This window comes from Staurois parvus, unplaced genomic scaffold (assembly GCF_062004578.1).
Source record: "Staurois parvus isolate SC_StPar_1 unplaced genomic scaffold, SC_StPar_1.0 ptg000155l, whole genome shotgun sequence".
NCBI lineage: Eukaryota > Metazoa > Chordata > Amphibia > Anura > Ranidae > Staurois > Staurois parvus.
Window position 1 is genome coordinate 31,386,842 of NW_028317951.1, and position 144,179 is coordinate 31,531,020.

The following is a 144,179-nucleotide window of genomic DNA, read 5'->3' on the forward strand; positions in this document are numbered from 1 at the left end:
TGCCCTCACAGCCAGGTATGCCCTGCTCTTCTTGGACTTCTTTACAAAAACAAAAGCGCACCAACCTTGCGCATTACCTCAGTGAGTAAAGGGTGAATTTATTAAATTGAGATGTATACTCACAAAAGTAGTAATAGTTCTGAGGAAGAAGGGATAACCCTTCGAAACGCGTCAGCTTCATCCTGAGGGTCTCCACTCTCAATGGGTCCCGCACATGTCTGCTATCCTAGTGCGCTGATGTTGGATTTTATATGCTTTTAATATTGCTACTTTTGTGAGTATACATCTCAATTTAATAAATTCCCCCTTTAGGGTAGGTTCACACATGTGCGGGTGGTGCCGCTGCGGATCCGCACAAAAATCTGTGGAGCAACCCACACAGAAGAATGCGGACCTGCGGGCGGGTGCCATTAATTCTAATGGCACGCTGTCCGCACTGGAAATTGCAACCGCACTGAGATCGGAAATTCCTGAGCAGGCTGTGGTTTCCAAAGAAGTACAGGGACTTCTTCCCTGCTTGTCCCAGGACACGGGAGTCCATTAAAATGAACGGGGTCTTGTGCCCGCGCAAAGCACAGCCCGCAGGAATGCACATATGTGAACCAGGGCTTACTCACTGAGGTAATGCGCAAGGTTGGTGTGCTTTTGTTTTTGTTCTTGTTACAGCTGTTATTGGGCATCCCCAGCCTTGTGTTAGAGCTGCACAACCTTTGATCGGCCACCGGATGAACTTTCATTTATGGTTCAACCCGTTGAATTCTGATCTGGGTCTCTGAGCAGGTGGTTTTGTTTCTGTTTCCACCCTTCTTGGACTTCTTTCCTTAGGGCTTCCAGGATGAATCAGAGCGATTCGTATTGGTTAAAGTGGTCACTAATTAGAATCGCTCTGATCCATTTTGGAAGCCCTAAGGAAAGAAATGGAAGAAGAGCAAGAAGAGCAGGGCTTCTATGGGTGAATCCAGTCACCCATAGACGTAAGTAACGGGGTGAAACGGGGGGGGGGGGGGGGGTTGTGGGGGGTGTTAGCTCACCATTTCTATTTATGTGAAAAAGGTGAACTTACACTTTAATGTACTCATAAACCCTAACATGGTGACATTTAGTTTGCTACAGCACCATGTATCAGAAATGACTTTCGTGTATTTTTCTTATAAAAATATACTATTTTCAACTATTGTTCACTATTTTTCAGATCTCAATGCTGGTCTCCTCCAGTCTCTTTCACCCTGGGCAGCAATATGTGAGCACACCAAAGAGGCCCCTGGCCTGGCCTAACCAGCACCACCCGTAGTCCATTGCATACCTTCCTAGGCCTCCAATAGACCTCAGAAGCAGCCTTGCCCGTGGCCCATTCATTTCCAAAGGACATTCCCATCTAGTGGTCAGGGGAAGGAGGAGCCCAAACAACAGAAAGCCTTTTATCTACTTACTGAACCAGTTCATTTACATAGATGAACCTTCATCCATCCTAGTGTTGACAACATAGTCACTGGGAACTTTTAGACTTGCATGTGTAGCCAGATGAGGGAACGCTCAATAGCTCTGGCCATGGTTCCATGGCTGCTCAGCAACGCTGTCCAGCCATGGAACCATGGAGGAAGTTCAGTACTGGTTCTAATATAGATCTATGAAGTCATTGTTTTCTTTGAGTCCATCCAAGTTTTATCCTATGTTGACCCTGATGAAGTGAAAGTGATGATGTCCCGGAAATGTCTTGGATGTTTTTATATGACTTTTTTTTATCAACATTCAAAGTGTTACTAAACCCACAACAGTAAAATCAGTCTGTAATTGCAGTAAAGTATGCTTGTTATACTCACTGTGAAACCTAAGGGCTTAATCCTCTGCATTGTGTAAAAAGGATGTTTGATCCTGTCTTCTCTGATCCTCCTCATCTTCCACAGTCCCCAATCCATCTGCTGATAGAACAGAGCCTTGGGGGCAAGCTGCACATACTCAGTTTGTTGTGTATTGTTAGAGAGTTTTTTTTTCTTGGGAGAGTGCATGTGATAAGCACAGAGCCAATTGGCAATGTCCAGACAGAGGGTCATGGGTTATGCAGCCTCTTAGGACAATAGGAGGAGAATTATTATTACTATTATTATTATTATACAGGATTTATACAGCACCAACAGTTTGCTCAGCGCTTTACTGTCAAGGTCCTACCTTTTCCCAGAGGTTATGCTGCTCCATGTGCTGGCATCCATCTTGGGTTTCTGCAAAGCATGGTGGGAGCCTTTTATGCTTTCAGGCCTCTGCGGTCCATCCCCCAGAGGGGTGTGGTTGAGCACATTTAAGCCTGTTGTCTGCACTTGCTCTTTGCTTTCGTGTCCTGTTTGATAGTGTTGTTGCAAGCTCTTATTCTACTCTCGTGGCTCTCCTGGAAACTGACTCGGTTTTGTCTAGACTATTCTCAGTCTTATCCCTTTATCTGACCTCCCGTTGCTGAACCCGGCTTGTGACCCGTGTATTCTTGTCTACCGTTCTGTACTGTCTGTCCCGCTGTTATCGACCTGGCCTGTCCGACTACGCTATCATTCTTATCTGGTTCCTACCAGCTATACGCGATTGGTGGCGGCCATTACCACAGCTGGGGTTTCTCGGGGGCCACGACCTGGTCCCTGACATTTACAATATAAAGGGAGACAATACAGCAACAATACAGTTCAATACAAGAGGGTTAGGAGAGAATTAAACTCCTCCTACAAGCTTTACCCTGTGCTCTGTTGGACACTGATAGAAGTCATAAGACTGCTTTAACTGCTGATGAAAAAAGGTATTTAGCAGTTTATATTTACTAAAATAATTGCACTTCCATGTTGTGTGTACTGTGGGAGACCAGATATAGTAAACGCAGAGTCTACTTTAAACTGATGTTGGACTCTTTAATCTGGTTTTGGTCTGGCGCTCCTTTCTGTATTTCTAACCTAGAGTTGATGGCACATTCCTTTCAAGCTGCAAATGGTGAAGTCAGTCATAAAAAGCAGAGAGAGCTAAGTGGAGGAGCTCATACTTTACTAGGGAGTTTGTCAGAGTCCTGCATGCCATGCAAATAGAATACAAGTAGTCCCAAAAGTCCTATGCTTCCCCCTTTAAAGGGGAACTCCACTCTCTCAATCAGCATGGACTATTTATAATCCTTATGCTGCTAGCATTTGTAAATCAGTATTAAAGTATATCAGATTTACTTCTTTTAACCTTTTTTTTTTGCATTCCTTCATTTACTTCCTGGTTTCCTGCCTAGGCAAATGATGTTGTACATCCCATGAGTCTTCAGGAGTGGAGGGAGGGTTCTCAACTCAGCCAATGCTTGAACTAAGGACAGATGGATTCCAGGAAGTAAATGCTACATGAATTATCTGCCCTTACTCAAGATGGCCACTGCCGAAAATGCCAGGGGGTGTTTTTCAAAAAGATTTCTCAAAAAAATAAAGCATGGAGACATGGATAGATGGGTGGGTTTGCTTTAACCACTTATACCATGTATATAAATGGCCAGACAGGACCAGTGCAGGAGCAGGGTGCCGTTCATAAATGGTTCCCGCCATTTTAGCCTGTGCACGCTCCCTGGGAGCACGCGGCACCACAATCCAGAGGACACAGCGGAACACCAATCGCTGTACGGGACCTCTGTGTGAGGTCCCGATCATGTGATCACCTATTGGCACGTGCTCTCAGCACATACGTCTTTTTTTAATAGAACGCAAATGTGTGGCCGCTCAGCGTCTAGGCCCAGACGCCGGGAGGCCGCACATTTGCGTTTAGCCGGCGTGAAGAGGTTAAGACCAGCCCATAGCAGATGTACTGCTACAGGATGGCTGCGCTTTGTAAAATCACGTAAATATACGTGATTTTGCTTTTCCTGGTAGGGGGCGCGCACCACCCCTACTTGCGCTACCATTGGCACCTGAGGATGTCAGTCATTGGGTCCCGGCCAGCAATTTCTGGCTGGGTCTCAGTGATCGTTGGTGAAGCTGAGAAGGGAGAGATCGGTGTGTAAACAATAATAAAAAAACACAGAAATGATCAAATACAACCAAAAGAATGCTCTATTTGAGGGGGGGGGAAGGACATAAATTCCATTTATGTACAGCGTTGCATGACAGCACAATTGTCAGTTAAAATAGTGCAGCATCATATTGCAAAACATGGCCTGGTCAGGAAGGGGGGTAAATCCTCCGGAGGGCAAGTGGTTAGGGGCTCATTCACAACAGCACATTATTGTGCTCAGTTCTTGCTTTTTTCATTGCATTCATATGTTATGTGCTGCAAAGGTCACAATGCCTTACAGAGTATCAGAATGGGCTGGGTGAGAATGTAACATGGTCTCCTGTCTTTCCAGGCCATTGGTGTGAATTGAAGCCAGAAGGGCAATTCCCTTGTTCTTGTGTTAGGGCCATATTGGGTAACACTGGTGTGAATGAGACCTTACGCCTTCTGTCACTGACAACAAGTATACAGCAGGTATAGTCAGCCATTGTCGGATGCTACTTGTTCTACACCACAGACTCCCAAAGTATTCCAATCACTGGAACACCATGACAGTCATGTGGGCGAACAGTGCACCGTCACCACACATCAACACGACCTAGCCACACCCCGCTTTCCTCTGATTGGGTGATCCTGGGAGCTAGGAGGAACTCAGAGCCCAAGTAGCAAAACACGGGGAACGCTTCTTCTGTTACACTTTTTTGTGTGCTTCTAATTTGGTTCCGGGCACGTGTTTCCTTTCGCAAATCCTGTGTGACAGGGATGGGGAAGAAGAAAGCAGCATGTGGTTTAGGAAGAGCTCTAATCCGAGATCGAACTCAGAGCCAGAGGGGACAGCGGGTGAAAGACTCCTGGGTGAGTGTGCCCCTCTGACACGTGTGCCTGGCTGGGGAAGGGGGCCCATGAACGTGACACCCCTTTATAACTACATAATCCTCTGTGGGGTTGTCACCTACTGATATGTGTCTGATGGAGATTGAAACATCGCGACACCCCTTTATTTCCAGACTGCCTCATCCTTTATTTGGGTTGTCACCCTCTGATATGTGTCTCATACATCATGACACCCCTTTATTTCCTGGCTTCCTCATCTTTTGTGTGGTTGTGACCCCTTGAAATGTGTCTGGGTGCTGATAGAAAATGACACCCTTTTATATTTAGGCTGCCTCATCCTTTCTGTGGTTGTCACCCTCTGATATGTATCTGATGGAAGCTGATACATCATGACACCCCTTTACTTCCAGGCTGCCTCATCCTTTGTGTGGTTGTGACTCCCTGAAATGTTTCTGATGGGTGCTGATAGAAAATGACACCTTTTTATATTTAGGCTGTCTCATCCTCTGTGGGGTTGTCACCCCTTGATATGTGTCTGATACATCATGACACCCCTGTATATCTAGACTTCTTCATCCTCTGTGTGGTTGTCACCCCCTGATATGTGTCTGATGGGGACTGATACATCATGACACCCCTTTGTATCCAGACTGCCTCATCCTTTGTAGGGTTTTCACCCCCTTATATGGGGACTGATGCATCATGACACCCCTTTGTATCCAGATGGCCTCATCCTTTGTGGGGTTGTCACCCCCTGATATGGGAACTGATACATCATGACACCCCTTTGTATCCAGACTGCCTCATCCTCTGTGGGGATGTCACCCTTGATATGGGTCTGGTGGGGACTGATACATTATGACACCCCTTTATATTTAGGCTGCCTCTCTGGGCTTATTTCCCCCTAATATGTGTCTGATGGGTGCTAATAGAAAATTACACCCTTATATATTTAAGCTGCCTCATCCTCTGTGGGGTTGTCACCCTTTAATATGTGTCTGATGGGGACTGATAGAACATGACACCCCTTTATTTCTAGGCTGCCTCATCCTTTGTGTGGTTGTGACCCCCTGATATGTGTCTGATGGGTGCTGATAGAAAATGACACCCTTTTATATTTAGGCTGTCTCATCCACTTTGGTGTTGTCGCCCCTTGATATGTGTCTGATACATCATGACACCCCTGTATATCTTAACTGCCTCATCCTCTATGGGCTTATCACCCTCTGATATACAGTTGTGATCAAAAGTTTGCATACCCTGGCAGAAATCATGACATTTTGGCATTTATATTGAAAATATGACTGACCATGCCAAAAAACTGTCTTTTATTTAAAGGTAGTGATCAAATGAAGCCATTTATAATCGCATAGCTGTTTGGCTCCTTTTTAAATGATAATGGTAACAGAAATCACCCAAATGGCCCGGATCAAAAGTTTCCATACCCGGAATGTTTGGCCTTGTTACAGACACAAAAGGTGACACACACATAGGTTAAATTAGCAATTAAAGGTTTGTTTTCTACATAGGTGACTTTTTACATTGCAAATAGTGTCTGTGTATAAATAGTGAGTTTGTTAGCTCTCAGGTGGATGCACTGAGCGGCTATATAATAAGCCATGAGATGCAGGAAAAGAACTGTCAAAAGACATGGTTAAAAAGGTAATGGAACTTTATAAAGGTGGAAAGGGATATAAAAAGATATCCAAATCCTTTAATATGCCAGTCAGTACTGTTCAATCACTTATTAAAGAAGTGGAAAGTTTGGGGATCTCTTGATACCAAGTCAAGGTCAGGTAGACTGAGGAAGTTTGCAGCCATAACTGCCAGAAGAATTGTTTGGGATACAAAGAACAACCCAAAGAAAAGGTAACGTCAGGAGAAATACTGGCTGCTCTGGAAAAAGATGGTGTGGTTGTTTCAAGGAGCACAATATAACAATACTTGAATAAATATGAGCTGTATAGTCGAGTTGCCAGAAAGAAGCCTTTACTGCACCAGTTACAAAAAAGCCTGGTGAGGCGTGTCAAGATGTCAGGCATATTGTAACTGGGCTTTTTTGTGGCATTGGCGTAGTAAAAGCTTCTTTCTGGCAACTCAGCCATACAGTTAAATTTTTGTTCGAGTATTTTCATATTGTTCTAAAAGGAAAAAAAAAAGCAAACACACCATATTTTTCCAGAGCACCCTATAATTTTATTATGAGGTTACCTGTGGGTTTTTCTTTGTATCCTGAACAATTCTTTTGGCAGTTGTGGCTGCAATCGTTCTTGGGCTACCTGACTTTGGCTTGGGATCAAGAGATCCCTGAACCTTACACTTCTTAACAAGTGCTTGAGCAGTACTGACTGGCATATTCGAGGCTTTCGATATCTTTTTGTATCCCTTTCCATCTTTATAAAGTCCCATTACCTTGTTGTGCAGGTCTTTTGACAGTTCTTTTCCGCTCCCCGTGTCTCAGTATCTAGCCTGCTCGCTGCATCCACCTGAGCTAACAAACTGACTATTTTCTATACACAGACACTAAATGCAATGTAAAAAGTCACAAAATGTGAGAAATGAACCTTTTAATTGTAATTTTAACCCGTGTGTGTCACCTTGTGTGTCTGTACCAAGGCCAAACATTCCAGAACATGTAAACTTTTGATCATGGCCATTTGGATGATTTCTGTTAAAAATATGATTTAAAAAGGAGCCAAACAACTATGTGATAATAAATGGCTTCTTATAATCACCAAACTTAAACAAAAGCCAGTTTTGTGGCATGATCAGTCATATTTTCAATATAAATGCCATAATTTCACGATTTCTGACAGGGTATGCAAACGTTTGAGCACAACTGTATGTCTGAAGGGGACTGATGCATCATGACACCCCTTTATTTCTAGGCTGTCTCAGCCTCTGTGGGGTTGCCACATCCAGATATGTGTCTGATGGAGGCTGGTAGATCTTGATGAATCTTTATATTTAGGTGGCCTTATCCTCCGTGCAGTTGTCACTAGTGGTGCACCAAAATGAAAATTTTGGTGCTGAAACCGAAAATTCAGAATGCACTTGGCTGAAAACTGAAAAGTCTGCTTATGTGGGGAATCTCAATTTTTTTTTTCTTGTAATGCGTGGTTTTATTTATTTTTAAGCTTATGATTTTATTGCTATCACATAGGGGACCCAAATTCCCCTATGTGATAGCATATAAGTGACAGGTGCTCTTTGTAGGGGGGGAGGGGCAGTGTGTGCAAGAAGGGGGCAGGAGAGGAGCAGTGTGTACAGTGAAGGAGCAGTGTATACAGACAGGCTCCCTCACTTACAGCCGCTAAATGTCATTGCCGGTTTTTAAATGCCATTTCCGGCTTTTTTTTCCTTTACTTTATAGCTCCGAGAAGGAGCTGTCATTCGTCCTGCTGCTAAAGTAAACAAAGGGGCGAGGTCATTGGGTAATGTCACTGGGCGACCCCGCCCCTTTGTTTACTTTAGTGGCAGGGTTAATGACAGCTCCTTCTCTGAGCTATAGTGAAGAAAAAAAAGTTGCCAATTGCATTTAAAAATGGCAATGACATTTACCAGCGGCAAGTGAGGCTGCCTGTATACACTGCTCCCTCACTGTATACACTGCTTACCTTCTCTCCTGCCTTTCTTGGACCTCCCCCAAAACCCCCATCTGCAGTACACAAAGCCCCCCCAACCCCCTCGGCCTAATAGTCAGTCCGCCCCTCATTATCGGATCCCTCATTATCGGCACCTGTATCAGCTCACTTTTTCCTATTGGCAAAATGCCGACAGCGCTATATTGGGCAGATATGTTTCAGCCACCAAAATTTCAGTGCATATGCTATGCACAGATATCTTTTATCTTTCTAATAAATGTGAGTGCAGTTCTTAATCTACATCTCCTCTGGATATATAGTACTACACTTAGGTGGTGGCGCTTCCTGTGTTTCTCTTTTTGCTACAGATGAGTGTGCATCCAGTTCTCATCCAGGGAGCCACAGCCATGCTAAAGAGGAAATTTTATGACTGATATACTTACAATCCATTTTTTTTTTGTGACTATTTATAGGACTCTACCTCCATGGGACTATAAATATACTTCACCATCCATACTGCCCCCTCCCTTTTGTCACCTTAGTCTATTTAGTGCCATAATATTGTTTTCATTATATCCTGAGCTCTGTTGCCTGTGTCGGCCCAGCTCCCTCATCACAAAGTTTGTTGACAGCAGTGGGAGCCGATGGCTGTCTATCTGCCCTGCGAGGAAGGACAAAGCCTTGGGAGCCGCCACTCTCATGCACAGCACTGGATTGCGATGGGGCTCAGGTAAGTATAAGCGGGGGCTTTGTGGGGGAGCTGGATACAGAAGTTTTTTTACCTTCATGCATAGAATGCATGAAGGTAAAATACTTTAGCCTTTAGAACCACTTCAAAGACGTTCAGAAGCACATGTAAAGGAGTTTAGAATGTTCTCAGAAGTTTCTAAAATGAATTTCATATATAACCTGAGTGCTACATTGGTACTTCTTTAAAGGAGGTAAAGCAGATGTTTAACTTTAGTGTGGTTGAACTTTGTCCTACATAGCAGGAGCAGTTCACTGGTTTATTTCACTTGTTCCTTGGTGTTGCTATTTAATCCACAACTTCAAGGATCTCCAGGGACTTTGTTGATTTATTTTTTCAATTTGGAGCAATGTAATAGACAGAAGTTTCAGAGATACCAAAACTACATTTCTGGAAACCATGCACAGTTAACAACACATACTGTACAGCTTAGTGTATCTGGGTAACTAGACATTTGTGTTCAGAAAGTATAGAATGGTATTTATGTTAATGAAGTAATAGAATGCATTTACTGGTCACACTTACTGGTCTGTTTTATTAGCCTTTCTAACTCGCTTTGTATTCTTTTGCAGCTGCACACGAGTGAGTTGAATGATGGCTATGACTGGGGCAGGCTTAATCTCCAGTCAGTGACAGAACAGAGCTCTCTTGATGACTTTCTTGCCACAGCAGAGTTGGCAGGGACAGAATTTGTTGCAGGTGAGCTAAACAGCTATAACATTCTTTCCATTAATGTACACTGATGTCCTTGTAAAGCAGAGAAATAAGCTGGAGGTATGCAAATTAAATTGATAAAGAGGAGATATGAAAACTTGCTTTCTTTCCACTTAATAAAATGTTGATTAAAAAGTGTTTCTGAAGGTGCTTAGACTTGTATTGCACTTCACTGAAATATGTTTAAAGTGATTCTGTCACTAAATAAATAAAAGATAAAAAATAATGCTGTCAGGTATAAAGGGCATGCCTGGATTAGCTACCTGGTAGTGTGGATTTCTGCTCCAACCTGCTCCCAACCCATTCCTATTAGCCCATTGCTATCCTAGGCTGTCTCAGCGACCATTAGGAATTTTTTAGATGGCAGGAAGGGAAAGGTAAGCCCATTGGAATGGTCCTGAGACACTGCTGCAGGTACAGGGAAATTACCACTGCAGAGATGATGGTGTTGGTGGGTGGGTGGGGGTTCAGAGGACTCCGAATTAAGAGCTAAAACAGCAGTCAACAGCACAAGGGACATTTTGCATTTATAGTAAAATAGAACCATATGCAAAACTTTTTTTTTTTTTTCAGTTTTGGATAGAGTGGAGATGGATTAGAAAACCTGTCAGGTTTTTATTGCTGTCTGAGCCCCTGTTGGGTAGATTCACCCTCTCTTTTTGTCCTGTTTACCATTATCAGTAAAAGTAAAAGAAAATCCCGAATTTTGGGTTGTCCCCAGAACAGTAAAGAAGGGAAATCTTCAAATTAGGATGCTAGTTCTGGGGACCCGGGTCCCCAAGGAATTCTTTTAATTTTTATGGATTTCCTCTCACTTGTTTTGGCTATGGGTAAGTAAGTGGAGGTCCCAATAGGACACAGATAGTAAAGAAAACCTGACGGGTTATAACCCTCCCTTACTCTATCCAACATGGACAAACTGTGCCCTCTTTCTTGACACTCTGCATCAATACAACATACTGAGTGCTGCTCCTATTGCATGGGATACTTGAAATTTGACTTATTTTAAAAAGCAGTAACCCATTCACACAAACATAAAATACGATTTCTGAGGGTATTCTGTACACAAGCAGTGTACAAAATTCCTCCAAGTTGCCTTATTGCAAGGAAGTGATGTTTAATTTTTTTGATGGTTGAAAAATGATAATCTTCATGTTGGACCAAAAAAGTCTTTTTTTTTTTTTTATAGCGTTGACTTTCAAAATTGGCTTGTGTAGTCATGATATATAGTAAACATGAAAATGACCTTTAAAAGAAATCTGTACTAAGGTGATATATATGCCAGTATTTTTAATCTAGATATCTGAAAATGCTAGTTGCTTGGCAATCATGCAGATCCAGTACCCTCAATATTTTTGTTATTGGGCTGGAACAAGCATGCAAGTAGGAATTTTGACTTTACGAGCTACATGCTGGTTCCTATTAAGTAACTAAAAGTATTAAAACAGTGGTAGCCAATAACTTGCATCTGCAAAAGAAGGTCAGTAACTGTAACTCCCGCAGCTTTAATTTAAAGTATTTCTAAAGCCAAAACATTTTGCTTTTTTGCTTTTTGAATAGATTAGGGGAGGGCTAATATCCCTAGCTAATACCCAGTTGTGGGTATTTATTTGTGTTTTTTTTTTTTTTTGCCGTCTGTATCTTATTAGGAAGGTGGTAAGAAGGAATCATGTGAGAGACATGTTCTTAGACAGTTATTACTAGAACAAGTGTTCCCATTAGAAGGCTTACACTCTGTTTCTGTTTAGGTGGCAGCACAAAATATTTGGATTTTCCCTCACTTTTGGACCAGGAATAGTGGTGACCAGGGCAACTAGAGGGAATCTTCACAGTAGGAACATACAGCGGTTAAAACCTGGCAGGGGTTCTAACTCCTACAAAACTGGAAAAAACATGTTGGCTTTAGATATACTTTCGTGCAGAATTTCACCCAAATGAAGAACTTGTGCTTTTTTTTTTTCTCCTCTCCCTCTCCTCTGCTGCCATATTTGGAATTTCTTTTTTGCCCGGGGAAGGGGGGGGACAAGTGACCGAACCTCTGCCCCAGCTTGCTGCAGTGCATCAGTGTGAAAGCAGCCCTATACTATTATGCCCAGTGTATTGCTTCATAATGACCTGAAGATTTATCCTTTCCTGCTGCTGGCACCACTCTGGAGACCGCTAGCTGGGATAAGAGGTGGAGTGCAGCTGATATGCTGATATTACTCCACATGGGACAGGAGCCAGTACTACAGAAGTGGCATCGGCTTATGCGGCTCTTGCTCCCTACTACAGTTCTAACTTTATAGCCTTATAGGGGGCTTGGAACAGGAAGAGTTAATTTACATTTGCAGTTTGGGGGGGTGGTAAAACGCCATACTTAAGACGTGTTTTTGCCACTTCCGCCCCAACCGCACTACCTTTAGATGCTGTGGCCAGGAGTGTACACATGTCGCAGCTGCCACAGGAGTTATATTCCCTGTCGTGTTTGGTGTGTGTTGCACCAGTAAAGCATGACCCATTTGAGTGAATGAGGCTACTCTTCAAGTGCCCTACAACTTTGTGTAGTACAGCAAACAAGGGGTTAAAGCAGGCAGCGTTGTGTTGCTTTCTCTCCACCTACTTTTACCACTTGGACCCCACAGAAGCATGCAGTTGTGGGGTGCTTGCAGGGTGGCCCCATTTACTTTAATGGGTCGTGATTGGCAGGCTGTAGCATCATCTAAAAGCAACAGGAAGTTTAATGCCTGCACTGACGTGTACATGTTTGGCTGATGGGGCGGTAAACCTGTGATTAAACCGCAGGGTTTTACCACCTCACTAATTTGTGTCAATGAGCCTTAAGGGTGCTGCTGCTAAATGCAACTAAGGGCTCATTCACAAGTGCAGCAAGTGGTGCCTCCTCACCACTTGATTTAAACCAATCATTGTCATGCAATGCATGCCATTGCGACACGGTGGTATGGAAATTTAAAGGTTTAAATCAGGTGTGAGGAGGCGACACTGTGCCCTGTGATCCTTGTCTTCTCCCATGTTGTTCAGGTAGATCTCCACCTTTTTAAGGTTGCCTTCCCCTGACCTAAACCTATATGCAGACACTGTACTGCGCTTTCTCTCCCTTCCTCCTATATCCTAAAGATCAACACATGTTGATGGGGCCCCCGAAAATTTTAGTTCAGACCTGAAGATGAGATAAAAAATATATTAAATTATGCTTGCATGTCTGACCAGTTTCTGGTATCTAGTTTCTGTTTTAGTTAGAATTTTTTTGTGCAGAGAAAAGGTTAAAATGACTTGTTCATCATTCATACTTTTCTCTATTGTTTTATTTGAACTTCTCCTTCCATTTCTTCTCTAGAGAAACTGAATATCAAATTTGTCCCAGCTGAAGCTAGAACTGGTCTGCTAACATCTGAGGAGTCCAACAGAATAAATAAACTCCATGAAGAGAATAAACAGTTTCTGTGTATTCCAAGGAGGTGGGTATATTATGGTTCTAAATCCTATGTGTGTGTTTGAGCAAAAATGAACTACATCTGTTTGTTTATAATACAGATGTATAAAAAGTCCTTTGTAGGTGTAAAGTTTTTTATTTTTTTATTTTTATAGGGTTTGTACCGTTCATATGTAGTTCAGCTCTGGAGACATTGTTACTGTGTGAGTATTAAAAATGACGACTGTTTGTTTCTGTTTGTATCCTACACTTTAGGCCTGTCTGGGATGAAAATACCAGCGCAGAGGATCTCCAGCAAGCAGAAAGGGAGGACTTCTTGAAGTGGAGGCGCCAGCTTGCTATGTATGTATTTGTATAATGGGGCACATATTTGGCTGTAGTATTCCTTCTGAAATAGAATCTTAACTACACCATAAAATACACTGCTCAAAAAAAATTGAAGGAACACTTTCAAAACACATCCGATCTCAATGGGGAAAAATATCATGCTGGATATCTATACTGATATGAACTGAGTAATGTGTTAGGAACGTAAGAAGGTGAAAAAGGAAAGCGCTTCTAAGTGCAGTCTTCCAGGTCAACTTTAATAAAAAGCGGTTAAAAACACTTACAATGTAGTAGTAAAAACAGGCTCTAATGTAATCCGTGTATGCACACACACACACACGCATAAACCCATATAAATGCATTCACATACGTTGGCACATGCAGGCATAATGCCCATCACAAAACAAATTGTACGGTACTATGGGGTTATGCGTTTGTGTGCATACACGCGCGTGCTTTTGTGTGTGTCTATGTACATACACATATATTGTTTCCTCTCTGCCTGCGGCTACATGCATGCGTTTATTTAGTCATCCTTTGTTTAAACTGTACTTATGTACTATGATTATGTTGTAACCGTTTGACTATAATTATTATATTTTTATTTTCTAATATTTCCAGGTTACCTATGTGTGCCATTTGTCACACCACAGCAGATACCCGTCTGCGCACTCAATTCCAACCCCCCCCCCCCCCTCCTCTCATTTTCCCTCTTACCCATCTCTCAATTGTAATTATAATTACATTATTATCCTTATTTTTATATATCGTCTTAGATGTTCAAATCCTGTTTTTTAACTATTCTTCAGTATGGTATACACCACCACCCAGTCCTTACAAACATAGCTCCGTTTTTTGCCTCCGTTTTATTTCTCTTTGTTTGTTTTTTTTATTTCTTGCTTTCCCAGTTTCCTATTGTTTCAGACCAAATAGTCCGCTTCCAGCTCTCTTTGAGTAACTGCCTGTCTCCTGGAATCTCCTCTATGCTCTTGAGACTGCTGGGAGACACAACAAACCTTCTGGCAATTGCACATTTTGATGTGCCATCCTGGAGGAGTTGGACTGCCTGTGCAACCTTGTTAGGGTCCAGGTATCACCTCATGCTGCCAGTAGTGACACTGACCCTAACCAAATGCAGAACTACTGAAAACAGTCAGAAAAGATGAGTAGGGAAAAAAATGTCAGTGGCCTCCACCTGTAAAACCATTCTTGTTTTGGGGATCTTCCCATTGTTGCTCATCTAGTGCATCTATTGTTAATTTCAATAACACCAAAGCAGCTGAAACTGATTAACAACCCCCCTCAGCTACTTAACTGATCAGATCAATATCCCAGGAGTTTAATTAACTTGATGCCATACTCTAATTACAAAGTGTTCCTTTAAATTTTTTTTGAGCAGTGTACATATGTGCACTGTTTTACCTGCCAAATGGATTCATAATCTTTTTCCATTCAATTTTCTGAATCCTTACCTACAAAGCCAGCAAGGTGCACTAATGTGACTTCTTGTCACCTGCCTAGTCACTGGATTGTCATTAAATTGTCAGTTTGTTCCCTGTGCTCTTTTCTTGTCTAAGCATCTTCCTGAAAACATGCTGGGTTGACAACATTTTGTAATGGAACAGATTCATAAATTTCCACTGTCTCAGTCTAATTTATATGAGAACAAGTTTCTGGATATTCTAGTAGCTTTTAGAATTCATTTAATGATTTTAATGGATACATAAGTGGACTAAAGGATTCTGTTTTACTTGCATCTGTCCTTTTTTTTTTTTTTTTACCGGAACAGACTTGAAGAGGAAAAAAAGCTAATTCTCACACCTTTTGAACGCAATCTAGACTTCTGGCGTCAGCTCTGGAGAGTCATTGAAAGGAGGTAATGTTAGTCTGTGAAAAAGGGCTTGATGTCATGTTCATGTAGTGGGAGAAAAGTGTAATATAAAAACAATTCCTTTTTTTGCCAACAATTGACAAAGACCACCTGTTGATTATGAACAACTTGCTGGTATGTCATAAGTGAACAAATACTCCAGTTATTCCATCACTGGGCACGTCATCTTGCCTCTAGATCATTATAAGGTTACTTTCACACTGCTACGTTGCAAAAATGTGGCAAAGACCTTTTTTTTTTGTTTTTTGTTTTTTTCCCATTCATTTCAGTGGGGAGGTCCATTTTTGGTGTGATTATTTATTTTCCGCACCAAACATGCAGCAAGCAGGACTGGTCAATTGCAGTTGCTTTTTTTCAATGTGAAGGGTTCCCTGCGATTAAATGGTCATGCATTTTATTCTTGCACTTTTAATGCGAAAATGAGAGAAAAACAGATCAGTGTAAAAGCAGCCTTACTCTAAAAGTGTATTAGGGGCTCAAATTCTTTGAAAAAAGGTTTAATGTATACCAATCCGCAGGAAGAAATATATAAAAGCAATGTCTTTATTACAAATATAAAAATCCGTTAAAGGGGAATATATCCATATGCAAATTGTTACAAATACATCAAACTCCTCTGAAAGCAGGGTTATGTTGCTCTCCCAGCTGGTGCAAAACCTAATCCTATGCATCCATATACACTAAAGTAACACACAACTCTGATTCCAAATTGCACATCAGGCAAAATAAAGCTGGGCTGTGACTAGCCCAATTCTCGAAGCCTTTCCCGGAATAGTTTCCGCTTCTGCAGGAGTTTGGATGAAATGTAGGATATATAGAGAAAGGGGTACTGGAGCACTAAAAACCACCGTTACTACATTTTCTACCAGGCGAATGCCAGAGCCATCACATAGGAAGAGGAAGAGAGCCATAAGTATGTGTGTGTATATTGCAGGGAATACCTCACAAGTATCTGGCAATTGAAGCTACTCCTTTTGCTGTTTACAAATTCACTGTGTGTACCACCAATCAGGATCATATAAGGTATCCTGCTTTCTGTGATCAATGTCCGCCTATATATTAAACATGGCACAATGTAACAAAGGTTACATTCTGGATAAAGAATAAAGAAACTCGTAGGTGGTCATAGCAGTGTGCTGCTTAGGTGGACGACACAATCCTCCACATGTCCATTGCTTTTATATATTTCTTTGTGTGGTTGCCTTAAAAGTCCATTTGGTATACATTAAGCCTTTATTCTAAGATCTTGATCAATATAAAGAAGAGTAATCGAGTTTATCAATCACAACAACAAGGAACAGTCATGCCACAGCTCTCTGCATATCCCAGCGGAAGTTGTTAGAGATGAAAATTACAGCTTAAAGAGACACTTAACTCCTCTCCAATGTGTGGTTTGTTTTTTTTATATTATTATTTCTCTCTCTCTCTTTCTCTCTCTCCTACTAGCCCTAGAATTTTTTTACTCTCACTCCAGTGTGTGTGGCGATAACTTATGTGAGGAGTAATTGTCATTTTTGTATATGTGCACCAGTTGCATGCATTTATATGTAGGGGCAAGGGGCTTTAATAAAAAATTGGGGTACTTATTTATTAGTCTTTAATTGATAGAGGGCTGATGTGTGATCTTCCTATGTGATAGCCTTGTTCAGGTGCCAGGTTCTCTTTAAAGAGAGTTTGACACCCCCCTAATGTGACCCCTGCACTCTGCTGAAGACGATTGAGTACAAACTTTGCTGGATCAGCTTCTTCTGCCAGAGCAGCTTGGGTTTGACATTTCTGAACCCAGGAGTGTAAAATTGACCACTATACACCCATCCAAATCACTTTGAAGGCCAGCAGTCAGGAGAAAAAAATATAAATGAACTCCCAGCTGCTATAGTGTAACTATTACATCATCAGCAGTGAAAAGGTTCAATAAATTTTTCAATAAACTCCTTATATGGCGAGTGTAATATCTAGTTGCAAGGAATCAATCAATTGTAAAACTGAACTCCCGGATATGCAAATGTAGTCTACGTACAAGGGGCATGTGTATTCTTGCTTTGAACCTTGGTGTGCTTTTTGTTTTTCTTCAAGATCTGTGCAGTCATCTAGTCTGACAGTAGCTACCTGTAGTAAGGCCCAATCACCACTGCTCTCTCTCTCCTTATGTAGGGTGACTGGTCTAGTTTTCTGCAGTTAGCTTGTAGTGGGTGGACTTCCTAGGTCCCGCTCACAGCTTCGCAGTCTGCACAAGCTGGCGTGCAGCAGTATGATGAAGTCACTGTTACTTTACAAAGTAATATCTGTGTTTAGAAAGACATTTGGTGGACACAAAGTTGATTTTTTATTTTTTTTTTCATCTTTTGAGTCTACTGAGGAATATATTTAAATACATATTTGTGCTTGGAATTCAGCTTTAAAGTAAACAGAGTGAAGTGTCTGATTTTAACAAGGCTGCAGTGTTTGCTGAATAGCATTTTTACTCATTTGGTTAATTTCACATGTTGTTTGGAACTGCACTTTTTATATTTATATTTTTTATTTCTATATTCTGACCTACTTTATCTAGGAAGAATAGCAGTATGAGGAAATTGTACTGCTGGAGAATCAAGCTTATTGTGTTACTGCAGAGAGTTTGGCTTAAGCAAGACAAAAACAAGTTGCTTTTTTTACTGTACTTAGGTCTGACAGATATTTTCAAACCCAGAAATTACTGAGTCAGTAATTTTCACTTGACATTGGCAGCCGTGGTTGTAATATGATGGAAATGTGCAGTTAGTGTGTGCAATTAGGGACAATGGACCCTCTGGTGCGTCATCAAAACGCTGGACTGCCTGATCCCAGAAGAGGCACTCCGCTCTTGATGTCAGCAACAAAGATGACATCGCAAGACCCATTGCATGACAGCAGCATGACGAATTGCAACAGGACAACTCTGGATTCACTAGGTGGTTGAGTATGTGAATTGTGCTTAAGACAGTCCAGAAAAGGTAGGAGAGCAAAAAAACACAGGAAGGAGGGGGTCAAGTTTCTCTTTAAAGGATTGTATGTAGTGTTTGGGACTCTTTCGGAAACATGAAATGTATTTTAACGTGTTCTGGTGTAAGTATTCTTACTGGAAATATTTGTGCTTTTTCTTTTTACAACAGTGATGTAGTAGTACAAATTGTGGACGCCCGAAACCCACTCTTGTTTAGGTGCCAGGATTTGGTGAGTTATTCCTGGATTGACATGCAACGTTTGTAGCTTTTTTTTTCACTGCAGGAACCTAAAATAATAGTTGGCATTGATGCCACTTCTTACTGTTTTGAGCAGCTTGTTAAGTAAAAGAGCTTGTTTAACAAACTTGTTTTTAATCTCGTGTAATTTTGAGTCTTCTACTATGATGGAAGATTAATTCTTTATTTCCAGTGTCCATCAGAATTACGCAAAGTTTAGATTTTACTTGGGTGAGCTTTGTGCTCTGCTACCTTAAAAGGTCTCTGGTACTGTTTTTCATTGACTAGCGTCTGAATAGAACATTCATGTGATATTTTCCATTGTATTAAAATGTTCTGTTCTTTGTTAGAAACAGACTTCTTTTTCTGATTTTGCTCTGTGTAGTTGTACAAGTCCAAATAACAGATATTAACCTAATCCTAGTAAATATAAGTATGTTCTTTACAAAGCTCAGAATGGCGGTGTTGATTATTATGAAATGGAAATTTTTGTATAAACAGTCTTTCCACATACAATTTGTTCATGAGAAAAAACACAGGTTTGTAAGATCAATCCCAACCACTAATGTTTGTTTTTAAAGGATAAGTTCATTTTTCATAACATGTTACACCCATATTCCGCGTATAACATGTTATGAACAGGCCAGCCTCCACTCTTCTCTGCTCCCCATTTGACAGCTAGCAGGGGATCTTCTCCTCCTCCCCGCTAGCTGTCACAATTTGAAAAAAAACAGTATTATATAAATGAGTGAACTACAAGCCGACAGCCTTAGCAGCTGTCGGCTTGTAGTTCTCAGTGAACTACCATGGTGCTGTGGAATGCTGTGCTTTTGTTCATTGAGTCTTCCTGTCAGTAAGCATCTGCCTGCCCGTACGAGATGTTCGGGCACACAGATACACTGACAGGTCTGCAGGAGACCTGCATGGCACCAGCGATCTGCTGATCCTTGGTGTAATGCTTTAAGAGGCTCAAGAAACAAAAAATAATGAAATAATGAATGCACATTTTTTTTTACCTGCAAAAATATGTGCATTTATTATTTTTTGTTAAAAGATGAACTTATTTAACATTTGTCACACTCAAGTCCACACTATCTACACTTCAGAATTATCCCGGGATAGTAGATTTCTTTGTACAGTGAGGGCAATATATGAGCCATATGTATAACCCCTGGCAAAAAGTGTAGAATCCCCATTCTTGGAAAATGTTCATTCAAGTGTTTAATTGTGATGAAAAAAAAAACAATCAGACATGCCTCCAAAACTATTTTCATTTAACATCCCAACCTTCTGGCTTTAAGAAACACTTCCAAAAATTAAAAAAAATAAATAAAACTGTAGTCAATTGCAACTGTTTTTGCAGATCAAGCAGAGGAAATAAATATGGAATCACTCAATTCTGAGGAAAATATTATGGATTCACCATGTACTTGGCAGTTCTAAAAAAAAAAAAATGAAAAAAAAAAAGGCGTGCACACCTTAGTGAGTTGTTGCACCAGGCTGATTTGACATGAATCATGGCTTCAACACGAAAGAAGTAATTCCAAACAAAGGAGAGGAATATAAAAATCATCACGGAATGTTGCAAAAAATGTTGGTTGTTCCCAGTCAGCTGTGTCTAAATTCTGGACCAAGTACAAATCAAATGGGAAAGTTGTAAAAGGGAAGCGTACTTGTAGACCAAGGAAGACTTTAAAGTGTCAAGATAGAAAACATAAAGCAATATGCCTTGAAAACAGAAAACAGAAAATGCACAAAGAAACAAATGGGCAGAAACTGTCAATGTCTGTGACCGAACTGTAAGACATCGCCTAAAGAAAATGGGATTTACATACAGAAAAGCCAAACGAAAACCATCATCAACACCTAAACAGAAAAAAAACAAGGTTACAGTGGGCTAAAGAAAAGCAATCGTGGACTGTGGATGACTGGATGAAAGTGATATTCAGTAAGGTATCACGAATCAGCATCGGGCATGGTGATGCTACTGGAACTTTTGTTTGTTGCCATTCCAATGAAATGTATAAAGACAGCTGCCTGAAGAAAACATGCAAATTTCCACAATCATTGATGATATGGGGTTGCATGTCAGGTAAAGGTATGGAGGAGATGACCGTCATTAAATATTCAATAAATGCACATATTTATATTGAGATTTTGGACACTTTTTTTTTCTTATTCCATCAATTGAAAAGATGTTTGGTGATGATGACATCATTTTCCAGGATGATAATGCATCTTGCCATAGGAAAAAAGCTGTGAAAACTTTCCTTCAAGAAAGACATATGTCAGTGGCATGTTCTGCAAATAGTCCGGACCTCAATCCGATTGAAAATCTATGGTGGAAATGAAATAAAATGGTCCATGACAAGGCTCCAACCTGCAAAGCTGATCTGACAACTGCAATAGGAGAAAGTTGGAGCCGGATTGATGAAGAATACTGTTTGTTGATAGTTACATTCATGCCTCAGAGAATTCAAGCTGTTATAAAAGCCAGAGGTGGTGCAACAAATACTAGAGGTGTACTGTAGTGGGGTTGTTTTTTGTTTTTTTTTGTTTTTTTCATGATTCCATAATATTTTCCTCAGAATTTAGTGATTCCATAATTTATTTTCCACTGCTTGATCTTCAAAAACCGTTGCAACTGACTACAGTTTTCTTTCTTTTTCTATTTTAAGTGTTTCTTAAAGCCAGAAGGTTGGAAGGTTAAATGAAAATAGTTTTGAGGCATGTCTGTGTATATTTTTTTTATTTTTTTTCCCCCACACAATTTAACAATTGAATGAACATTTTCCAAGAGTGGTGATTCCATACTTTTTGCCAGCGGTTGTAGGTTGAGGTTTTGGATTGGTTTGTGTATTGTCTTCTGCCACAGTCTGTCCTACATCTGCAATAACCTTCTTCACCAGGGTACAGCAGGTCAGTGTCAGGTTTAAACTAAATTTTTCTCAATCTCTTCAGGAGCATTATGTGAAAGAATTAAGTCCTCATAAAGAAAATATCATCCTAATAAACAAAGCTGACCTGTTAACACCTGAGCAGCGTCAAGCCTGGGCAACATATTTTGAGAAGGAAGGAGTAAAGGTTGTCTTCTGGTCTGCCTTGGCAGAAGGACAGAGACTTGCTGAAGATGTTACGGTATGCTATTTGATTTTTTTTTTTTTTTGCATGTTTGTTGCCGAATAATGCTACAACTTTTTTTTTTTTTTTCTACTCTTGTGACATGATTTTATCTCAGCCCATAGTGTGTCACAGGAAGGCAGAGGACTGTAAAGTGTTCAGCTTTATCTGATTGGCATCACTGAGACTTTTCAGTTCTCTAAGTATCTAGGCATTAACACTAACAGGCAGTCCTTCTCAGAGGTGCTGATCACAGAATAGGTGTAAGGGCACTTTCACATTGCAGTAAAAACAGGCAGCTGAGCCACGGTTTTAAATCTCCCCCTACCCCCTATGCTAAAATTACAGCCCAACAGTAATGTACGCAGCATTTTTATTTCGAACTGCAGGGTTTGACCAGCAGCACTGCCTGGTAAACTCGCCTGTTGAGTTCAACTGGCTCACAGTTGAGGTGCAGTGTGTTTTTGTTTTTTTTTTGTTTTTTTTTGTTTTTGTTTTGTTTTAACTACAAAAACTCCTCTGGGATTGAAATAATAAAAACTGCCAACTGCTCCTATACCACCATCTGTATGGAAAAACAAACCCAAAACTTCTTAAATTCCTTTTAGCAATCCTCATCTTATTTGCTGAATTTACCAAAAAGGAGGCTGTTAATTCCCCACCAGTCCTTTTTTTCTTTTGTGCAGAAGCTATTTAGTAAGCATCTAGTCTTCCCTGGGTATGGCCAGCAAAGTGGCATTGATCCCAGTTCTTGTAAACTCTGTTTTGCACTGATCTAAATGCTATTATTGTGTTGGATGGCAGTTTGTCATGCAGTGCATTTGTGCTTGTTGCTAACATTCTGTATGCTCTTTAGCAGGACAATGAGCCAGAAAACGTGATGCAGGATAATGTCTCAGATGAGGAAGACAGTGAAGATGAAGACAGTTTAAGTGACACAGAAGCCCAAACTGGAGATCCTAATCAATACAGCTCAAATGATGAGTATGAGGACTGTGAGGATGATGAAGGCTGGCAGACATGCTCTGAAGATGCAGATGGGGAAAATGAAAGGATCTTACCAGACCCAGAGCCTAGAAGTACTGATCCAGCAGAGGTTCATAACTATAGCCATTTAGTGCAAAGAGATGAGCTGCTGGAGATCTTCAAATCTGTTCACACAGGCAAAAGGCTTAAAGAGGAACAGATCACTGTAGGACTGGTGAGTAGTGTTTGGAGAATTTTATTTTTCCAGTGTTTTATATCTTTCAAAAATGTTTCAGTACCTCCATCAGTACTAAATTGTGATCCTGATTATCAGACTGGTAAGCAAGATGAAATTATTTCATTGTATTTTCTTTCAAAACGGTAGGGGTTTTTTTTTTTTTTTTTGTTTTTTTTTTTTGTTTAATCTAAAAATATTCACTTTTTTTAATGTGCCTCTTCTGCTGTGTTTTTACATTTTCATGAAGTGTCTTTATGTATAACAAATACTGAAAAACAAGATTGATGCCTTACAATGTTAAGAACTCTTATGTGCTTCAGCAGTTTCATTTGAAAGTAGCAGGCCATATCTGAAATGATTAATCCCAGCCTTTTCATATGCAGAGGAAAAAGTATGGAGAGGAAAACCTTTCCTGTGCATAGAATAGAATTGCGAGCAGTTGAGCTGGCTACAGCCTATAGATTTATAGAATAACAACTAAGAGAAAAACTAAAGCACGTTTTCATTGAGAGTGCACTTGGAGTTATCACTGTACATTTACATGAACACTTGTGACTGTACATCTTATGCTTGTAGTTTCCACATTTTCTTTCACTTATTTCATATATAGCATAACTATCTGGCACACTGGTATTAGTCCTTGAGCCTAAGTTCAAAACATGCAAAACCTCTACAGTACCACTGTCATGTTTCAGCCCACAAAGCTGCATTTAGTCACAGGCAAATGCTTCGCAATACTTATACCCCTCCTCACACAAAAGTGGGTAGCAACTACAGTGACGGCAGAAAAAGACCAAGTGGTCCATTGAGTCTTCCTTTTTTTTTTTTTTTTTTTTGCTTCTGTGTCCAATTGGAGAAATTTACCCTCACTTCCTGACCCATAACCAAAATAGGAAGTGAGAGGAAATCCCTTCAAATTAAAGGGATCCCTTTGGGACTCAGAGGTCACCAGAACCAGTGTCCCCATTGGAATATTTCCCCTTTTATTATTTTTCTTGGGACAGCCCAAAATTTGGAATTTACTTTTACTTTTACTTTCAATGATAATGGTAAACAGGACAAATAGAGAGGGTGAATCTCTTTAACGGGGGCACAGACAGCAATAGACAACAGGTGTTGTAATCCATCTTCATTCTGTCCAAAACTTAAAAAAAAAAAGAAAACAAAAGTTTTGCCTTTAGTTTAATAGGAAGCAATTAAAAAAATGTATGTATTTATATTCACAAACACTACACACACTGTAAAAATTGTGTGTGTGTTTGGGGGGGGGGGGGGGGGAGTGATTAGCAGCTGAAATGAGCCATAGAAAAAAAATATGTAAGGCAGCTTCCATGCTGTGCTATTTCTCCTTTACACTAGGCACACACTGAATCTGACTTCGATTTCAGGTGCGACTTGCCTGACATCTGTGCGACTTCATGCACAGATGTCTATGCAAGTCTTACCTGAAACCACAAAAAAAATAGAGCAGAAACCATTTTTTCTAATATGTACTGCACCACAAAATCTGAGTCCCACAGGTTTGAACGGTTCCTTGACCAACAATAGGGTGCGACTTGTCAGGCAATTTGGAGCTGTCAAATCGCATAACAAGTCGTACCGGTGTGTGAACCAGGGCTTAAGCTCCATTGCATTTAACGTTGAAATTTGAAATGAATGAACTTTCCTGAACTACATTTATGTTATTCATTTGAGGAAAATTTCCATCCTTCGAATTTTCTCAGTCACAAAATGAACATTGATTAGAGGTTGTTGGGTGGCTTCAGCCTGTGGGCTAAGCAAAAAACGAAATCTAACCAACCTCCATTAATGCTATAGAGCACAGATGTACAAATCTCCTGCTGTGGTATTTCCCAATGCTTGTACAGCTGCTGAATCATATTGGAAGCAATAGGTTTCTTTTAAAAAAGAGGAAAGTGCCATAACATAGGTGAACAATAATAGTGGTTACTATACTTTGCACTCTCAACTTCAGGTTCTGTAATGTATTATTTTTTTGTATGCATTATAGGATAAGCCAAAGTGGGTTCAAAGATGTTACAAGTTGATTTACTTATTAATTTTTTTTTTTTTTTTCCTCTGCTAGGTGGGTTATCCCAATGTTGGCAAGAGTTCAACCATTAACACAATCCTGGGAAACAAAAAGGTTTCTGTTTCGGCAACTCCAGGACATACAAAGCACTTTCAGGTATTTGATGTGATTGCCTTTCTGAAAAGACAATCTTGTTTGCTGGAGTAACAGTTATGTAATTAGAATGACACCAGATCCTGTTGTTGTCTTGAAAAATAGTGACACCCATCTGTATGTTCTTTAAAGGTATAGCACAATTGCTTTGCTTGGATATTTCTCACCTCTTTCCATCGCATTTCCTATCATAACAACTGTAGTAATACAAACAGTAATTTTTGACAATCCAACATAAGATTATAGATTGGATGTGTTTTTATAGCAGAAAATAAAATATTGTTTTTGGTTTGTAGTTATGTTTTTTTTTTTTTTGTTTTGTTTTGTTTTTTTAACGCAAAAAGTAAAAGACGCAGTGCTCAAATACCACCAAAATAAAGCTCTATTTGTGGGAAAAAAAAATACATAAGTTTCATTTATGTACAGAGTTGCATAAGCACACAATTGTCCGTTAAAGTAACGCAGCACCATAATCGCACAATTTGGCCTGGTCATGAAGGGGGGTAAATCTTCCGAAGGTCAAGTGGTTAATCAAATCCCCTTTTTGTTCTTGAGCTTCAGTACTAATTCATGAAGGTGACCAGTTAAGCTGTCTGTATCTCTAGATCTACTGATCTTTTCAATATGCAGTTTCACACCTCTGCTTTATGGATTTTTTTTTCATCATATGGTCAATTTTCATTAGCTTTAACCCCCCTTCCATTTCAATTTAATCACTTGCTTTTTAAGACCTATACTTAGTCCATATTTGTCTTATTTCTTTTACTTTGTATAATGGTGCAGACATTTTGGGGAGCTTTAAATAGATATTAATCATATACAGTAGAGGCAGGCAAACTTCAGCCTTCCATCATACCTCTGGAAATCTTGCATATGGCTGTCAGTCTTGCAATGCTTAATGGTTCTTGTACTTCCACAGCAGCTGGAGGGACAAAGTTTGTCTGCCCTTCAAATGCAGTATTATAAAGATGTGTGTATGTGTAAATTAATGTCACTTTCTTCTGTTGTAGACCCTGTATGTGGAATCTGGCTTGTGCCTTTGTGATTGCCCAGGTCTTGTAATGCCATCCTTTGTCTCCACCAAAGCAGAGATGATATGTAGTGGTATTCTACCGATTGACCAAATGCGAGACCATGTCCAACCAGTCTCTCTCATATCCTTTTAAAAAAACAATTCATGGCAATACTGAACTTTGTGGCATTTTATTCAAGTTTATTGTCCAAACAATTTTTTCTTATATTCATAATAATATAAAAAAGCTAATCTATATTTTGCAGCCTTGTCAGTTATGGAGTTTATAACTGCTGTTTATTATCCTTGTTCTTTTTATTTAGACAATCTGTAGTTCCACCTGCTTGCACATAGTGAATCAAAGTTGCATATTGCCAAGTTTGTTATAGCAGTCAACAGGTCACAGTGTATATGGACATGGCTGTCCAGTGCCCTCACACTTGCTCATTAATTATAACCTAGATCAGACCTGTTCTTAGAACAGGCACAGCTGTCAAGTACATTGACACTTGAAATGTGCGTGGGCTAAAGTGCTGATGACACGAGCTTATTCATCATGCAGCACCACTCTTCTTGTAGCATTGTTTATTTCTCTGAAATGCACAAAAATGATTATTGGGCTCCATTCACAGCAAGATGTCATGGTGTATTTCATTAACATGCGCTACCTTAAGGCAGTTCATTCAAATAAATGGGCTGGCAATGGAACTAAACTTCGGAAAAAAACTGACATGCAGCATTTTTTTTTTCTACAACACAGTGCTCCACAACACATGGTAGTGTTTTAACTGTGTGCTATGTGCATTCCCTTGGTCCATTATGGGGGGAGCATTAGAAATCAGTGGCAGTGCCTGGATTGTCCCTTTTTGTATTTATTATAATCTTTATCTCTATAAAATCTTTTGTAAAAAGAAGAAAAATGCAACAGTCTAAATGGGCCCTTACAATTGTGTGCAGAAACTTGTGAATTTCTTCCTGTAGCCATGGTTTGTGTCGCTGGCTTGTGACAACTGGAAAGGCCGGAGCTTGTCAGCCTAAATGCGCTTGTTTTTACGTCCTTACTGCTAAAGAATAATGTAAATAATTTGCATTCCATAGTCTGAGCACAGGTTCACTTTACTTTTGGCAGCCTTGGTTCACCTCCTGTAAGGGAGACTGTTTCTTTTCTTTAGGGAAACACATCTTCATTGTAGATTTTAATTTGTCAGTCATTGAAGACCATTATATTTTTCATTGTATATTCTGAGGTGCTCACTCCATTTTTAGTAATACTAGTATACAGTAATTATATAACAATATTATACTTCTGAGGAGCCTTGGGTTATCTAGTTGCCTATGCTGTTTGTTGATTTCGGACTGTACCATAATGTTCAACTTTAGATTTGTTATATATTTCCTTTTTATTGGGGTTTCAGTATTTCTTAACTGACATACATTGCGCAGCAGATCCCACGATATGCATTAGAGGCCATTTATGGGATCAATATTATCAGACCTAGAGAAGATGAAGATCAGGACCGTGCTCCAACCTCAGAAGAGCTGCTGTCTGCTTATGGGTGTAAGTTTCAACATTTAGTTCGCTGAGCCACTGTTTTATAAAGAGAAAATGAGTGCTGTAGATCACGTTCGTGCTTGCAAATGTTTGTTCATAATTTCCTATAAGGGTATTTTGTATATATCAAATTAGGGATGCACCGATACCCTTTTTTGATTGACGAGTACCAGTACTTTCGGTCAAGTACTTGCCGATACCAAGTACCAATATTTGCTGTGCGATTTGAACAGGAATACGGTTCCTGTGCAAATCGCATGAGGTTTTCTCACTGCTCCTATGTGAACCCAGGCTTGTCATAGGAGTCTTTGGGACCTGTGTATCCCTCTCTGCGACTGGGGGCTAGCCCTGTAGACTTCTATGGTGCGCTACTTTTTTGTCAGATTTAAGTGTTTAAAATTAATAGAACAATCTTTTGTGCATAAAGTAAGGTGAAGGACCATTCAAACATCTGGTAAGCATTGGCATTAAATGCACATGGACATGAGAAGACATGATATTTCCTTACTTTCAGTCCTACCTCTTTTATTTTAACATGCACATCCCCCTTATTTGAGCATGAATGCAATTTAAGGTCCATCACTGAATGGCCTTTAAAAAGAGCCCAATTCCTGTTTAGAAGTTCTCCAAAGGCAGATTTACTTCATGTAGTTGAGCAGAACTGATAAATTTGTTGACGTGTACTAATAATGGAAATGTATTCTTACAGATATGAGGGGATTCATGACCGCACATGGGCAGCCGGATCAGCCAAGGTCTGCACGATACATATTGAAGGACTACGTCAGTGTACGTTTCACACATTTTCATTAGAAGCCCTAAAATAAAATGAGCACTCAGGAAAATGATTGTTTCTGTGGACTATTTAAACCGTGTATTTCTGTGTTAGGGTAAGCTGCTGTATTGTCACCCTCCTCCTGGGATACATCCGCCAGACTTCCAGCCTCGGCACACTGTATATCGGGAAAGAAAAGTACCATGTGACAAAGCTGAAGCAAGGGCTCACAACAGCAAGAAAGTCAAACACATTGAAAACGTGGTAGACAAAAACTTTTTCCATCAGGTATAGTTTATGAATCTCCTATGTTCTCTTCATTCTTACAGAAACATTTTAAAATTTCCGGTATAGAATCGAAAATAGTTTATTTGCTGCACAATAATATGTCATAAAATCGGTGGCATGCCTGGCTTCTTACAACCTGTATGGCTCTACCATGAACCTTGGCTTGCATGTGCCTGCATATAATAGTAATAATTGCACTTCCTACCTCCTTTTACTTTCAGGAATATGCAGACCTTCCCCAGTCTATCATTCTGCAAATAATACAAGATGGTCAGGAAATAAGAATATTTTATTATAAAATATTTTTGTAACATAGCTAGAACCCTGCACCAATTTCCTTTACTGTGGGACAGTTACAGAACCACATTACTAAAGCTGAATACATAAAGCCACATGCTGAAGTATCAGATCAACACAGCTTACCAAGACCTGTGTAGTGGGGTGCCTGTTTGGATATATTTTAGATGGATTACTTAGGCAGACCCTCACAGTACATAGGTATTTTTCCAGTTTGCTAATTTGGTAAGGATTTGATTTTATATATCCAGCTTTTAAAGTGTTACTAAAGTCAAATCATTTTTTTAAATAAAATAACAAACATGTTTTACTCACTTACTTGCAGTGGTATTGCACAGAGCAGGCCCTATCATCCTCTTCTCGGGTCCCTCACCAGCAATCATGACTCCTCTTCTTCCTGCATGCTTACTCCTGAGCTGTGTGTCTATGGAGCTGCACGCCATAGACTTACATAGCGGGACATAGCCCCGCCTCCTACTTCCTTCTCACTGCATTTGATTGATCGATAGCAGCAGGATCCAATGGCTGTGGAAAGGGGAAGAGATGCAGCTGTGCACATTGCTAGATCTATTCTCCCCTCTTCCCCTTCACACAGGGAAAGGGGGGAGGACAGAAAAATAGAAATAGGTTTTTCACCTTAATGCAAGGAATGTATTAAGGTAAAATGTTTTCTTCTTTAGTATCACTCCATGTATCTGAAAGGTAACCTTTACTGCAATCCAAATTTCAGTCAAGCTGGTACAGTACAACAACCTGCAAGGAAAGCTAAAGTGGCTTAAAAAAAAAAGAAAAAAAAAGGTGCCTTAAACTTCAAGTGGCAAGTCTAAACTTAATTAAGCTCAGATCTACTCCCATCCCCATTCTAAGCCTTTTCTGTCTACCCTGTAAAAGGAGAGATGTCTATACTTACCTGATCTAAAGTTGCTCCAGTCCTGCCACATGATTGGGCCCCTGCATCGGCCTCAGTGTAGTGAAGGGATAGCTGACAACATGCCCTATAGTAAGCCTATTGGTTTCATCACCATATAGACTTTACAGCCATTATTGGCGATTTCTCCTTTACAGTGAAGCTGGCACTGGAGAGATCATGTGACTGGACCGGAGAGACTTTAGAATAGGTAAGTATAGGCATCTTTCCTTTTACAGGGTAAATAGAACAGGCTTAGAATTGGAATTGGGAGTAGATTTAGGCTTAGTTAGGTTTTGACTGGAATTACACTTTAACTTTAGATCTCATGTTACAGCTTAGACATCGTGCATTCTTCCCTGCAATGTACTGTGCCTCTATGGTTAGAGCAGAGCTGCTCACTAAGAAGCTTCCCAGGAAACATGTACTGGGAGAGTTATGAAGGCTTTCAATGCTGAGGCCAGCTCTGGATTCTGTACTTTGAGGCAGTGACTGGTAGCAACCATTGCAGCACACTGCAGCAAATTTTGAACACCAGAACTGTAATTGTTCTGGGCCAGTGCCTCAAAATATTGAAGTTATTGCAGTAGCATGATGAGCAATAAGAGTGCTTAGCAATGGCATCCTGCCTATATCATTTAGGGGAAATGGTCAACAATGCATAAACTGTATTTAGGAAAGTGGAATAAGAATTATCCGTTACCTTTTTACCTTTACTTCCAGGAATCAGATGATTGTTTGAATAATATACAAATGATGGAAATTAGACTGCTAGTTGTTTGTTCATGATATAGCATTTTATCCTGTAAGGCCTTCCTTTTTTTTTTTTTTAATTTTTCAGGAGAATGTCCGTGCTCTGACCAAAGGTGTGCAGTGTGTGATGGGGTACAAGCCGGGCAGTGGCCCTATGCCATTAACTACAGTCAGCACAGAAAGTATATCTGGAAAGCCTTGGAAAAAGCATGGCAATAGAAACAAGAAAGAAAAGATTCGGAGGCTTAACAAGCACCTGGATGCTTGACAGTGTATTAAGGCGCTCTGAACTCTACACTTTAAATTGTGCCAACCAAATGGGACTGATTTTTAACATTTGAAGCTAAATTTCAACTTTGTATATATGCCATTCCTCTGTATGACCTATTTCTACAGCAATCATGACCACACTACCATGTGGATAAATTATTCAACAACAGTTGTTTTGTCACCAATTACATAAAACTTTATATTTGCTTTTATTTTATTTTTTTTTAAACCATCTATTTCAATCTGTGGGTCAGCAAGATAGTAGCATTACGGAATGTCACTGACACAGCTGCAGTGTGATATGCTAAGTGACAAGTAATATTTAATGTTGAATATGTAAGGTACTGCACCTGATAGCATAGCCCTCTATGCGTTAAGTAGGATAGATACAGTCATTGCTCACGTGGAAAAAAAAAAAGGATCTAGTCTTCCTACAGGGAAACTGAGGAATATGACTTTCTGGTAAAAGCTCTCTTTTGTAATTGTGATTGCAATACACGGAATCCACGGCTTTGTCAATTCCTAATAGACTGTATCTGCTTCCTCCAGGCTGGTAATCAATATAAAACAATATAGAGCAAAGAGAGTGCACAAGCATTTGGTGACACTTTCATGAAACCTTTATTATTAAAAATGCGGTCGCTAAAACAGCTGTGATGAAGAGGGTTTGCCCTTTAAACCAGTCAGCGGTAATGCATGCTTTCTGACTGGATCTGCTGTAGAGATTTCTTTCAGTGAAGGTAGAGCAGGTGGTCTCCTGGATGCTATTTTATGGGACATAGCAAGTCTATAAAGAAAGCTTGTGAGCGCCAGATTTTACTACTATTGCATTTTCTGTTTAATGCTATTCTATTTAATACTATAGAACAAACAGATCTGAGAGGTGGGGAAGGATTTGGGATTATAGGTTAATATTACCATAACAGCACCACTCAATGGCAAGTGGCAGCTGCAAAAGCAAACAATTAGCAGATAGAAATACATTCTCCTAAAATAGTATTCCCTTTTGAAATCACTTGTAAACCACAGCTAGAATATGGGAACCAACTTTGGGAACCACATTGTAAAAACATTAGACTTTTGGAGAGGGCTCAGAGGTGGTAACCTAATTGGAGAAAACAAAAATCTCTACCTAGTCCTACCAGATCTGTGTATTTAACCATATAAATATCGATCCGGTAAGGGAGCCATCCACTACCAACAATACTCTCAAAACTTGTAAAGAAAAAAATGGATGTGGACTCATCCTTACCCATACCATTCAAAAGAATTAAAAAATTAGTGTCTCAAAAAAGTACATGAAACATACTCAATGATGGCATTCAATTGATAAAAACAATTATTATACTTTATTTAAACTAAGTAAAGGACATGAATATAGACACACAACTAGTACATATTGGTTGTTAAAATCTACCCACCAGCAGATCACCAATACTTGTACCAAATATATTAAGAAGTAGATAGAATATGAGCCCTCTTTATAGGTATATATTTAGACTGAAATGTGTATATGGTGGCCACCAGAAATAACTAGCTATAAATTATGACTTGCTGCTTTAACAAGATGTTTTATAGAGATGGAAAGCCCCTTATCATAGGGTCTCATTGGGTTCCTCAATATATTAAATTAAAGTACAGCTAGATCATGCACAAGTGATGTTAAATGCTCAGTATATAGAATTCTTGTAATAGAGTGGTCAGATATGCCCCTCCTGGCAAACATAGGCTGCCTCCCTCACACCAAGTATCTATAATATAGGGGTTTTAGGAGATGAATCCTTCAATGAATCAAAGGTTGTTGATCTCAATGCTGTGGTCCAGAGGAGGTAGTTGGGGCTATAAAAAGATAGGCCACCTCCCTCTCACAGACCTTCATATAGATATACAAATCACTGTAATCCATGGGTATAGTCAAGGAAGAGACCATATCATCCCTAAACAAGCATGTCAATACAAGTCGGCCTCTATGCATATGAGCTGTATAAAATCCCATTAATAATGGATCCTTAAACAAAATGATATCGCTTTGGCAGTGAATTTAACATTGTCAGATTACACACACTGTAAACTTGGCATGATGCGTGTTGAACGGCAACAAAAAGACAAATTCAGTCCCCAGTTGAATATCAAATCACACTGATGGCAAACTTTGGCAACTCGCATGTTAGCAGCAAATAGAGGCAAGTTTAGTCCCCAAATGTGTTCCAAACTAGTTCAGTTACTCATTTGTCATAGTATGTTAAAAGCAGCCATTTGTTAAAGATCATATTTATCAGTAGCACCATGATAGTCCTTGGATGGTGTATGGTGGGCTGGTGCCATTCTTTCTTAACAAGTTTTGAGAACACCTAATTAGAGAAATGGAAAATCTCATGGTCAAAATAGGGGTATGCACAGTTAGGGAAATAGTACCTCTTATAGGTGACTTAAGTTGGCCATACATTATACAAATTTTCTTTAGATTTACCAAAGACCATATAATATGAGGTCAAACCCAAACAACACTTTCAGTTGTATCCAATTAGGCAGGCCCTTGCACTACATAGTTGAAGGTAAACCTAAAGGAAATTGGACAGAAAATTGTATAGTGTTGGCCAGCCTTAAGTAACATAACTGGATAAATCTAAGGCAAATATAAAGATTTGGCAAACTTCTTTGTCCAAGGAGATCATTTCTGTATGGAAACCTTTACTATACATTTAAGAAGAGGTTCTGTGTGGTAAGAGTAGAATGTTTTAATGGATGAGGTAGCAATTGCAAAAACAATAATATAAAAAAAAATAAAAACATCTATCCGAACATGTACGTACTTTAAAGTGAGCCCTTAGAAATGTTTCTGCTCTGATGTGGCCAAATTAGTAACAGTTCCTAGTGTGTGGGGGGAAAGGGGAGGTAAATGGTTTGCAATGCCTTCCTCAAAACTCCAGGATTTTTTTTTTTCGTATCCTTTTTATTTGCTTTTTAAATATAAAGAATACAAAACAGCCAGTTGGGCATACCCTGACTCAAGCACTATACAATAAAACAAATGAAACCATACAGCTTACTAAAGTATGAAAACTAGGGCATGCTTAAATCCACCAATGAAAAGTAATGGGCAGAAGGAAAGATAACGTGGTCCATTAGAGCCTCATTGACCCCATAAGAGATTAAACTGCAGGATTTTTGAGAGGCGGAATTTGATGGACATTAGTCTAACTATGGAACATGATAATAATAAACCCTATATGAAGTAGAAATCATTATTGTTCTTTTAAAAGAATGTATTTTGGCTTTTTGTGGTTTTTGTATTTTATTTTTGTTTTTCAGGACCAAAAAAAAAAAGTTATATATTTTGCATTCTTCTTTTGAGTCAGCAGGTGGAGCTGGTCTTCATTTCATGTTTTACAGACTGCTTTGCTTTTTTAAACAAGTTTATAATTTACAGAACTCAGCACTCACCCTGTCTCAGAGAACATAGTAGATGGAGCTGATGATTATACTAAACGAGCCACACAGCATTTTTAATCATAGCTTTTATTGAAAGTTTCAATATAAGGCATATACTAATCAAAGAAAAAAATTGTATAAAAAAAGGGAGGCAGTTAGAATTCGGGTATTAGGTTTCAATCCCTACAGGTTGTGAACTCGATACGGTAATCCTTCCATCTGCATGTGACATACTGAGGGAGATGTACTAAATCTTGTGCACTCGGAATCTGGTGCAGCTGTGCATGGTAGTCAATTAGTTTCTAACTTTGGCTTGTTCAGTTAAGCTTTGACAACCTGAATGCTGATGAGGTTTTTGTGCATTGCTACACCAGATTTTGCACCATGCAATAAATTACCCCCACTCTTTCATGATTGCATCCACACTTACAAGAACTTTCTATGGGACATTTTCCCAATTCATCTTCCAGGACAGCACATGACAGCAGCTCCACCTACCTAAAACAGGAAACACATCATCCACAGTCAAATAAAAAGCATCACCTAGAGTTTCTCATAATTTGTGTTTCCTCTGGCCTAGCAGGAATATCAGAATGGTTTGTTATTTTTCCCTCAGGCCTCTGTATCTGTTGCCCCATGATTCCAGGTACAGTTGACTAGGAGGGGTTGCATATCTGGGGTTTTCTAGGCATCCTAGTTGTGGGATCTTCCCTCCCCATCATCTTTTTGGTTTCCGCTAAGGTTCCTTCTGGGCCAGAGGAGAAGCAACTATCACTGCGGATGCCGAGGCTCTAGTGGAGGCCCTCCCTTACTCATATTTGGTCAGGCTCTGAGCCCTTGGTGGCTGGTTGAACCCCTGATGTATGCTGCTGAACTGGTATTGAAATTTCTTCATTATTTTTAGTTGCAGGGAAGCAGTTTCAACAATCTATGCACTGTCTCAACTAGTTTTGCACCATGCCATAGGATCTTTTTTTTTTTTTTTTGGCCGGTGTTTATCCACTTAAGGCAGCAGTATAACCCATCTGTAAATTATTTCTACTGTTCTGATATTGAAAAAAAAAAAATATATATATATATATATATATATATATAAAATATTAATTTGGGAAACACTTATAAAGACAGTAGGGCAGACTTGTGGCATACAAGGTGATGCCAAAGCCCACACTTTTCTTCAACTGAGATGGGTTCTGCTTGCCTTCTAGGCCAGTGTGCCTCAATTGCTCCACTGTCCATTTATTTATGACGAGCTTGGTCAAATGAATCCAGGTTTTGTTAACATTTCCTTAACCAAGATGTGTACTCACTCCTCCTTGCATTAAAAACTTTGTGATTCTGTATATTTAGACCAGAACAAAATTGTTAGTACCCTTCTAGGCAAAAACAATACTGTTTTCTATTAAATAACTGGAAACTAACCAAGATTGTTGCCATCCATCACTGTTTATTCCAAATTGTATAAATATTGATTTCTAATCAGAATATTTGAAATGATAAAATGGAATGGACAAAAACAAAAATTATGGATCCTTTAACCAAATATTTTGTTACATAACCTTTAGAGGCAATCACTGCAAACGAGATTTCTGCAGGTCTCAGTGAGACTTCACCTATCAACAGGTAGTTTGGCCCACTTTTGAGCAAACTGCTCTAGCTGTCATGTTTGAAGGGTACCTTCTCCAGTTTCAGATGTTTGGTAGGTTTCAAATCAGGACTCCTAGAAGGCCACTTCAGAATAGTCCAATATTTTTTTCTTAGCCATTCTTGGGTGCAAGCTGTGTGTTTTGGGTCCTTATCCTGTTGGATAATGCCCTTCAAGTTGTCTGACACTGAGCAGTACTTTTCTCTCCAGAATCCCTTGATAGTCTTGAGAATTAATTGTGACTTGCACAGAGTCAAGGCACCCTGTGCTAGATGCAGCAAAGGAACCCCAAATGAAACTGAGCTTCCTCCATGTTTCACAGTAGCCATAATGTCCTTTTCTTTGAAAGTTTATTTTTTTTTTAGTCTGTGAGCATAGAGTTGATGTGACTTGCTGAAAAGCTCCAATTTTGTCTCATCTGTTGAAAGGATGTCCTTGCAGAAGCATTGTGCCTTGTCAATATGCATTTTAGCAAATTCCAGTTAGGCTTTTGGATTTTTTTTCTTTCTTTCTGTAGTGGACCCCTTCTCGATCCTCTTACTTTTGAGCCCACTGTTGCTCAACAACTGACAGATGGTTTGATCATATAGTAATATACTTTGGCTTTGCAGTTCAGCATGTATCGCTTATGAAGTTTCCCTGGCTCTTTGTCTACCATTTGCAGTATCCTTTTGTTCAGTCTGTGCGTGATTTTCCTCTTGCGGCCACTTCCAGGGCAGTTTGTTACATTCCCATACACCTTAAACTTCTTAATACTGTACTTGCTACTGAAATCACAAGAACACCAAGCTGCTTGGAGATGATCTTATAGCTTTTACCTTGACATGAAATGTAAAAGGTGCAGTGCTTGAATAATGAATTAATATATAATTGTCAAATCATCAGTGTGTCTTAAACGTGTATGTAAATAGATGAAATCTACTAATTATATCCAGCAGCAATAAATTGATATATAGCAGCAGTACTCAGAAAAGCCACAGTGAGGCGCTCTAATCAGTGCTGACAATGAAATGAAAGTGGAAATGAATCTACCATTCCTTTAGCAATATTAAGTATGCTATCAAGTATAGTGAAAAAATTATGTGACACTGAGCCGTCAGCGTTAGGTGATAATAAATGGGTGACTTATTGTGAAATATATGACAATAATATAGAAAAAAATAATATAGAAAAGTCCAATAAAATGAATCCGTGAAATGAATAGGTGACTTCCAGTGATAGGTGAATCTGTGAAAGTTTTTCTTTTATATGCACTCACCAGAAGTGTATATAAAATGCGCATGAACAGTTATAAACTCCGCCTTCCTTACCAGGTAGGTCAGGCTGTATACCAATCAGACATAGGACCATGAAAGCCACAATATGTCAGATTGGAATGGTAACACCAAAGACGGCATTCAAACCCTCCAAAGGTGAACTCGGTGAGAATCCTGAGAAGTCAGCTCAAAAAAGAGCCAGAGAAAACGGCTAATAGTGTAGTACTTTATTCAACAGTTGGGTACATCCACATGGGGAAATGCAATGTAAAACCACTCACAAAGATGGCCTCCGTACCTTCATGCACACACGGCGGTGTGACGTCAATGCTATTCTGAGCGCTCAATGACACTCTACCAATTCTTTTACCTTGACATACTTGTCTATAAATGTCTTTACTTTCTCCAACTCTGCGCTTTTTGCTGTCTATGTTCAGTGTACTTTCCTACATTTAAATAAGCTGACATTAAAAGATTAAAGATGTGTGATATTAATATAAAACATTTAGTTTGAAGCATCACTATAATCCAAATACTTAACTTTCACAAACCGGTTTCGGCAATTTTAATTTTGAAAATGCACTAATGTAGCTATTTTCACTTTCTTTGCTTTACTGAAATGCCAAAGGCATGCAGCTATAAATGAGATATTTGCTTTTAATCATATGAAGCAGCTATTAACCAGCCTGTGTCAGTAGGGCAGGAAGTCTCAATCATTCCCAGCCTCTGCCTTTCAGGTGCCTGTAATTGTGTACCCAAAAACCACCCTACACTCCCAATGCCCAGATCTGCCTGAGTCAGCAGGTAGGTTTTACTACCACTATAAAACAATTGGCATTTATAATAAAAAAATCTAAGTAAAAATTGTAAGTGTTAAAATGCATCATAAAATCATACAAGGGGTGTAACTGAAACAGCTAACTCATGCCACGATACAGGGGCTGACTGGCAACTTTTGGCCCAGGGGGCAAGTACAACCCAGAGGCCTATGGTGCTGCGACTCGGGCTCCATCCCAGACATTATAAAACAAAAGAATAGTAGTGGGGGTCTTACCTCACTAATTTGGTGCTAATTAGCCTGCTGCTGCCTCAACCCCTGGGTCTCTTCCCTCCTGCCTCGTTACATAGGATGCTGGGAGAAAGTGATCAGGGTGGAAGTGACACTTCTCCTATCACTTCCTCCCTGCCAGCAAAACCGCACACCTAGCCAGCTGACCCTGCTGGAAAAAACTGCTCCTTCTACCCCTGGTACGATCATAGTGTATTTGTGTCCTGCATACTCCGGCCGTGAGAACGGGCGAGTGGATGGTTTCATGATTGCTGTATTCGCCATTTCATTAGTACTGACATCCAGTGTTGCCAAGAGACTACTTTGCTATCCTACAGAGAGACCACTCCACATTGCCCACACAGAGAGAGACCGCTTCACATTGCCCGCAGAGAGAGTGAGAGACCACTCCACATTGCCCGCAGAGAGAGTGAGAGACCACTCCACATTGCCCGCAGAGAGAGTGAGAGACCACTCCACATTGCCCGCAGAGAGAGTGAGAGACCACTCCACATTGCCCGCAGAGAGAGTGAGAGACCACTCCACAGTGCCCGCACAGAGAGAGACCGCTCCACATTACCCGCACAGAGAGAGACCACTTCACATTGCCCGCAGAGAGAGTGCAAGACCACTCCACAGTGCCCGCTCAGAGAGAGGGAGAGACCATTCCACATTGCCTGCACAGAGAGAGAGAGACCGCTCCATATTGCCCGCACAGGGAGAGACCACTCCACATTGCCTGCTCAGAGAGAGGGAGTGACCGCTCCACATTGCCCACTCAGAGAGAGGAAGAGACCGCTCCACATTACCCGCACAGAGAGAGGGAGAGACCGCTCCACATTGCCCGCTCAGAGAGAGGGAGAGACTGTTCCACATTGACCGCACAGAGAGAGACCGCTCCACATTGCCCGCTCAGAGAGAGGGAGAGACCGCTCCACATTGCCCGCACAGAGAGAGGAAGAGACCGCTCCACATTACCCGCACAGAGAGAGGGAGAGACCGCTCCACATTGCCTACACAGAGAGAGAGACCACTCCACATTGCCTACACAGAGAGAGAGACCGCTCTACATTGCTCGCACACAGAGAGAGAGAGACCGCTCCACATTGCCCGCTCAGAGAGAGGAAGAGACCGCTCCACGTTACCCGCACAGAGAGAGGGAGAGACCACTCCACATTGCCTACACAGAGAGAGGGAGAGACCACTCCACATTGCCTACACAGAGAGAGAGAGAGACCACTCCACATTGCCTACACAGAGAGAGAGAGACCGCTCCACATTGCCCGCTCAGAGAGAGGGAGAGACAGCTTCACATTGCTTGCACAGAGAGACCGCTCCACATTGCCACACACAGAGAGAGAGAGACCGCTCCACATTGCCCGCTCAGAGAGAGGGAGAGACTGTTCCACATTGACCGCACAGAGAGAGACCGCTCCACATTGCCCGCTCAGAGAGAGGGAGAGACCGCTCCACATTGCCCGCACAGAGAGAGGGAGAGACCGCTCCACATTACCCGCACAGAGAGAGGGAGAGACCGCTCCACATTGCCTACACAGAGAGAGAGACCACTCCACATTGCCTACACAGAGAGAGAGACCACTCTACATTGCTCGCACAGAGAGAGAGAGACCGCTCCACATTGCCCGCTCAGAGAGAGGAAGAGACCGCTCCACGTTACCCGCACAGAGAGAGGGAGAGACCACTCCACATTGCCTACACAGAGAGAGGGAGAGACCACTCCACATTGCCTACACAGAGAGAGAGAGAGACCACTCCACATTGCCTACACAGAGAGAGAGAGACCGCTCCACATTGCCCGCTCAGAGAGAGGGAGAGACAGCTTCACATTGCTTGCACAGAGAGACCGCTCCACATTGCCACACACAGAGAGAGAGAGACCACTCCACATTGCCTACACAGAGAGAGAGACCGCTCCACATTGCTCGCACAGAGAGAGCGAGAGACCACTCCACATTGCCCGCTCAGAGAGAGGGAGAGACAGCTTCACATTGCTTGCACAGAGAGACCGCTCCACATTGCCTGCACAGAGAGAGACCGCTCCACATTGCCACACACAGAGAGAGAGAGACCACTCCACGTTGCCCACTCAGAGGGAGAGACAGCTTCACATTACCCACACAGAGAAAGACCGCTCCACATTGCACAAAGAGAGAGAGACCCTGCTTCACATTGCCTGCACAAAGAGAGAGCACTTTATATTGACTGCACAGAGACAGACAGAGAGCTTCACATTGCCTACACAGAGAGAGACTGCTCCATATTGCCCACACAGAGGGAGAGACCGCTCCACACTGCTCACACAGAGAGTGAGAGACTGCTTTACATTTCCCGCACAGAGAGAGACCACTCCACATTGCCCGCTCAGAGAAACACCGCTCCACATTGCCCACACTGAGAGAGACTGCTCCACATTGCCCACACACAGGGAGAGACTGCTCCACATTGCCCGCACAGAGGGAGAGACCGCTCCACATTGCCCACACAGAGCGAGAGACTGCGTCACATTGCCCACACAGAGCGAGAGACCGCTCCACATTGCCCACACAGAGGAAGAGACCGCTCCACATTGCCCACACAGAGGGAGAGACCGCGTCACATTGCCCACACTGAGAGAGACCGCTCCACATTGCCCACACAGAGCGAGACCGTGTCACATTGCCCACACAGAGCGAGAGACCGCTCCACATTGCCCACACAGAGGAAGAGACCACTCCACATTGCCCACAAAGAGGGAGAGACTGCGTCACATTGCCTACACTGAGAGAGACTGCTCCACATTGCCCACACACAAGGAGATACTGCTCCACATTGCCCGCACAGAGGGAGAGACCGCTCCACATTGCCCGCACAGAGGGAGAGACCGCTCCACATTGCCCGCACAGAGCGAGAGACCGCTCCACATTGCCCGCACAGAGGGAGAGACCGCTCCACATTGCCCACACAGAGGGAGAGACCGCTCCACATTGCCCGCACAGAGGGAGAGACCGCTCCACATTGCCCACACAGAGCGAGAGACCGCGTCACACTGCCCGCACAGAGCGAGAGACCGCGTCACATTGCCCGCACAGAGGGAGAGACCGCTTCACATTGCCCACACAGCGAGAGAGAGACTGCAAATTGCCCACACAGTGAGAAACAATCTCTCTCTGTTGGGACAGTCGTATGGAGCAGTCTTTCAGAGACTGCTCTATATGATTGCCCCAAAGAGACTGAGACAGGGAGCCTGCTGCTTCCTCACACCCAGTAAACAAACCAAAGAAACTGCAGGAAGATGAGGAGGAGAGAATGTGCTGGATAGAGTCCGGTCCTCCTGGTGAGTGAGCAGAGAAAACGTGCACACTGCCAGACCCGCCCCCTGCCAGCACCAGTAGCACTTGGCCAGCTTCAGAGCTGCGCATGAGCAGTTATGAGCTTGCGGCACAGTGGCCTTTTTACATGGCAACAGAGTCTCCCCCCCCGCCTAGTCTGCCCCTGCTGCTATGTATTTTTATGGTAAAGTAATTTTAACTTTAAAATACCTATCCTTTTTCCTTTCTAAATATTTTGGATGTGGTACCCCTGGGATTTTCTATGTGCCTGTAATATGTAAATCCAACATTTCATATTCCTGATATGTGCCCGCTGTGTCATGTACTTGTATGAAAAAGTATTCTGATCTCTTTGTATTGCTTCATTTGTGTGAAATCTCCGGTGTTCCTGCCAGTTCACCTTCTTTCTTATTAAAAACTGTCCACATTAGTCAGGAGAACACATTATTTATTTATTTCAGGTACTTATATAGCACCATCAATTTACACAGCGCTTTATATATATATTGTACATTCACATCAGTCCCTAATCCTCAAGGGGCGTACAATCTAAGGTCCCTAACTTACATTCATACATACACATACTAGGGACAATTTAGACAGGAGCCAATTTACCTACCAGCATGTCTTTGGAGTGTGGGAGGAAACTGGAGTACCTGGAGGAAACCCACGCAGGCACAGGGAGAACATGCAAACTCCAGGCAGGAGGTGCTATGGCTGGGATTCAAACCAACGACCCTAGTACTTCCAGGCGGAAGTGCTAACCATTTAGCCACTGTGCTGCACATTATGGTCAGTTCTCTAGCTATGTTAGGAACTCAGTCTGCTTTCCTCCAATGATCAGACTTGTCCTGACACCCCCCCCCCTTTTCACTGGGAAGATTAGTGTTCTGCTGTTTCTCCTCCCTGAGCTCCTTATGCAACTTAGAACAGAGGGAATGTGATCTCCTATAAAAAGGGGGAAAAGGGTATTTATAATCTTTTATATACAGTAGATGTAGCCAGGTGCTGTGTCTATCATGCCTTTCAGGGAAAGTTATATATGAGACTATGATTAATCCTTTCCCCCCTAGCGCCCAGTACTGGAACTGCTACATCACTTTCTGTTATCTTTCTGGATCCAGTTCTTCTTATAGCTGATGATTTTTGGACCTGTAGTCTTATAGCCAATGCATACAGTATTTCTGAGTGCTGATTGAACTAGAGCTACAAGAGAGCTGGGGAACCAGAAGAATGCTGGGAGAGCAGATACATTTAACAGCAAGTGACTGGCTCTCTCTCTTGGCACAGATTCAGAGCTCAACACAGGGGGACTGCCATTCTCCTCTAGAGACAGATTGTTGTCTTACTGCTGCAGGACTCTGCACATCAGTTCAGCACAGCAGTGCTGCCAATCGCCAGACCAGGATCACATCAGCTTCTCTACATTGGGACTTTCACTATCCGGTCTTCACACAGACATCTCTGCTTGCCTCACTGACAAGCTGTCAGGAGTTAACTCTGCACATCCCTTCAAACAGCCAAGAGTCTGTGCATGAACTCTTGTTCCTAGGAAGCCGTGCTATACATGGGATTGGGGAGCAGGCAGATGCCCAACCTCTTCCTGTCATCACTCTAGAGACACTGGATGCAGACACCTTTACACCTCAGTATCAGGAGATCTTTGCTTTGAGCAGAATCACAGCTTAACTGTTTAACTTCTTTGAATTACCAGTATTCACTACTGTTTATGGGCCCCACCATTGCTAGCAGAAGACAACGGACACCACCATATCAGGAACTTTAAGTATCACAGGACTTAAACTGCAATCTTTCATTAAAGGGGCCCCATCTCTTCTAAGGCTATTGTTATTAAAATTAGGATACTTATATCTATTTATGTGGGAGAATACTTTTACATAATTCTTTGCATCTATCATTGCAGCATCGGTGTCTTAGAGGGAGCTTGTAAGTCAACAAGCCTTCTCTTCCCCCTCTTACTGCTGGTGTTGCAGTTTAATAGTTGCAGCTTACTGCTCATGACTGTATGATTTGTTAAAGTTGCTAATTGGTTATTCCTATTTTACCAGGGTTCTATTTATATGTGTTAACTGGGTTTGCATATCCTAAACCCATTATTGTTGTGGTCTACTCTTTTGAACAAGTTTAGTATACAGGTGTCTCTTACATTATTATCCTCTACTGTTGAAATATGCCTGAACCCAGAGTGTCAGAGGTGTCAGGAGGATTGCAAGGTAAGGGCAACCACTGGGGACAAGCATTATCAAGCAGCCCCTGCGGGAGTAGCTCTACACACACACAAAAACACACATATACACTATATTGCCAAAAGTATTGGGACACCCTTCCAAATCATCGAATTCAGGTATTCCAATGACCTCCATGGCCACAGGTATATAAAATCAAGCACCTAGGCATGCAGACTTCTTCTACCGTGGTACTGTGATATGTTGCCACCTGTGCAATAAGTCCATCTGTCAGGGACTGCGGACCTCGCCGCGGCGCACAGGTCTGCGCATGCGCAGGTTGCCTAGGCGCACTAATGTGCAGGCACTAGGACCTGGGCGTCCGCGGTGGCAATTGCGGCCGCGCATGCGCACTCGTGCACGGGGGCGCACGTCTGGCACCAATGACAGTGCAGGGCGCACTATTTAAACAGGCCAGGCGGTGACCAGGTTGCCGCAAGGTCTAGTTCCTGTTCCTCTGAAGTCCGTTCCTGTTGCCGATCCTGCTTGTCCTGAAATTGTGTTGACCTTCTCCTGCTCTGACCCCCGGCTCGTCCCTGACTACTCTTCTGCCTATTGTTATATTATTATTTGGACCTCCCGTTGCTGAACCTTGGCTCGTGACCCGGCTGCTCTCTGTCTACTGCTTGGTACCTACACCGTTACCGACCTGGCTAGTCTGACCACGCTCACTCCTGACTGTCATCCATCCCGCTCGGGATCTGGACTTGTCAGCCTCTTCACATCAGGCTCACCCCTGGCACATACCCTCAGCGGGACCCCTCTACCACGGTTGGGTGCACTCAGGGGTCGCGACCTGGTTTCGTTCTTGCACCAAGTCCATCCCCACCATCAGGGGCTCTGGTGAAAAGGCAGACTGGGACTTGGACTCCGCGTCCTGGGGAATCCCGTTCTGTGGATCGCTGGAGATCCCACTGGGTGGTGCCTGACACCATCTATGAAATTTCCTTGCTACTAAATATTCCACGGTCAACTGTAAGTGGTATTATAACAAAGTGGAAGCAACAGGGAACAACAGCAACTCAGCCATGAAGTGGTAGGCCATGAAAAAAGACAGAGCGGGGTCAATGCATGCTGAAGCGCACAGTGCACAGAAGTTGTCAACTGTCTGCAGGGTCAATAGCTAAAGACCTCCAAACTTTGTGTGGCCTTCAGATTAGCACAACAGTGCATAGAGAGCTTCATGGAATGGGTTTCCATGGCTGAGCAGCTGCATCCAAGCCTTACATCACCAAGTGCACTGCAAAGCGTCAGATGCAATGGTGTAAAGCACGCCACCACTGAAATCTGGAGTAGTGGAGACATGTTCTCTGGAGTAGCATTCTACCAAGGGTAACATTTGGTGGAGGGCTTCTTTTGCAGGAGTTGGGCTTGGCCAGTTAGTTCCAGTGAATGGAACTCTTAAGGCCTCAACACATCAAGACATTTTGGACAATTTCATGCTCTCAACTTTGTGGGAACAGTTTGGGTATGTCCCCTTCCTGTTCCAACATGACCGCGCACCAGTGCACAAAGCAAGGTCCACAAAGACATAGATGAGAGAGTTTGGGGTGGAAGAACTGGACTGGCCTGCTCAGAGTCCTGACCTGAACCCAATAGAGCACCTTTGGGATGAATTAGAGCGGAGACTGCGAGCCAGGCCTTCTCGTCCCACATCAGTGCCTGACCTCACAAATGCTCTTTTGGAAGAATGGTCAAACATTTCCATAGACACACTCATAAACCTTGTGGAAAGCCTTCCCAGAAGAGTTGAAGCTTTCATAGTTGCAAAGGGTGGGCCAACTCAATATTGAACCCTACGGACTAAGGCTGGGCATACACTATACAATTTTCTGTTCAATTTCTGCCCAATTTCCTTTGGATTTACCTTCAACTACGTAGTGCAAGGGCATGCCTAATTGGATACAATTGAAAGTGTTCTTTAGGGTTGACCTCATATTATATGGTTTTTGGTAAATCTAAAGCAAAATTCTCAAGAAAATTGTGTAATGTATGGCCAGCCTTTCAATGGTATCCAATTGGGCAGGCTCTTGCACTACATAGTTGAAGGTAAATCTAAAGGACATTGGGCAGAAATTGGACAGAAAATTGTATAGTGTATGGCCAGCCTAAGACTGGGATGCCATTAAAGTTCATGTGCGTGTAAAGGCAGGAGTCCCGATACATTTGGCAATATAGTGTGTGTGTGTGTACACACATATTTTGCCTTTCAGCTCTATTTTAAAATGAATGGGTTGTTTTGCAAGGTGATGGTTTACAATCACTTTCATATTAGATGTTTCTTGAATAACATTCTACTTTAAGTACACTTTTTCTTATGCAAACTGCCATTGCTGGCCTGCTCCTGAAAATGCTAGTTGCTTGGCAATTTCTGGCTTTAATCCAGAAAAGGATGCAGCAAGAAAAGTCGTCATAAATCCTTATGTGCATGCATGCTCTTGGTTAGTGACTGATAAGTACTGAAACCATTGGATCAGCATGACTGTCAGGCAACTCTCATTTTTTGGTGAGCAATGATCATTTACATATATCCATAAGTACTTTTTTTTTAATTAGGATATTATACGACTTTTGGCATTTTAAAGTTAAACATATCAGTTGCATGGCAGAACAAAGAGCTATACTAGATTTTTTTTTCCAGTACACGTCTTTTTGTGAAAGGCGGGGAAGGTGGAATCAGGTAAAGTAGTTCAGGTTTAGACAGACTTCCTGCTTGACCAGGGTTTCTGGGCAGGGCTTGGAGCCTGGAGCAGTTAGGTGTGATTGTGTATCTAGTTCAGTTCTTCAGAGGGCTTTCAATGTACACGTTACACATATTTTACAGCAGGAAACAGACGCAGCTAGTACTCACTGCACATAGATTGAGGAAAATGTGACAGATCCTTGTATATGTAGCAATTGCAGTGCACTTAGCAGCCAGCCAGGTATTGTGCAGGGAGCAGTACACCGTCCTACTCACCATACAAGAGGCCTGCAGTCAGGATGCTCAGTTGTCCAGATCCAAGGTGACCTGTCATTTGGTACAGAGCCCTGACACACATGGATGAGGTCAGAAATGTCACAGAGGAAGAAGATCATGACAGCGGACTGTGGAATTTGGATTACCTGATCACCTGCTTCGCAGAAGAAAAAATCTGTGTGTCGTTTGGATTGTGGCTGCTGTCCTGCTTGTTCTGGTTTACTTCCTTTTCTCTGTAATGCAAAATGTTCATTATTTCGCATTAATGTCCCTGTGCTTTGTTAACAATGAATGACTGATTAGCATGGCTTTTGTCATTAGCAAATATTTGTTAGTTTTTGCTAGTAAGACATTCAACTTTTTCTCAGTTACTTTTTTTTTTACATTTATCTTGCATTGATTTTAACTAAGATGGGTGTTAAAACAAAGGGTTAAATCTCTTAGTGGCTGAAACTGATTAACTCCATCGGTGCTAAATGTAGTCACAATGCTCAGTGGGAGTATTGGTTGCGAAGGGGTAAGGTGTATGCAATATCCTGGAGTATTGAAATCACTTTTGACCCACACTGCTGAGCAAACCCTTGTTGTCATAAAGCTGTAAAAAGCTGATCCACATCACACAGGTGTAATCTGGAGGACGCTGGCTTTTACTTTTATGCTCTTTCTTCTGCTGCTGCCAACAGCTAATTTCCTTCATATAAGCAATAGTTAAAAGGAAACTATGCTATCATTTTATAAATGTCAAACTTCAGCTTTCTCTCCAGGCAGACGCTTATGACATTGTTAAATGCTTCACAACAAAACTGGAGTTTTGTTTTAAAGTAAAAGCCGATATCCTTCATAAATTGCAATCATTGTGGAAAATGTCATTACAAACTTGTGCCTGCTATTCTGTAAATAGGTAAATTCTGACATTGCTTGTATAGCAGTTATATCTTTTATTTTAAAAAGAATATAACTGTTATAGAATAGAGAAAACATGTTGTTTCGTCATACGCTAGATTGCCAAAAGTATTGGGACGCCTGCCTTTAAACGCACATAACTTTAATGGCATCCCAGTCTTAGTCCATAGGGATCAATATTGAGATGGCCCACCCTTTGCAGCTATAACAGCTTCAACTCTTCTTGGAAGGCTGTCCACAAGGTTTAGGAGTGTGTCTATGGGAATGTTTGACCATTCTTCCAGAAGTGCATTTGTGAGGTCAGGCACTGATGTTGAACAAGAAGGCCTGGCTCACAGTCTCCGCTCTAATTCATCCTAAAGGTGTTATGTCGGGTTGAGGTCAGGACTCTGTGCAGACCAGTCAACTTCCTCCACCCCAAACTTGCTCATCCATGTTTGGATGTACCTTGCTTGTTTGCACTGGTGCACAGTCCTGTTGGAACAGAAAGGGGCCATCCCCAAACCGTTCCCACAATGTTGGGAGCATGAAATTGTCCAAAATGTCTTGGTATACTGACGCCTTAAGAGTTCCCTTCACTGGAACTAAGGGGCCAAGCCCAACCCCTGAAAGACAACCCCACACCATAATCCTCCCTCCACCAAACGTTACACTTGGCACAATGCAGTCAGGTACGTACTGTTCTCCCGGCAACCGCCAAACCCAGACACATCCATCAGATTGCCAGACAGAGAAGCGTGAATCATCACTCCAGAGAACACGTCTCCACTGCTGTAGAGTCCAGTGGCGGCATGATTTTTTTACCACTGCATTTGATACATTGCATTGCACTTGGTGATCTAAGGCTTGGATGCAGCTGCTCAGCCATGGAAACCCATTCCATGAAGCTCTCAACACACTGTTGTGCTCATCTGAAGGCCACATGGGGTTTGGAGGTCTTTAGCTATTGACTCTGCAGACAGTTGACGACTTCTGCGCACTATGCGCTTCAGTATGCGCCGACTCTGCTCTGTCATTTTACGTGGCCTACCACTTTGTGGCTGAGTTGCTGTTATTCTCAGTTGCTTCATTTTTGTTATAATACCACTAACAATTGACCGTGGAATACTTAGAAGCCAGGAACTTTCACGGATGGACTCCATCCTGAATTGCACAGGTGGCAACCTATCATGGTACTATGCTTGAATTCACTGAGCTCCTGAGAGCGACCCATTCTTTCACAAATATTTGTAGAAGCAGTCTGCATGCCTAAGTGCTTGATTTTATACACCTGTGGCTATGGAGGTGATTGGAACACCTGAATCCAATGATTTGGAGGGCTGGCCCAATACTTTTGGCAATATAGTGCATTTCTTATGTTGAACTGATTTGTTTTCAGAATTCGTTTTGTATCTTCGGCATTTGCTTCATAAATTCCTTGGTCCGGTCGGATTAAAAAAATTGTGCAATATTTCTGGAAGATTGCTATATATTTGATATATTTTCATATTGTATGGATTTGAAGCAGAAGATTTTATATTTTCTGACGCTTTCATGAGCTGATTGGACAATATCAACTGGCATTGCGTGCATCCGAATTAAGGAATAGAATGAAATTTGCATCCGTTTGTTAACTGAATCCAAATTATCGACTAAATTCGAAAATTTAATTCATTCCCTATGGGCCCCAACTACTATCTGGATTCAAAAGGAAAACAATCTGTGTTCTTAACTCAAAAAATATCTTTTGTTGCTCTGAGTCTCCTCCAACTCTCCAAATTCCTTTGCCCCTGAGATGGAGTAGGGACTATGAGATTTGCAGTGTGGATAGAGCGGTGCACATAATTGCAACTAATGTGTACTGCTCAGGGGCAGACTGACAACTCATGGGGCCCCCGGGCAATAGGGGATCATGGGGCCCCTGTGTCCTCCCCCACAGCCAAAGAAGTCCTACTGACCCCGGGCCCTCAGGCAGTGCCCGAGTGGCCAAATGGTCAGTCTGCCCCTGGTACTGCTTGTTCCGAACAAATGGAAGTGAGGTGGAAAGGGTTCAGGTGCTCACCCAGAACGATACAAGGGGACAGAAAAACACAAAAAATAAATGATTAATAATAAATAGATTATAGGGCCATTAAGTAGTGGATGTGTATGGATTGTTTTGGAAAATAAGGCCTCATTCACACTAGGCACTGTCAAACATAAGTTTATATGCATTTAGAGGATATTACTAAATTTCTATGGATGCGTGTAATGATTTCTCAATGGTGCCATTCACAGTGTGTTTACCTGTGTTTATTAGCAGTCAGTTTAGCTGGAAAAAATAATTCTGTGAGTCCAGGATTCTGTTAGACACTCTAAGACCTCTTTCACATGACCGTTAAATTACATCCAGGGGCGGACTGACCATATGGAAACTCGGGCACTGCCCGAGGGCCTGGGGTCAGTAGGGGGCCCCATGAGATGCCCCTGGTACCTTTTTCATAGGCTTTTTTGAGTTTGGGCAAGGACACAGGCCCCATGATCCCCTATTGCACGGGGGCCCCATGAGTTGTCAGTCCGCCCCTGATTACATCCATCTGATTCCAGCAGCAAGAACCAGTGGATTCTTGTGGCTGGAATGACCAGGGCATGCAAATAGCAGTGGCCACCCAGCCTATAAAAAACAATGACAGGCTGACAAGGGCAGCGCTCTTTGCATGTAGCCGCACACCAAGCAGTTACCTGCAGATATACAAGCCTATCCGCAGCTGACTGCATCACATCCACCCCTAACCACAGGTAACCTCATAGTGAACAGCGGCTGTCAGCCTGTTTATAGCTGCTGGAATCCAGTGGCTGCAACTAAACGGCATTGTGGGAGGCCTAAAAGCAGCTACAGGCATGTAAACATGACTAAATGCAGCCAAATCTGCTTTAAAGCTGGAACATCTAAATGCAGTGAAAAGTGATCTGGGAGTATAAAACTTGCTGTTACTTCTCACATCACTTCTGCATTTAAAAATGCTAAACCCAGGAGTGCCAATGTGAATGAAGCCTGAGCATATTGTTTAGTGTCACTTTAAGCTCTTTATGGAGTGGGTAATGTTGGGGGGTTCTGATGGTGGAGGGTTTCATCCAACAATCGTTTTATTTATTTCACTATTTCATTTAATTTCAGAAATTTCTACTTACGATGCAAAAGAAAATCAAGGCACGAGGAATCAGTATTTTGGAATATTTATAGCTTCTTTGGCTCCATGTGTAATGCAATTGGATCTCTTTTGTCAAAGCAGCTCACAATACAGGTATGTGCGTAAATACATACATTATTTTTATACTATAACTAATTTTATTATACCTCATGTCCTGAGCTCTAAATGTTTTTTTAAAGTGTTACTCCAACTAAATGTATTGCTATTCTACACAGTAATGCTTCAACAATAGGATATATAGCGGTGAGTCTTAATATTAGTCGAAAAGGTCTTCTTATTGCCTTACCGTACCTCCTGAAGTTCACTTGTCTTGCACAGACCCATTTAAAATAAACGTTCTTTATTTTTCTTCCCTTACACATGAGTACATGCAAGATTCAAATACTGACTCTGTAGCAGCTTGGCTCTAACAGTACACTCTTCATTCAGCACAGATTGCCAGGCAGTGGCACAGACTGGCATATCTGGACCCGCATATAAAATATTAATCAAAGTCCCTGTGCTTCAGTCCTGATCCCACTGTTCCAGATCTAGACAGCTCAAGTGATACAACTCTCCCATCATATAACATGCTCATCCCATTACCTCCATTCATTCCACTCAGTGCTTAAAACACCTTCCCCTAGAAGTAGGTGCCTTGTTGCTCAAATTAATGAAAATACAGATTTGTCACATAGCAAGAAGTATTTACACCATTACATTTACCACAACTTCAAATCTATGAAGTTAGAATCAGGTATTCCATATCTACATGAGGGTGCAGTTTGTATTTTATTACAGTTTGGATGTATATGTGCTAAATGTTGGCTGTATTTTCTATTTACTGGAAATGTTCTTGATGATAATTTGATTTTTGTATCTGTGAATCTTTGCCATAAATAAAAGAATTAAAAAAAAAAAAAAGAATCAGGTATTCCAAATTAAGTGCCAATGATTAGAACCTCCATAGGAAGGAAGCAGGTGGAACCTGTCATATTGAAAGTGGATCTAAACCCAAAAACAAAAATTGAATATACTGCAGCTGAGACGGGTCCCAGATGTGGATTGGAGATGCTGGCAATGCAGCTAACAGGGATATATCGCGAGGAACTGTGGCTGAGAGATGAGCCGAGTTGCCTCGTTTAGGGTGATGAGCCGAGTTCCCTTGTGTAGGCTGGTAAACTAGGAGTTCCTGGTGTAGAGGTATGACCGGCAGGAACCATCTCAATAAGTCCCAGGTTTGACTTCAAAAGGATATCCTCAAGCCCTGTGGTCTCAGTGGTGTTGAACAGGTGCCAGGCCCAGTGCTTGGTGGACACTTAGGTGACCACTTTGGACTATGCCTTTTGTCAGTGGCCGTTTGGATCAAGTTCTACTTTAGATCCTTCCTGGGTGACCTTAAAAGCTGCTAATAACCTAATTATTCTGGTAGAGGGAGTCACCTGGATGTCTTTCTGAGTGTTTGACCAGACATCAGATAACATTGGTGATGGTGACCTGTGGGCAGGGGCGGACTGACAACTCATGGGGCCCCCGGGCAATAGGGGATCATGGGGCCCCTGTGTCCTTGCCCAAACTCAAAAAAGCCTATGAAAAAGGTACCAGGGGCATTTCATAGGGCCCCCTACTAACCCTGGGCCCTCAGGCAGTGCTCAAGTTTCCAAATGGTCAGTCTGCCCCTGCCTGTGGGTCCTCCTTAACTGACATTCTCGTAGTACTGGTTATGAATGCTCTGTGGGAGTAGGATCTGTCTTTGTTACTTAAAAATGCAACTTCTGGAACAGTTCTGCTTTGCAGGGCTCCAAAGGAGCAAATCTTACTGCATAACTTGGTAAATGCATGTCAAGTAGTATTTTTATTTTATTGCATGCTTTTCCATGTAAATGACATTTGATACAATGGCCCTGATTCACTATTGGGCGTGGGCGCATATTTATGGGCTCAAGCCCAATTTTCATGGGCGTCCGTCTATTTTTTACCCTGCAACCTAATTCACTATTGACCAGAGCCCATAAGCAGACGCCCAATCTAATTCACAAAAAGACACACGCCCGGAATCAGACTCACAAAAGCAGACTTGCTAAGAAGCACGTCTAACACCATGAAAAATCACTGCAGAGACATGTTCACTTAGAAATTTGCTTTGCCAAATATCAGGACTTCACTTTAAACAATATCTGCTATTTCCAAAAAAATTAAGAATGTGTTAAAAATCATTTTTTTGAAAGAAATCGACACAGTAAAAATCTAGACGCCGTGCAGTGTCTTTGGCAGATACAACTGAGCATGTGCAGAACACATTTTAGACTTCTGCCATGGGCGTTTGTTTTTTAGCCACTGACTAATAGTGAATCTTACTGTGGAGTCCTCTGACAGCTGACACTCGGTCGTGACTATTGTGTTTAATAAACAGCACTCGGCATATCTTCATGTAATCTAATTAGATTTCCTTAGTTCTAGTGATTCTATTTTTGTTTCTTATCCTTTATAATTATTTCTGTAATGATTTTACTTATTTCAAAGGTCTAGATAATATTTATTTTGACAGCTGAATGTAAAAATAAATGTCCGCAATAAAAAAAAAAAAAAAAACAGCGTGGGTCCCCCCTCTCATCCTTACCAAGCCCTTCAGGTCTGGTATGGATATTAAGGGGGAACTCCACACTGAAATTAAAAAAAAAAACAGCGTGGGTCCCCCTCAATATCCATACCAGACCCTTATCCGAGCATGCAGCCCGGCAGGTCAGGAAAGGGGGGGGGGGGGACGAGCGAGCGCCCCCCCCTCCTGAACCATACCAGGCCACATGCCCTCAACATGGGGGGGGTGCTTTGGGGCAGGGGGGCTCCCCCCCCAAAGCACCTTGTCCCCATGTTGATGAGGACAAGGGCCTCTTCCCCACAACCCTGGCCGGTGGTTGTGGGGGTCTGCAGGCGGGGGGCTTATCAGAATCTGGAAGCCCCCTTTAACAAGGGGGCCCCCAGATCCCGGCCCCCCCCCTACGTGAACGAGTCTGCGGTACATGGTCCCGCAGACTTATTCACAAAAAAACTAAGTGTGGTGTAAAAAAAACACAGTACAGGGTCTTTGACAAGTCCTTTATTAAAACAATGTCCCCCGAAGTAGATCCAACGTCAATCGCGGCGGCAGGGACCCGAAAAAAGAAAAAAAAAAAAAAGGTTCCGCTCCCGTCCAAGGCTTCCAGCCTTGTGAAGAAGAGGCTAGCTGACAGTTCTTATATAGGTATGGGGCGGGGCCAGCCGGGGACATCATTCAAGTGACCCACCCCATGTCACATGCTTGCTGTTCCCGGCTGGCCCCGCCCCATAGCTATATAAGAAATGTCAGACTGTCTCCTGCATTCAGCTAGTTAGCCTCAGTGGAGAGACAGGGTGACATTTCTCAAATAGGTAAGGGGCGGGGATGATGTGCCCGGCTGGCCCCGCCCCATACCTATATAAGAAATGTCAGCTAGCCTCTTCTTCACAAGGCTGGAAGCCTCGGACGGGAGCGGAACCTTTTTTTTTTCTTTTTTCGGGTCCCTGCCGCCGCCGCCGTGATTGACGTTGGATCTACTTCGGGGGACATTGTTTTGTACTGTGTTTTTTTTACACCACACTTAGTTTTTTTGTGAATAAGTCTGCTGGACCATGTACCGCAGACTCGTTCACGTAGGGGGGGGGCGGGATCTGGGGGCCCCCTTGTTAAAGGGGGCTTCCAGATTCTGATAAGCCCCCCGCCCGCAGACCCCCACAACCACCGGCCAGGGTTGTGGGGAAGAGGCCCTTGTCCTCATCAACATGGGGACAAGGTGCTTTGGGGGGGGAGCCCCCCTGCCCCAAAGCACCCCCCCATGTTGAGGGCATGTGGCCTGGTATGGTTCAGGAGGGGGGGGGCGCTCGCTCGTCCCCCCCCTTTCCTGACCTGCCGGGCTGCATGCTCGGATAAGGGTCTGGTATGGATATTGAGGGGGACCCACGCTGTTTTTTTTTTTAATTTCAGTGTGGAGTTCCCCCTTAATATCCATACCAGACCTGAAGGGCTTGGTATGGATGAGAGGGGGGACCCACGCTGTTTTTTTTATTATTTATTTAATTCACAGAAATAATTTGAAATTCAGCTGTCAGTGGGGAAACCCCGATGACAGCTGAAACATTCCTTCTGTCCCTGCAGAGAGCTCCGCTATTATATTTGACATTAAAAAGCATAGAGACTGCAACATTGTATCTATTTGTATCCATTCCGGATATAGATGTTTTTATTCGGATACAAATAGATACAATGTTGCAACTTTTATACTTTTTAATGTCAAATATAATAGCGCAGCTCTCTGCAGGGACAGAAGTAATTACTTTGCTATTATATTTGCAGGCCGTAGATGGGGCGAAAATCTAACAATTTTTTTACCATTGGTGGTAACGTCGGCCCATTGAACAACCGATTTTTTTTTTTTTTTTTTTTTTAAACGGTCAGTTTTCGCCCCATCTATGGCCTGCATTTTTCTTTTTCTTCTTTTTTTTTTATTTTTCTTTTTCTTGCAGGTCATGGCTCATGTGCAGATTTTTTATCTGTTAAAAGATCAGCCAATTTGCCGATCATTGCAGCTAAAATCGGCCGATCTGCAAAATCGGCCAATTTTTATCCAAATTTACCAATTAAAAAAAGTTGCAAAATCCCCAAAAATGGCTGACCAATTAACCCACTAACGGGCTGAAAATCAGCCGATTTTTTTTGCGGACCATTTTAGACCCACGTAAAGCAGGCCATAGATGGGTCTAAAATCGGCCGATTTTTCTGCCGAAAAAAAAATCGAACGATTTTCGGGCCGTTAGTGGGTTAATTGGTCAGCTGTTTTTCGGGATTTTGGCACTTTTTTTTTATCAGTAAATTTGGAACAAAAAATTTTCAACTTGACTGGTAAACAAAATATGCTAAAATCCCAAAAAATGGCCGACCAATTATCCCAATAACAGAAGAGGCCCTTGTCCCCATTAACATGGGGACAAGGTGCTTTGGGGGGGAGCCCCCCTTCCTCAAAGCACCCCCCCATGTTGAGGGCATGTGGCCTGGTATAGTTCAGGAGGGGGGGCGCTCGCTCGTCCCCTCCCCTTTCCTGACCTGCCGGGCTGCATGCTCGGATAAGGGTCTGGTATGGATTTTGGGGGGATCCCCAAGCTGTTTTTTTTTTATTTCAGCGTGGAGTTCCCCCTTAATATCCTTACCAGATCCGAAGGGCTTGGTACGGATGTGAGGGGGGATCCCACGCTTTTTTTTTTTTTTTTGTACATTCAGCTGTCAGTGGGGAACCCCGCTGACAGTTGAAACATTAACACATGGCTGTCGCTCCTACAATCCCGCATGAGTTATGTTATCAACTCATGCAGCATTTTAGTAGCAAAAACCAATGCAGCGCTCATGTTTCAGCTGTCGGCGGAGTTCCCCACTGACAGTTGATGTAAAAGTATTGCAGGGAATTATAAACAATTTGTAAAAAACCCGGCGTGGGGTCCCCCCTCTCATCCATAATAAGCCCTTCGGGTCTCGTATGGATGTTAAGGGGTAACTCCACGCTGAAATTAAATAAAAAACAGCATGGGGTACCCCCCAAAATCCATAACAGATACTTATCTGAGCATGCAGCCCAGCAGGTCAGGAAAGGGGGGGGGGACAAGCGAGCGCCTCCCCCCCTCCTGAACCATACCAGGCCACATGCCCATACCAAATTATTCAAACATTTGTAAACAGACCAATTAACTGAAATGGTTTGGCATTTGTACCCCAAATATGACGTTCCCTGAGGCATTGGTAAACCGAGGTACGCCTGTATTAGTATTGCAATCCTTTGTATTGGGATACATAGAACCATCATACATCTGAATTGGCAACATAGCACAACATTTGTGTCACATTGGAGATATCTGGCTAGTTACACTGACCTTGCCCAGGGACCTAAGATTGATTCACAGCACAGAAATACAGGCTGGCTTAGCAATGTAGCTCCGTGGATTAGTGGTTAGCACTACTGCCTCACAACTCTAGGGTTGTCGGTTTGAATCCCAACCCCGGTGAGGAAGTAGCATGATCTCCGTGTGTGGCTGTCTTCAAATAGATGTTCTGGCAACATCTTTGCTTTCTGTCTAAATGATCCCTAAAATGTGAATTAGAATGAGGCCTTGTCTGTTGAAACACCTTCAAAGCTGCACCTTATGTGAATGTCATACAATGGGATAAGAGCCTGGAGCACTAATAGATTTGATAATGATGGTTTACACTCCATCCACTTTTGTGAAGGATTTGGCAAGCAAAGAGCTGACAGAGAGAGAGAGAGAGTCTGCAAAGTCGCACCCTATTGTATGCTATTAGAGCGACCACATGGGTGTGTTTCAAACATTGATTTCTATAGTACATATAGTATGTAGTATATAGTATATAGTAGTACATGTACTACTTTAGTGGCAATTTGCATAGAGATCTGTGTCAGATGTCTTGAAAATTGCATTGAAATGGTCAATTTTACTGTAAGTCGCAGGATTTGTAAATCAGCTTTGCCCAGAGTGTAATGTTTGGTGAAGTTTGATTTCTGGAGTGTTTTGCCAATTGATGGGAAATTCACCATACTAGTCAAATCGATTTGTCATTTTCAGTATTGCATACAAGATGTGGTCATGTGACTGTCTTAACTCATGCGAGAATCTGGAGGGAATTGTGACCATAGTAGTAATAAAGGTTCCAATTGGGGTTCCCTTTTACATCCCTGCTCAATGTTCTGTTGTATGCTGCACACGTACATTTCACTGTATATTTCTTTCTGATTTGTGGGGCCTGTATACCAAGGGTTAATGCAGGTAGGAAGCGGATTCATCAGGTGAAAACACTTTCACTGACCAAATTAAGGTCAGTGGTGGGTGTGGCTTCATTGGGTGTGGGGCCTTGTTTGGCGTGCTCCAAATACAACCTAGCTTATATAAAGATGTGCAGTAGGGAGTGATTTGGCCTGTTACTAGGCCGGGTGGTTTGTGACTAAGTCCTTGCATGGTGTGGTTGGGGGGAAGAAGAGATTTTGTGCTGAATTGCCCCAGACACCACTCAGGCTGTGTTTGGAAGTGGGCTGGAAATGTTTGCATATTTTTGGCCTTGTAAAGTGTTTGTGTGTTATTGCACAATGATTGTGTTTTTTCTCTTTGCATTGAAAGCCTCACACATGTCTATCGTTTTGTTTAACATCTGCTCTTGTTTTAATTTTGCTTGCTTATTTAGACTCCAATGCATTTTTCTGACAAACCTGCTGACAAATGTATGTGTAGGGGGTTTGTAGAGGTGGGAGGGGATTTGTAGAGGTGGGAGGGTTTTTTTTCACATGCTTTGGTTTCTTGATATTTTGATCTGTAGACTTTTTTTTGTGAATGGATCTTCATACTAAGTGATTGTGTAAGTAAATCCTATGTGCACGAAAATGTTACTTGATTCATCTTCCCCTTTGTTTCCTGCTATAACCTGAGCACACACAGTTCATTAGAAGTATCTTTAGATTGTAAGCTCTTATGAGCAGGAGTGTTTTATTTTTGCCACGTCAATACTATTTTTGTGACTCACCAAGATATTGACTGTACCTACTTGTTCCTGCTGACCAAATAAATGAAGATATATTTGATCAATAAATGTTTGACCGATGTTTTTGTGTTTATTTTATGTTCAATATATGAACAACCTTAATAGTTACTTTGTATACTTATATAATCTGCTCAAATGTAGCTTGTAAGAGCGTGAATATGCAAGTGTGTGCAAACTGGCTTTTTCAAAACCAAAAAAAAGAAAAAACCCACTTGCACCACAATATTGTTATGTACTAATGAATGTCACATTCACTGTGCAGCCAGCTACAGGTTTTCTACTCTTCGATTTACAGTAATAAAATAGTCCACACTTTGTTGATTTTTGGCCTTTGGCAACAAATATTAGCCAAGGTTAAAAAAAACAAATCAATAAGAAACACACATTTGCGAAAGCTATCATAGCCGTGCATAGAAATGCGCGATTGCAAACAAATAAGCACCAAACAGGTGTCCCCCATGGCGCATGAACGGCTATCCTGGAAGTCCGTCATCACGTGCGCGCACCCGGAAGTGGTTGTGGGGAGTGTAAGTGGATGAGAAGTGGTTGAAGGTTTTGTGTTGGTTGAAAATTTTGATAACTTTATTGGCATTTGGACATGGCGAGAGCACAGTTCTCAACTGAGGAGATGATCCTTATATGTAAAGTAAGTGTGGCCATTGCAAATATGTTTATAACATGTGAGGGACAGGTAATTGTAATTTTGTGGGTGGGGCCTAGCAGAATCTCACTTGGTGCACATGCTACTTATCTGTACATTAGCTCCTGGGTATTGATGGGTCAATGATATTAACCACTTGCCTACTGGGTACTCCTACCCCCTTCCCGTCCTGGCCAATTTTCATCTTTCTGCACTGTTACCCTTTGAATGACAATTGTGCGGTCATGCCACATTGTACCCATCTTAAATTTGTATCAGTTTTTTCAGACAAATAGAGCTTTCTTTGGGTGGTATTGACTTGCTGCTGTGAGTTTTACTTTTTGCTCGATAAACCACAAAATAGCTCATAATGAATAAAAGTCTGTTTATATTATAACATTTGGTAAACTGGTAATTTAGCAACACTGATGTGCGTTGATGAGGCAGCACTGGTGGGTGGCACTGCTGGCCACAGGTGGGCGGAACTGTTGGGTGGCACTGGTGGGCACTGATCATCGGGGCCAACCCCTGCTTTGATAACTGCTGGTTCTCGGCAGTACTTTCCACACATTCTGACAGCGTGATGAAAGTGCAGCCAAGACCCGGCAAATGCATTTCCCGGTGATCAGCGTGTCATTGGACATGGCTGATCACATGGTAAAAAGCCGCTGTGATTGGCCTTTACCACATCACGTGATCAGCTGTGTCCTTAGGACACAGCAATCACGGAGAGCGCGTTCTGCCAGGATGTCATATGACACCCTCCCAGAGCTGCCTGGATGCAGTGTAGCGTTATTCGGCTATCTGCGGTCGCCAAATAGGTAACCAGCTAGGCCTTCATGGCTAATCTTTGAATATCTGGACATGTATACTGCGTATAATGCATTACATTCTACAATGTGTTGGTGTACATGGTATTACAGTGTGCAATGCGTTGCTGGATTCTGCATGACAGTGGACAGCGTATCACAGTGTGCAATGCGTAGCTCCAGCCTGCATGACAGTGTACAGTGCATTACAGTCTACAATGTGTGGGTGTACACGGTATCACAGTGTGCAATGCGTTGCTCCATCCTGCATGACAGTGTACAGTGCATTACAGTCTACAATGTGTGGATGTACACGGTATCACAGTGTGCAATGCGTTGCTCCATCCTGCATGACAGTGTACAGTGCATTACAGTCTACAATGTGTGGGTGTACACGGTATCACAGTGTGCAATGCGTTGCTCCATCCTGCATGACAGTGTACAGTGCATTACAGTCTACAATGTGTGGGTGTACACGGTATTACTTTGTACAGTGTAATACAGTGTGCAATGCGTTGTACACTGCAGTGTGCACTAAAGCATTTTACACTCATGCACTGTACACACTAACGCATTTGACATTTCTAGTGTGCAATGCGTTAGTGTGCAATGCCTTGGACAGTACAATGCATTTGCAGTATTGGTGTATGTTTATTAAGCACAGATAGTTCATCTGATTTTAGTTATCAAGGAGAAGTCTTCTCTGTCCCCCTGTTTATGAGGTGGAGGACAATTGTTTTCCGAAGAAGAGAGGAGACATTTTTTCAAGGAGATCTGTATAGATTTCCAGAGATATGTGTAGATGGTTGAGGGGCTGCATGTGATCTCCGGAGATAATTGTGATTAATGATCACCTGAGTTAAACCAGTGAATGAAAAGTGTAAAAAAACATGGATTGAAAATAATCTGCACTGACCACTGTGCTTTGTCAAGCCACATATTGGCACATTCTGGTGTCACACAGATGCGATGTGAAATTTGCAGTGTTTTCTGTGCAAGCGCTGCACCGCATCACAACCGCAACCCCTTCCTGCCACCTGCTGCGGCTTTCTAGGTGAAGTTACCAACACACCAATATTGGTACACAAAGCGTATTGCGATTTGCCAAATTGGATGGCATGCCTATTCACACCCATGTGCATACCCTGAAAAAGGGTCCTGCACATTTTTGGCCCGGATGCGGTGCAATTTGAGGTGTGCAAAATGTTTGTCTCTAATTGCAACGCACACAAATTGCATGTGATTTGCCCAGGAGTGCGGTGTTAGACCACAATGCATGTATGTGAAGCCAGAATAAAAGGATGTGGATTTTGTCTATTTTTACTTGCGCATGTTAACATTATGTAAGTGCATTTTTCTTCTGTTTAACATGCTATAGACATGGAACATGCATTTGGATGTAGTGTTTTTGTATGTGCATTTTGGAAGTATTCTAAACACACATTGACCCTAGGGCCACACCATATCTTATGCAGGCCATAGATGGGTCGAAAATCGGCCGATTTTTCGGCCGAAAATAAAATCGGCCGATTTTCGGATCGTTAGTGGGCTATTTGTTCGGCCGTTTTTCGGTATTTTGGCAGATTTTTTTTTCTGGTAAAGTTGGGAAAAAAACAGTCGAATTTGCCGATCGGCCGATTTTCGCGGCAATGATGGGCAAATCGGCCGATTTTTTACTGATAAAAAATCTGCACATGAGCAGTGACCTGCAAGAGGAAGACAAAAAGAAGAAAAAGAAGAGGATGATGAAGAAGAGGATGATGATGATGAAGAAGAAGAAGATGAAGAAGAAGAAGATGATGAAGAGGAAGAAGAGGATGATGATGAAGAAGAGGATGATGATGAAGAAGAGGATGATGATGAAGAAGAAGACGATGAAGAAGAAGAGGATGATGATGAAGAAGAGGATGATGATGAAGACGAGGATGATGATGAAGACGAGGATGATGATGAAGAGGATGATGAAGAAGAAGATGATGAAGAAGAAGAAGAAGATGATGAAGAAGAGGATGATGATGAAGAAGAAGAAGAGGATGATGATGATGAAGAAGAAGAGGATGATGATGAAGAAGAAGAAGAGGATGATGATGATGAAGAAGAAGAGGATGAAGAAGAAGAAGAGGATGATGATGATGAAGAAGAGGATGATGATGAAGAAGAGGATGATGATGATGAAGAAGAAGATGATGAAGAGGAAGAAGAGGATGATGATGATGAAGATGATGAAGAAGAAGAGGATGATGAAGAAGAGGATGATGATGAAGAAGAAGAAGAGGATGATGAAGAAGAAGAAGAAGAGGAAGAAGAAGGATGAAAAATGAGAGGAATTCCAGTATGGCAAAAAGTGTCCCTGCAGAGAGCTCCGCTATTTCTTTGACGGTTCCTTGACATTTACAGCGGTTGCAACATTGTATCTATTTGTTTCCGAATAAAAACATCTGTATCCGAAATGGATACAAATACATTGTTGCAACCGCTATAAATGTCAAAGAACTGTCAAAGAAATAGCGGAGCTCTCTGCAGGGACACTTTTTGCCGGCTGTAGACGGGATGAAAATCGGCCGATTTTTTTTGTTACCATTGCTGGTAATGTCGGCCGCTTGAACAACCGATTTTTCATTTTTTAAAAGAAAAATCGGCCGTTTTTCTCCCCGTCTATGGCCTGCATAAGCATTAGTGTGCCTGGGGGAGGGGGGGACCTTTGGCCTTTCCAAACACAGTAGATGCTCCAAGAATGTTTCCTTGAACTCTTGAAATGGTTAAAAAGGAAAGACACTCTAGATAGCCTGCACTGAGAATTGACTGTCATGATGACGTGTCAATGATTATTTGCTCTCATTTTTCAGGAGTGGTACTGCTTGCGGTTGAAGCTGGTAGAAATCCACCTTCACATCCTCCACTCACCTTCACTTGTGGCCAGTGGATATTTTGTGGCCGCAGGCAAGAACTGGCATCGAGGACCTGCATAATGACCCTGGCATGCCAGAGGTGGTTTGGAAGCAGCACAGCAATTTGACCATCCCTTTCCTCTATGTTGGTTTTAGGGTGCAGAATTGCTTCTCGTTCGTGAACGGACTGTCGCCGGATATCAGAGTCCCCATATTTTCAAGATATGTTTTAGCCATGTTGGCTTATTTTTATGTTATTTTCCAAGTGTGTCGCACCTAACCGCACAGTAGTGTGGTGCCATGCGTATTTGTGGCTGTGAATGGGGCTGTTTTTAATAGACGTGTGTAGGTGCAACAACGTTTTCATCATGGTACCTGCGCACATCTACATAGGGCATTGCATTTCTTTGCTGTGCTGGAAAATGTGTGTTCTTGCATGCGTTTCTGCACCACCAATGGTGTGAACAAGTCCTAAGGGCTGGTTCACACTATACAGTCTAAGTCTAGATGTGTTCCTGATGGGTTTTTTTCATGCCCTTTTGGCATGCATGTTTAGTGTGTTCCAGTACATTTTGGATGCGTTTTGGACATGTTTACATTGCATTTTTGTATCTCTTCCACTTATTTTTTTCTATTTTCTTTGTATTCAATGTAGTTAGGGACATGTGCGTTTTAGTACATTCAAGGACGTTTCAATGTGTTCCAGTACAGTTCTGTGCAGAAACAATGCAGCGTGGTATATATATATATATATTCATCATTCTTTAGAAGTTTTATTTATCATCACCCTTTGTATCTTTCTGTATTTATTTTTTGGTCTCTTTTACAAGATTCTGCCCCCCCCCCCCCTTCCATCCACTATTGAGTTCTGGCCGCCACTTCTCGTTTTGAATTTTAGACCTACACAGACTTTGTGGGCTTTTACTTGTGGCCATTCATGCAGCTGGCCTCCTTCCCTCCCCCCCTCCCCAATACCAGTTCACCTTTACCTCTACAGTTACTTTTTAGCATAAGGTGCTTTTTCAGAGGGTCAACCTGGGGGACATGTCTATTCAGCTACCAGCCCAATTTGTCATTGCTGATGTGTATCTGGTCTTGAAGAAATGCATTGAAGTGTCCTGCCCTGGGATGGAGGCTGCCTGTGCCTCCCTGCCGGCTGCCATAACAGCTCTAACGGAGTTTTAGACCTGTGCACACATTCTCACTGAAACAGAAATGGCTTCTACATCAACTTTTAGAGAAATACTGGAGTACTATGGGTGTACTACCAGCCTGGTTCATATATAATGGGGATGCAATCCCCATTAAAAAAAAATACTGCAACGTACCTCCTGCTCTTTGTCAGGAAGTAAAAGACTTGCTCCATAATATGCTACAGAGTGGAGCTGTCCGGAAAAGTCAGAGCCCGTGGGCCGTCCCCATGGCCCTAGTCAGAAAGAAAGATGGGAGCTTATGCACTTTTCGTGATGCTTACCCCTGCCACGGGTGGAAGAGTCTCTCATAACCGTAGGATAAGCATATTACTTCTCAACCTTTCATCTAGCCAGCCGCTGCTGGCATGTACCTGTGAAAGAGAAGGACTGAGAGGAGATTAGCCACCCCCCAAGACCGTCAAAAAACTGCATTCTCTTCTGAGGCTTGTAGGCTATTACCGATGCTTAATCGCAAAAGTTGCTCAGATCATGGCTCCTCTTACCCAGCTACTGTACAGACAGTCTACTCAACAGAAGGGCAAGTTGTCTGCCTTCAATTTAGCTAATTATCAGACTGCCCTGGAGGAAAACCTTGAAATCCTCAGGGAGTGATTCACCATAGCTCCTCTTCTGATGCATGCTAATTATCAAAGTCTTTTTGTATCAACACTGACAGCAGATTTCAAAGACTGGGTGCTATGCTTGCTCAAGGGAGGTTAGGCATATAATAGCCTATGCCAGCCATAGCCTGAAACATACACTTTGAGTGATTGGGCCACTCTACAGCAACAGCATGCTCCCTGAATAACAACCCCCCCCCCCCATCAGGAATGCCTTCAACTTACAGCTGTAGTGCGATAATTGATCCAATATTGCGACCATCTGGAGGTGCAGGATAGAGTGTTGTGCCAGCAGACTTGCAATCCTTCCATGCAGCGGGATACACACCAGATTGTGGACCTTTAGTCGGCTGCTTTGGAAGCTTGTCAGATTCTCTATTCTACCATAGGACAATTTGGTGTAGACCATACCTTGGCCCATGTAAGGCAGTATTTCTACTGCCCGGGGATGGTAGATTGAGTGCAACGGAATTGTTGAGAGTGTCAGCACTAAGGCCTACATAAAGCACTTGCTGAACAAACCACCTCTATAGTGATTACCATGGCTGAGCTGTTTAGACTTTTTGACAGCAGTTGAGACATCATGTGAGTTCCATTATGGCCTAGTGTTCATAGATCACTTCTCAAAGTTCACCATAGTGGTTAATACCTATAACCAAACAGCAGTAGCCACTGCCATGTTGATCTGCACACACGTTGTGCAGCCATATGGTTGCCTGAAACTAATCCTGCCAGATCAGGGCCCTTATTTCAAGTATCAGGTTTTCTCAGAACTATGTTGACTGAGTGGAATTCGCAAGTCACATGCCGCTCCATATTACTGTCAGGCAAAGTAGGCGTGTGAGCATGTCAACTTCTCTCTGCTTCGTATGTCTAGGACAGTGGATCAGGGACACAGGGATCTTTGGTCACAGTATGTGGGAGAAGTGGTTTGGGCCTACAACCATACAGTGCACAAAGCTACCAGCTATACACCTTTGTTCCTGATATTTGGATGTAGTGGGAGAGTACCAATTAATTTGTTACTGGAGACGCAAGAGCCTGTGTCTTCTCATACACCAAATGTCACGTACCTGGATAGTGAGCCTGACGTGAAGAGGCAGGCTTCCCGTACAACTCCGGCTCAAGGACTGCTGATGGTGAGACAGCGGTTGCAGGGGCATGTTGGGGTATGAGTGCCTGTGATCAGTCCAGAAATAGCAAGTGAGCTGATGAGTTGAAGGCAAGGAGCAGGGTTCTGATGCAGCTGTGCGGGATGGATGGATACTCAAGTGCAGCGTGCTGAGGATGCAGGGTCAGACGAGCCCGATTCGGTATCAGTGAGGCAGATCAGGCTTACAGCGGCAGGAGGAAGATTAGTCAGGTCACAGACCAGGTCAGCAACGGAAGATCAATTAGACAGGAGCAGAGACAGAAGAATAATCCAAAGACAAGCCAGAAGTCAGGACAGGAAGCAATCAAGCCGAGATCAGGAACAGGCTGGTTCGGTATCAGGAGACAATCACTGGAATCAGGAAACACGAGCAGGGAAAAGACCATACGGCAATGGGACAACTACTGCAGCCAGTTTAAATAGCCCTTCCGGCTCCAGCATTAGTGACAGGCACGCGCCCACATGTGTGAGCGCGCCGATGTCCAGGTACCCGCACATCTGTTTGGCTCGTAAGGACTCTGCACGTGCACATATTTGTGCACCACGGAACTTTACTTCCACTATGGGTAGGTCTTCCCTGACACCAAATAATTGGGTTAAAGAGCAGTGAAACTGTTTTGAAAACAGCCAAACAAGTGGTTTTGGACTGTCATCAGGATTTAGTGGATGAGGCTGCAGCTGAGACCAGGAGATAGGTTACATGTCTAGAACACAAAGCATGAAATATGCAATGAACTGGAACCCAGGTGGATGTCTAGACCATACTGTGTGGAAAATAAACCTTTTCTGAACTCTGCAGTGTTTAATGTTGTAGCAGAGGGTCAAGGAAATACCCAGAAATGTCTGCATCGGAACTTGCTGAGACCTTGTGTCTTCGGGAGAGGTTCTTATTCTGTCTCTGCTGTATACTTGGGAAGTAGAAGTTCAATGGATATACCTCCAATTCTGGAGGCCTCGGTGGAGTGGTATTTGCCTCCTATTGAAACTCAATTTTTGGACTGAGAAAGTACAACTGATCCAGCTGTACAGCCTGTGGACATTTTGGAAGGCTCAAGTGGATCTGCCAGCGATGGTCCTCTGCCACCTGAGAGCTCTAAACAAATTCCTGAAGATGATCCTCTTGTGGAAGCTATGGACAATGTTGATTGATTCCACCCTGCTAGAAATACTAGAAGATGATTACCGATTAGATATTATGATTATGCCGAAGACTGCATCCGTTAAGGGGGGAGCATAGCTATGTGTAGGTTTCCCTCAATCCAGCAGGTGGCAATGGAGTCCGTTAGGGAAACTATCTCCTAATGGACTCATTTGGAGGTATCAGCTGTCTAATTGGGCACTAAAAATTCTGGTCACCTTTGGCAGCCATGTTGGTGTGGGCCCTTGTAAGTTAGAGTACATGCTTCATTCGAATGCACCTGGAATGAGTGTGTCAGGAAAGGCCTACCCATAGGGCAGGCGATGATCCTCGGCATACAAATATGTGCATGCGCAGAGTTCTTACGAGCCGGGCAGATGTGCGGGTGCTTAGACATAGGCGTGCACACTTGCGCATGCGCACTCATGCATACAGGCACGCGTCTGTCACTAATGCTGGCGCCAAAAGTGCTATTTAAACTGGCTGCAGTAGATGTCCCATTGCCGTATGGTCTTATCCCTGCTTGTGTTTCCTGATTCCTGTGATTGTCTTCTGATACTGAACCAGCTTATTCCTGACCTCCGCTTGACCGCTACCTGCCCTGACCTCTGGCTTGCCTTGGATTTACCCTTCTGTCTCCTCTCCTGTCTGATTGATCTTCCACTGCTAACCTGGCCTGTGACTCGACTATTCTTCCTCCTGCCGCTTAAATCTGATCTGCCTGTCCAATACTGAACCCGGCTTGTCTGACCCTGCATCCTCAGAACGCACCTCTCGGTAATCCATCCAGCATGGCTATTCAGAATCCTGCTCTCTGCCTCCAGCCTGCCCTGCAGCTCATCTACTTACCAGCTACTACTGGACTGATCACAGGCACTCATACCCCACCATGCCCCTGCGGCCGCTGTCTCACCATCAGCGGTTCTTGAGCCGGAGTTGTATGGGAGGCCTGCCTCTTCATGTCAGGCTCACTATCCAGGTACATGACAGAGTGATATGTGAGGGACTAAGACCCTGCTTATTAGCAAAAGTAAATAGTGCCAGGAAAGGTTCCTGGTGAGTAAAGTTAGTACAGGGACAACACCTGCCTTCAAGAAATGTTCCAGTATCTGGATTAGCAGTACTGTTGTGTCATCCCAGTGCACTGCCAACCGACTCACCCAGTGGAAGTGTCCTCTGGTATTAAAGGCCCAAGCCTGGTGGCACTGTGTAAACAAGAATTGTTATTCTTCTTCAGTGCTTTTCTTTATTGTCATTATCCTTGCTGCCATAATATACAAGATGCTAAAATCAAGAAGTGTGTGTGTGTGTGTGTGTGTGTGTGTGTGTGTGTGTGTGTCTTACTGGGTAACATGAACCTTTACAACCAATTTAAGTACTTGTAGAAATATGGTTTATCTCAACACTGTGCCATTTTACTGCACAACTTAGTCTGTTATAGGAAGTTGAAAAATTAGAGATTTACTGTTTTTATGCTAAAAGAAATCTCCTGCAATAAACCCGAAATTTCATTGCAAGGATTAAAGTTAACATTTTCAACAGTTGGTGTCAAAGTGTATGCACAATCAGAAGGAGGTTGCACTGTTGTGCTGTGGACTGATGAATCAAAGATCGTTTTTTTTTTGCCACAGTAAATTTGTTTGGTGCAAACCAAAGCAGCATTTCAACATAAGAGCCTTGTACAAACTGATGGTAGATATTTTTTACATTTGGCTCTTCTTTGCTGCTTCAGTGTTTGGGCAGCTTGTAGTCTTTAAGTTAACTATGAATTTTATGAAAACACAAGCATCTTGCAATGTAAGAAATTTTGCATGGATTAGTGGTCAAAATGTGTACAGGGTCAATATCAGAGACTGGTGGACACTTGTGAAAAACAACTAATTGACGTAGTTTCTGCCAGCAGGGGCAATGCCAACTTCTGTGGCCAAAGTGTGTACTTTCTTTCTCTTCTGTTCATCATTCAATCTATTGATATTGTGTGGTAAATAAATGATTGAAAAAGGAGTTTGTCCTTTCATTTTTATTCAAATGTATCACCTTTTATCTGTTAGCACTGATTGAATGAAGATCCAATGTTTGCTTGTTTAAAAATGTTGAAAACTTTGGAGGGGTGTATATTCTTCTTCATGTGACTGTATAGTAGCTTGAAAAAACTCATAGATGTAGGTGAGCTCTCACAGGCATATTGGGGCTTGCACATGCGCACATAGAGTGGTCAAGCCACTTCAGAGTACAGAAATGACAGCTACTGTCCACCAACCCTGGGGTCACCATGTTTTTATACAGAGACAATTGAACAGAACATGGTTGTAATGTGGTTAAAACAGTGTAATTAAGTTAATTAGTATACTAAAACAGAGCCAGGTTTCCACTGCCATTATTGTAACCATAATTCTTCCATCTCCAAAAAAGAAAAGTACTTTATAACTCATCAAAAATGCTTATTTTTTAGTGCAAAGCATTTTTTGAATGCAGTGCTACAAAAACGGACACTAGTTTTAAATGTTTACATATGAATGGTTAAACAAAATTAATAACATTAGTTTGTGTCTACAACCATAGTTTTCATTTATGAATGATTGATCTTTTAAAGTTATCAGCAGTTGTCTGTATCCGAAGCAATGTTAACACTGTTGATTAGGGATGAGCTTGAGCATGTTTGGACCCTGGTACGAACCCAAGTGGCACGCCCACCAGAATGCTGTCAATTGTACTGGGCCTCTGTCTGGACAGTGCTGATTGGCCCTGTGCTGATCACATGCACCCTCCCAAACACAAAAAACCTCTCTAGTAATACACACTAAACTGACCATGTGCTGAGTGTCTCCTGGGGCTCTGCACTATCAGCAAATGGTGTGGTGACTGTGGAAGAAGGGGAGGATCAGAGAAGATGGGATCAAACAGCCTTTTTACATAATGCAGATAATTAACCCCTTAGGTTCCACTGTGAGTATAACAAGCATGCTTTAATGCATATGCAGTCTGATTTTACTGTTGAGGGTTTAGTAACACTTTAACTGACTTCTTATGAAGGAAAGCCATTGCACATAACATCTGTATATTTATAAAGGTAAAAAGGAAAAATTGTCTACCTTCTACCTACCTACTGGAAGGTTTATATGAGAATATATTAATATATTCTCATTTTCATATTACCATTCTTTTAATGTTTAATTTTAGGTTGTAATACTGTTTTATCTTGACTCTTTGTTAACAGGTTATCACTGGAGCTTATATGGCATTATCAGATGTTATAAACTTCATATTAACTTTGTTTCCAGTATGCACATCCAGCTACAGAGTGAGAGCAAGTATGTAATGCATTTTATCTAATGACCAATAATATTAATACAGTACTGTTACTGACTCAATTTAAATGTGATATGAAGACTTAGGAGTGTATTTATAAAATATTCAAATAGCTTTTTGTTCATTGAAACCATGTGTAAATTTGATTCGTGTGAATGGGGCAAAATTGATTGTTTGAGGCTATATTCTCTACAAATTGAATGTTATATGCACATGGGCATATTAAAAAAACTCCTATCTATGCTGGATCTTTCTGCCAGCAGTTGGCAGAAAAATAAAGCATACAGAATGTTTGTTTTGGTGTGCAATTATGTGCATTTATGTGTGTTTACAGGCCTATGGTGTTTAAAAGCTTATGAGCGTAAACTAATTTGGTTCGAAAACCGCTTCTTCGGAACCTCATATTTGTATATGACAAATTTAACGTGTAATTGGGTTGTTTCTACAAAATTAGAACACACTAAGACAAAATTAGAATAATACATAGGTACATTTCTTCAAATAGTCCCCAAAGTGGGGATCATCTAATCAGCAGGAGCAGGGAAATAAACTGGAGAGGGAGGGGAGAAAAAAAGAAAGAAAACCAAAAGAAAACTATACACCACATAACAGCATACAAATACTTACAGAAACAAGGAGTGGGCATGAGAAAGAACACATAAAGAAGGGCTGTCACTTCTGCCAAGGCTGTGGGGAAGCCAATGGAAACCAACAAGGGGAAGTGAACATGCTCCATATAACTTAGAACCAATCAGAATTTCCCAAACTACACCAGGAAAAAAGTCAAATTTAAATACATAACAATAACAAAGAAAAGATGGGGAGGGGGAGGAAAAAAACATGCTTAAAATAATATAATCACATCCAATAGAGAGGATAAATCATGTCTGAAACATGTATATAAACTACCTATGTCCACATTAATCTAGGAAATGCATATACATCAAGTATATGTGCCACCTGCAACCAAGTTAAGCTCCCACGTCTACCACTCTCTACAAACGATCGCCCATTTTCAGTATGATATACTGGACATAAACTGAAGATGCAATAGGAATACAACAAAAAACAAAAAAAAACACATATAGCTATACTGACCCTCAAACGCCATCAAATGATCGTATAGCAATCGATCAAATGAGAGACTGGAGTCTTCCAAATGAAAGAATGGGATAATCCAAATCAATATGACATGTCCCAGGGTATCTATAGATTGTATATATAAAATATAAATGAGATATAAATGAGCTATACTAAAACACAAATATTAAAAATGAAATTACTAACCCTCAGCATTAGTAGGAAATTCAAAAGATGATAGATGAAATACTGGGAGATCTCAGTTCCAAATACATATCCAGCCATTGTTATAACTACAAAGAGATTTGAATTTTTGTTTGCTAACACACCATCAAAGAAATAAAAACATGATGTAATAAAATATTCTTCTTTTCTTTATAGGTCATCAACCTTCCAGAAGAAAAAGGCACCGCAAACCGGTCCTTTCTGCCCTTACCTACTGTGTGATGATAAGTCTGGGGTACTACTCCCTACAAGTGAACACCCCTCTACTTCCTGAAGTATCCCATGGTCCTCGAAGAAAGCTGCTTGGGAGTGTTCTGCAGGTAACTATGACCCAATTCTGTTCAAGTAAGGTCATGTAATGGGTAAGCAGTATGCAAACCAAAAAGAACAATCTTGGCCACAGATCTTCAGCCACTCCAGTACTGCATTAATCTGGTCCACTGCACAAGTCCCAACCAAAAGAAGACACTCAAAATGGCTGACGCATTTTGAGGGGGGACCCCTCTTCCTCAGAGCCCAAGTTGGGACACACATGGTGGATCAGTTTATTGCAAGATACTGTGGATATTGATAGGCTTGAGATTTTATGCTGTTTGTGAGTATACATATGGTTGATCATTTCAAAAAAAGGAATCCCAAAGATGATGCAGGGCTGGTGCACCCTTCTCTTCTTGTTTCTTGTCTCTTCTAATGGGTAGACAGTCCGTGAACCACCAAAACAACATGAAGCGGAAGGTGATAGGATCAATTTCTGTCTGTAGCCCAACTGTCCTCGATTATTTTTCACCACCAGGCCCGGGAGAAATAAAGCTCCAGACACCAGAGTATAAAAGCTAAGTCAGAAACTGCAAATAGTTGATGAGTACCATATAAGGTGGTTCTGTTTACTGAGAATACAAATTAGACTCAGGACACGAGAGAAAAGTTACAAGCGAAACTCAAAACCGAAACTAATTGTTCACACATCTAGAAATGGAGGCATTATACAAAATGGATGCCAGTTAAAAAGACATATTTCCTTACAGAGGATGAGAACTGTACTACACCAAGGTATAGCTTAGGATGAGTGTTCAGGGAGTCCAAAAAGAAAACTTGGGTTAGCAGTAGGAAAGTTCTGAGAGAAGCATAAAGAGAGGAAGAGAAGATAAATGAACACAGAATAAAAAGGCATGACCCTATACCTATCTGACACCCTAGTAAATATATTTTGTTAGCCTGTATCAAGGAGTGTGTGCGTGTGTGTGCGTGTGTGTTGTTCCTGATGAGATCAGCTACAGAGGATTTATTTGGATGAAGTTTCCAGCTCCTGGAATTTGTTTATCTACTAAAATCATGTATGGGAAAGTATCAAATGTTACAATTCAGTATCTTCTGTTTCTGCCTAATAATCTTGTCTGGATGATATTTACCTAAGAAATATACGCACCAAGCATCGTTTAGTTTGAGTACTGTGAACTAGGGAAGAGATTAGGCTAATCTTACAGTAATGCATGTTGCTCATAGGTCTTATTCTCTGAAGAAAGGCTTGCAGGAATCTTTTAATTATGAACTAAAATCCAAAACAGGACACTGTTCATCTTTGAGACATACCTTTTACCTATTAGTTACATCAGCTGTCAGCAGTATTTAATGAACAGTACATTCATTCCTTCTCCTTCCAGTACACTACTCTCTTGTTATTGATTTTCAGTGGTATCATTACGTTAACCTAGATGTGGAATATTTATCTCTAGATCAGTAATAACAGAATGCTGTAGACTTGATGCTGGTGTTGCAGCACAAACCTAAACTGAAGGGCAACCTAAGATCCTTGAAAGCTGATTTCTGATTTGTTGTTGCCCTTTTGTGACCAGAGATAATGGATACCTAGAAGCCCTGTGTCAGTTATGGCTCATGTACACGGGGCGTTTGGAAAACTCTTCTGAATGATGGAAACTGATGGAAACTGTATTCCATTTGAATACATGGAAAACGCTTTGCATGCATTTCTGATGATGAAAAAAGGCTCTGGACAACATCTGGACATGGAACAGTTAAAAAACACTTCTAAACGCAAACGCTTATAAACGTAGTTAATCGTGTTTACAAGCAATTACAAACATTTGGCATTCGAAACGCCAGTAAAATCTACTCCTGAACGCAAGTTTGTTGCGTTCAAAAAAACTACTGTAAACTCAACTGCCTGTAAACAACTGTAAACGACTATGTGTACATGGACACATAGGAAAACATTAGGGAGAGTTCAGGGGCTGCTGAAAAAAATGCTGAACAGCTCCTGAATGTCAGTTTAGGAGCTGCAGTGTACATGAGCCCTTAACATATTATTAGCTTTACTACTTATCTGCATACCTCATTTTTGTAAGGACTTGTACAACGTTTATTCCATACACTGTTTTAATAAACCCCACATTTTATTTAATTTGGATTTGTTAATTTAGAATATGCTGTATATAATTTTTTAATTCTGTAATAGTATCTGACAATTACAACATTTAGCCTGAATTTGCCAGTGTTTGTCTATTTATTGTGTCAGTGAGGCTTCTAGTCTGCATGTGATCTCATAATCGGGAACCACTCATGCTCTTAATCTTTAGTGGTGATCGTAGCTGTTAAAGCCAGTTGTGCAAAGTATTGGCTGGTGGCTTTCAAGGAAATTCATTCTTTAATGTATTCCCCAGCATGATGCTGTCAATGCTGATAATGTATAGATTGTGGGCAGGAAGGGGTTACACAGATTTTGCCACGGCATTTCATACATCGCATCAGATTACCACTGATTTTCCAAGTATAAATGCCAGGTTCTAAAGAAGAAGGCAGCCAAGTCAGATGCCTCCACATCTTTTGACACCATGGGGTTTATTTACTAAAGCTGGAGATTCCAAAATCAGACTCCCTTCTGCATAGAAACCAATCAGCTTCTAACCTCGGCTTGTTAAATGAAGCTTTGGCAATGAAACCTGGAAGCTGATTGGTTTCTATGCAGAAGGGAGTCTGATTTTGGACTCTCCAGCTTTAGTAAATAAACCCCCTTCTGTTCAGATCAACAGCCCTCTAGCTCCCTGAGCAGGGCTATAGATTAAAGGATTATTAAATGTACTTTTTGTGATAAACTTCCCAATCAGCCCAATCTATCTCAAAAATTCAATAAACCAACATATTCCAAAAGGTGATGATCAAATCTAAACTAAAATAATAATAAACCACCCCTCTAATATATATTCCAAAATCATCAAATATAAATGATAAAATAACATAAATAAAATAAAATATAATAAATTAAAATATATATAAAAGTGTCCAAATCTCCAAAAAATAATAATAATAATAATAAGTGTCCAAATCTCCAAAAAAGTATGTAATATAAACAAATAAATGTCCAAAAAATCCCAAGAAAAACAAAAACGTTCTTTATGTGTTCAGTGAAGCAAAACGATTATCCAAAAATGCCTTGTTATCCTCAAAAGTAAAAAGAAAAATATATCATAGTGTAATATCCTCAAACATATATATATGCTTCACACTGTGCAAAACTCAAATCACACCAAAAATAGTGAAAAATCAATAAAGAAAAAATAAACGTGAGAACTCGTGATCACTCCAATCTCAAGTGAAAAGTGATACTAGGTATCAATATCCTATATACTCCAGCCAAAGTAGATGCTAAATACCATTACCCTCTTATGGTATATTCAGGCATATACTGTTAGATAGGAAAGGCATTCCTCCATCACTCTTATCCCGGGGTATTCCTCATATGGACAAAGAGAAGGCTCAATCAGGCAGATTTCATAAAAAGATATAAATTTATTCCACACTTACATGTAAAAACACTTTATCCAGCTCTCTGTACTGCACATTTCAGTCTCTGGTTGAAAAAACGATCGTTTCCAACCGACAAAATGGCCGCGGCGACACTTCCGGTTAGCGTGCGTGCGTAATGACGTCACTCCCCTAACGCGTTTCGTCACTTCCGGACTTCATCTGATTTTTTCAACCACCTCTCTTAACCCTTGCTGTAGCACTTAGCAGCTATAAGAAAAAGAGTGGCATATGTGTTTATGCAGTCTGAATTACAGTACTAAATCAAGAGTTCAATTGAGATATAATGCAACAAAGCAGATTAATATTGCCATTTTTATAAGTCATGTGATCATAGGTCAAATCATGATACATGTCCCCTCACAACTACCATGGCACCCTTCATGTTCTGTCCCATAGTTTCTAACCCTCATCTTCAATCTCCCTCTCCACCGGCACCTTTCCCTCCCCTCTAAAACATGCACTGATTACCCCCTTACTTGAGAAAACTCTGGGCTCTACCTTTTTGAACAACTTAAGACCCATCTCTCTGCTCCTGATTTGCCTCCAAACTTCTTGAATACCTTGTCCACAACCGTACGAGTTGCTTCCGCCCACAACATTTCACTGAAACTGCCCAACTAAAACTCACTAATGACCTACTAACTGCTAAAACCAATGGCAGTTACTCCATCCTCATACTCCTAAACCTCTCTGTTGCCTTTGACACAGTCAACCAGCCATTCCTTCTCAATAAACTCCACTTCTTGGCCTCTGTGACTCTGCTCTTTACTGGTTCTCTTCCTGCCTATCTCATTGCACCTTTAGTGTCACCTACAACTTTATCTCTGCTCCTCTTCCTCTTTCTGTTTGGGTAGCCCAAAGCTCTGTACTTGGGCTCTTCCTATTCTCTCTATACCCCTCTTCCCAGGGCCAGTTGATACTGTCCTATGGCTTCCAATACGACCTCTATGCAGATGACACCCAGTTCTATCTCTCTACTCCTCAGCTCACCCCTCAGTGGCATCCATATCAGTATGGATGTCTCACCATTTCCTTAAACTCATACTCAATCTGTCTAAAACTGAGCTTGCAATATTTCTCCCTCCCTGCCCCCCTTCCCAAATCATCCACTCTGCTCCTCCCTAGACGTCTTGCTCTCTAGCTCCCTTGTTATCTCCTCCCTTGCTCACCTCAAGGACCTCTCAAGAACCTCTCCCTTCCTCTGGAATTCCTTACCCTAGTATGTCTGGTTAGCTCCTACCCTGTCCGCCTTCAAGCGATCCCTCTGTATTGTAATTGTACTGTCTCCCTTTATATTGTAAAGCACTACTCAAACTGTTGATGCTATAAATCCTGTATAATAAAAATAATAATAATAATCATATTGATACTGCCAGCGCTGTTACTGTATTGCGTACTCATGCCACCATTGCTGGATGCAGCAAGTTTGTCCTTCAAAATGAATGCATTTATCCTGCTGGAAAAGTTAGTCTTTTTGTTAAAAGAAAAAAAAATTTCAACATTTTATGCTGACGTTAAATATTTTAAATGTTTTTTTCCCAATGCTAGAAGCAGCTTGCATACCTGTCCAATTGTTTTGTGTGATTTAACTCATAAGTAGAATACATGGGACAATCTGTACCTAGTTTATATTTCCATTTACTGAACATATATGTAGCGCCCCTCCTAGATAGCCAGGGGAAGCTATTTGCTGATTGTTAGTTAGGCTGCGAAACAGCCTGGGAATAGTCCGCAGGGCCAAATTTAGGTCGGGGCTGAGAGGCTCTTCAGAACAGTTCCTTGATACCTCCCCCTGTTCTGGAAACTTGGAGAAGATTCTAAAAGCAGTGGATGAGGGTGAGGAGAGGCTGATCTGCATGCTTAAGGGATCCTGACCAATCCCCAGGCAGGAGGCTTGGCATGGGGTCAGTACAGCCCTTAAGTATGACTGAGTTTGCTCAGCAGCAGGAGAGTGGCTGCTCCCTAGGTGGATGTCTCCCCTTTCATTCATAGCAAAACATTTAAGCAAGAGCAATGTAGTCCTAGATATTGCTACGTTGAAACATTCTCTTTTGCAAAGCTAACCATGTCAATGAATTCTCTATTTGTACAAAATAAATTGTGCCACAGAGTTTTTCATCTTTCAGGAACGTATAGATGTTGTGGGGTTTACTCTGGGGATCATTGCTGTCCTGGTGTCCTGGACAGTTCGAGTACCTGTCATTACAAAAGTGGTAAGAGAATAACAGAATATGTCATGTCTGCTGTTCAAGGTAGAATATTCAACCTTTAAGTGTGGTTTGTAAAACATAGATGCTGTAGATCACCGTGGATCACACTGTGGTTATTCAGTGCTACAGGAATGATATAGTTGTTCCTTATGTCAGGGCTACATTGGCATTTAAAGTGATTGTAAACTTCACCTTGCAAAATACACATTAAGTTTAAAATAGAAATGAAAGGCAAAACATTTGTGTATAGATATAAGAAACATTATAAATAACCTTTTTCCTGTAAAACAGGTGTTTGACAGTTACAGTGTGCATGAGGCCTAAAAGGATAAGGCCACACATCACAGATCAATCTGATCTCTGACAGTATACTGTAGCACCCTCTAGTGTGCTACTAGTGTAGTGTAGGTAAATTTATTGTTTATGACTCAAGGTAAGTATGTGAGTTTGTGATTAAGGTCAGGTTACTACAGGTCAAGCTGAATGGCTTAACAGGTTGGGGACTCTATAGCCTCCACCTGGCTCTGGAGGACCATAGAGCCGTCCAGAAGCCAGTGAACAGAAGAGGTGGAGACCTAATCTGTAGTTTTGTGGGAGTCTAACTAATCCCAGGTTTGGAGGAACTGGTAGAGTGGTGAGGCCAACCCATAAATATGGGATAGCCAGGCTGGCAGGGGAGTTGGATGGAAGATGTAGGGCAGAGGAGACTGTCGGTGGCCTGGGAGGGGTCCCCTAGGTCTAAGGGGGCTGGCCTCCAGACTGGGCGCGGACTGTCTCAGGAGGGTCTATCAGCAGTGCGGAATGAACAGGATCAAGGTCTGTGAGCAGTGGGAGCAAGGGACAGAGTGAGTACATTAGCACATTCAGGGATTCACAAGGGGAGAGAATGCCACATGTAGCAAGCTTCCAAAGGACAGCACTGTCCTTAACCCTTTATCCTTGTCCTGGGAGATCATCGGAGCAGCCAGGAGGGCTGGTAGTGTCTGCAGGCTGCGGAGCTGGAGGCAGTTCTACAGGGGAGAGGAGACATCTCTGTGTGTAGTTTGCAATAAGAAGAGCTAACTTTCAGATGAGCTGTAAGGGGCAGTTGCTACTGATCCGCAAAGACTGATGGCTTTCAAGGAAAAGAACAGTCCAGGATCTGTAGGAAGGAAGTTATCCATGTGCATTGATTCAGATAAGCTGGGCATCCCATAATCCCCATTACCTAATCCTAGTTTTTTTCCCTAATAAAATGACAAAAAAAACTAGCTCATGGACTGTGGCAAATATGTTGCCTGGCTGTGCAAAGCTTAGAGGGAACCAGAAACACAGTAGCCCCCAAGAGGGTAACGCTACAATACGATTATTTATTACAGGTACTTCTATAGCGCTGTAAATTTATGCAGTGCTTTACATATATATTGTACATTCACATCAGTCCCTAACCCTCAAGGGGCGTACAATCTAGGGTCCCTAACTCGCATCCATACATACACATACTAGGGCCAATTTAGACAGGAGCCAATTCACCTATCAGCATGTCTTTGGAGTGTGGGAAGAAACTGGAATACCCTGAGGAAACTCACACAGTCACAGGGAGAACATGCAAACTCCAGGCAGGTGGTGCCGTGGTTGGGATTCAAACCAACAACCCTAGTACTGCCAGGTGGAAGTGCTAACCATTTAGCCACTGTGCTGCCCCAACAATGACCAACTCTGAGTTTCTCCTAGCCTCAGATAATCTTTACCTCTTTGTCAGTTCACTGTCATTTGTATATATCATAAACACACTCTGTACACTCTATAGAAAGAGAACTATTTGAATTAATTGCACTTTGACCCTCTGTTGGTTTGGTTAGCTGTTATAGTCATTTTATCATTTGCAGTGTAGAGGAATGGTGTTCCCAGTAATTCGGGCCTGGGCTGTCCTTTTCTCTGCTTTGGCAAGCATTATGTATGCGGCTGCCATCATGTCACATGACCGACACCAGGAGTACTTTGTGAGAGCAATTCCTTGGCTCCTTATCTCTATGGGCACCGCTGCTCTGGATGTTGCTGTATCCTTTATCAACTATTTAGCTTTATTTTTGGCTTTAAATAAACTCAAACCATTAAGAATATTGAGCTTCAGAATTATGTTTTTTTGTGTTTTATTTAAACCTTAATTTTACACCTGGTGATCCACACTTCCTGCCTTACACTAGATTCACACCTGTCTGCAGTCCCACAACCACACGCAGCCAAAATGTGCCGCTCTTACAAGACGAGTAAGGCTGCCATGTATTCTGAATGTGCCCTCACGCATCTCAGCCCACAACGTGTTTGTGAATGCGTGAAGCACATGATCAAAAAGATCATGCGGTTTCCCTGAGCCTGCATGTTTTTAAAAGGTGCACACATCTTTTTTCTGTAGGAAACGGCACAGCAGCCCATTCAATGAATGGTCTAACATGCCTGAGCAAATGCGGGACGCACGGCCCGCATTAGCATGAACCTAGGTTTACGGTGGCTATTTTCTGAATTGGGGAGAAATATAGATATCTTTGGACAGCAACATTTTCAGCCCGGCAAGAAGATAGAGTTGGATGTATTAGCAGATTAGGATGGACATGACTAAAAAAAATTTAAGTCGAACTCCAGCTAATGCTTTTTAACCATTTTCCCTCCAGAGTATTTACCCCCCCCTTCCTGACCAGGCCATTTTTTGCTATGAGGCACTGCATTACTTTAACTGACAATTGCGCGGTCATGCATGCTGCACCCAAATTAAATTTACATCCTTTTTTTTTCATGCAAATAGAGCTTTCTTTTGGTGGTATTTGATCGTCTCTGTATTTTTTGTGCTATAAACAATAAAAGACCAACAATTAAAAAAAAACAAACTATATTTTGACTTTTTGCTATTAAACATGTCCAGTAAAAAAAAATTTTAAAATCAAATTTCATTTAGGCGAAAATGTATTCTGCTACATGTCTTTGCTATTAAAAAAATCGCAAAACGTGTAAATTAATTGGTTTACAAATGGGGTGTATATATACTGGTTTTTTTTTTTTTGGTTTTTTTTTTTACTAGTAATGGCGGCGATCAGCGACTTATAGCGGGACTGCGGTTGGCATTCTGACACTGGGGAGAATTGACTTGGTGTCACTGACATATGGGCTGTGTGTGTATTTCACTGTAAGCGCACTGCTTTGTATGGCTCTGCTATGCCATGCAGAGCCATACAATGCAGTTTTCAGGAGCTGCCAGGGGAGAGATCTGTATTGTTTACATACAGGTCTCTTCCCCGTCGGAAATCGTCGGAGATCACCAAATGCTGACGAGTAATCCCCAGCTGGGACCCGGTGATTGACCACCGAGGCCGTGAATGGCAGCTGCTCCCTACCCAGAACTGCAAAATCACGTATATATATGTGATTTTGTGCACCCATGCTGCCCTGTAGCAGTATTTCTGCTATGGCGTGGCACAGAAGCGGTTAAGCAGTTACAGCAACAGTTTATTTTCCTTTTGGAATAAAGATTTCACCTAAATGAATAAACACTGAGCATTGCAGAAACCTGTCAGTGTTAAATGGTTTTTAATTGTTAAATCTGTTTTTATTTTTTTTCTTTTATTTTTACCTGGTGATCTGACCATTAATACACTTCCTGTCCAAGGTGGCTCTTCTATATGTTGAGGGGCAACAAAGACACCCTTGGACAGCAGTATTGTGTGGGGAGAGTAGTATTTGATGGAATTTAGATTTTGATGGACTTTACCTAAGTGACTAAAACATTAAAGCTTACCTCCAGCTAACACATATTAGGCAGTTACAGAAAAGTGGTTTGTCTGAACACTCTGCCACTTTTGCTACGCAAATTGGTCTGGTAAAGGAAGCTGAAAAATAACAAACTTATTGGATCACCAGGTGAAAATAAAGGGAAAAATAAAACTAATGCAGCTATCATGTCTAAGAAGTTGTAACCTGAAAATCGATTTAAATTCATATCCTGGTAATACTGGTATACTGGCTTGGAATCTCAGCAAAGGTGAAAGGTGGTTAAAAGACACTTTTTTCTTCCTAATGAAATATATGGAGTGTTACAAGTAATCATGTTATTGATCATGTATTGCTATTATACAGTGTATTGCTGTTTGTTTTTTGCATTGTTATTACAACATACATGAACACTATTATCTGGTCCTACAAATATAAATAGTCATTTTGCTGGCAGTTAAAGTGGAGTTCCACTCAAAAGCAGAAGCTCCACTTATTTGCCTTCTCCCCTCCTCCGCTGCCATATTTGACACCTTTTGGGGGAACAGGTACCTAGTTTTGACAGTTAGGCCCCCTCCTCCCTCCTGCAGTCTCCTGGGAACTTTCACAGGTCCCAGAAGACTGCCGTACCAATTAGGAGGTGCAGTGCAACTCGCGCATGTACAGTGGGCACCCAGCTGTGAAGCTGCAAGCTGTCACAGCCTGGTGCCCACAGTTGAGATGCCAGTACCGTGGAGGAAGGAAGGGGAGAAGGGACAGCGTGGGTGAGAACATTGCTGGACTCCGGGACAGGTGAGTGTGTGTTTATTAAAAGTCAGCAGCTACAGTTTTTGTAGCTGCTGACTTTTAATAAACACAAAAATGTCTGGAAAATGTCTCCGCTTTAAATTGTTACTAAACCCAGGACCCTGCATCCACTATATCTGGAACACAGAACATGAAAATGTAATTATTTTAGTAAATATAAACTGCTAAATACTTTTTCTCATCAGAAGTGTCAGGGCAGGAGCTGAGGAACGGACAGGCAGGCCTAACAATGTAACGCACTGGCTGACGACAACCACCACCCACAGACCGAAGTCCCTCAGGGCGCGGAGTCTAAGTCCCAGGCTGCCCTTCACCAGGGCCCCTGATGGTGGGGATGGACTTGACGCAGCCAGGAACCAGGTCGCGGCCCCCGAGACACCTCAGCTGCGGTAATGGCTGCCGCCAATGGCGTGTAGCTGGTGGAAGAGACAAAAGAGTAGTCAGACAAGCCGGGGTCAACAACAACAGGACAGGACAGTACAGGACAGCAGACGAGAATCACAGGTCACGAGCCGGGTTCAGCAACAGAGGGTCAGATCAAAGGAGAATACAAAGAATAGTCAAGACAAGCCGAATCAGATACCAGGAGAGTCACGAGAGTCAGAACAGAGTAACAGCAACACAAAGACACAAGACACAAGTGCAAAGAGCATGTGCGGGCCACAGGCTTATATGTCATCAGCCACACCCCTCTGGAGGATGGACCACAGAAACCTGAAGGCATAAAAGGGCTCCCATCATGCACAGCAGAATCCAAGATGGACACCAGCACATGAAGTAACATAACCACAGGGAAAAGGTAGGACCTTGACAGTACCTCCCCCTCAAGGGCCCCTCCCCCTCCGCGGCTCAACAAAAGGTTTCTGAGGAAAGCGGGTATGAAAAGCGCGGAGGAGGGCAGGAGCATGGACATCCGCGGAAGGAACCCAGGAACGCTCCTCGGGACCATAACCACGCCAATGAACCAGGAACTGTAATTGACCGCGCACCAATCGAGAGTCCAGGATCCGGCTCACCTCATACTCCTCATGACCGTCAACCCGGACAGGACGGGGCCGAGGAAGAGAGGTAGTGAAGCGATTGCAGATCAGAGGTTTCAACAGGGAAACATGAAAGATATTGGAGATCCGCATCCCAGACGGAAGGGCAAGTGCATAGGCCACCGGATTCACTTTGCGGAGAATGCGGAAAGGACCGACAAAACGGGGAGCCAGTTTGGGTGTGGGCACCCGAAGATTGAGGTTGCGAGTAGACAACCACACCCGATCGCCGACCTGGTATGAAGGAGCGGGCAACCGTCTGCGATCAGCCTGGAACTTCTGGCGCTGAGCTGAGTCCCTCAAGGCCCTCTGGATCTGCCCCCAAGAAGAACGCAGGGCAGCAAGATGGTTCTCCACAGCCGGAATGTCCTGTGGTGAGAACCTCTCAGGTAATACCGCGGGTTGAAACCCATAGTTGGCCATGAAGGGAGACATCCCGGTGGAGGAGTTGACCGCCGAGTTCCTGGCAAACTCTGCCCACGGCAGGAGATCGGCCCAATCATCCTGATGGTCTGAAATATAACACCGAAGGAATTGTTCTAAGGCCTGATTGGAACGCTCCACAGCCCCATTGGACTGCGGGTGGTAGGCTGATGAAAAGGAGAGACTAATACCCAACTGGGAGCAGAAGGCACGCCAGAATCTGGACACGAACTGACTCCCGCGGTCTGAGACAATCACCTTAGGTAACCCATGCAGGCGAAAAATCTCCCTGGAAAAGACCGTGGCCAGTTCCTGCGCTGTGGGTAATTTCCTGAGTGGAATGCAATGGCACATCTTGGAAAACCGATCGACGATCATGAGGATGACCGTATGACCCCGAGACACCGGGAGGTCTACAATAAAGTCCATCCCTAGATGTGACCAAGGACGCTCCCCATTGGGAATGGGTTGCAGAAGACCCAAAGGGAGATGCCGTGGAGACTTATTCTGGGCACAGATCGAACATGCCGCTACATAAGAGGCAATGTCGGCACGGAGGGTTGGCCACCAAAATAAGCGAGAGACGACCCAACACAGCTGGTTCTTCCCTGGATGCCCGGCAGTTTTGGCGTTATGGTAGGTACGCAGCAGGCGGGTGCGCAATCCCTCGGGTACGAAACATCTACCCTCCGGCCTCCCGGGAGGAGCATCAGTTTGAGCCGCCAAAATCTGCTCCCCAAGGGGAGAGGTCAGACTGGTGCGAATGGCAGCCAGGATCTGATCTGGAGGTATAAGTGAGATTGGCTCAGAGTCCTCCCTGGACAATTCAGAGTATTGCCGTGATAACGCATCAGCCCTGACATTCTTGGAACCAGGCAAATATGAAACCACATAGTTGAAGCGTGACAAGAACAGAGCCCATCTGGCCTGGCGGGGTGTCAATCTCTTGGCCTCCGAAAGATAAGTCAGGTTCTTGTGATCGGTAAGAATGAGGACCGGAACCGCGGAACCCTCGAGCAGGTGCCTCCATTCCTTGAGAGCCAGAATGATGACCAACAACTCCCGATCTCCAATCTGGTAGTTGCACTCAGCCGAGGAAAGCTTCCTGGAGTAGAACCCGCAGGGAAGTAGGGGTCCATCGGGTGACCGACGCTGAGACAGGAGAGCCCCTACTCCCGTCTCGGAAGCATCAACTTCGAGGACGAAGGGCAACCCAGGATTGGGATGCGAAAGAATCGGAGCCGAAGCAAAGGCAGCTTTCAGAGCCTCGAAAGCTCTGATGGCCTCGGATGGCCACTCGTGAGGGTTACTCCCCTTCTTGGTTAGGTCAGAGAGAGGCTTTGCCAATGTGGAGAAGTTCCTGATGAACTTCCGATAGTAGTTGGCAAAACCCAGAAAGCGCTGAATGGGCCGAAGACCATTGGGACGAGGCCACTGCAGAACTGCCGCAACCTTCTGAGGGTCCATGGAAAATCCCTCCGCGGAAATTATGTAGCCCAAAAAGGCAACCTGGGATCGATGGAACTCGCACTTCTCGAGTTTACAAAAGAGTCCGTTCTCACGCAATCGTTGCAGCACCTGCTTAACATCCTGGACATGGGACTCCATGGAGGTAGAGTAAACCAAGATGTCATCCAGGTAAACCACTACGCATTGCTACAACAAATCACGAAGGACATCGTTTATGAATTCCTGAAAGACCGCGGGCGCGTTACACAATCCGAAGGGCATCACCAGGTATTCGTAGTGCCCAGTTCTGGTGTTAAACGCGGTCTTCCACTCATCCCCCTGTCTGATCCGTACGAGGTTGTACGCCGCCCTAAGGTCGAGTTTGGTAAAGACCGTTGCTCCCTTAAGGCGGTCGAATAACTCAGAAATCAAAGGAATTGGATATGCATTTTTAATGGTAATCCGATTGAGACCCCTATAATCGATGCAGGGCCTCAATTCCCCACCTTTCTTCTTTACGAAAAAAAACCCCGCTCCTGCTGGGGAAGTAGACTTACGAATGTGCCCCCGGGAAAGCGCATCCACCACGTACTCCTCCATGACCTTATTCTCCGCAACAGAGAGAGGGTACACCCTGCCACGTGGAGGAGTGGCCCCGGGTTGCAGGGATATGGCGCAGTCGTAAGGACGATGCGGTGGTAAGGTACCAGCGCGTACCTTATCGAACACGTCCCGGTATTCCCCATAGTCGGTGGGCAACGCAGAGTCCGAGGAGGCACACAATACCTTAACCGGCCCCCGGATGCACCCGGCCCCACACTGTGGAGACCATGAGAGAATCTCGGCTGTTTGCCAATTGAAGGTAGGATTGTGCCTCTGGAGCCAGGGATACCCCAAAACCACCGAATAGTGTGGGGAAGAAATCACCTGAAAACAGGCCAACTCCCTGTGAACAGCCCCAATGGCTACCTCTATTGGCAGGGTCTCGTGGGTAACCTGCGGCGGCTGCAGGGGCCTGCCATCTATTGCTTCGAGAACCAATGGGGCAGCACGAGCCTGCAGGGGAATGGAGTGCTGCGCAGCAAACGAGCTGTCCAAGAACAACCCACCGGCCCCAGAGTCTACCAACGCCTGGGCCGTCACCGAGCCCCCTGTCCAAGAAAGGACCACGGTGATCAGTGGCTTATCCTTGCGGAACGCCGGGGACGAGGAAACTCCACCCAAGATCTGTCCCCGACATGATCTCAGGTGCGAGCGTTTCCCGGACGGACCGGACAAGACTGCCGAAAGTGCCCACCGAGGCCACAGTACAGGCAGCGACCCTCCCGACGCCGAGCGGCCCGCTCCCTCTCGGAAAGGCGAGCAAACCCCAGCTGCATGGGTTCCCCACCAGACAAGCTATCCCCAGGAGGCGTGGGAGGAGAGGGAGGAACGGGTGGGACAGAAAACGCAGGTGCCAGTCGATTGGAAGGCCTCCGCAGGCGTTCCTTGAGTGAAGGCCTCTCCCTGAGCCTGGTGTCAATCAGGATCAGGAAAGAGATGAGCTCCTCCAACACCACAGGCAGTTCCTTAGCTGCAATCTCGTCCTTCAATGAGTCAGAAAGACCCTGAGAAAACGCAGCCACCAGAGCCTCATTGTTCCAACCGACCTCTGCCGCCAGGGTACGAAACTCTATAGCGTACTCGGCCACGGTCCGTGAACCCTGATGCATGGTCATGAGCAGCTTGGCCGCCGAGGCGGAACGAGCCGGTACGTCGAATACCCTACGGAAGGCATCGACAAAACCAGAAAAATCTTGAATCACCGGGTCGTTCCTCTCCCATAAGGGATTTGCCCAGGCCAAGGCCTTGTCTGAGAGTAGTGAGATGAGGAACCCCACCTTTGACCTCTCAGACGGAAAGGCGTGGGGTATTAATTCAAACTAAATACCCACCTGGTTGAGGAACCCACGACACTGACTCGGCTCACCCCCAAAGCGCTGTGGAAGAGGGGCTGAACCGGTCATACCTCTGGACACCGCGGGTTCCGCATCAGCCGCGGCGGTAGGCACAGCAAGCGGAACAGCAGCGGAAGCGACCACCGGAGCGACAACCGGCCTAATAACACCAGGAGTAAGGTGCGCGGTGCGTGCAAGCAGAGTTTGCAACGCCTGAGCGAACTGATCCAACAGGTGATCCTGTTGATCGAGTCTGGCGACTAGCATTGGGAGCGAAGGCGTGCCTGCACCGTCAGGGTTCATGGCACTTGTGTAATGTCAGGGCAGGAGCTGAGGAACGGACAGGCAGGCCTAACAATGTAACGCACTGGCTGACGACAACCACCACCCACAGACCGAAGTCCCTCAGGGCGCGGAGTCTAAGTCCCAGGCTGCCCTTCACCAGGGCCCCTGATGGTGGGGATGGACTTGACGCAGCCAGGAACCAGGTCGCGGCCCCCGAGACACCTCAGCTGCGGTAATGGCCGCCGCCAATGGCGTGTAGCTGGTGGAAGAGACAAAAGAGTAGTCAGACAAGCCGGGGTCAACAACAACAGGACAGGACAGTACAGGACAGCAGACGAGAATCACAGGTCACGAGCCGGGTTCAGCAACAGAGGGTCAGATCAAAGGAGAATACAAAGAATAGTCAAGACAAGCCGAATCAGATACCAGGAGAGTCACGAGAGTCAGAACAGAGTAACAGCAACACAAAGACACAAGACACAAGTGCAAAGAGCATGTGCGGGCCACAGGCTTATATGTCATCAGCCACACCCCTCTGGAGGATGGACCACAGAAACTTGAAGGCATAAAAGGGCTCCCATCATGCACAGCAGAATCCAAGATGGACACCAGCACATGAAGTAACATAACCACAGGGAAAAGGTAGGACCTTGACAAGAAGTTAGAGCAGTCTTGTGACTTCTATCAGTGTTCAGCTAAAGCTAGCTAGCTAAAGCTTGTGGGAGGAGTTTTATTTCTGCTCAAGGAGGATGCAAAACCCCTTACCTCTGTCTGACCAGGGCTGATTGGCCCTGTGCTGATCACATGCACTCTCGCAAAAAAAAAAACCCCAAAAAACTGAGCATATGTAAAATGCCTACAGCTCAGTCTGTCTTAACAAGAGATAAGAGGTGATCGCTTGAAAAAGGGGAGGAACAGAGAAGACAGGATCAAACCACCTTTTTATACAATACAGAGGATACACCCCTTAGGTTCCACAGTGAGTATAACAAGCATGCTTTACTGCAAATACAGACTGATTTTACTGTTGTGGGTTTAGTAACACTTTAAGTGTGATAAAGCACAAATTAAAGTGCCGCTGCTGTTCAGTATATTACACAGAAAGCAAGTATCTTTATTGCAAAACGTATTCAACTAATTATGAGAAGACTTTCCAGGACTAGAAACTAGTCAACTTTTCCTTTGATCTTTTAAGAACTCTTTAGTCTTACATTCCTTAAAAGTCTGATACCTGTAGCTGATGTTCCTTTCCTGTGTGATGAAAAATAAGCTGTTACAGCAGGTGGGTCTTGTGATGGATGCCACGGTGGATGTAGAGAGATGTAAGCTGTTGGCACACATGGAAGAACCTAAACAAGGAGCGCATGGCCTCAGAAATAAAGACAAAGAGGTTTGTTGTTTGTATGAAAGTACTCAAATGATGACAAATTATTAGAATTATGTATTCTATACAAAAGTAACATTTTAAATTTCTTATAAAGTCACCTAGTTATGTATATAGGAGACAACATCTACATTATGCTTGTGTAATGTTTGACAATATTACTTAATGCTAGGAGGACCTGTTAAACACCACCTATACTGTATAAAGACATGTCATTTGTCCAAGATGGTCCAATATTTTATAGCTAAGAGGCATGGTAGTAAGGTTTATAGTATAAGGCTTAGAATGGTCAGTTATGTGATCTTATTTTATCCTGTTTTATAACATCTGCCTAGCAAAGACTATGTTTAAACTACTTACTCGGCTGATTGCCACTTGCACAAGCTTTTCCAGTGACTTCAAGCTGACCACAAATATTAAAGCGTACCCTGCAGCTGCTGAACTATTTTTGTGTTCCCTGAATGATACATTGCATAAGCATGTATGTCTATGCACTCAGCAGAAATCCCCAGCACAGCTGCTTTCATGAAACTCTATGCAAACAGCTAAACAAAAAGTTTTATTACTTATTTGTGTACGATTTTGCCATTCAAAAATTGTAATTCTGTATAGTCATTGCTGTGATCTACTTACCTTGGTCACATTACACAGCTAGGATGATCACTCTGCTATGCCTGGGTTCACCTTTCTTATGTCCTGGATTTTCCGACAGCAGTAATGGGGATTGATTGTCCAGTGAGAAGGCTATAGACAGGTGACAAAGGAATAAATACAATGTGAAGATGATATCCAAAAAACACCCTTACACCTACACTAATTCCAAATTGGAAAAAAGCTTTCAACCCCTGAAAGCTTAAACTCAAAATAGATAGGTCCAAAAGAGAATCTACCCTCTTAAAACAAATAGTCTACCTATATGTGCAACAACAAAATTTTTCCCATATAGTTATATACATAAACTATCACCAAATCATAAAGTCCAGTGTCTCAGTGATCTAAACCAAATCATAAAAGTCCAGTGTCTCGATAAACAAACAACAGGTAGAACTAAAAGAGATGTATTTCTTGCAGTGTTGATTGTTGTGAAAAACCTCAAAAATAAAGAAACTCACAATAGTGCATTACCATAACATAATTAGAGAGAAAAAAAAAAATATATATATATATAAATATATACACCTATATATACGCATGCATGCACACACAGATGTGTATCATAAAATTGTGCAACATTAGGTGATATAAAATAGTGAAACACTTGTGAAAACCTTCCAAAAAACGGTAGTAAAGCACTCGTGCTCAAAAGTTATAAAATCCTGAAGTGATCCACTCAGTGAGATTCCTACCCACACGTGACACTTCTAGTGAGTAAGGCCAATATACCCTTACCAACAGTAGAAAGGACCCACGCCTTAATCATATAATATGTAGAAATCCTCCAAAGGAACTTTATCCTCCTCTCCTCCTTCACTTTTTGTTAGGGTAATGTTATAATGCCATCCACATTCACAGGTCTATGAAGCATGACGTACCTCCATATATATTCAGAATAGTATCATTTTAATGAATCTGCTTGCATTTAAAATTAAAAGTTAGCGATTTGGACAGACCCCACTATGTGGGGATTACCAGGCAGTCCCCACAGTTTCCCAGGCAGTCCACACACGAGTATCCAGCGATTCCCCAACAAAGATGGCCGCTGTAACACTTCCGGTTCCTGCTCCTTGCGTATGTCGTCACTTCCTCTTGATGCGTTTCGTCACATCCGGGACTTAATCATAAGAGAGCTCTCTTATGATTAAGTCCCGGATGTGACGAAACGCGTCAAGAGGAAGTGACGACATACGCAAGGAGCAGGAACCGGAAGTGTTACAGCGGCCATCTTTGTTGGGGAATCGCTGGATACTCGTGTGTGGACTGCCTGGGAAACTGTGGGGACTGCCTGGTAATCCCCACATAGTGGGGTCTGTCCAAATCGCTAACTTTTAATTTTAAATGCAAGCAGATTCATTAAAATGATACTATTCTGAATATATATGGAGGTACGTCATGCTTCATAGACCTGTGAATGTGGATGGCATTATAACATTACCCTAACAAAAAGTGAAGGAGGAGAGGAGGATAAAGTTCCTTTGGAGGATTTCTACATATTATATGATTAAGGCGTGGGTCCTTTCTACTGTTGGTAAGGGTATATTGGCCTTACTCACTAGAAGTGTCACGTGTGGGTAGGAATCTCACTGAGTGGATCACTTCAGGATTTTATAACTTTTGAGCACGAGTGCTTTACTACCGTTTTTTGGAAGGTTTTCACAAGTGTTTCACTATTTTATATCACCTAATGTTGCACAATTTTATGATACACATCTGTGTGTGCATGCATGCGTATATATAGGTGTATATATTTATATATATATATATATATATTTTTTTTTTTTTTTTTTTTTTTTTTCTCTCTAATTATGTTATGGTAATGCACTATTGTGAGTTTCTTTATTTTTGAGGTTTTTCACAACAATCAACACTGCAAGAAATACATCTCTTTTAGTTCTACCTGTTGTTTGTTTATCGAGACACTGGACTTTTATGATTTGGTTTAGATCACTGAGACACTGGACTTTATGATTTGGTGATAGTTTATGTATATAACTATATGGGAAAAATTTTGTTGTTGCACATATAGGTAGACTATTTGTTTTAAGAGGGTAGATTCTCTTTTGGACCTATCTATTTTAGGTGACAAAGGAAGCTGCATCATCAAACCAGGAAAAAAATGTGTATCACAGGTCTGGCTTTGCAATAAATTATATTAAATAAGATAATACCGAATTAAAAATCCTTTCGCAGGTAAAACAGCAAACATATGCAGTATGTATTTTAACTGTATTGACAAGAGCCAGGCGCTGTGTAGTTTGTAGTCATATAAAACACCTTATGTGGAGGCGTGCCTTTAATAAAAACATCACAGGATAATAGGATAAAACACCAGCCTGTGGCTGTAAGAAGCCAGGTTCCCAGATGGACAGCCTGTCTGCTCAGAGGGGAGCAGTAAAGGACATGAACGCCTGTCAGTGTAGGGACCACGTGTTTCCGACGTCCCAGCAACCGGCCTCCTCCTCCTAAGCTGCGGCTCCAATGTGGGTTCCTCCCCTCCGTCTCCTTCACATCACGGTGACGTCACCTGGGACGCCGGGACGTGTTTTATATGACTACAAATTACACAGCGCCTGGCTCTTGTCAATACTCTTCATACATTTTATATGTTTTTACCATGGCAGCAGTGAGTTTTTACCATTGATGACAGTTGACACTATTCACTTTTTCCTTTGGGACACATCTGTGCGCTTATGTCTACAGTGTTTATTGTACTTTAACTGTGCATTTGTCTGTTAGATGTTACACTTTAACTCTGGCACATAGTATATACTATACTATCAGCTGGGAAAGTCCTACACAGCCAATACGTCCCCCAAAGAAGGTGACTTCAAAGGTCTAAAGAAGCCCATAAGCATCCTTTTGCTTTCTACTCAATACTAGAGCCTATATGTCTTGTTTTCATTTTCATCCATTGTATTGTTTATATTCTTTTTTTATTTTTAGAACCTACATTGGACTCCATTAAACATGCTTCCTAATAGAAGTCTTAGCACAGGACCATCTTTGGGACATTACATGAGGCTCAGCATAGAGCAGGTGCAAGAGGTATGTTGCAAATTAGCATGGCATGGAGAAGTCTATGCCAATATTTTTAAGAAAATAATGAGTCAAAGGCCTAATCCTGAATGCTGAAGGAAAGCATCAATGTGAACTAAACCCTCAAGAAAAATTAGCTAGCATTGCTTACCTGTAATTGTGGTGTAATTTTTGGCATGCCTCCGTACGAGCTGGCATCCCCTATATGGTAGCAGCAGGGGCGGACTGACAACTCATGGGGATCCCGGGCAATAGAGGATCATAGGGCCCATGTGTCCTTACCCACACTCAAACCACACCCAAAAAAGCCTATGAAAGGTACCAGGGGCATCTCATGGGGCCCCCTACTGACCCCAGGCCCTCGCGCAGTTCCCGAGTTCCTGAATGGTCAGTCCGCCCCTGGGTAGGAGATACATGCCCAGTGATGATGTGCATCAGGATTCAGGAACTTCCATATGTGCATAATTTCTTCATTTCTACTTCAGAAGCCAGTCAGGCCCACTGAAGTAAGATCAACCAGCTATGCCTGAAGTCATGAGGTCATTCCTTCACCATGTGAGCTTTGCCTCAGAGGAGGCTGAGCACATGAGAATTATTGGAATTTACAAAAGTGGATAATTCGGTACCCGTTTCTATTGGGTTTTATTTGTAGCAATATGGCTGCTTGCCATTGGCTATAGATCAACTTTATGTGATACCGGAAAGATGGAAAACCAAGGTGTAGTTGCAGCAGATGATCTGCCATATGCAATTTCCTCTGACCACCATTCTGTTTAGTAATGTTTTGTGGAAAAAATAAATAATATAACTTTACAAACTATTGAAGATGTTCGTGCACCTTGAGCTTTTGTTGCTGCCCCCTTAGTATCATTTTCATTCTGCACCCCATTTCAGCCAAGTCTGGGGCCATTTTCCTCATGCCACACCTTGTTTCATAGTATATTGTTGTCAGTCCTCTCTCAAGTCCTCATGCTCACTGGACATTTTTACAGCTGCTGTTTTTGGCTTTTGGCATTTTTGTCTACAGCCAATAAACTCCCCAACATGTTATCCTATGTGTCCATGCACACATAAGCTTTAATCAGTGTTTTTTTGCAGGGGCGTTTTTTGGCTGGATTTCTAGAGGAGGTTTTTAGTTGTAAGAACGCTCTAACACTTGTAAACGTGGTAAAACACAGTAAAACATGTCAAACCGGTGTTTTTGATCATTTTTGTTAGCCAAAATGTTTGTTTGTTTTTCTTGGGTAAGCATGCTATCGCAGGAAAAAGCGGCTAAACACCAATGCAAAAATGCTGAAAAATGCAGAAAAACTTACCGCAACTTTATACAGCTAATGCTACTGGTGTTTTTAAAACACCCAGTGTGCACAAGGACTTATTGTTAGAGTCTGTTTCAGTTACCAGCCATGTGGTCAGACCTCACAGGAATTTAGTTCTTGAGTTTTTGTTTTTTAGTTTTTTTTCCTCAAATGTCTTATTGTACACCATGTCACTCACTCTGTATAAACAAACGTTTACCTTGAGCTTTCTTAAATATTTAGGAGGGGGTCGGAGCAGTGAGATTGCCAGGGGATGGCCAGACCAATCCTGGGACCATTCATAATAAGGATCCACTCTGTTATTTTGACTTGCCGGTGTATCCGCCTCGTATTATACACTCCTCCTCCAGCTCTTCTGACAGGTCATCAAACACAACTGATCTGGAGGTATGTGCTCCTTATCTGTCTTCCTTATAGAGTTGGCCAGAGCTCATCTAACCATGCTGAGATCAGTAATGCATATGTTGTTTGCTGTAATAATACTCATTGTAAGTATTGAGAGAGAAAATAAGTATATTTAAACCTCATATACATGATGAGCATATTGGATGAACGATAGTCTGCTTTCTGTAGCATGCTAGTCTCATATCGAAAATGAAGAAGTTACAAAAGTTACGAAAATTCTCATATGACAGAATACAACTTCGAAAGTGATGTAATGTATTGTTTTGTATCGTAATGTATTCTTTTGCTTCCAAGCATGCAGGGTCTTGGTCACACTTTTTTTTTTTTGTGAATACTGTACTGATTAACCCCTTCACGCCTAAGAGTAAAACAAATCTTAACACCTAAGCACAATTTGCAACTTTGACGTGTGTTAGTAAAACCGTACATATTATCACAACTACTTTTAACATCCAGGTGAATTATACCTTGTTTTTTTCAGGACAAAGTGGGCTTTCATTTGGTGGTAAATGGCAATGGATACCTCCTGATTATTATTTTTTATTATCAAAGGAAAAGTAGCACAAAATAGTAAAAAAATATTTTCTTGAATTTAGCTGTGTTTTTCTTGTTACTACCATAAGCTACCACCATCGATCGCAGCGATATCATATACAGGTGAAACTCGAAAAATTAGAATATCATGCAAAAGTTCATTTATTTCAGTAATGCAACTTAAAAGGTGAAACTAATATATCGGATAGACTCATTACATGCAAAGCAAGATAGTTCAAGCCGTGATTTGTCATAGTTGTGATGATTATGGCTTACAGCTCATGAAAACCCCAAATCCACAATCTCAGAAAATTAGAATATTGTGAAAAGGTGCAATATTCTCGGCTCAAAGTGTCCCACTCTAATCAGCTAATTAAGCCATAACACCTGCAAAGGGTTCCTGAGCCTTTAAATGGTCTCTCAGTCTGGTTCAGTAGGAATCACAATCATGGGAAAGACTGCTGACCTGACAGTTGTGCAGAAAACCATCATTGACACCCTCCATAAGGAGAGAAAGCCTCAAAAGGTAATTGCAAAAGAAACTGGATGTTCCCAAAGTGCTGTATCAAAGCACATTAATAGAAAGTTATGTGGAAGGGAAAAGTATGGAAGAAAAAGGTGCACAAGTAGCAGGGATGACCGCAGCCTGGAGAGGATTGTCAGGAAAAGGCCATTCAAAAGTGTTGGGGACTTTCACAAGGAGTGGACTGAGGCTGGAGTCAGTGCACCAAGAGCCACCACACACAGATGGATCCTGGACATGGGCTTCAAATGTCGTATTCCTCTTGTCAAGCCGCTCCTGAACAACAAACAACATCAGAAGCGTCTTACCTGGGCTAAAGAAAAACAGACCTGGTCTGTTGCTCAGTGGTCCAAAGTGCTCTTTTCTGATGAGAGCAAAGTTTGCATCTCATTTGGAAACCAAGGACCCAGAGTATGGAGGAAGAATGGAGAGGCACACATTGCAAGATGCTTGAAGTCCAGTGTGAAGTTTCCACAGTCTGTGTTGATTTGGGGAGCCATGTCATCTGCTGGTGTTGGTCCACTGTGCTTCATTAAGTCCAGGGTCAACGCAGCCGTCTACCAAGAGATTTTGGAGCACTTCATGCTTCCTTCCGCAGACGAGCTTTATGGGGATGCTGACTTCATTTTCCAGCAGGACTTGGCACCTGCCCACACTGCCAAAAGCACCAAAACCTAGTTCAATGACCTTGGGATTACTGTGCTTGATTGGCCAGCAAACTCGCCTGACCTGAAACCCATAGAGAAACTATGGGGCATTGCCAAGAGAAATATGAGAGACATGAGACCGAACAATGCAGAAGAGCTGTGTGTACTAGGCTTATGGATACTTGCACATGGAACTGATGTCTGAACATCAGTATTCTTGGGTGAAATTTCTTGTGTTTATTTGCATGCACACGCATACATGAGTAAAATAAATGATAGTTCCTAGAATGCAAATCACACCTCTTCAAATTAACATGTATGTGCGTAAAATACTGACTGGCAATGCAGATTTCTGTATATTTTTCTTGGTTATCTCTATGCAGCCTATGTTTATGCGCCTGTATGCCTGTGTGTACAGGAACATTAAAAACAATAGGCTGCATTTTCAGTAAAAAAATGCATGTATACCTAAAAAAAATTGATTCACAAACAAAACCGAGGAAAACAAGCTGCTCTGTGTGTTGTTTCTGTTCTGAGGAGATTAAAATCTGAGATTTTTGGGGCTTTTCAAAAATCTATAGATTTTAATTCAATAATTACACTGGTGGCCAGAGAGATCTGTGTTCAGTGCCTTTTAAAACTGATCTCCAGGGAAAACAAAAATTGCAGTAGGGCTGCCCTTGCACTGCATTTCATTTAGGACTGGGGTACCAGAAAAAGTACTTTTACTTGCCTGATACGCTGACAGCTGGCATTCTCCTCCACTCCCCCCATGCTCCAGTTTGTGGGCTGTTTCTGGGCATCCTCATATCCCGTACAGGGCTATGGGCCCTGTATTGTATTTGTGACATCAGAGATCCTTAGACCAGATTGTTGGGGAGACAACAGTAACTGGTCCAGGAGCCCGGATGGAACCCGTGAGAGCTGAGAATCAGATAAGTAAAAGTGCTTTTTGCATACCCTAAACCTAAATGAGTATTTAACCCTTGCAGTGTAATGGCAGCCCCACTGCAAGAAAGCATGTTTTAATGCTTGCAGTGGTAGCTGGCAAACATAATTACACTTCTGGTCAAAGGTCAGAGCAACTCGTCAATTTCATTGATGGTCAATGGAAAGTGATAATTACAGTGGTGATCATCAAATATTAATTATTATATAATTGATTAACAGAGATCGATAATTACACCGGTGTTCAGCAGAGATTGATTATTTCATAGATGGTCAACTGAAATTAACATGTGCATTGGTGGTTAGCAGAGATTAATAACTGCACTGGTGGTCAGAAAAGAATAATATTTACAATGGTGATCAGCAGAGACTAATCATTCCTTAGCAGATCAGCAGAAACTAATAATTTAATTGGTGGCCAGCAGAGATTAAAAAAATACATTGGTGGTCAGCAGAGGTTAATAATTATACACATGATCAGCAGAAACTGATAATTTTGTTAATGGTAGTGATTATCAGAGACTAAAAATTATATTAATAATCAGTAGAGATTGATTAAATTGGTGGTCCGCACTGATTACCATTTGTCCCCATTTTCCAGGGGCAGACCGTGTTTTTCCCTAGGAAATGGGTGTCACCAGAAAGTTCCTTGCCATAAGGCTGTGTAGTATAAACACTACACTGCATAGGCACGTTGGCCACCCCACAATTGCACTGCCAGACATTGTAGCTAGTTGTGCATGTTCAGCAATACTCAGTAGGTGGGCCGCCTTTCTTTTTTCTGGCTTTTGGCTTGGGGCGCCAGCAGCACCATTTTAGGGTGACTGAAGCACCTGCACCGTGTATTGTTTACATCGTACAGCCTTGGGGCAGGAAACATTCTAGGGAGTAAGAGTCAGACTACACTGGCAGGGACAAGGAGCCTGAGGACTGGAGCAATCCCTAGCCTGCTGGTGGTAGGTAAAGTGTCTACTTACATCTCTGCTCTCCTGGCATTACTTACACCTGGCTTCTGCTCTTCTAGCATTGCTTACACCTGACCTCTGCCCTCCTAACCTGATTCATACCTGACCTCTGCTCTCCTAACCTGATTCATACCAGACACCTGCTTTCTGTGTAATACTTACACCTGACCTGTGCTCTCCTAATGGACCTCTCCTTACACCTGACGGCTGCTCTCCATGTGTTACTTACATCTGTCCTTTGCTCTCCATTTATAACTTACACCTGAGCTTTGCTCTCCATGTATTGCTTACACCTGACGTCTGCTTTTCTAACGATACTTAAACCTGACCTCTGCTCTCCTGGCATCAGACACGTGACCTCTGCTCTTCTAGCATTACTTACACCTGACCTCTGCTCTTCTAGCATTACTTACACCTGACCTCTGCTCTTCTAGCATTACTTACACCTGACCTCTGCACTCCTAGTATTTCTTCTACTTTACCTCAGCTCTCCTGGCATTACTTACACCTGACCTCTGCACTCCTAGTATTACTTCTACTTTACCTCGGCTCTCCTGGCATTACTTACACCTGACCTCGGCACTCCTAGTATTACTTCTACTTTACCTCAGTTCTCCTGGCATTACTTACACTTAACTTCTGCACTCCTAGTATTACTTACACATGTCCCCTGCACTCTGTGCTTCCTGTTCTTGACCTCTGGAAGCTGTGTGTTACGCACTCCTGCACTTTTGACCCATAGCTGAGTAGGTTCAGGTTTTATGTAACCACACCCCTTTAAGCCCATCCCACTCTATCCACAGTTTGGCCACAGCAACAATTCACCATAGTACTGCATCATGTTTATACTTTTGCTGCATCCCCAGGCATGTCATTTAAAGGATTTTATGTGTTGTGCACTGATACATGACACCCATGGCAGTGCCAAGCTTCCCATGCCTTTTTTGACAGTAGATAGCTTATATCCCTAATTGTATTGCACCATGCTCCTACAATTTCCATCTTCCTTAGTGGCCGCTGCATAGCAAGTTGCCACTGATTGGCTCAAGTCCTCTTTTGCCAGGAGAGAAGGGGGAGCAAGCGGGGAATATCACACGGAGCCTGCTCTGCTCACACAGCAAGGAAGTGAGGGGTAAAAAGAACACAACCTGATCTGCTCATACAGCAGGGAAATGAGAGGTGAGAGGAACACAGCCTGCTCATACAGCAGGGAAGCAAGGGGTGAGAGCTGACTGTTGCACAAGACACAGAAGTCCCATCTCTGTCACTGCTCACTGCAGGAAGGGGAGAAGTGAGAGAGCCAGCAGAGCACCCACCCACACAATCTATACTTGAATGAAGATTAGTCGAAACCAGAGTGAGCAAATATAGAAATTGCCACCACCCAAGGGGAGTGCAGCGAGGGTCAACCAAAATAGAAATGATGGTCAGTGTCACCCGTAGAATCCAGAACACCTGGAGGTCACTGACTAGTCAAGTGCTTATAAGCTAGATGAGCAGTGGGAACTGATCCCTGTTGATCTTGCAGGCCACAAAATCTTTCAGGAGAGGAATACAGTTGAAAAGATCCAAATATCTCAAAGGGTATAACTGTTTGTGATAGAAAAGGAGGCTCCCCTGAGAAAGGAGAGTGAATGAATTTGCTTAAAGGAGCTGAAGGTTTTACTATGTGCTAATCAATAGTTGTAAACCCAAGAGAGTGTTACATTTTCAGACATTAGCATGATGTTTACATTCATCAAAGTAAAAATAACTAATTAGTCATGTAGTTGCTAGTTAATGTTTACATCATACATTTTTGGACGCTTATTTATAGCAAATCTATTCTATTTTATTCTATTTCTTGTGTGACTGCAGTTCCACTAGAGGTCGCATGTGCAGTTAAAAAATAAACGAGGTAGACCTTGTGAAAGTTTATTCACAGCAGACGTGATGTGAAGTTTTTTTAGCATTTTCCAAAGCAGGCAAAATGCATGTTCATGAGAAAATACGCTGTGTTCTGTAGGAATCTTTTTTTCACCAATGCACTTCAGTGCGTTGTGGTTGAAGAAAAGTTCTGAATACTGCATTTTGAGTCAGTAACCCTATCTATTGTCATGGATAGTTTCAGGTGTAGTAATATGTGACTTTATTAAGGCAGAACTCCACCCCCCTTTATTAAAAACAAAATCTGTTTTTTGTACTTACCACAAAATCTTTTTCTTGAAGTCCACTGAGGGACACAACAATGAGACCTGTGAGGCAGAACGATAGCTAAACAGCACCTCCAGTTTTTGCTGACACACAAAAAGGTAATCCTAAAAAGGACTGTTGAGTCTCTGAACTGTGAATACAGGTGTGTATGCAAGAATATGTAACCCACCACTCTGCAATCCACAGTAATTTGACACAATGTAACACTGTAGGGCAACTCACTCTTGGTACACAGACTGTCAGCGTTTCCTAAACTCCAACCCACACTGAAGAATAGCTATTGGGATCCCACCCTTTTATAGTGAGGGTCTGGCACATAACAAAGCCCCCATTACTGCCTCTTTTTAGTTAGCTGACCTAATTTCAAAGCCCAGGTAGTGCAATATGGTTACCAAGAATTCAATTGGACAAATTTCCATACACATTTACTGGTACTATGATTTTCAAACATGCTGAATCAGCCGCAAACCCATGGAAGCAGCAAACAAAAACCCTATTCCTACTTGTAACCAAAACATGTTTTTTTAGGCAAAAAAGTAACCTAGAGCATTCAATTGGGTGTCAGCTGACTTTGCCAATTCCAAATCCGAATGCTTACTGCAATTTGCACTTCACCTTTGCACTGTAGACTGTTATATTAAAAATGCCAGTATGTCCATACCATGCTCATATAAGCTTTGCTACTGGTTCTTCTTCATGTCAGTGTATCAAGTTCTTCCCTCGATCATCTACCTTTTCCACTACGGCTGTTATGTGGAAAAGTGAAAGAATAACACATCACCTGCTGCATTCGAAGTAATATAGAATACCCCAAGGTCCCCCACTCAGTGTTACAAAGTGTAATCCAGAGCTGTCCTCCATAGTACCTTTTCTTTGCCACAAAGACGTTTTCAGTCTTCGAGTTCTGGGCCCAGTGTCACTCAACCCGGCAGAATGAGCACATACTGTAAGACCAGGTCTATGTGTACTGTGCAGAGAGCACTATGGACTTCATCATCTCAGCATAGCTCTCTGTATCAGTGAGGACTGCCCAGTCCATAGAAGATATGAAGTGGACCCTGTGGCATTACATGACTAGTCTAAAGACTTAGAAACTGGTGAATTTTCAGTAAAAGCATAAAATACTGCCAGTGGAAGCTGGACATTAGGTGGTAAGTAAAGTCAATTTTTTTTGGATAGAGTGTGGAACATAAACTTTGGTAATAGAGGGCTTTTTTATTATCTCACTGCTGAGGAGAGCAACCCTTTCTATTTATCCTGTTGACCGTGAGAAAACGTTTTAAAGTTATTACTGAAAAGAAATAGAGAGAGATTTTAGTTTTAAAACTTTAATTTCCCCTTTTTCGCAAAAGACATATATTGTGGAGATGTAACCAGTGATAATCCACAAGGGGATATACAGTATATATGGAAACATGGAGTCAGGGGTGGACTGACAACTCATGGGGCCCCCGGGCAATAGTGGATCATGGGGCCCCTGTGTCTTTGCCCAAACTCAAAAAAGCCTATGAAAAAAGTACCAGGGGCATCTCATGGGGCCCCCTACTGACCCCGGGTCCTCGGGCAATGCCTGAATTTCCAAATGGTCAGTCCGCCCCTGCATGGAGTGTAAGCACAGTCAATGTTTTCCACACTGAATGTATTCATGAATGTGGCATCTAAAGTGCTATGTGTGTTCTTATGAAAAGACACAAAACATTATGACATCTTGATGGGAAATCTTGTGATATCAGTTCAAACACAAATGACAACTATACATAAGACAACAGAAATAAAATGATCTTTGTAGAAAGTTTAGCGTCATGTGTATCTACAAGTTTTTTGGGAAAACTGGGATGTTCTTTAGATGGATTATTTTCTAAAAAAAACCCATAAAAACCAAATGGGACTTTACTGGTACAGAAAGTGGACAACATCATATTGTTGTCACGATATAAAATGCTGTGATATATTGGGCCAAAATACTTTTTTATGGTAAATGTTTGGAAGAAACGTTTCAATAAACTTGTTTTATACAACAATATGATGATTCTGTACCAGTAAAGTCCCATTTGGTTTTTATGTTTTTTTATATGATAGATGAGGGATGAGGTAAGTTTTCAGTCTGATTTGTATAATAGATAGATTATTTATAAACATACAAAATGAGTTCATGCACACTCACAACACATTATATCTATTAGTGTTCATGCGCACAGGTTTGTGAAAATAAGCAGCACCTTTTCTGCCAGAATTTTGCACAAAAAACACCTATAATGTTACAATATCTATGTGTGTTTATGTGCATATGATGTTTGAGCGTAAATGCATTCTACTGGTCAGAATATTAACTTATTTTGGCCATTGGAATACATTTGAGCGCATGCATGTGCATTTATGCATGTTTAAATGCGTTTACGCTCAGTTTTTCTGCACAAAGGCTCCTCTGAGAATGTGCCTTTTGGTGTTGTTTTCTACCTGTAAAGGCTCCTCTTCAAATACTTCTGTAAAAGCCTATGTGTGCATGGCCACTTAACATAGAGGTGCTTTTACAGGCATAAGCCCTCTTGCACATGGGAGTACAAAAAAAGCTAGTTTTTACTGATCTGAGTATAGGTACATTGTTGTTTATGGAACAATGCACACAGCTGAGTAAAGGTCAGTAATACAGAAATGAGTACAGAGCTGGAAAACCAAAAATAGCAATTTGTACGTCTGACTGCAGTAATTTATGTTTCTACAAGAGTTTACATGTCTATATGCATATATACACTTGTATATTGCAGTACTGACAATGAAGAAGACTTTTATCCATGTATATGCATACGCGCACTTACAAGTCTTTATGTGAATTTGCGCAGCTTTTATGCAACATTTTACTCAGGATCTTTCTGTCAAGATCCGTAAAAAAAAAACAGTTACATCCTTTTTTTTGCATATCTCAGCAATGCAGCTGCATTGTATTCAAAGGAGACATGCACACAGGTGTGTAAACATGCACTGCATTCTGATCCATAACCAAAAATCTGCATCTGAGGGCATGTTTGTACACATATGTATACCGTTGAAAAGGGAACACGAAAATTTTTTGCACATTAAAAAAACAGATCTATTTACTGATCATTTAGGCAGAAACCTTTGTTCCTTGCCTAATAATTAGTAAAATTTTCATGGCCATGTTTCGGTCATGTGAGTGCTGAATAAGTGGTGTTTTTAAAGCTCCGTGTGCATGGGGCCTTATAGAGTTATGATATGAGAATCAGCTCAAGGGTTTTGTAATATTTTCAGTACTGGTTATAGGATATAGAAGGGTGCAGTTTTGGCAGACTATGAGCATGTAGAATCATATTCACATAGCAATAGTATGATACTGTGATAGATATATAGTATGTTAGGTTTTTAGTACAGTTGTTTTCTAAATGAGGAATTTAGCAGGCAACACAGGCTTATCTAAAATACAGGTCTGCAAAATTGAGGATCATAAATCCTTTTTTTTTTTAATTGCATGCTGATTTTATAGGGATTTGGGGTCCAAAAATGACATCAGATTGCTCCACCACGTACAGTTTTCTCAGAACGTGCATTGACATATTTATGTTGTAATATGTAACTAAATTAAATTAGTAATGACAAATTACCACATAAAACCTATTTTTTGGCTAGTTTTGAATATATTTATTTAAAAAACTATAAAACCTGGTTATTTACAGGTTATTTAAAGTTAGTCCTCTTTTCCTTCTCTAGTGAAGCTGCATCTGTTGCAGCATTCAGCAATAATTCCCCATCATATTAACATTCCACCAGCCTTGCTATCTCTTTTCCATCTCCTTAATGTCTTGGTGGAAATGTTCTCCCTATTCCTCACTTACTACACTTAGATTTTCTGGGAAAAACTCCAATTGTGCATTCAAAAAAATTCCTTTAACACTCATTGAGCTTGCAAAAGTTTTGAATATTTACAGCATGTTTTCAACGAGTGCATACTCTTCGTTCTTATTTTTGCCAAGGAACTTGGTAACCACTCTTTTGAAGGGACGCCAAGCCTCTTTTTTTCCACTTCGGTCATTGTAGACCATAATTTTTCATCTGACTGCATTCTTCCAATGTTCGGGCTGACAAAAATACCTTCTTTTATTTTGCTTTTGCTAAGTTTGATAACTTCTTGTAAAGGTATTTTAAAGCATTCTCCACTTTTTAATAATTAATACACTTTTTCATATATATGAAGAGGTGGCAGAAGTATTTTCTTTGGAAAACAAGATTTGTACACAAAATAGACATGCTTTCAGGTTTTAGAGTTCTTCTTTCCAATAATTTAAGGTTTCCACTAATCTTTCAGTCATGATCATAATATTTTATCTGTTTGAGAACTAATTCTAAATTTTCATAACTTTCTTTGAGATGTACCAAATAACCAAAAGGTACAGAGGCATACTTGTTCCCATAGTGGAAAAGAACAACTTTTAGACTTTTTTTTACAAGAATTGATGAAAAGTCTCCATTCATCTGCTTTGTACTCTATGCCAAATATCTGTATCAAACCATTAATATTACAACAGTAATTTAAATCCTCCTCCTGTAAAAAAAAGTATGTAGGTAAATTCCCTTTTCTCCTCTTCTAAACAATATTTTGATGTTCACACTGCTAACATTTTTTTTTATTTTATTCTGGAGCCTAAGAATTCAGCAGAATCTTTGGTAATACTAAATAATTTATTTCATATGGAGAGAAGGGTCTTAACTTCCTATGCCACACTGAAATTCTTTATGGACAGTATCTAATTCAAAATTACTTGGTGATCTTCCAAATGTCACTGTTTAAAGTAGAACTGGAATTTCTGGGCAGTGTGTAACACAAAAATCAATTCAAAATCACTGACAGAAATTTCACTGGATAATCAGTGTCTGCATTCAAGTCAAAGCTGACTAGTAATTGAATTCATGAATGTTATGGCTTGGTAACCCAGCATTCATAGTATGTTAGAAATTTGTAGTAATTTCTAGAATTCTGGTATGTTCTCAGGGGTAGGCAGGGAACACAGCTTCCTAAACTACAAAGAAGCTGTTAGGAAAAGAGTTACTGTTAAGGAAAAGTAAAATAAAAGAATATGTAAATGACTGCTAGCGGTATGACAATTTTATTGAGTTTTTTTAAACTCAAAGGTAGAATAAAAATAACTACAATATTGAAAACATTTTATCACCACAATCCTTACTTTAAAACTTAACTTATCCTCAAAATGAACTCAACAGCTGGAAAGGATAGTCCAGTTTTTATTGCTGTTTATGTAACTATTGAAGAGATTTTACCTAAATTTTACATTCAAACATTCTAAACAGGAAAAGAAAATGTCAATAAAAACCTTACAGGGGTCATAGCAGTTTCATTAACTCTAATATAAAATAACTAAAAAATATGTTTTAAAGGAGTAAAGCCAAAATATTTTTGTTTCTGTTTTGCTGTCTGTGTCCTGTTGTGGAGATTTCCCTTCACTTCCTGTTAACAGGAAGTGATTGGAAATCTCTTCTTTGATAGTTGTCACTTTCTGCCCAATATAACTGAACAGAGGCTCTCACCCCTCCCTACTCTATTTAAAACTAGATAACAAAAAGTTTGGGTTATGGAAACAATTAAACTCTTAGCACAATCCTTAAAATGAAACTTAAACACGTATCCTAGTCATTTAAACCTAATCTAACAATTAACATTAAAATGCCATCTAATCAAATCCTAAGCCGTAATGTACTCCCTCACAATGCAGACACTATCAGTGCTGATTACTTGTTTCCTAGGCTCACAGCATCAAAAATGGATAATACAGATCGCTTTCTTTAAGCTCTTCCTGCCGGAGGTACACATACAGTATATGCAGCCCTATATAAACAGTTTTCTTTGCCCTTTGTGCTCTCAGCACAGTTAATGGTGGGGACTGGAAAGCTCTTGATGCATCCTTGCAATCAGGAACTTTCCAATCATGTGACCGCTGTTACTGCCAATCACAGTGGTCACATGGTCAGAATGCCTCCCGGCATTTAGAACCTCTTAAAAGGTCAAGAGGCGGCAGCAAGAAGGGGTTAATAATACATGGGAACATTATTATATAATTTGTGACAGTTCTAGGCCCAGCCACAGTGTGAGGATAGGTAGAAGATGCACAGGATTTGCACTAATGCAGAATGTGAAATTCCAGATCCTTGTTTTGAGTGGAGAAGACTGGTCTATCGGTGTTCTCTGGGTTTTGTAATCTTGGATTGGGGCCTGGAGTTTGAAGGCTTCAAAGTGTCTTGGGTGGGTCGAAGCCTTCAAACTTGCTGGTCTTGCTGGAGACTTGCAGGCCATGTGAGTGCACAGGTGTGCATATTCATTATAAGCCAGAAGCTGGCTATTGCAAGTACTTTGCTTACTTTAAATTTTATTTAATAAAAGTGGGCTGTCAAGACTTTAAAAATCTACAGGTTCAAACTGACATGACTCTTTAAAAATTGCAATACCTCTGAGCTTAATCGGCTACATAGTTCAGTATTTTCCCACCAACCTATTGTGACAAATTATTATATGTGACAAATATGTGACAAATATTGTGCAAATTGTGACTTTTTTTATTACAAAGTAGAAAAATTAGTCTATCAAATTCTGTAATAAGGTATTTTATCCCCAAGTGGGTGGTATGTTTACTTATAATAATTAAGATGTGTGTCAAGTCAGAGAGACAATTAAGCTTTTCCTAGATGCCAGTGCCTTGAATCACCTAATGATTTCCTGTATCCTTTGGGGACCTGTACCAGAATTCCAAGGTCTGCCCACCTGGCAATTTTGGGATCTCCAAATGGCAAATATTCTTCTTACAGTAGTCAACATGTAACTGCTAGCAACTAACCAAATGTTTAAGATTAATTTAATTTAAGCTAAACACTATATAAATCGATAATACACAGTCAAATCCCACATATATCAACTATTTTTGCTTCTACAATAGTTGTGATTCTGTTCAGTCACTTTTTTGGTCACAAAGTTTACTGGTCTATGAAGAAGTAGTTCTGGTCCTGTAAACATGTTCCACCTATTAGATTGACATCAAAACTAACTACATTTTTTAAAATTTATTTTACTGTGTATGATTTACTTTTTAATGTATAAATAACTTCACTAAATTGTATTTAAGGTTCTATTTACCTGCCCACAAATCAGCTTTAAAGAGACTTTTTCTCCTGGGAAAAAAATTGCAGCAGCTTTAAAAAGTTTTCAGATATGTCTGAATTACAGGCCATTCTGACAATCAACATATCTGCATTATGCTGGAGCTTGCTGCTATGCCTCATTTCCTCACATTCCTATTGGCCCATCAATATGATGGTCTGCCTTACTGGCCAGTAGGAATGTGTAGGAGGCAGGAAGGTGTGACCAAGCTGCAACACTGAGTAAGTCGCAAAGCTTTCACTATCAGAATAGCCCGGCGTTCAGCTGTAAAACCTGCTGCACCTCTGTATAGGCAACTCCAGGCGTCATACCTGCAAATGGTTTTATTTATTTATTACAGGTATTTATATTGTTCCGCCAATTATGCAGCACTTTACATATTGTATATTCACATTAGTCTCTGCCACCAAGGAGCTTACAATGTAATCGCATACATACAAGCACACACATAATAGGGCAAATAAAGATAGGAGCCATTTAACATACTAGAATGTTTTTGGAGTGTAGGAGGAAACCAGTGTACCCAGAAGAAGCCCAGGCAAGCACAGGGAGAACATGGTCCTGGTTGGGATTTGAAATGAGGACCTCATTGCTGCAAGGCAAATGTACCAATCCACTGTGATTTAGATTTCTTTCTAGACACAGCATCTCCTAAACTTTAAAATCAATGTTGTAAGCACTGAAGAGACAAATGTTTCCGTTCAGATTCATTTTTTTAAATGCTGGCCATGACCTCTTTTAACATGTGAATGCATGTAATGATGATTACATAGTACAGCTTAGCATGTAATCAGGAGTGTAGCAAAATTTGTAATGGGGCCCCCCAGCCACCTCCCTACTCTTATTGATCTTAAAGCAGAATTAAACCACCACATAAAAGCACAATATAGCAGAAGAAGAGTTCCCTTCCAAAGCTGCGGTGTCAGCGCTCTTGGCTATAGCAGGCACTTCATTCTTTGCTTTTCCTTCTTAGTTCTTTACTCTTCAGCCACCTGATTGGCCACGCATCGATGAAGTCACTCCTGTTCATTGGAGTCACATCATTGTGGCATGGAGTGATTCCATAAATGCATGCCAAGCTCAGTTTACATTAGCGCTGACAGGTAAGGAGAAGCAGTTATGACAGAACAGAAGAGACCTATAGGGTCTCTTCTGTTAAAAAAACTTCCCTACATTTCAGAGTTTTTTTTTTGTTCCAATTTAACCGCTTTCCCACTGCCCTATAGCAGATATACTGCCACAGGGTGGCAGGGGTGCACAAAATCACGTATATATGTGATTTTACATTTCTTGGTGGGGGGCGGGCGCCCTACCCGCACCGCTATTCACGGGCTCGGATGTCAAGCACCAGGTCCCGGCTGGTGATTACTCACTGACACCCAGTGATCGAGGAGCATTACCGATAGGGGAAAGAACTGTATTGTTTACATACAATTCTCTCCCTCTGTCAGCTCCTGCACACTGCTTTGTATGGCTCTGCATAGCAGAGCCATGCAAAGCAGTGGGCTTACAGTATAAAGCGCACACACAGCTCACAATAAAACAGCACACAGCATACAGTTAACCCTTTTATTGCCCCACATGTTAACCCCTTCTGCCCAGTGTCATTAGTACAGTGTCAGTGCTCTTTATTAGCACTGATCACTATATTGGTGTCACTGGGGATGTCAGTGACACCAGATCAGTTCCCCCCCAGTGTCAGAATGCCCTCCACAGTCCCGCTGAACGAGCCTTACGTTGGATCAAGCATAAGTCGCTGATTGCCGCCATTACTATTAAAAATAAATCCCAGTATATATACTGCCATTTGTAAATGCTATAACTTTCACGTAAACCAATTTACACGTGTTGGGATTTTTTTTTTAGCAAAGATATGTAGCAGAATACATTTTGGCCTAAATTTATGATGAAATTAGATTTTTAAAATATTTTTCACTGGACATGTTTAATAGCAAAAAGTCAAAAATATTTTTCTCTCAAAATTGTCTGCCTTTTTTTTTTTCTTCAGCGCAAAAAATAAAAAACGCACAGGTGATCAAATACCACCAAACAAACCCCAATTTGTGGGAAAAAAAGGACGTAAAATTAATTTGGGTGCAGTGTAGCACGACTGCACAATTTTCAGTAAAAGTAAAGCAGCGCCGTAACGCAAAAATGGCCTGGTCAGGAGGGGGTAAATCCTCTGAAGGGCAAGTGGTTAACATAACCTGTGTTTAAATCAAGGGGCCGTGCATTGGAGCCAACTAATTTTGTACTTGTTATTGCCTTATGTTTGGGCCCTATTAGGCCGGCCCACCCAGCTTTCTTCCCCAGGGGGATTTATCCTCTGCTCCCGGCTTGGCCATGCTCAGGACCTGACCTGTTTGGGTCTGGGCCCCTGCGTGGGTTTGCCTGTGACCGGGGTTGCTGCTCCCACACAGTGTTCATGATGGTTGCTCCTGGGCTTCACCCAGTTGCTACCAGGGTTCTTGGGAAACGGTGGCCGGGTTAGTGGGGGCGGCTTGGGCCGATAGTTCCCTCGGGTTCTGGGGTGGGAGGTTAGCTCGAGTGCGCCCTTTTTTGCTACCACGCTGATGGTCTTGCTGGGGTACTGGGGCAGGGAACCATTTGGGCGGAGTTGGTAAGGCTTCGCTGTGTCTGGTGGTCATCTCCCCAGAGGGGGTTGGGTCCCTACACCTTATCGGTTTCCAGCGGGAGGGCTTCCATGGATGTGTCCCACTTCCTGGGGGACTTCTATTTCTACTGACGGGGGATTCGGCTATGCTATTGACCGGTTCCCGGTTTATGTTTGCTGCCTTTTGCCCCCTGGGAAGCTATATTATTGATGAATCCATTTGCAGCCATGTGTTCGGTGGTGGAGCCACCCCAAATTGGTGTCCTTGGAGTGTAGGATGCATTTCACCATAGATGTGATATGGTTATGCCAATGTACATGCTCTTCGTGTTTCTTTGTCTCTTATCTTTTCTTATCTTCTTCTCTTTCCTGGTCTTTCTGTTCCTATTTTCTGCAGGGTTTCAGGACGCCATGGACGGGCTGTCCTTGAGAATGGAAATTGTTGGCCGACCTATGTCTTTTCTGCTGAGCGGCTTACACCTGTCCCGCCATGGCTTTACCCCCTTTGAAAGTACACTCACAAAATATCCAAGGTTTAATTCGTCTCAGAACCTGCGGGAAACAAGGTTTTCCCAGTCCTCTGCCCCACGGTATCTTTCATCTCATTATCCCACTTTCTACATGGCCTCGGCTCCTGAGACATGGCGGGGTGTTCTGATAGCTTTCAAACGCAATCTCCCCTTCACTTGTGTCTGGTCTGGAATATTGCGGACCCCACGGGTAGGTATCTGCTACTGCAGGGCACCCTTTGGGATCAGGAGGTCACCTTTGTCTCCTATTATGCCCCTAATCGCTTAGAGCATACATTTTTCTTGCACCTTTGTTCTATAATCTCCCGACACTCTAAGGGCCTTCTTCTTCTTTTAGGGGATTCAAATGTTACCCTAGATTCCGCTCTAGATCGGTGCTGTGCTCGGGGGGGCGGCCTTTTATAATGATTTGGTGCAGGAGGAACGTATGCGCTCCCACCTGCAGTCGGCAAAGCCGGTGGATGTTTGGAGAGAACTTCACCCTACTGGGCGTGACTTCCCGTTCTATTCCAATCCCCATGATAGTTTTTGTAGAGTTGACCACATATTCATGTTAGCGTAACAGCTTCCTTTAGTCAGGCGGATCTCAATCCCTTCCTCGCCCTGGTCAGATCATAATCCTCTGGTTCTACTTCTTGCACTCTCGGGTACGGCACGGCACCCTTTTCATTGGCATATTAATGAGTCTTTATTGACCACCTAGGTCTCATGTCAGCGAATTGAATCTTTCATATGGACATATTTTGTGAACGATTCAGGATCTGTTTCTTCGGCAGTGCCTCTGTGGGAGGCGCATAAAGCTACGGTGCAAGGCCACATTATACAGATGGCTGCGGCTCAAGAGCGGGAGCGGGAGTATCACCTTTTAGACCTTCATTCTCTTCTGGCCTCGGCAGGTGCTTGTTGGAAGTTGCACCCGTCCACGGTCCATAAATGTGTGTGAGACACCTTGGCTGCAAAACTGGACTTACTCGCTTCTTCAAAGGCTGAACGAGCCTTACGTTGGATCAAGCATAAGTTTTATACTTGTGCTAATAAGCCAAGTCCGCTGTTGGCTAGGAAACTCAGTTTTGTGGGGAAACCCTATAAGCCGGTTCAGTTGCGGCTCCATGGGGGGGTTGTACTTCAAATCCCCAGCAGATTCTCGCACTTTGCATACTTCCTTTTGCATCTGTACGCCAAACCAGATCCCTTCCCTGTAGCTCAGGAGGAAGCATTCCTTCAGGATTTACGGCTCCCTGGATTGTCTGATGCGTGGGTAGCCCTTAATGCCGGTGTTTCTGTATTAGAAGTACTTCAAGCTATCAAATCCTTATGGTCCTCCACGGCCCCGGGTCCTGACAGCTTTTCTGGCCCCTACTACAAGAAATTTGCAGCCCTGTTGGTAACCCTTCTTAGCTAGTTACTTCAATGAATTACGACAGGGCTCTTTGCCCTCTTTGAGCTCACATCTCAATGACTTCTAAGACAATGGAGGATGTGCAGGAACAGCAAGCCTTTCGGCCCATCTCACTTCTTATTGAGGATCTGAAGATATTGGGCAAGATTCTCAGTCTTCGGGTCAACAAATATTTACGTAACCTGGTCCATAGGGACCAAGTAGATTTTACCCTGGGAGGTAGGCAGGCGACAATGTTTGTAAGGTGGTTCACCTCCTACACCTTTTGCAGCAGCGGAAACTGCTGGGATTCTTATTGTCTTTGGACATATATAAAGCTTTCGATTCCTTATCCTGGCAATACCTGCGGTTCGTGTTGTCCCCTTGGAGCTTCAGGGATTCTCTCCTTTCTTGGATTCAGAACCTTGTATTCTTCGGCTTCAGTTAAGTATACAGGATAGTTCTCGGATCCCTTTCCCATTTGGCGAGGGACGAGACAGGGATGTCCCTTGTCTCCGGCGTTCTTTGTCTGGGCGCTTGAGCCATTGGCTTTGGGGACGATGCCCTCTTGACCCTCACTAATCCATTGAAGACACTCCCAAACTTGCAACAGGTTCTTGTGCGTTTCTCCTTGATTACAGGTCTTTGTATAAATTTGGATATGACTGCTCTCACTGTCACCTTGGCCTCAGATTTGGTTTCACGCCTACAGTCCCATTTTCCCTACAAATGAGCTTCCTCTTTGCTTGAATGCTTGGCCAATCACCTGACCCCCACCTATGGCTCTTTGTTTGCTGCAAACTATTTCCCATTGCTTCGCTCCGTGTCCTCGCTTATGCGCGCTTGGCAATTCCCGCTTTTGTCTTGGATAGGATGAGTTATTTCAGTGAAAATGACCATCCTACCAAAATTATTATATTATTTTCACACCCTCCCAGTGCGGGTTCCTTCTTATTTTCTCCAGCTGATCCAGCCGAGGATTATGCAATTCATCTGGGCTGACCCAGAGTCTCCAGAAATACGCTTTTTGTTCATAGGCTTCAGGGAGGCCTGGGGGTGCCTAATGTGGCTAAGTATTATCAGGCGAGCCAGATTGCCCCACTGTCTATGTTGCATGCTTCCTCTGATGTTCCTCTCTGGGCTCTTTTGGAGCTACCGAATTGTGCCCCTATTGCGATGTCGACGCTTCTATGGCTACCCTCTGGCTTAGGCTGGCCATACACTATACAATTTTCTTTAAAAAATTGCTTTAGATTTGCCAAAAACCATATAATAGGAGGTCAAACCTAAACAACACTTTCAATTGTATCCAATTAAGCGGGCCCTTGCACTACATAGTTGAAGGTAAATCTAAAGAAAATAGGACAGAAAATTGTATAGTGTATGGCCAGCCTTACACCCGACGACGAGTCCTATTTCGCTCCATGGCCTGCACGTATGGGACTCGGGTCGTTCCTCTAGTGATTTTATGTCACCCTTTCTACCTCTGCTCCCAATTACTAACAATCCTCTTTTCCCACCCGGTTTGGATCAACCTGGGGCGTTTTCTTGGTGAATGAATCACGGGTCAATGGATTTTCGCAGGTGTGACACTTCTTGACTTCTCGGTCTTTCCCCACCTGGAATTCTCTTCGGGAATCACGGGATGTTCCCCAGGCAGAATTTTTCCGATATCTTCAATTGCGGCATTAGCTGACGTTGCTACGTGGCACCTCCGCATTCCCATATCAGAAATCAGTCTTTGAACAGCTTTGCCAACAGCGTCCTGGCGCCCCGGGTCTTGTGTCCCTACTCTATGCATCTTTGAATAGGCACTCAACGAGTACTACCCTATCGTATGTTGCCCAATGGGAGCGCGATTTGGGGGTGGTCGTGATTTGGAGGACTGGAATAAGGTCTGGTTGTTTATAACTAAATGTTCTTTCAACACAAATACGCTGCAGGCAGCATGCAAAGTATTGTGCTGTTGGTATTGGGTCCCGGCACGTATAGCTCAGGCGAACCCTACCTATAGTGATATAGCTGCTTTTGGGGTTGTGGCCATCGTGGGGATGTGTTACATATATGGTGGTCATGCTCAAGATTGATTCGGTTTTGGTCTTGTCTATTTGGCCTTCTCTATACATTGTTTCATCTCTCCATATGCCGGGACGCTCAGTATGCTCTGCTTCATTGTCCCATACTGGGCCTGTTGGCTCACAAGCAGAAGTTGGCTTCATATTTGTTCTTGTCTTGCTTAATGAACAGATGTTGAATATCCGCAATGACTCCCAGTGCAAATTTTAAAAAATCTGGGAGCCGTGGTTGTCATATGCTTTTCCCACGCTCCCCCCGGCTAGCCTGAGTCTAGGTTGTTGCTTGATACTGGCGTTCCCGGATCCCTGATGTTGGCCTTGTCTTCTTCCTTATAATCTCTTCTTTCCTTTTTTGTTTTTGTCTGGTCTTTTTTTTTTTTTTTTGTGTGGCAGTAGAGATATGCCTTTGGTTCGCTTCATTGTTGGAGTTACTCCACTGCAGTTTTTTGTGTTGTCTGTGCCATTGATAACCCCTGCATGGGCGGGCCTTTTGATTATGTCCTCCTTTGTTTAAAATGTTTAAAAATAATAAAAACAATTGAAATACAATATGCTCTAAGCCACTTCCAGCTCCAGACCACATAACAGTGGGCTGCTATGGCTATTGTTACACCTCTGCATGTAATGGGTTTTGATGGCTATAAATAGATAGCTGTACCTCCTTTATGTAGGCAAGAATCTTGCACTGCCATTGTCCAAATAGTAAGTACAGTACAGAGATGGGAATGTTCTCTGAACAATTGTTCCACCCACAATCAAGAAAAGTTGATTTGTAGTTACTGCATGTTCTTAAACAACAAAGGATTTCCAGTTAGCAGATTTTTGTTCCTAAAGGTAAGTTTGTAATCGTTTGCTACCCATGGAAAAGTTTGTCTATCTATGGCTAGCATTTAAAGTGGAACTCCACATTAAGGATTGCACCTTTGGGGAATGGGTACCCAAATTTGACTAGTACCCACTCCCACTTCTGCTGCAATTGGAAGCAAAAGTTGTCCCCCCCCCCCCCATAGTCTTCTGGGACTTGTGACAGGCCCCGGAAGACTACAGGACCATTCACAAAGTGCAGAGCTTCTCGCGCATGCGTAGTGGGCACCTGGCTGTGAAGCTGCAAGCTGTCACAACCGGGTGCTCACACTGAAGATGCAATGGGGACACAGGACAGCCGGATTGGAGAAGTGGGGGAGGGGGTACCCGAATTTGACAGGTACCTGCTCCCACTTCCATTGCGATCACCTAGGCGATTGGAAGCAGAAGTTGTCCTCCCCCTTCCCTCCCTGTAGTCTTCTGGGACATGTGACATGTCCCAGAAGCCTACAGGACCATTTACAAAGTGCAGTGCTACTCACGCATGTGCATTGGGCACTCTACTGTAAAGCCGCAAGCTATCACAAACGAGTGCCCACACTGAAGATTTCGGTACAGAGGACACAGGACGGCCGCTCCACAGAGCTCCAAGTTAAGGATTAGAGGAGCGGGGGGTACCTTAATTTGACAGGTACCTGCTCCCACTTCCATTGCGATCGCCTAGGCGATCGGAAGCGGAAGTTGTCCTCCCCCTTCCCTCCCCATAGTCTTCTGGGACATGTGACAGGTCCCAGAAGCCTACAGGACCATTCACAAAGCGCAGCACTACTCGAGCATGTGCATTGGGCACCCTACTATGAAGCCACAAGCTGTTACAGCTGAGTGCCCACACCGTGGATGCTGGCTCCGGGAACACAGGATGGCCAGTGAACACGGCTACGGCGAGGACACTGCTGGATCAAGGGACAGGTGAATGTCTGTTTTTTAAAAGTCAGCAACTACGGTTTTTTTGTAGCTGCTAACTTTTATTTTTTTTTTCATCTTGACTGGTACTCCACTTTAAGGAATGCACATAAAACAGATGCACTTAGAGGTCATAGAGTATGAAAAAAATTACACGTGAAAAATATGGGCTGCATTTATTTTTTTATACCCTGACTATTTAAAATCAGTCTAGTGCTTCCCAAAGACATGATCTGGCCAGTATAGCTGTCAGTTTGACAGTCACTAACTAGTCTTCCATCAGTGGTAGCAATTATTCTCCTGTCACATAGGCATTTGCTCTGTATTGCAGTCATTTCAGTTTTGCTCCATTTACACAAGATCTTCGATCACTGCGATCTAATCCTACATTTATATCTAAAAATCCACTTACATTCTCTGTCAGGTGAACTGACTGTTTCTGAAGAGTTCATAGAGTAAATTGGCATTGAGCTGTGTATCCTTACATTTTTATGTAAAAGTGATCTCCAACTATGCATTATCTCTTTTCGTAATATTGATCTCTTTGGTGCAAGTTGTATGGTCAACATAGTAGACGTATTACCTTATGTTTATTTTTGCACAAACTCATGTAACACACGAACCATGATGCTTTCTTTGAGATCATATGTAGAATAAATGTTAGCAATACACTATAAGTCTGCCCTTTGCTCCATAAATACATTGTGAAATGGAAAACCAAGCCGCAGACCAGTCACCCATCTCAATTATTTCATGCTACTGATTCACTAAAACCATCAATTTCCACGGTCCAAATGCTTGCATGCTCTGAAAGAATTAATCGTATTGAAAGTCCCCAGAGAGAATCTTCTTGGGAAAGTGAAGTGAAGCTGAGGGTTCTGATATGTTTACGCCTGGGGAAATACTTTGTGGGAAATGTATGAAGATTTGCCCAACATTTACCCTCAACTCCTTGTATATCCCTTTATGGAAACTTTCCATTTATAAACGTCTTATATGACTGGTGACCTAGTCTGAAATGTTATGAAACTAAATGTATGTAGGTAGAACTTTATAAAAGATTATAATTTGAGATTAAACCTACACTTACCATCTCAGTTCATGAATTTCTACATGAAGACATTGTTTATCATATTTTAGTGTTCATCATAAAGGATGGCTTAAAAGGAAATTATAGTTTATTCATTTTTTAAGATCTACATGTAAAACAGACTTGCTTCATTTAAAAACATTGTCAATGTGTTGTTTTGTTTTAAAGACACACAATTTAGTGTAAGATTTGTATTTATAAAAGTACAGTGTGGCAGCCATATTGCTCATTATTTGCCTGTATCATGGCATGCAATGGTTGTGCTTTGGCCAACTCATTGAAAACAAGAAAATGTCCTTTCTGAATTGTTCATACCTTATTTCAACAGTTGGTAAGCCAGGAAGAACAAATATTGCAGTGGCTAATCTATTTTACCTACGGTACCCAATCAACAAATCTCTACATGTAATACAATTTTTAAAAAAATGATAGCAAGCATGTGAAACTACTTTAACCAAAAAAGCTAATCCTTGCAAACATAATCCAAAATATGTGCTCAGTGAAGGCTCATTTTACTTTTCCTTTAAACCACTATTGAAATGTTTCATTATTTTTATCATATTTTTGGAATATCGATATAATGAAAATATATTCATGAAATTATATTTTTAACTATCTTTTTTGTAAAGTTTTTTTGTTTTTTTTTTTAACGTTTTATATGCATACTGTCTGAAAGAAAACATACTTTTGCAAGAAGCTGCCAATGAGACATTACATTTTTTTATTTTTGGTAAATGATTTAGTTTTTATGTAATTATTTCATTATATTATTTACTAAAATATATAAATATTTTAATATATGGGAATTATGCATTTCATTATTTGAAAATCAGTAATGTGAATTCTTAGCGTGTTAGTAAAAAGAATGTACGATCTGTAAAAATTTGTACAAGCATTTCAAGTCTCCTAATACACATGCTGATACTTTTCTTTTTTGCAGTGGGACTTTGAAGATTTAGATCAAAACTGGAATGTGGATGCTTCAAGTATCCAGCCAAGTGACAGCTCTGTTCTAAATGCTGCAAGTTGTAATTCTGAAAGCCAGTGTCCATCTACTCTCTGGCCAAGATACAAAAACTTTGAAATCAATGATGGCAAAAAGAAAGCACAACCGACAGACATGGCAAAGACGGAGCAGTGGTGAAAACAGAGCATACTATTTTAACTTGTCAATGGGCTTGAAAAAGATTTATTGGATGTAAAGACAGTGAAGGTTGTACTGCATTCATACAGGTTTTGAAGCCCATGTCAGTTTCTACATTAACGTCTGCCTCATATATAAATGATCACCTGCTAAACATTGTGCTTGCACTACAGTCAGATGAAAAAAATGCTGCAAGGGTCTGTGGCTATCAGAATGGTCACTGCTTATTCACAAGCCTCTAGCTTGTTAATTATCACATGGCCACACTCAGTCCTGCCCACTGCTTTCTAGATTGACAGCAGCTCCTATGTTACTGAAATCCCCCCACTGTGAGCTGCAGTGACTGGGAGGAGGAGTGTGTGAGACACAAATGAAGGAGGATTTGGCTCAATCAGTGAAGGTAAAGGATGTTTACTTTATGGGGCTTGTGCTACACATAGTAACTGTATTTGGGACTTGTTTTGACTGTTATACAGGAGCCTTAAATTAGTATTAAACCCCCAACTATTTTTTTATTTAAACACATTGAGCATAGTTACCATAGTTACATAGTTAGTCTGGCTGAAACAAAGACAAAAGTCCATCCAGTTCAACCATAGAAAAAAAAGTTATAAAACTATACTCACAGTTGATCCAGAGGAAGACAAATAGAATAAACATTCCTCTCTAAACTATTTGTTAACATTCTTACACCAGAATTTGGAGTTTACAACTTTCAATACAGCTGCCAGCTCCTGATCTGTCAGGGTTGGCTTTCTGAACTTCCATTTTTTATTTACAGAATAGAGTTAACAGTGGGCAGTGCAGTCTTCAGTCAGTCTTTTAGCTTGGAGGGAGAGGGAGGGGGAGAGGGGAGGAGACGAGTTCCATGGCATCCTAAGCTTTGCGGCTGTGTATTTCTATTGATGAACACAGCATAGGGAGTCATAACTAGAGTCCTTGTATGCAAGGGTGACTCCATAGGATGCTACAAGAGAGAGAAGTCACGCTGAAACAGGATAAAGAAAAGATAAAGGCTCTTCATACTCAGTAAGTGATTAAGTAAACTGCTGAAAGTGCTTAAAAAAACAGAGAGTTTAATATGACTTTAAGTTGTATTTAAACATGATTAAAGTTATTTTGTTACAACCAGTTTCTTTTACCCTATTACATCAAATCTCAAAGCTTCAAATTAAACATTCTCTTACTAACATGCATCTAGTTATTCTGTAGTATATAACATAAACAGGATAGGAAAAATTATGTTGAAGATCATGTGAAACTTATCTTAAGTGCTAAGTCCAAATAAAGGGCTAAGTCCAAAGCTGTGAGTGACGGATTCAATGATCTGCTAGGCTCTAATATCTCTCACTCCCCCTAAGGTCAAGAGCTCCACACTAACGTTCCCAGCTCAGCTCCTATGAAGCCAAGCAATGAAGTCACACTCCTTTTACTTCATTCCTACATATAAAAAATAAACAAAATATCCAGCAGTGAGAGTAAGACACCCTAAAAGGGAGCTATAGTTTGGTAAAGCTGGTCACTCAGGTGCAGTGGTATTACTGTTGGAATTCAACCTGCTGTCATCTCCTAATATTAGATTTAAGTGGACTGGCCCCCCAATAGAACTATGAATACCAGTGAGCTATGTAAGTAGAAAAATTGAGAAACTGACCTGTGTAGGTTTGGCATGTAGCCTCTTTCTGTGCTAGACATGTTCAACAAAATAAGTACAATTCCGGTTTTAGTTATGGGATAACTGGCAAGAAAGTTAGCCATGTGCGTAAAAGATTCTGTCTGATATAACCCTGGCATTTAATTATCATGTGTTTTGATAAAACCATTACCATTTCAAACTTGGTGGAAAGTTGTTCACCTTAAAGGATAAGTTCACCTTTTAGACCGAAATAATAAATGCACTTTTTTTTGCAGGTAAAAAAATGTGAAATTATTATTTTTGTCTATAGGAGCCTGGAAAGCATTGCACCAGCAATCAGAGGATCGCTGGTGCCATGCAGGTCTCCTGCAGACCTCTCAGTATTTCTGCTAACCATACGGGATGTACAGTCAAGCAGATATTCTGAGAGGAAGCTTCAATTAACTACCTCGGAGCTCCACAGCACCTTGGTAGTTCATTGAAAACTACGAGCTGACAGCTGCTAAGGCTGTCGGGACTTGCAGGTCATTCATTCACGGAAGCCCAGGAATGCTCTGTTTTCAAATTTGACAAATAGTACTGGGAATCTTCTACCCGTATGATCTGTCGGGGGGCGGCAGTTACGGCTATGGGAACATGTTACATGTTCCACCCTAAAAATGGGTGGAATATGTAACAAGTTGCCAAAGGTGAACTTATCCTTTAAGGTCATTCCAAATCTTTTTGACAGGAAGCAAAAGAAGTTTAACCTCAGCATACTGAAAAACCCTTTTTACAGTATTAGCGGAAAAGACCTACACAGTCGCTAAGTCTGGCAAACTTAAATTTCTTAATAAAAATGTTAATCCAGAGAGTGCCCAATTATCTTTGAATAGAAATGTTTTCCTTAACACCTTCCTGTCCAGCCTATAGCAGATTGACAGCTGGGCGGGACACTCCTTGTTGTGACTGGGCATCATATGACGTCCTGTCATAATGAGCAGAGCACGAGGCCGCGATCTAAGGGACACAGCCAATGACATATCACTACACCGGACCGCTGCCAGTGTCATGTGACTGCTGTGACCAATCACAGCAGATCAGATGTTAATTGTATACAATGGATGGCTTCCTGTCATGCCATCCATTGTATACAATTATGTTGTTAGCTGTGACTGGTCAAAGCAGTCACATGATACAGACAGGGCAAATCACAGCCCATCTGTATCATGTGATGAGCTTTGCCCTATCACTGCTAATCACAACAAAAGAATGAATGAATCCGTTTCATTCAGTAACAATGATTGCAAATATGAATGAAATAAATTGGTATTAGCAATCACAATGTGTCAAAAAAAAGAAACAAATCCTTATCACTTGCCCAGAGTAGTTCAATGTTACTATGGTAACATTGTATTGCTTTGGTTTGTCACAGTGTGTTGAAATAATAAATAGTAAAAAAAAGAAAAAATAATGTAAAACAAAAATAAAAAAAATTGAAAAATTAAAAACAAAAAAAATTTAATTTTTTTTTTTTTTTTACATACTGTCTCTGATCACTGCCATACCAGTTATATAATAACGCTGTACTGGACTGGTGACAATATGCAAAAAACATTTTGATTTTTTTTTTAAATTTCTACATTTTCCAAAAAGTTGTAACAAAAAAATACAACTTTCAAAAAATTCACCATGCCTCTTACTAAATACGTTGAACTTTCTATTTTCCAAAAATGGGTGATTTGGGGGGTATTTGTACTATCCTGGCGTTTTCGGGCCTCAGGTATTGAGATGGGCCGTCAGTACATCAGGATTGATTGATTGTTAGATATACTGTATATACCTTGGTTTTTGGACTATAGCTTTCCTACAGACTAAATATTATACACTAATTTGGGGTATTTTCACCAAAGAAATATAGCAGAATATATTTTTAACTAAATTTATGAAGAAATGTTATTTATTTGCAACATTTTATAACAGAAATGAAGAAAAATGCGTTTTTTCTTTCAAATGTTTTAGGTTTTTTTTTTGTTTTATTTAGCAAAAAATAAAAAAACTCAGTGGTGATTAAATACCACCAAAAGAAAGCTCTATTTGTGTGAAAAAAAATTATAAAAATTTCATATGGGTACAGTGTTGCATGACCACACAATTGTCATTCAAAGTGTGAAAGCTTAAAATTGGCCTGGGCAGGAAGGGGGTAAAAGTGCCCGGTATTGAAGTGGTTAAAGAAATTTTGACCACACATTATAATGGTGTTTTGCTTTTCTGACGATCAGCTGTGAGTTTAGAGTGCCTAGGATGCAAGGTTTACAACTCATTTCTTTTTAAAAAAATTAATAGGCATACATGTTATTTTTAATCTGGCTATATAATGATGTGAAATGTTATTTAAAGTCAGTTCCACTAAGACTGATTTCAGTATCCAGCAGGCAGTGATAGTATGAACCTATTAACAGCTTTGTATACCACTTCTCTGAGACTTCAGTGGTGAGATTCCTTACAGTGGGCTGACTCTATCATACAAGGTCGTACAAAAACTCAATTTGCCTTGCAATTCCTCAGTGATTTGATTGTTCTACATTATGGCTGACTCAGCTGGGCTGCAAGAACTTGGCTATACTGAGATTTCTGTTGGACATAACCTAACGCTTAAAGAGTAACTCCACTTTTCTTGTGTAATCAATGTACATTGCAGAGATTTTAACAAACTTTGAAGCAGAGTCCTACCTTCTGTTTCTCTGAAGAAATAGCAGTTTGTTTCACCAAGACTTTTGCAGAATACTTTTGAACAGAATAATGAGCCAGGGACTGGTTTATTATAATCAGTTGGTGCACTCTCAGTGGTCTAATGGGAAAATCTGCAGGGTCAGCATCCCTTTAAAAGTATTTAACCCTTTGGGGGTATCTCACCAAAACTGAAGTTTCCTATTGCATAGTTCCTAAAATGGAACTTACTGTATGTCTTATAGCAGACCTCTGGGAAAATCAGTGGGCCAATAGAACAAGCAGGAAATCATATTTCAGTATACTGTTGGTGTACAGAAAACCTCCATGTTGCCATATTGTAATGAATTTTACAAAAACATTACAGTGGCTTCCCATTGAAAAGGAAAGGCAATTTTTAATAATGTTAAATGACAACGTGGATTGTGTAGCAATTGTGTATGCTATATTTTTTTTTTTCGTGAGAGTTGCCCTTTAAGTAAGTGGCACAAATAGCCAGTATGCATTGCAGTTGGCCAATGACACTGCAATACTAGAATCGTTTATGGATGAAATTTCTATTTGAATATTTCTTCTAATAAACCAGGTAATAAAAATATGCATTAACTGTTTTCCTACCGCCCTATAGCAGACATACTGCTACAGGGTGGCAGGGGTGCGCAAAATGGCGTATGTATACGTGATTTTGCATTTCCAGGTAGGGGGCACGCACATCCTACCTACGGCCTCAGCTGTCAATCACGGGGTCCTGGCTGGTGATTACTCGCTAGCATCCAGTGATTGAGGAGCATTACTGACGGAGGGAGAGAACTGTAGGTAAATAATACAGTTCTCTCCCCTGTCAGCTCTTGCACACTGCTATGCATGGCTTTTCTTTTTTTTTTTATAGCGCAAAAGAAAAAACGCACAGGCGATCAAATACCACTGAAAAGAAAGCTCTATGCGTGGGAAAAAAAGGACAAATTTCATTTAGGTGCAGCGTTGCATGACCGTGCAATTATCAGTTAAAGTAATGCAGCACCATAACGCCAAAAATGGCCTGGCCAGGAAGGTTGGTAAATCCTCTGGAGGGCAAGTGATGTCCCTTTTATAATCTTCTACTACATATAACACTTATTTGTGCATATAAATCTAAAGAAGTGGTCAATCTTCTTGCTTGTCTACTTTTACAGTGTTTGTTAAACAATGTTGCTGGCCTAATCTTCTTCTGCCAAAGCTTACAACACAGATTGAACTTTACCTCGAGATGTGCATGGTTTGCTTTTCACTCAGTGCAGCCAAGAATCTTTTCCAGAACACCAATGTGTTCTACCTCTTCAAGCTTTAACAGCTTGTTTATAGCAAACTTACTCATTATCTCTCTGACAATGATCTACTACATCCTCTCCAATCTGGCTTGTGTCCACTGTAGTCTTCAGAAAGTGTGCTCATGAAATTGACCAATGATTTACCCACTTCCGTTTAATACTAGTCTAATATAGTTTTTTTTTCTCATTTTAAGCAAATTCACCAGATCCGCTTTATATATAGAAGATACAATTCCAGTGAATGCCAGCAGTGTTTAAATTATTATTTTCACTGCCTAACAACAACAAGTAGGAATCTATTCTAGAAAATACTGACAGCATTAAAGCGTAACTAAACCTAAAAACAAATATTTAATATATTGTAGCTTACTAATCATCGGATGTGGTGGCTGCAGTTTCCTTTTTCTTCACAGTTTTATTACTTTATTTTCACCTGGTGATCAGCCAGTAACACACCTTCGGTCTTAGGGAGGCTACATTCATTCCTCCGCTATATCTATGGAGGAGCAGTGTAGCCAACCTTGGACAGTAGCATTGTCAATCAATGGAGAGGATAGTGTTAGCTGGAGTAACAGATTTAGATAAACTTTGCATAAGTGACTAACCATTTAAAGCCAAATCCCAGCTGACACTTAATCAGTTTCAGAACCAGTTTTTCCCTTTGGGATAAAGATTTTACAATAATGAATAAAATCTGATCATTGTAAGTATCCCTGCCATTAAATGGTTTGTCTTTGTCTCAACCCTTTAACTGCTACTTTTGCTGGACAGCTTGATCTGTCAAAGGAAGTTGGAAAATAACAGACTTATTGGCCAGATCACAGACAGACTGTATCATATATACATTATATTGGGACACCCCTCCAAATCATTGGATTCAGGTGTTCCAATCACCTCCATGGCCACAGGTATACATAATCAAGCACCTAGGCATGCAGACTGCTTCTACAAACATTTGTGAAAGAATGAGTCACTCTCAGGAACTCAGTGAATTCAAACGTGGTAACATGATAGGTTGCCATCTGTGCAATAAGTCCATCCATGAAATTTCCTTGCTACTAAATATTCCACAGTCAACTGTTAGTGGTATTATAACAAAATGGAAGCAACTGCTAACAACAGCAACTCCAAACTTCATGTGGCCTTCAGATTAGCACAACAACAGTGTGTAGAGAGCTTCATGGAATGGGTTTCCATGGCCGAGCAGCTGCATCCAAGCTGTACATCACCATGTGCAATGCAAAGCGTCGGATGCAGTGGTGTAAAGCACGCCATCACTGGATTCTAGAGCAGTGGGGACGTGTTCTCTGGAGTGACGAATCACACTTCTGTTTGGCAATCTGATGGACATGTCTGGGTTTGGCGGTTGCCAGGAAAACGATACTTGCCTGACTGCATTGTGCCAAGTGTAAAGGTTGGTGGAGGGAGGATTGATGGTGTGGGGTTGTTATTCAGTGGTTGGGCTTGGCCCCTTAGTTCCAGTGAAGGGAACTCTTAAGGTGTCAGCATACCAAGACATTTTGGACAATTTCATGCTCCCAACTTTGTGGGAACAGTTTGGGGATGGCCCCTTCCTGTTCCAACATGACTGCACACCAGCGCACAAAGCAAGGTCCACAGAGACATAGATGAATGAGTTTGTGCAGGCCAGTCAAGTTTCTCTACCCCAACCTCAACCCAATAGAACAGCTTTGGGATTAATTAGAGTGCAGACTGTGAGCCAGGTCTTCTCATTCGACATTAGTGCCTGACCTCACAAATGCGCTTCTGAAAGAATGATTAAACATTCCCATAGACACACTCCTAAACCTTGTGGACAGCCTTCCCAGAAGAGTTGAAGCTGTTATAGCTGCAAAGAGTGGGCCAACTCTATATTGAACCCTACAGACTAAGACTGGGATACCATTAAAGTTCAAGTGCGTGTACAGGCAGGCGTCCCATTACTTTTGGCAGTATAGTGTATATACACTCGCTGGCCACTTTATTAGGTACACCTTGCTAGTAGCAGGTTGGACCTGCTTTTGCCTTCAAAATTGCCTTAATTCTTCATGGCATAGATTCAACAAGGTGTTGTAAACATTCCTCAGAGATTTTGGTCCATATTGACATGATAGCATCACACAGTTGCAGATTTATCAGCTGCACATCCATGATGCGAATCTCCCATTCCACCACATCCCAAAATATGCTTTATTGGATTGAGCTCTGGTGACTGTGGAGGCCATTTGAGTACAGTGAACTCACTGTCATGTTCAAGAAACCAGTTTGAGATGATTTGAGCTTTGTGACATGGTGCATTATCCTGCTGGAAGTAGCCATCAGAAGATGGGTACACTGTAATCCATAAAGGGATGGACGTGGTCAGCAATAATACTAAAGTAGGCCATGGCATTTTACGATGGTCAATTAGTACTAGGGGGCCCAAAGTGTGCCAAGAAAATATTCCCCACACCATAACACCACCACCACCACAAGCCTGAACCATTATTACAAGGCAGGATGGATCCATTCTTTCATGTTGTTTATGCCAAATTCTGACATTACCATCTGAATGTCGCAACTGAATCGAGACTCCTCAGACCAGGCAACATTTTTCCAGTCTTCTATTGTCCAATTTTGGTGAGCCTGTGTGAATTGTAGCCTTCATTTCCTATTTTTATCTGACAGGAGCAGCACCTGGTGTACTCTTCTGCTGCTATAGTCCATCTGATTCAAGGTTTGACGTATTGTGCGTTCGGAGATGGTATTCTGCATACCTTGGTTGTACTGAGTGGTTATTTGAGTTACTGTTGCCTTTCTATCATCTTCCAGCCTGCCCATTCTCCTCTGACCTCTGACATTTTCCTCCACACAACTGCCGCTCACTGGATATTTTCACTTTTTCGGACCATTCTCTGTAAATTCTAGAGAAGGTTGTGCGGGAACATCCCAGTAGATCAGCAGTTTTTGAAATACTCAGCCCAGCCCATCTGGTACCAACTACACCATGTTCAAGGTCACTTAAATCCTCTTTCTTCCCCATTCTGATGCTCGGTTTTAACTTTAGCAAGTCGTTTTCACCAAGTCTAGATACCTAAATGCATTGAGGTGCTGCCATTTGATTGGCTGATTAGCAATTTGTGTTACCAAGCAATTGAACAGATGTACCTAATAAAGAGGCAGGTGAGTGTATATCACTTTGGATTTTGGCCATACTTACATTTTAACTGAACTTGTGTGGTTATCATGGTTGCAGGTTCTTGTCCAACCTATTTTTTCCCCAATTAAGTTCTTTCAACAGACTTTATCTGCTTCTGACTCCTCTTACACCTACATGGAATAAAGATGTATACATTACTAACTTTACCTGTCAGATAATGGGTATCCAGTGAGTTATACCTCAATCGATCACTATAATTCAATATTCTGTGGAGTGAGCTGTATTGAAAGATATACTGAAGGACTATTCCCTAATTTAATGTGAGCAAGTCATGTGAGGGATGGTGAACTTTATGTTGCCCTACTGGGTTTAGGTGACACCTGGTACATTCATGATTGTCCTGAAGCACAAGCACATAGCCATAGGTATTTTAGATATATTTTGATTGCCCTGTACCCATTTTCTCTGCCACTGTAGTGGACTAGATGAATGTAAATAAGCCTTACATCATAAAATGTTGGTATTAATGGCAGTATTGTTATGCTGTACAATTCCTTCCTGATTCTAATGCTGTGCAATCAACATTTTTTATACTACTCTGTTTCTATTCAGATTTTTGTAGCAAGGTGTAGGTTGCAGAAAGGAAAAAGGGAAACCACTTCACAATTCAGTATGAACAGTGGAAGTCAGTTGTTGATAAGCTTTATTTAATACTGCAGATATACATTAATTTTCAGATGTTAAAACCCCTGGTGTCCTAACTCACCAGCATTGTGCACAGAGTTTCTGCAGAATTTTTAGGGAATTCCATCAGATTCCTGAAGGAATGACAGTGTCATTGGGTGAAATGTGAAGGCACCTGAATATTCCAGAGTGACAATTATGGCAGCTCAGAAGATCAGAGAAAAAGGATTTTAGAAAATGGAGTAGGAAAGTAACCGGGGTAAGGAGAAAGGGAGGCGTAAAGGTTATGTGGTGCAAGGTCACAGTGAGGGAGATGTAGCCCGGGATCATAATGATCGGTGGCCAAAGCTAAGTAATCAACTTTTTAAAAAATATATCTCTATACCACTTCCATCTGCTGCAAGTAAAGATCTTGGCCAAAGGAAAACTAGTTTTGGGTCAAGATAAATTACACAAGTGGGGTGGTTGGATCAGGTTCTGAATATATTGCAAGCAGACTGCAATACTATCATCATGAAGGATGTTGGTATATAAAAATTCCTCATCTGTGGTGGCTAAAATTTTCTTTGTACAGGGCTAAAAACAGTGAGTTTGTTTGGGACATCAGTTGTGTCTTGAATGAAGCAGGGTGTTTTAGAGACCAGAGGTTGTAAGATATGTTCTAGCCTGCTTGCGGTAATTTCAGTGAGTATTTCAGTAACAGGTTTTGGGTCACCTGGGCTCCTCACTTAATGGATTTTGGGAAGCATGGAAAAACAGCTCACTTTTGGTTCCTCAGGGTTTGGCTCAATAGCTGATTTCTAATTCTCTAATTCCTGAAGGTAGGCTTTTACCCATGTTTGAGAGTCTATGATGTGATCTTGTTAATTTGGTGTAGTATTTGATAATTGCTTGTGTGTTTTCTGCATGTAGTCACTGGTGTTCATTATGACTATGGAAACCCTTTTGTCTGTTGGCTGTATGATAATCTCCTTGTTCCCTTTCAAGAAACTGATGGCTATTGGTTCCTGTGCCTGTCTTTCTCTTTTCCATAGAGCTTTGTCATGACTCTTTGTAAGTCAATGTATTGCCTAGGGTGGTGTTCCTTCTATGTCCAGGTGTATTTTTTGTAGAATTTTTGGTCTTTGGTTTTAGTTTGGCTGTGCTCTTTATGTATTCTTAAAGCTTTAGCTTTCTAAAGAATATCTCCATGTAACTACATAGCTTTGTTTTGTCTATGAATTTTTGGGGAGAAAGTAAGACCTCTTAAAAGTTACAAGTATTTCTGCTTTTGTGCGTTTGTATTAAGAGAGGTTGACAACGCAGTTTGGCTGTGAAGCTTTGAATCTCTTTGTATTTGTTGTTAATTAGATTTCTCTGTAGTTTTTTTTTTGTAAAAAGATTGCAGTGTGTTTTCCATGTTAATTGCTTCATTCTCTAGCAGTCTGGATGTACTCATTACACCGAAAATCAGGAGGACCCTACAGATCCCTACAAGAAAGAAACCTACAAACATGGTGAAAACAATACGGATGTTCCTCGAATGTCCCATTTTTGCAGAAGAGGCTGCTGCATAAATGATCTAAGAATAATGGTTCTGAAGGGGAACTTTTAAATCCCGGAAAGAGAGACTGGAATGGGCATGTAAGTTCATGTAAAAATCACCAGAAAATGGTCTAAATAAGAAGAAAGATTTCATGTGCTACTATCCTTTTAATAAATCTTCTAACCTCTGACCAAAAGGATGGAGGACTCAAAAGAACTCAATAAGGTAACAAGCTAGAGATGCTTCTATGGACATTTCAAAAGCACTGTCATTTGAGGAAAAAATAGAGTATCCTTCAGAAATTGTGGGGCCCCTTACACAGCTTTAGGCCTGGGGCCCCCCCGGACCTGACCACCAACATTCCCAAGGGCCCGGCCACTGGCTGTCCCACCAAATCCCCCCACTGGCCATCCCAATGTGTCCTGCAGTGCATCCACTTTTATTTTAACACTCTTATAACTTAATATATCCTCCATCCCATGTCCTCCTACTCCGCTAGTCCAATCTCCATTCCTCCAGATCCATCTCCTTTTGCCCATGTTTTTCTCCTCCAGTGTCATCTCCCCATCCCATGTCCTCCTCTTCCAGTCTTATCTCATCCATCCCAGTCCCATCTCCCCCATCCCAGTCCCATCTCCCCCATCCCATGTCCTTCTCTTCCAGTCTCATCTCCCCACCTCATGTCCTCCTCCTCCTCCATCCCATATCGTCCTCCTCCTCCATCCCATGTCCTCTTCCTCCTCCAGTCCATATCCTCCTCTTCCTCCAGTTCCATCTCCTCCATCCTATGTTCTCCCCCATTCCCATATCTTCCATCCCAGGCCCCCCTCCTCCTCCAGTTCCATCTACCCTATTCCATGTCCTCCTCTTCCAGTCTCATCTCTCCCATCCCATGTCTTCCTCCTCCTCCATCCCATGTTCTCCTCCTCCTCCATCCCATGTCCTCTTCCTCCTTCAGTCCCATCTCCTCCATCCCATGTCCTCCTTCACCTTTAGTCCAATCTCCTCCATCCTATGTCCTCATCTCCTCCTCCTCCAGTCCCACCTCCTTCATTCCATGTACTCCTCCAGTCCCATCTCCTTCATCCCATGTCCACCTCCTCCAGTCCCATCTCCTCCATCCCATGTCCTCTTCTTCCAGTCTCATCTCCCCCCTCCCATGTCCTTCTTCTCCTCCATCCCATGTCCTTCTCCTCCTCCATTCCATGTCCTCCTTCTCCTCCATCCCATGTCCTCTTCCTCCTCCAGTCCCATCTCCTCCATCCCATGTCCTCCTTCAGTCCCATCTCCTCCATCCCATGTGCTCCTCCAGTCCCATCTCCTCCATCCAATGTCCTCCTCCAGTCCCATCTCCTCCATAACATGTCATCGTCCTCCTCCAGTCCCATCTCCCACATACCATGTCCTCTTTTTCCAGTCTCATCTTCCCCCATCCCCATCTCAAGTCCTCCTCCTCCATCCCATGTCCTTTCCTTCCTCTAGTCACATCACTTCCATCCCATGTCCTTCTCCTCCAGTCCCATTTCCTCCATTCTATGCCCTCCTACTCCATTCCCATCTCCTCCATCCCATGTCCTTCCCCGGTCCCATCTCCTCTATCCCATGTCCTCCTCCTCATCTAGTCAAGTCTATCATCATATTACAAAGCCTTGCACCTTTCCAGGGTGGGGACATGGTGCATGTCACCAAGATTTAAGCTGTGGGCTCAAACTGAACAACACTCAGAGCAGGTTGCACTTTCAGCTTTGCCCTAGCTACTGGTGAAATGTTACTGTTCCCTTGAGAGTCACCCTACTGTGAGAGCCACTATTAAGGTTATCCACCATATTTTTAAACAAAGAGACTGTCCCCCATATCCCTCCCCCTTACTCCAGTACTCCCCAACCCCACCTTTTCTCCAGTAAATGACAATAGGCATTTTATGACTCATCAAGGGTGGATGTCCCATCAGATGATTAGCACTCTAGTACAACCTCCTTTAAGTTCCTGGTCACCTTACCAATTGGGTGACTTTCTACAATCTATTCCAGACTTGGGCAATTACGCCAGATCACTCACACAAAGGAGTACATGCCTCACCTCCTCTCTGTTTTATAGAAAATGTTAAATACACCAGAGGAGGTTTTGTTCCTCCTTATGTGCGCAAATGGGAAGCTGACTTGCAGGTGTCCTTCTCCGGGGAAAAGATGAACCGGATCATTCAATTTGCGTACAAATCGTCGGTTGCTAATCACTTCCAAGAGCAGGAATACTGTAAGGGAAACCAAATTACTAGCACTAGAAAACCAGTAAAGACGTATGCTCATAATCCTGTGCATTGCTCACATGCTCATACTTCTGTGCGAAGAAGCAAAAGATCCGCTGTTCCAGTTCAATGTGGGCGCACGTGCACATGCAACTGGACTCACATGCATTCCAATTAGCGTGCACACTTGGTGCTCAATGAACTATTTAAACTGGTCTGTCATTATGAGAAGTTGCTGAACGGTTTTCAGCTTGTTTCGGTGACCTGATCCACTGTACCTTCTTATCTGTGTATGACCCAGCTCACCCTTGGACTTAATTTACCTTTGCCTACTGTTTCTGTACTGCTTTGCTTGGCTGTTACTGACCTTGGCCTGCCCCCTGGACTTGCTCTGCCAGCCGATTCGGTCCCTCACTGCCTGGTTGCTGCTGACTGCTGTATCCTGCCTGTCTCCTGGTCCTGCTTCATCTTCTGCTCTAGTGCCAAGTTGTTTCTGCATCCCATTAGGGACTGCAACTACCAGCTCTATCCACCTACAGAGTGGACACCACCAGCCAGCTACTCCGGCACTCGTGCCACTCTTTGCCCTCACACTTTCTGTCTCCACCTTCCAGAGTGTTGGGCAGGAGGTGCAAGAGGGGCCTCCATAATATTTCAGTCTTCTTCACCAGGTACGTGATATATACAAAATCCTGTCCAGGTGTTATAGGGTCCTAGAGCTACTGAACAAATTTTACCCCACAGTCTTCAAGTTGTGTTGGCAATGCCAGAAGGAAGTGGGAACTTTGATACATATTTTTTGGCAATGCCCTCTGCTGAATCAGTTCTGGATGGGAGTAAGGAACTTTGTCTCACAGATGACCTCAGTGGACTTAGGAACAGATCCATTGGCCTACCTATTACATCTCAACTCTGTGCCAGTACGTCACTATAAACGTTCCCTGATGGTTCACCTATTGAATGCGGTACGGGCATGCATTCCAGACCTGTGAAAGCAAACCTCTTCCCCCAGCTATGAGTCAAAGGTTTGCGAAGTTAAATGAAATTAGATCTATGGAAAGTCTAACTGCCTCCCTTAACAACAACAGCAACAAAGATGTATTTCAGGAAACGTGGAGGCCTTGAACGGTGTACACTTGTTCGGCACAATACCTGGACAAAATGCCCACTAACACTGGACCCGTCTGAGCCCTTTTGGAATTGCTTGTTGGGTGTTAATGCGCTTACTTTTGACCTTTTCAGCTGGCTGGTCTCAGGGGAGGTGGAGTAAGAGCGGAGGGGAGCTGTGCCTCTGTGCCCTTCAACCCCCTGGATCTGCATACATCCCTGTCTGCATGTTCCCACTACGTCCTGTCTGTCAGGTCCCTTCCCTCCACTTTGGCACGTCCCCTTCCTCACAACCACCTCCCCCTCTTCCTGTTCAGGGCCCTTGTGATTTTTTTTTTCTTTTTCTCTTCCCCCACCCTGTGCATTATTTTTTACAATATTTTCATGGTCCCAGGGTTTACGGGATCAAATTTGCCTTCTACAATGAGAAGTTTTGATTCAGACTTTGTGTATTTCAAGTTCATTAACCTACATTTCCAGTATGCTTGGCATAATTCCAGTTTCTGATGTAGATAATTTGCATCTAGTCTAATGTTATTGGTTACTGGAACATTACTGACATGATGTGCCCCAATGTGCTAGTAGTGGTTTTTCTTTTGCTCATGCTTTTTCTATAATGGTATGAGGGAACTTATTTGTAAATGTACAATGTCTAAATAAAGAATTACAAAAAAGAACAAGAGAAAGAATGAGGGAGAGAATGAGACAGAGGATATGAGAAAGAAAGAAGGAGTGAGAGAATGTAAGAGAGAACGAGAGAGAAAGAGGGAGGGGAGAGAGGATGGTGAGAAGGAGGAAGAGCGGGGGAAGGAAAAGAGGGGAGAGGAGGGGGGTAAAGAGAGCAAAATGAGGTGGACAGTAGAGAGGGGAGCTGTTCTCAGTGTGGAAGGCTCACTCAAGTTAGAGTGGCATTGACGCTCTTCACGCCGTCCGAGTCAGTCATGGTGTCTGGGGGAGAAGATGCTCCTCTGGTGACTGCAAGCACAGACCCCTCCCCCACCCAGTCTACCCCTGCCCTCGGTATGCTGGGGCCCCTCAGGACACCTGGGCCTCTTACATGTGTATGGGCTGTCTCCCCCTGATAGCAGCCCTGGGTACAAATTGTGCCTGGAATCCTTATCTCTGAGTCAATTCCCCTAGTAATACTGTCAGGGCTCCCAGGTATGACCAGAGGTGTGTGACTGAAGCAGGGAAACGCAGACCTCAGATATGTTATAAACAATATAATTTATTAACACTAACAGTACAAACATAAACGCAGTGCAATACTAAAACATAACACAGTGCAAACAAACCAAACCAACCACCCACAGATAACAGTATATACAAGCAAGCGTCGTCAGGCAGGCCGGGTCAATATCAATGGGCAGGTAGGTACAGGGGGAGCAAGCAGAGAATGGTCGGGGTCACAGGCCAGGTTCAGCAGGTAGCAAGCAGCGTAGTACAGAGGGTCAGACAGAAGGATGGTCAGGGTCACAAGCCAGGATCAGAGCAGGAGAAGTCAGCAAAGGAGCAGAAACAGGATGCAGGACAGATACAGGGCCCAGAACAAACACAACACCAAGGCAGAGTCTGCAAGTCTGGCCATCCCTTAAATACCCCAGTATCATCAGTTCCAGGTGTTAGCTGGCTGAAAGGTTGAGTCTTTGGTTGCTGGGAGCACCCGCTGGCCAGCCCTGGTACTGCAGATCAAAAGGCAGGTGAGTCCCACCATTGCTGGCCAGTCCATTCCTAACAGTACCCCCCCCTCAAGGAGCGGCCTCAGGACGCTCCAAACAGTCCTAGCTGGGCAAAATGTTCCACCGCCCGGGTCTGGTAACTGGCGGGATATCAAAGACTGGCACACCGGGCAGGACTCCGGGCAGCGGCACACCGGGCTGGACTCCGGGCAGCGGCACACCGGGCTGGACTCCGGGCAGAGGCACATCGAGCAGAGGCACACCGGGCAGAGGCACATTGGGCAGAGGCACATTGGGCAGAGGCACATCGGGCAGGACTCCGGGCAGAGGCACATCGAGCAGAGGCACACCGGGCAGAGGTACACCGGGCAGAGGCACACCGGGCAGAGGCACACCGGGCAGAGGCACATCGGGCAGGACTCCGGGCAGAGGCACATCGGGCAGCACTCCGGGCAGAGGCACATCGGGCAGCACTCCGGGCAGAGGCACATCGGGCAGGACTCCGGGCAGAGGCACATCGGGCAGAGGCACACCGGGCAGAGGCACACCGGGCAGAGGCACACCAGGCAGAGGCACATCAGGCAGAGGCACATCGGGCAGGACTCCGGGCAGAGGCACATCGGGCAGGACTCCGGGCAGAGGCACATCGGGCAGGACTCCGGGCAGAGGCACATCGGGCAGGACTCCGGGCAGAGAAACATCGGGCAGGACTCCGGGCAGCGGCACATCGGTTTACCAGGCGAAGCAGCAGGCAGCGGGCCCCCGGGCGGAGCAGCAGGCACCGGGCCCCCGGGCGGAGCAGCAGGCACCGGGCCCCCGGGCGGGGCGACATGCATCGGGCCCCCGGGCGGAGCAGCAGGCACCGGGCCCCCGGGCGGAGCAGCAGGCACCGGGCCCCCGGGCGGGGCGACATGCACCGGGCCCCCGGGCGGAGCAGCAGGCACCGGGCCCTCGGGCGGAGCAGCAGGCACCGGGCCCCCGGGCGGAGCAGCAGGCACCGGGCCCCCGGGCGGAGCAGCAGGCACCGGGCCCCCGGGCGGAGCAGCAGGCACCGGGCCCCCGGGTGGGGCGACATGCATCGGGCCCCCGGGTGGGGCGACATGCATCGGGCCCCCGGGCGGAGCAGCAGGCACCGGGCCCCCGGGCGGAGCAGCAGGCACCGGGCCCCCGGGCGGAGCAGCAGGCACCGGGCCCCCGGGCGGAGCAGCAGGCACCGGGCCCCCGGGCGGAGCAGCAGGCACCGGGCCCCCGGGCGGGGCGACAGGCACCGGGCCCCCGGGCGGGGCGACAGGCACCGGGCCCCCGGGCGGGGCGACAGGCACCGGGCCCCCGGGCGGGGCGACAGGCACCGGGCCCCCAGGCGGGGCGACAGGCACCGGGCCCCCAGGCGGGGCGACAGGCACCGGGCCCCCAGGCGGGGCGACAGGCACCGTGCCCCCAGGCGGGGCGACAGGCATCGGGGCGACAGGCATCGTGCCCCCAGGCGGGGCGACAGGCATCGTGCCCCCAGGCGGGGCGACAGGCATCGGGGCGACAGGCATCGTGCCCCCAGGCGGGGCGACAGGCATCGTGCCCCCAGGCGGGGCGACAGGGATCGTGCCCCCAGGCGGGGCGACGGGCATCGTGCCCCCAGGCGGGGCGGCGGGCGCCGGACCCCCAGGCGGAGCGACAGGTCTCGGGCCCTCAGGCGGAGCGGCGGGCGCCGGACCCCCAGATGGAGCGACAGGTCTCGGGCCCTCAGACGGAGCGGCGGGCGCCGGACCCCCAGGCGGAGCGACAGGTCTCGGGCCCTCAGGCGGAGCGGCGGGCGCCGGACCCCCAGGAGGAGCGACAGGTCTCGGGCCCTCAGGCGGAGCGGCGGGCGCCGGACCCCCAGATGGAGCGACAGGTCTCGGGCCCTCAGGCGGAGCGGCGGGCGCCGGACCCCCAGGTGGAGCGACAGGTCTCGGGCCCTCAGGCGGAGCGGCGGGCGCCGGACCCCCAGGCGGAGCGACAGGTCTCGGACCCCCAGATGGAGCGACAGGTCTCGGGCCCTCAGGCGGAGCGGCGGGCGCCGGAGCCCCAGGCGGAGCGACAGGTCTTGGGCCCTCAGGCGGAGCGGCGGGCGCCGGACCCCCAGGTGGAGCGACAGGTCTCGGACCCTCAGGCGGAGTGGCGGGTGCCGGACCCCCAGGCGGAACGACAGGTCTCAGGCCCCCAGGCGGGGCGGCGGGCACCGAGTCACCAGGCACAACCGTGGGCTCCGAGTCAACTGGGATGACCGCTGGCACTGGGTCAGACATTGGATCGTCTGGCTGGACAGCGGTCATCGGGTCACCAGGCATCAGGTCATTTGGCTCGACAGCGGGCACCGCGTCATCTGGCAAGGCAGTGGGCTCCGAGTCAACTGGTATGACCGCGGGCACTGGGTCAGACATTGGATCGTCTGGCTGGACAGCGGGCACTGGGTCACCAGGCATCAGGTCATTTGGCTTGACAGCGGGCACCGCGTCATCTGGCAAGGCAGTGGGCTCCGAGTCAACAGGCACGACAGTGAGCACCGGGTCATCAGGTACCGGATTGTCTGGCTCGACAGCGGGCACCGCGTCATCTGGCAAGGCAGTGGGCTCCGAGTCAACTGGTATGACCGCGGGCACTGGGTCAGACATTGGATCGTCTGGCTGGACAGCGGGCACTGGGTCACCAGGCATCAGGTCATTTGGCTTGACAGCGGGCACCGCGTCATCTGGCAAGGCAGTGGGCTCCGAGTCAACAGGCACGACCGTGAGCACCGGGTCATCAGGTACCGGATTGTCTGGCTCGACAGCGGGCATCGGGTCACCAGGTATGACAGCGGGCACTGGGTCACCAGGCATCAGGTCATTTGGCTCGACAGCGGGCACCGGATCAGGTACCGGATCATCTGGATCAACAGCGGGCATCGAGTCAACTGGCCTAATAGGATCGTCAGGCTGGATCAGTTCATCATGCTGGGTAGAGGCATCAGGCCAAGTAGAGGCTTCAGGCCGAGTAGAGGCTTCAGGCCGAGTAGAGGCATCAGGCCGAGTAGAGGCATCAGGCCGAGTAGAGGCATCAGGCCGAGTAGAGGCATCAGGCCGAGTAGAGGCATCAGGCCGAGTAGAGGCATCAGGCCGAGTAGAGGCTTCAGGCCGAGTAGAGGCATCAGGCCGAAGAGAGGCATCAGGCTGCGTACAGGCATCAGGCTGAAGAGAGGCATCAGGCTGCGTACCGGCATCAGGCTGAAGAGAGGCTTCAGGCTGAACCACGGAAGGCAGGCTCACCGGTTTGGATACTGGCAGGATGGTATTGGTTGGAAAGAATTTTCGCTTTTTTCTGGTTTTAACTACTGGAGCACTGCAAGTAAACGCAGGTCTGCAAACGAATGGAGCAGCTGGAGACAGAGAAGAACTGGAGGATGGAACAGGAGAGGGAGCGGTTGCTACAGAGGGCTTTTTTACAGGGTTAAAGGCAGGATAGGTGCAGCGAGTGGGAACAGGGTACTGACATGCGGTAGATAGCAGGGCAGGAGGAGCTGTTGGGAATGCAGGAATAGAGTTTTGAGGAAATAGATTAGAAGCAGGACTGGGTCTTTGTAAGCTGACTGAGGCTGGGTGCAACAAATCTGTCCATGTCTGCAGTATGGGTTGAACAAAGCTGAGCTTACACAAAGCCTGTCTGGTCAATGACTGCACTGCGTTTATACAGTCTCTTAGTACCTGTGGTGAACATGTGGAATAACGCTCCAGAAAGTAACCCACATCATCCTCTAATAACCACACCAGGGACTCTACCTGGTCTGCACTAAATGGTGGCAAAAATTCATCCCTGCATTCGGGGGAACCAGATGAAACCAATTCAGCACAAACTTCAATCAAAGGCTGCACCTCAGAGAACTCTATGCCCTGATCTACTAGAACATGAGCGAGCCGTATACAATCTAGCAGTTCATCCCGGGTATACTCCTTCAGAGTCTGATAAGCATACTCCCTGTCATCAAACACTAGCAGATATAAATATTCAACCTCATCCAGATCCATCCTTCCCATCAACAAGCCAAGATGGCTTCCCTGTGCAGCCACTTCTGGTCAGGATTGGCCTTGGTGTAATGTCAGGGCTCCCAGGTATGACCAGAGGTGTGTGACTGAAGCAGGGAAACGCAGACCTCAGATATGTTATAAACAATATAATTTATTAACACTAACAGTACAAACATAAACGCAGTGCAATACTAAAACATAACACAGTGCAAACAAACCAAACCAACCACCCACAGATAACAGTATATACAAGCAAGCGTCGTCAGGCAGGCCGGGTCAATATCAATGGGCAGGTAGGTACAGGGGGAGCAAGCAGAGAATGGTCGGGGTCACAGGCCAGGTTCAGCAGGTAGCAAGCAGCGTAGTACAGAGGGTCAGACAGAAGGATGGTCAGGGTCACAAGCCAGGATCAGAGCAGGAGAAGTCAGCAAAGGAGCAGAAACAGGATGCAGGACAGATACAGGGCCCAGAACAAACACAACACCAAGGCAGAGTCTGCAAGTCTGGCCATCCCTTAAATACCCCAGTATCATCAGTTCCAGGTGTTAGCTGGCTGAAAGGTTGAGTCTTTGATTGCTGGGAGCACCCGCTGGCCAGCCCTGGTACTGCAGATCAAAAGGCAGGTGAGTCCCACCATTGCTGGCCAGTCCATTCCTAACAAATACTTCTGCACTGACCTCTTCATTCTTACAATAACCTGTTAGGAAATGTGTAATGCATGAAGTCATATTCAAGAAGCACAGATTCACAAAATGGATGAAGCAGGGAGATCCTTGTACTTCGAGTTCTCAGGTAGCACTTTCTCTACAGTGAGGAGAACAGTGAGCAGCTGCATAGAAGAGACCTCACTGAATCTCATGATACTTGCAGCCAGGGGCAGACTGACCATTTGGAAACTCGCGCACTGCCTGAGGGCCCGGGGTCAGTAGAGGGCCCCATGAGATGCCCCTGGTACCTTTTTCATAGGCTTTTTTGAGTTTGGGCAAGGGCACGGGCCCCATGATCCCCTATTGCCCAGGGGACCCATGAGTTGTCAGTCCGCCCCAGCTTGCAGCAAGAGGTAGGAGTACTTAACGTGATATTATAGTATTGATGTTACAGCTTTGAGGCACAAGGCACTGAATAACACTTTTTTTCAAAAAGCAAATGGTCTTTTTTTTCAGGGTACTGCTTAGGCATGTGATACAAAACTAGTAACTACCCAACTTATAACTAGCTTTTAGAGCAAGATGCACATGCAAGGGCTTTGCACACAGTAAACAAAACAAAATACCTAGGTATAATAATCACTTTTAGATGTTCCTCATGAGATGTATTTTATTTTGAGTTTAAATCAATTAAATCTATTTTAAGGATTAATTGTATTGTAATGTATATGTTAAACCTCACCTTGGAAAACAAACTGTTCAGTTTTAAATAGACAAAATGTGTGTATGTGTGTGTGTGTATCTATCTATATATATATATATATATATATATATATACAGTTGCAAGAAAAAGTATGTGAACCCCTTGGGATTACGTGGAGTTTTGCATGAATTGGGCATAAAATGTGCTCTGAACGTCATCTAAGTCACAACAATAGAAGAACACAGTCTGCTGAACATAATACTACACAAACATTAGATGTTGCCATGGTTTAATTGCACATAACATGTCAACATTCACAGTGCAAGGAGGAAAAAGTATGTGAACCTTTGGACTTAATAACTGGTTGACCCACCTTTGGCAGCAATAACCTCAACCAAACGTTTCCTGTAGTTGCAGATCAGACCTGCACAATGATCTGGAGTAATTTTGAACCACTCCTCTTCACAAAACTGTTTCAGTGTAGCAATATTCTTGGGATGTGTGGTGTGAATCGCTCTCTTAAGGTCATGCCACAGCATTTCAATCGGGTTGAGGTCAGGACTCTGACTGGGCCACTCCAGAAGGCGTATTCTGTGCTGTTGCAGCCATTGTTTTGTTGAATTACTTGTATGCTTTGGGTCATTGTCCTGATGCATCACCCATCCTCTGCGGAGCTTCAGTTGGCGGACAGATGGTCGTACGCTTTCCTGCAAAATGTCTTGATAAACTCTGGAATTAATTTTTCCATCAATGACAACAATCCGTTCAGGCCCTGAGGCAGCAAAGCAGCCCCAAACCATGATGCTCCCTCCTCCATGTTTTACAGTGGGGATGAGGTTTTGATGTTGGTGTGCTGTGCCTTTTTTTCTCCACACATAGTATTGTGTGTTCTTCCCAAACAACTCAATCTTGGTTTCATCTGTCCACAGTATATTTTGCCAGTAGTGCTGTGGAACATCCAGGTGCTCTTTTGCAAACATGCTGCAATATTCTTTTGGGACAGCAATGGCTTCCTCCGTGGTGTCCTCCCATGTACTCCATTCTTGTTTAATGTTTTCCTTATTGTAGATGTGTCAACAAAAATGTTAGCATGTGCCAGAGATTTCTGTAGGTCTTTAGCTGACACTCTGGGATTCTTCTTTACCCCATGCAGCATTCAGCGCTGTGCTCTTGCAGTCATTTTTACAGCACTACCGTGCCTAGGGAGAGTAGCAACAGTGCTAAACTTTCTCCATTTGTAGACAGTCTGTCTTACAGTGGACACCTGAACATCAAGGCTTTTGGAAATACTTTTGTAACCCTTTCCAGCTTCATGCAAGTCAACAATTCTTGATCGTAGGTCTTCTGAGAGCTCTTTTCTGCGAGGCATGGTTCACACCAGACAGTGCTTCTTGAAACCAGTAAACCCAAAACAGGTGTGTGTTTTTTAAGGGCAGGACAGCTGTCAGCAACACATCCAATATCATCACACTGATTGGAGTCAAGGTTGGCTCACTCCTGGCTCCAATTAGCTCTGGGAGAAGTCATTAAGCTAGGGCCTCACATACTTTTTCCTCCCTGCACTGTGAATGTTTACATGTTTTGTGCAATTAAACCATGGCAACATCTAATGTTTGTGTAGTATTATGTTCAGCAGACTGTGTTCTTCTATTGTTGTGACTTAGATGACGTTCAGAGCACATTTTATGCCCAATTCATGTAAAACTCCATGTAATCCCAAGGGGTTCACATACTTTTTCTTGCAACTGTATATATATATACATACATACATACATACACAATGCAAGTGACAGTCCCTCTTGTAAGTGACAGCAACATCCGCTCCCACAGAACCTCCCTACCTCTATACTAACTGTCGGAGAGGGAAGGAACAGAAATCTGCGGGCGCAGTGTGTTTAGGTGCGGGGCATCTCGTCCTTCAGCCTAATGCATGGAAGTCAATGCCCCAGGGGTGATCGCTAGCCAGTGGGGAAGAGGAAGAATGGTGAGTGTGTGCGCTTGGTGCACTGTGTGTTAAGATAGGGCCCAAAATGGGAGTTACTATAGAGCGGGGCCAGCTGTGTTTTTCAAAGCTAGCAAACCATATGAGGGCAGTGGAGGGGGAGGGGGGATGTGGAAAGGTGAGCTGCAGTCAGGTGCTGCAGAGGTAAATTGACAGGTGAAGTGCATACAGGGTGCATAGGTGAGCTGCGGCTGGGGGGGGGGTGCAGAGGTGAGCTGAGTTGCAACCCACCTCTGCACCCCCCGGCAACAGCTCAGCTCTGAATCCCCTGGCCACAGCACAGCTCTGCACCCCCTGGCCACAGCTTGCCTCTGCACCCCTATGGCCACAGCTTGCCTCTGCAACCCCCGGACACAGCTCACCTCTGCATACCCTGTCCGCAACTCACCCCTGCACCCTGTCTGTGACTCATTTCTGCACCCTGTCTGAAACTCGCCTGTCAATTCACCTCTGCAGCTCACAACTGTCATCAGCCATCCCTCTCTATAGTAACCTTTATCCACAACTGCCTGCAGCTCACCTCTGCACCCCCTGTCCACACCTGTACATTAAAAATATAAGACCTAGTCCGAAAATAAGACCTAGTGTGTTTTATTTTTGGAGAAACGCAGTATATATACATATATAAAAATTTTTTTTATATATATATATGTATATATATATATATGCACCTTTTTTATTTTTAGTGATCACATTAACCTCTGCATAAGGAGCTTAGAAAAGGGGCATTTCAGCAGAAGCCAGGAAACCGTGATAAACTGATCTACCCAGTGAAGAGCTGTGCAGGGGATGTGTCAGCACAAGTCTTGGCCTTTGGAGGACAGGCAGTCTGTGCTCCCAGGCATCCAGAAAACTGACTGCTCTGGGATGGATATACTTTTATGCCTAGTGTAGTCAGTTTGTTATAGGAAAGCAGGGGGACTAGCAGGATCACCAAGTATTTCACGCAAAGGAAGCAATGCAAAGAGAACAGGATACCTTTTACCATGAGTACATGGTATAATAGACACATATTAGAAATATCAATGGTGGGCTAACAAACACTTAAATAATTGTAGAACAAAGATTGTCTATACAGTAGATCGAATAAATATTTAAAACAACTGTTTACCAATTAAACAATTTACCAAATATAAAATTACCCTAAAATGATTATAGCTTCCCTTTCAATAAACAATAGAAATTATCATTGCATAAAGTATTGTGGTGCCCATTTTCCTAGACCACCAAGAGCATAGAGGAATAACGCTGGTAAAAGCGGTCACCATATACTGTATGTGGAAGGGATTTGTTACCCCCTGTTATAAATTATTTATTAATAGTAGAAGTGAATGCTATGCAGTTACTGCAGGGGAGCCATTAAAGCAGGAGTACAGGGATGTGTATTCCCCACTCATTTTAAACTTTGTATTGGTGTGGCTTCTTCTGGAGCACTCCAACGTCCATGTTGGGTCTAGGATACAAGGATTCCCAATTTCTTTTATTAGTGCATTATAATGCTAAAAAGAGTTTATTAAGATGATGGTATTTCCTTCAAACAGCTTTACATTCATGTTTAGGAAACCTCACTCACAGACATTTCAATGATTCTCTACAAGCATAAGATGAATTGCCTACATCAACTTGAAATCTGGAAAACGAGACAATAGACAGATTTGACTACACAATAGAAGGAAATTCTTTGCCTGTATTGCCTTTTCCCATTAAGATAAGATAGTGAGGGGACTTCATTTATTTTCACACAGTAATCTACCACAATGAGAATGTCTGCCTTGACTAATGGGCTTAAGTGGACCTCAATCAGAGGTTCAAAGTCAATGGTCATTTGTAAAATGACAATAGAATTTAAAGGAAGATAAAGTACACAGAGTATGCTAAATGGGGAATGTTCCCATACTAGACACAAGTGATCTTCATAAGCAGAAATACACAAAATGTTGACATTATTTGAAAGATTAGTATGTATAGGATAAATATTTAGAATCTCGAGTCTAACAATTGATAGTCTGTTGAGCACTTCTCATAACAATAGTATAACACTTCAAGTTATTGAAGCACACCCTGGAGTTAAAAAACTCAATGAACTTTAAAGGAATTAGATCTGATAGATATTTTACATCAGCTTTGATTTTTCATTTTTTCATTTTATGTGCAATTCAAAAGAGACTTAATGAACAGAATTAGACAAGAATCTAATAACCTCCTACTTTATATGTACTTATGTATTGATGTACTTTACTTAATATTGTACTTAAAATGGTTATAAAGGCAAACTTTTTTTTACCTTAATGCATTCTCTGTATTAAGGCAAAAACATCTTAAATGCTGCTCCTCCCAGCTCCAACCCCCCCACCTCCACCAAAACACTTAACTGAGTCTGATATTAATCCAGCCCTGTGCCTGTCTACATCAGCTCTTCTCCCCCCCCCTCTTTCGTCTCACAGGATGACTCTGCAGCAGTGGGAGCTATTAGCCCCTGCTGCTGTAAAGCAAATCCTGTGAGGAGGGAGCAGGGCTGGGTCCGAGCCACACTGTGTGTGTCTTTGGATGCACAAAGCTCGGTTCTGGATCAAGCTCACATGAGTGCCCCCATAGCAAATTACTTGCTATAGGTGCACTCGGAGAAGAGGAGGAGCCAAGATCGCCACCAGGGGACCCCACGGAAGAGGAGGCTCGGGGCAGCTCTGTGCAAAAGCATTGCACAGAGCAGGTAAGTATAACATGTTTATTATTAAAAAAAAAAAGCTTTACAACCACTTTAATAGTCTATCAGGCAGGAGGATGCAGTTACCTTCAGAGATCCTTGTAACTCAGCAACCTCTATACACACTTTAACAACAGTCTTACTAGTAGAATTATGTTTATATTTTACAGTACACAACTGGCCATAGACTTTGTAGAGGTGTGTAATGTACAATAGTTTTCCCACCACTCTTAAGCTACA

At 42.9% G+C, this 144,179-nt stretch overlaps 2 protein-coding genes across 2 annotated transcripts; both read left to right on the plus strand.

The window, feature by feature from the left end:
• Nucleotides 1-4,669: 4,669 nt before the first annotated feature.
• Nucleotides 4,670-31,296, plus strand: LSG1 (large 60S subunit nuclear export GTPase 1). The gene is made up of 14 exons (XM_089675652.1): nt 4,670-4,845; nt 9,729-9,855; nt 13,208-13,328; nt 13,559-13,645; nt 15,420-15,506; nt 18,653-18,713; nt 21,683-21,859; nt 22,698-23,042; nt 25,132-25,233; nt 26,241-26,384; nt 27,677-27,800; nt 28,504-28,583; nt 28,684-28,857; nt 30,903-31,296. The coding sequence occupies exons 1-14, from the start codon at nt 4,753-4,755 to the stop codon at nt 31,080-31,082; spliced, it is 1,902 nt and encodes a 633-aa protein (XP_089531778.1). The 5' UTR covers nt 4,670-4,752; the 3' UTR covers nt 31,083-31,296.
• A 15,530-nt stretch (nt 31,297-46,826) lies between these two features.
• TMEM44 (transmembrane protein 44) lies at nt 46,827-119,005 on the plus strand. Its single transcript, XM_089675653.1, has 10 exons — nt 46,827-47,234; nt 51,039-51,165; nt 70,319-70,412; nt 71,872-72,035; nt 77,664-77,750; nt 79,616-79,786; nt 88,667-88,819; nt 92,414-92,515; nt 94,048-94,212; nt 117,612-119,005. The coding sequence occupies exons 1-10, from the start codon at nt 47,080-47,082 to the stop codon at nt 117,813-117,815; spliced, it is 1,422 nt and encodes a 473-aa protein (XP_089531779.1). The 5' UTR covers nt 46,827-47,079; the 3' UTR covers nt 117,816-119,005.
• Nucleotides 119,006-144,179: the final 25,174 nt, after the last annotated feature.

Coding starts and splice junctions, on each gene's coding strand:
- LSG1 (XM_089675652.1), top strand. CDS start 4,753: ATGGGGAAGAAGAAAGCAGCATGTGGTTTAGGAAGAGCTCTAATCCGA. Junction 13,329..13,558: donor TTTCTGTGTATTCCAAGGAG/GTGGGTATATTA, acceptor CCTACACTTTAG/GCCTGTCTGGGATGAAAATA. Junction 21,860..22,697: donor GACTTGCTGAAGATGTTACG/GTATGCTATTTG, acceptor TATGCTCTTTAG/CAGGACAATGAGCCAGAAAA.
- TMEM44 (XM_089675653.1), top strand. CDS start 47,080: ATGGATGAGGTCAGAAATGTCACAGAGGAAGAAGATCATGACAGCGGA. Junction 51,166..70,318: donor CAAAGCAGCTCACAATACAG/GTATGTGCGTAA, acceptor CTTTGTTAACAG/GTTATCACTGGAGCTTATAT. Junction 92,516..94,047: donor GCATAGAGCAGGTGCAAGAG/GTATGTTGCAAA, acceptor TTAAATATTTAG/GAGGGGGTCGGAGCAGTGAG.